We start from the raw sequence: 144,179 nt of genomic DNA on the forward strand, positions 1-144,179 counted from the left end.
CAAAAGCGTTTGAGTGCGTCCTGGGGAAACTGATCATTGACTTAAAATGGTTTTAGAGATGGCTCCGTCTTGGCCATTTTAGAGCTAATACAACCGGATCCGTTCATAACTGATGCAGACGATTGTATTATGACGGATCCAGCAAAAATGCTGATTTGTTAGTAGCCTGAAGTGGTTGTCCAAGTGTTCTCTAATTTACAAATTAGAAGCCCATAGATATAGGCCAGTTTCAGACAAGCATGTTCACTGTGTGGGAGCATGAACTGCTCCTCTGACCCGGACCGCATGGCATTATGATGATTTATAATGCTGTGTGTCTCTGCCCGACCTTAACTGTCATGATTTGTAGTGACAGCAGTATGTCAGTACAAACCATGACAGCTGAGGTTGGGAAGAGACACACAGCATTATAAATAATTATAATGCCATGTGGACGGGGGTGGATTGGCTCTAGATTCCCTGGTGGACTAATGTCCAGAGGGCCACCCAAGTCATCCTCTCTGCAGCAGGCTGGTTACCTAATGAGCTCTCGGCTGTAATTAATGCTGTGAGAATCGGGTAGTCATTCATCCAGCCAGCGACTGCACATGCCTTCCTGAATTCAACTGCTGTGGACCACATCTCACCTCCTACGCCCCTTTGCACCATAGACAACTGGAGGAGGAGAGAAAATGGCAGCTATTGATGGCCGCTTTTGGGACAGTATATTGTGCTGCACTTTGGTATTTGCGCTATGATATTGCTGACCCCGCCTATTTGTATTGCCCCGCCCTCTGTCAAGTTGGACCTGCCTACAACATGGGTCCACTATTAGTGTTTTTTTTTTTTTTTTTCCCAGGGCCACTTTAAGTTCCCAGTCTGCTCCTTTGACTGGACCAAATGCAGGAGCGGAGTTCACTACGGGAGCATGGAGCACTTTTCGCACAGTGGAGACACTCTTCTGAAACTAGCCTAAGGCTACATACGCACGACTGAATGTGTCTTGCGGTCCGTATGTCATTATTTTTTTTATTTTTATCTTTTTGCTGATCCATTATAGGCATTCCTATCCTTGTCCGCTAAACAGACAAGAATAGGACATGTTCTATTTTTTTTTTTATTTTTTGCGGCTACTGAACGGACATACTGATGCGGACAGCACGTTGAAATGAATGGGTCTGTATCCTATCCGCAAAAAAAAAAAACGAACGGACGCTGGAACAAAATATGTTCCTGTGCATGTTGCCTAACCCTCAGAATATGCAACAAAAATTGCACTATTTCTTTGCTTCGGAGCTACTCTTTTTTTTATTTTTTTTATTTTTAATAATTACAGATGTGGTCGTGCCGCTGTAGTCATCCTTTTTCAAGCCTATGTCCTTTTGTCCCAAAGTCGTTGTATTCAAGTATTGCTGAACTATCCCATGCATCGGGAGGTACGTTCAGATGACCGCGCTGCCACCGTGCAGTTTGCGGTCTGCCACACGTGTGACTGTAGCCTAAAGCCTCATTCACACGTCAGTGTTCAGTCAGTGATTTCCATCAGTGATTGTGAGCCAGAACCAGGTGCAGATCTCTCCATTATACCTCATGTCTGTGGAGGCTTCAATCCTGGTTTTGGCTCACAATCACTGACGGAAAAATACTGACGTGTGAATGAGGCTTAACACCAAATCTAACTACCAGACCCCAAATGATGATTAAATTGTATTCTTTGTCCATTGACCTGATGATGCAAAGGTGAGGACCAGGATGTAGTCATGAATGGTCTTCCTGTAGACCTGAGATCTGGAGCTACCGGAAATGACATGAACTCTATAATCTGTCGGAGTTGTGTGACTATTCGCGGCAAACAGTGGTGGCTATAATAAATATATATCATTTCGGTCAGTATTATCTGAGTACTCGTACTGTATAGGGTTTCTGCAGGTCCATGCATTGTACTATTGATCCCCCTCCCCCACACGCACACCTATCTTTAGGCTTTGATTGACTTTTACATTTTCTCTATGGAAATGTATGACCTTTTGCGTTGTCTCCTTTCTAGATGTATCTTAGATTGATACTTTTTTCTTTGGAAATCTGAATCCAAGGAATTGCTATAAAAACCTAAAGTCGCTCTGACTGCTTTCTACATTGAAATGAGGCCCTTGAGCTGACCATACACACAAGCGGTGAGCGACCATGATTATTGTAATGGGGAGAAGGGAATAACCCACTGCCAGATACCAAATCCTACTTACCCATCCCCATGGGACAGTCGGTTGGGTGATTTTTATCCGGTGTGTATGGGCAGTTTTAGAGGTATTTGCATTGCTAGCTTTCAGGGTGCACTTGCCCCAATCTCGTGAGCCGTCCTGCCCCTGTGTCATTGCGCCCTCTCAGACATTGGGAAAGAGGAGTTTCTGTTGAGGTAGATCTGACAGTGTGCCGCCTTCACCGATATAACTGGCTCATTAATTGGATTCATTAGTTCTGGTTCAGGAAAGTGCAGGAGAGATAACAGTGCACCCCCTCCCCTGCGCAGCCGCACTGCAGCGAGGAATGTGGTTGTATATTGATTTCTGTTATAGAATTTTACATAAAAGCAGTCTTTCCATCCCAGGTCCCTATATTTAGACAGGAGGACAAGACTCGCCGGTGCCTCTGGATTATATAGATACATCCTGGCTTCTGGTTACATTGTCTTTCAGGTGCCATAAAAATGACATTCAATCGTTGAGTCCATGTCTCAGGCTCTGTTCAGATCAGGTTTCCTGCAGAAGCTGGACATGGTTATGTCTGGATACACTATTTTTTTATATTTATTTTTGTATTGTAATAGAAGTCTGTAGACATATTGAGTATGGCAGACATTATATTGGTATAGTGTGTGTTGTGTTATTTTTTTTTCCCCCCTTTTCTTGTTGCCCATTTCCTTTTTTACTTGCTTTCATTCTTTTCCATCATGTACATCAGGTCCTGTAATGGTGGCCATTTTGGCGCTCTGATTTGCCTCCTAAGACACTTCTCTTTCCCACTAAGCGGTGTCCCCTTGGCAGGCATGCCAGAAAGAACGTCTACGGCCCTTAAGAGAGTGGTGCAGTGTCATGAAATTGGTGCCCTATCCTCAGAATAGGTAATAAATATCAGATTGGCGCGGGTTGTGTAAGGCTACTTTCACACTAGCGTTTTTGCTGGATCCGGCAGGATCTAGCAAAAACGCTTCCGTTACTGATAATACAACCATCTGGATCCGGTTGTGTGCTCTTTAACATTGCCAAGACGGATCCGTCATTGACTCCATTGAAAGTCAATGGGGGACGGATCAATTTTCTATTGCAGCAGGGAAAACGGATCCGTCCCCATTGACTGACTTACATTGGGGGTAATGCCGGATCAGTCTTTCATACGCATCCCAGGACGGAAAGCAAAATACGACATGTTGCGGTTTGCTCTCCGGTCTGGAAACGCAACGGAATGCATTTTGGAGCATTCCGTTCTGTTCAGTTTTGACCCCGCTGACAATGAATGGGGACAAAACTGAAGCGTTTTTTTTCCGGTATTGAGCCCCTATGACGGAACTCAATACCGGAAAACTTTAACGCTAGTGTGAAAGTAGCCTAAGGCATGTGCACCAGAATTCTAGCAATTTTCCTATGTGTTGCGTCAGCTCCATCGGTAAATTCAGCGCGGTGTAGAAGCGCTGGAGATGACCTCCAATCCACAGTTCCATATGGAGGCACTTTGTGCGTGGCTAATGACCCCTTGCGGACAAGCCTTTGATGGATGTCTCAAAGGACTCCTCGTGTTTTTTTTTTTTTTTTTTTTTTTTTTATTATTATAAATTTAGAGATAACTGATGACCTTGCATCTACCCTCTCTGCTTTATATGTTTTAGATTTAGTTATATAATGAGGTCCGTATCCTATACGACTTTGTAAGTTGAGAATATGGTAACATTCTCACAGTAGAAATGGCTACTTTTTTTCTTTTAAAGTCCAGCATAACCCATGTTCTGCCCAGCCGCCCAAGCATGGCCTCCCTGCTACTGTTGGGCAGGATCTATGGTCACAGTGGGCTCCATGTGTATACAATTAACAGGGTAATTACAGCGGTGTCATTAGTCACCCAGACGAGTCAGTCAGTGTGACGGACATGACATACTGGGCCATGTTGTCCACACTTGGCTAATAGAGCTGATCATGTTACTGCTGTGTTATGTGTGAGGTAAATGGCAGTACACTGGGGCTGGACAGGAAGTAGGTGCGGGGCAGGAGGAGGAAGTAGTCACCGCTGTCATGTTGTTCTTCTCACTAATGGTGTCCTTTCCAGACTGTTGTGTGTGCGGCTCGTTTAATAGGTTTATTACTGTGTGTTGCTTTTGGGCAAATCGCACTTCTTTCAGACTTCACTGGTTTCCAGTAAAGCAGAACCATGTTAATTAGTGTTAACCAGGTCATAAAAGTCAGAGCTCATACATTAAGGGGCACAGGCCTCCTGCCTTTCCTGTCCGGGAGGCGTTGAAGCTTATAAAGAGATCAAACCCACATGCTGACTTCCATCTCTCAGCTGCCACCAGGCATATCTACTGGACGGTTACAGGGAGAGAGCTGCAGCAGAATGGGCATGCCCCCTGAGAAAGGACTCCCCCCGAGCTGTGATGGGGAGAGGGCTGTAACAGCAAGGACATGCCCCCCGAGCTGTGATGGGGAGAGAGCTGTAACAGCAAGGACATGCCCCCCAGCTGTGATGGGGAGAGGGCTGTAACAGCAAGGACCTGCCCCCCGAGCTGTGATGGGGAGAGAGCTGTAACAGCAAGGACATGCCCCCCAAGCTGTGATGGGGAGAGGGCTGTAACAGCAAGGACATGCCCCCCAAGCTGTGATGGGGAGAGGGCTGTAACAGCAAGGACATGCCCCCCTCGCTGTGATGGGGAGAGAGCTGTAACAGCAAGGATGTGCCCCCTGAAGAAAATCTAGCAACTGGATCAATAAATGGGGAGATCTCTGGGTCCAGGTGAGGTACAGGGCTGGTTCTGGCTTTGTTAGCAAGGGATTATCATGCACTATAGGATATCTGACGTAAATATTTTTTTTTTTTTTTTTTTTTTTTTTTTTTTACATGAATCTTGGCATAGCCCCTTTAGGTGACCCCCCCCCCCCCCCCCCCCCGGTCTCTATCAGTGGTAAAAAAAAAAAAATGATAAAAGTACTGTATTATATGATGTCTGATTTTAAATTTTTTCCATTAACCATGGGATAACCCCTTTAAAATAAAACAGAAATGCAGCAATATTGCTAAATTCTGAGTCTTTCTAATAATGAATCCTCCCAGTCCGTTTATTCGGATGGGTCTGTGGTCTGTGACCACTCGGCCTCTAGAATAGTACATTCCTATGGCTGGCTTCCATTAATGTTACAACTGTACATATTTACGGTAGCTCTGCCGGCAGCATGGGGTATCTTATGCTGGGATGTATGTATGCGATAAAGGGTTAATCGTGAGATTGCCAATACAGCCGCACATTACCGTGCCGGCATCTGATTGACATGCTGGGTTATATAAGAGGAATTTCATATCGCGCTTTTATTAAGATGATGACAATTTAACTTAATTATTGCATCTTTGGAGGCAGCAGGCGACAGGCCGCCCGTCCTCTGCTGCATTCTGCTTCCCTTATCCTCAGCTGACTCCAGACTCCGCAGCGAGGAGCAGATTTGATGATATCAATTAATATAATTAAACTCCCCAGGGCCAATATATGGTGGATGACATGGGTATTGTCCTGTTCATGCACTTGTCGCAGGGTTACAGTTTGGCAGCAGTTTGTGCATCAGTATAAATCCAGAGATCGGTCTGGATCAGGGATGCTCAACCTTCGGCCCTCCAGCTGTTGCAAAACTACAACTCCCAGCATGCCCGGATAGCCTACAGCAGGGCATGGTGGGAGTTGTAGTTTTACAGCAGCTGGAGGGCTGCAGGTAACATCCATAGACAGGTGGCGCTACAGATGTGCAGATCCGCAATATAAAGGCACTGGCCGTGTGCACGCCGTATCACAGATGCGGACCCATTGACTTGAATGGGTTCGCAATCCTCAAGATATGGAGCGGAGGAAGGACTACGAAGAACTTCCGTGGGATTTCTGTCCGTGCCTCCTCACCACAAAAAAAATAAAACATGCCTTAGGCCTCATGCACACGACCGTTGTTTTGGTCCGCATCCAAGCCGCAGTTTTCGCAGCTTGGATGCGGACCAATTCACTTCAATGGGGCCGCAAAAGATGCAGCCAGTGCTCCGTGTGCTTTCCGCATCTGTGGTCCGCAAAAAAATAAAATATAACCTGTCCTATTCTTGTCCGTTTTGCAGACAAGAATAGGCAGTTATATTAATGGCTGCAAATTGCGGAACGCACACGGACGCCATCCGTGTTTTGCGGATCCGCAGTTGTGTGCATGAGCCCTTATTTTTGGACCGTCTCTTTTGGAACGCTGACCCATTCAAGGCAATGGGTCCCCAAACGACATTTGCAGTCCGCGGCACAGGGCACACACGCTCGTGTGCATGAGGCCCTCATTCACACAGTCGGTGTTCGGTCAGTGATTTCCATCAGTGATTTTGAGCCAAAACCAGGTGCGGATCTGACTAGCACCTGGTTTTGACTCAATCACTGTTGGAAATCGCTGACCAAACACTGATATGTGAATAAGGCCTCATGCAAACAACCGATTTTGTGGTCCGCATCCGAGACGCATTTTTTGCGGCTCAGGTGCGGACCCATTCACTTCAATGGGGCCGCAAAAGATGCGGACAGCTCTCCGTGTGCTGTCCGCATCCGTTGCACCGTTCCGTGGCTCCGCAAAAAAAAATATAGCCTATTCTTGTCCGTTTTGCGGACAAGAATAGGCATTTCTACAATGGGCCGCCCGTTCCGCAAATTGCACAAGGCGGCTTCCGTTTTTTTGGTGGATCCACGGTTTGCGGACAGAAAAAAAACTGCATGGTCGTGTGCATGAGGCCTAAGGCTGTGTTCATCCATTGCAGTTGCGTGTAATTAGTACCATGTAATACAGACCTGTAGGACTTCTTTATTGCCATATGGTACCTCAGTGCGGCCCAGTATACTTCCATGTGTTACAGATCACGTACAGTTGCGCACATGACTCGGACATGATCATAAATCAAACTGCAGCATTTTGCATAATTTGTGCAAAAATGGTGGCAAGAATCGCAGTATATCGCAGAGTGCTGGTGTCCCTTTTGACTTGACGTGGAAGATAAGGCATCATATGCAAAGAGGTTTAGGTCATGTGCTGCAGGATCTATCATATGTTGCCTTCACTTTAGGGGGTTGTTCTGTTTTGGGTTAGGATAGTCCCTCTGGTGAGACGTTGACCACCACAGGCTCTCGTGCTACCGGGACATCCAGCAGTCAAGCTGCGATATTTGCAGGTACTACAGCAAGTGTTCAGTTTCCCTGCAGCACCCCATCAGGTGAAATGAAGCATTGCATGATGTTCATTAAAATAAATGCGCTTTCCATGTTGCATGGACATTTATTTATTTTTTATTTTGAGAGAGAATCTTTTTGTAGTCCAAATGGTGGACCTCCCCATGTTGGTTCATAATGGGGTACTTGAAAATGGGTTTTTCAAACTAGGTATCACTGTAGTTTTCACCAAGTTGTTGTTTATTATTTTTTGGTCTTTGTGTTGTTTTTTGTTTTTTTACTTTGATGCACAGCACAAAGCAGCCATCCTTCCAAATATTTAGTTGACAGATCCTATTGAAAGGTTTATTTCATCTCAGCCTTTTAATGCTGCCACTTAAAGGGGGTCAGAGCTGAACCTGGACATATCCCCTTCTTTAGGCCTCATGCACACGACCATTGTTTCATTCCGTGTCTGTTGTTCCGTTTTTCGTGATTTTCTGCAGACCCATTGACTTTCAATGGGTCTGTTGAAAACGCGGCTAATGCACAGTTTGTCATCCGCGTCCGTGATCCGTGGTTCCTGTCGGTCAAAATATAACCTGTCATATTTTTTTTCGCGGACCCATTCAAGTCAATGGGACCGTGAAAAAACGCGGAGGCACACAAGATTGTCATCCGCGTCTGTTTTTTTTTTTTTCCTTTTATTTGCATGGCAAACTTGACTTGACTGGTGATCCTCCAAAAATAAAGGAAGACACACGGAAACAAAAGCGGAAACTGATCACGGAACAACGGAACCCCATTTTTCGGAATGGAACACAACAACGGTCGTGTGCATGAGGCCTTACCCAGGCAGCCCGTCTGAGACAAGCATCAGAGCATTTCAGGCTAGAGCCAACGCCAAAGCCCGCCTATTGGTGCCGGTCACGTCACCGAGAACACTGTTAGGCAGAACGTCACTGGATCTACTGAAAAAGCACTTTGTCTGTGCGATACAGCGCAGGGCAAGGGAGAGCATCAGAGCATGAAATGCTCCAATACTCCGCTCAGAGGGGCTGCCTGGGTGAAGAAGGGTACATGTCCGGAATCGGAGCCGAACCCAGACAACCCCTTTAAGAAGGTTACTCTAATCTTGCCCATGACGGTCTGAGATGGAAATAACCGTCTAAGGCTTCATACACACGACAGTGTTCATATTACGGTCTGCAAACGGATCTGCAAAATACGGATCCCTTCCTTGTGCGTTCAGCATTTTCCTCACTCCCATCATTCGAAAAGATCATTCTCTTTCCCCAGTATGAACAGGAGTAGGACACATTCTGAAATTTGCGCAATGATCACACGGATCCACAAAAAATATGCGAATAGAAATGAATGGGTCAATGTACCACCTGCAAACAAAGCAGATAAAAGATGGCGTTATGTGCGTGAGCCCTAATACGTAGCTATGTTTTGTAGGTGCTCTGCAGAATATATTGCGGTGGTACTTAAAGGGGTTGTCTGAGATTTTAATATTGACAGCCTATCCTCAGGGTAGGCCATCAATGTCAGATTGGTGGGGGGGCTGGGAGCTGTTTGAAGAGGCCACGGTGCTCTGGTAACCGCTGCAGCCTCTTCCTAGGCCAGTGACGTCCTGTTGGACATTCAAATGGATGGAGCTGAGCTGCAATACCAAGCACAGCCACTATACAATGGGCGGCGCTGTGCTTGGTAAGCTACAAGCAGGCTGCTGAGCTCACCAGAGTGCCGTGGCCTCTTTAAACAGCTGATCGGCGGGTCTGCCGGGTGTCGGACCCCTACCAATCTGGTTCCATAACGAGTGACATGTTGCCCATTTCTCCAATGCACTAACCCCCATTAGCTGAGATTACCCCCAGTCTTTTCCCTCTTGCTGTCACAGACACTATGTTCAGTATTCCTCGCCGCTCCCGACAGCTGGCGGCAAGTATTTTGGCTGTTTGTCTCCTGCCGACAGGTGCGGACGCTGAGCAGTCTATATATTCCCACAGTATGGCTGACCAGTTGCTGCTGTCCAGATGGAAGTCTTTTCCTGAGATAACTGCTCCCAAAGTGACAGCGCTCCGCACAAACTCCAGCGGGAACAATGGGGCTTGTGCCCGACTTGGATCCCTGGATTTGCTTTCACAGCGGGGTGTCGAAGCTTTCCGCCAAGAAGTAGTCTGTGTCAGTTTGTGTTGATACGGGCTCTGCACTGGGATAAACGGAGCGAAAACCGGAACAATACAGTTCTCTACTTAAAGGGGTATTCCACAGGATATGCCTTAGATGTCCGATAGATGCGGGCATCCTCTGTAACTGCGCAGGTGGTCACACATGTCTGTGCATCCCCGGCCATCTTTACAGTCGCAGCGACTGCGAGATAAGGGTCCTGCATTGGTCGGACATTTATGGCATATCCTGTGGGAATGGGAAAGTCCAGCAGTGCAGCATGGGCCCTAAGCCTTAAAGGGAATCTGTCAGCAGGATCTGACCCGGCCCGACCTCGCTGCACTTAAGCCCTCATTTGCACATTTTTAGAAACACCCTTATTTCTCCTAAGCACAGCAACGCATCGGGCAGGTTTTAATCAGCGAGGTCAGCCCTACCAGGCATATGGCTGGTATAGTGGGGTTGATTCTGCTGACAGGATATTTCAAGTTAAAGGGCACCTTTCGTTTTGTGTCTACAGCTCCTGCACAGAGCTGGAGTGCGTGTCTCCATGGACACCGACTACAAATGCAATCGTATTCCTTCTGTCTGTCCCCTATTAAAGGGGTTCTCCGGGCTTTTTTATAAAATCCTGCCTTCTGTCCTGGTGAGGAAAGACGGCTCCGGTGCATTTACTGTTATGCAGCTGAGCAGGAAGATTTGGCCCGGTTGGACCTGGGCAGAAAGAAGAAAAAAAAAGGACCTGCTCAAATGACTTTACTTTCCAATCAATTCCAGGGCAACTTCTCTTAACTTGCTGTCAGTCTATTCCCCAGTTATTCCTCCTGATAACATTTGAATAAATTGAGTATTTTCTTACAAAGTCTAAGGCCTCATGCACATGGCCGTTCCGTGTATTGGTGACAATTTACGGTCCCCAATGCACAGGCAACGTCTGTGCGGCTGGCACAGATGGATCCTGATCCATTCAACTTAAATGCGTCCGTGATCCATCCGCACCACAAATAAATGGCACTAAAAATAGAACGAGTGCTTCCGCGGGGCTCCGTGCCGCAGTACCGCACCTTTAGGATTGCGGACCCATTCAAGTGTGTTCGGGTTGCAATAACTGGCACGGCCATGTGCATGAGGCCTAAGACTGTGTTGGGACACGCCTTACTGACAAGGAATGGTAACCGCCAATTGTCACGTTTTCAGAAGGTGTAATAGAGGAACAACACAACATGAGTCCTAAGACAAGACGCCCAATAATTATTTCATTGGGAATTCACTGACTGGGTTAAGTTTGAAAGCCAATCCCCTTCAGCTCTTCTTAGAAATTTGTCGCCAACGCTCTTAATCCAGATGTTTTATAAGTAACAGTGTGGATCAGGAATCCATATTCGGGGAATCCCTAAGATTATACAACGTGGCAAACTGTTGTTTTCCTTAGCAAAATTTTATAACCTTTTCTCTTTCTGCGTTCCAAATTTTAAGGATGCACAGCCATAGCGCCGCCTTCTGGTGTGCTGAAGTACACATGTGATGGGGTTTTGGGCATTGCAGTGGTCTAAGCAGGTGCCATCTCTCCCCGCAGGATTAGATCACGTCTAGTGATTGGGCATCAGAGTGATTCCGGCATTACTAGGCTGGAAACGGCAGGAAACCGGAAATTAGATCCATCCCCTCTCAGCAGCAGGAGCTCCCCTGTATGGGGCCGAACTGTGCTCTGGAGCTCCCCCTCCTGTTTACTGAGAGATTGCTTGTATAGAGCTGTGTCCAGGGCAATGCAGTGTAACCATAGAAGTTTCTAAGTGTATAGTAATTAAAGGGACTCGGTCCACATTCTGGGAAGGGATAATTCAGGTTTTCGAAATTCTGTATCTGCAATGTCGATGTGGATTTATTTTTTTTAATTCTTGGTCACTTACAACTAGGGGTTGTTTCTGTCCAAAATAAGAATCCGATGTTACTATATTACAAAGCAAAAATAATGTCTAATACTTTACAGGGGTATTCCTTTTTGGAGCATTGCCCATGCAAAGCAACCACCAGCTGCATTGACTTTAAAGGCGTTCTCTGGGAATTAAGACCATGAAAATACTTAAATATTACTTTTATCACTATATTCCCAAATACCTTTCATTAGTTATGCTTGTTTTGTCTAGGGAGCAATCATCCGTGGAAATAAAATGACCGCCGTCGTATTAGTACCGCACAGCAGGACAAGTTACTTCAGGACACTGGGCTAAAGAGCTGCCTCATCCTCCTCTCTGCTCTGCTTGTCAGGGATTGTGATCCTGAATACGGCTGATAAGATCTTCAGCTGAATTTCTGTAGGAATGGAGTTCATGAGGAGACATGAAGTACAGAGAGGACAGACTATGGTAATGGAGACTGCATATAAGTGCTGCTGCTCATCAGTCACATCCCCACCTCCTCCTGTACTTCATGTCTCTTTAGCTCAGTGTTGTAAAGTAACTTGTCCTGCTGTGTGATTAGGACTGGTTCTGTGTGTACTAATATGATGGCAGCCATTTTGTTCTCCTGATAATTGCTCCCCAGACAAAATGAACCATTAGAACTAATGAAAGGTATCTGGGAATATACACTGAACAAAAATATAAACGTAAGACTTTTGGTTTTGCTCCCATTTTGCATGAGCTGAACTCAAAGATCTGAAACATTTTCTACATACACAAAAGACCCATTACTTTAAAATATTGTTCATAAATCTGTGTTAGTGAGCACTTCTCCTTTGCCGAGATCATACATCCCACCTCCCAGGTGTGGCATAATAAAAGGTGCTGATTAGACAGCATAAATATTAGACTGCCTGCAATAAAAGGCCACTCTGAAATGTGCACAGTTTTGCCTTAATGAGGAAGGGGGTCAGAAAACCAGTCAGTATCTGGTGTGGCCACCATCTGCATCACGCAGTTGAACACATCTCCGTCGCATAGCGTTGATCAGGTTGTTGATTGTGGCCTGTGGAATGTTGGTCCACTCCTCTTCAATAACTGTGCGAAGTTGCAGAATATTGGCAGGAACTGGAACGCGCTGTCGTATACGCCGATCCAGAGCATCCCAAACAAGCTCAATGGGTGACATGTCCGGTGAGTATGCTGACCATTCAAGAACTGGGATGTTTTCAGCTTCCAGGAATTGTATACAGATCCTTGCAATATGGGGCCATGCATTATCATGCTGCAACATGAGGGGATGGTTGTGGATGAATGGCACAACAATGGGCCTCAGGATCTCGTCACGGTATCTCTGTGCATTCAAAATGCCATCAATAAAATGCACCTGTGTTCGTTGTCCATAACATTTGCCTGCCCAAACCATAAACCCACCGCCACCGTGGGCCACTCGATCCACAACGTTGACGTCAGCAAACCGCTCACCCACATGACGCCACACACGCTGTCTGCCATCTGCCCTTAACAGTGAAAACCGGAACTAATCCGTTAACAGAACGCCTCTCCAACGTGAAAGACTCCATCGAATGTGAGCATTTGCCCACTCAAGTCGGTTACAACAACGAACTGCAGTCAGGTCCAGACCCCGATGAGGACGACGAGCATGCAGATGAGCTTCCCCGAGACGGTTTCTGACAGTTTGTGCAGAAATTCTTTGGTTATGCAAACCGACTGTTGCTGCAGCTGTCCGGGTGGCTGGTCTCAGATGATCATGGAGGTGAATATGCTGGATGTGGAGGTCCTGGGCTGGGGTGGTTACACGTGGTCTGCGGTTGTGAGGCCGGTTGGATGTACTGCCAAATGCTCTGAAACTCCTTTTGGAGACGGCTTATGGTAGAGAAATTAACATTTTATTGCACGGGCAACAGCTCTGGTAGACATTCCTGCAGTCAGCATGCCAATTGCACGCTCCCTCAAACGTTGCGATATCTGTGGCATTGTGCCGTGTGATCAATCTGCACATTTCAGAGTGGTCTTTTATTGTGGGCAGTCTATGGCACACCTGTGCAATATACATACTGTCTAATCAGCATCTTGATATGCCACACCTGTGAGGTGGGATGGATTATCTCGGCAAAGGAGAAGTGCTCACTAACACAGATTTAGACAGATTTGTGAACAATATTTGAGTAATGGGTCTTTTGTGTATGTAGAAAATGTTTCAGATCTTTGAGTTCAGCTCATGCAAAATGGGAGCAAAACCGAAAATGTTGCGTTTATATTTTTGTTCAGTGTATTTATAATAAAGTAATATTTAAGTATTTTCGGTGACTTTATTTTCTTAAGGAGAGATATCTATGGAGGGTTAGGGGTGAGGCCGAGCGTTGCCTCTGGCCGACTATGTCAAATTTTTATTTTTCAGTGTTCTAGAATTGTGAATGACAGGTGATAAGGGTGATAGTGTGACCTTCCAGTCCATGTTGGAGACCAGAGTGTCCTTGGCTTCAGTGCTGTTTAGTAGCTGCACTTGGTATTGCACTTGAATGGGACTGCGCTTCACATAGGTCATGTGACCTATGAACGTGACGTCACTGACCTGGCCTAGGAGAACCCCATAGCCTTTTCAAACAAGGGTGCAGGGAGTCGGACCTCCACCAAATTCCGGGACAACTTTGGAGAACCCCTTTAAATACCGCTCCGGTACAATTTTTGTGCCTTGCCTTTGCTCTCATTTGAATTTCATTTTTCTTGGCAGGAGTCGCGGATGTCTCTAGACTGACAGCCTGACAGATACAGGATAAAGTGACTAGTAAAGCATACATCTTAATAAAGTTCTTATTAATTTCCCTTCCGATTGATCATTGCTGCAATCCATTTAGATGCCCTTGGCAAAAGACTGAGCGCTTTGTGAATATAAACCTGTGCTCGTTATGTGACTGGGATTCAGAGCCGCCATGCCGCGTCATTTCTATTTGGGGATAATTGCGGCGCTTATTTTAAAGGGACATCACGTTTGCCAATTTTGAGGGTTCATAGGTGGCAATCCATATCTTATACAGGGGCAGGCAACCTCCGGCACTCCAGCTGTTGTGAAACTACAACCCCAGCCTGCATATTTGCTCTGCTCTTTTAAGAAATGAATGGAGCATGCTGGGAATTGTAGTTTCACAACAGCTGGAGTGTCGGAGGTTGCTGACCTCATCTTTAATCCTTTTCGACATCTTTAAAGGGGTGTTTTAATATTGTCCTAGAGAGAAGTCATCAATATCTGATCGGTGGAGATCAGACTCCACCACAGATCAGCTGTTTGAAGAGGTCACCGCATACCAAGGATAGCGCCGTATAGTGGCTGTTCTTGGTATTGCAGTCCAGGCCCATACACTTGAATGGGACTGAGCTGCACATCGGCCATGTGACCGATGAGTGTAACGTCGCTGGCCTAGGAAGAGACTGCGGCGCACACCAGAGTGCTGCAGCCTTTTCAGACAGCTGATCGGCGGGGCTGTCGGAAGGCAGACCCCCCAACCTATCAAATATCGATGGCTTCCTGTGGATTGGCCATTAATATTAAGCACTCAGAATACCCCTTTTAATGTGTTGTATGTATTTCTTGTCTATGGGCCCACTGCAGTCCAAGATGTCTCTGCTCTAAATGTCTACTCCCGAGTAGTCGGCATCCCCCGCTTCTTTACAGCTATTCATTTGTTATAGAGAACCTGTCTCCCCTCAGATATCTTTTTTAGTAGCTACTTGCATTCTCAATGTAATAACAATTCTGGAGGATCTATTCTTATGACTATATTCTGTAATGTTCCTCTATTATTCCTACCAGAAGTTGGATATAAATTGCCAACAGTCTGCAATAAAGGTCCAGGTGGGAGTTACCAGTTAGGGGGTGTGTCCCTGCAGTCTGACACTGGCACTGATTGGATAGTGTCAGACTGTACAAGGACACACCCACAACTGGTAACAGTCAGCATCCTTTGGCACTTCGGCTGCTGTGAAACTACAATTCCCAGCATGCTCCATTCACTTCTACGGGAGTTCTGGAGAAGAGCAGAGCAAGTATATGCATGCTGGGAGTTGTAGTTTCACAACAGCTGGAGTGCCGGAGGACCTTTTTTATTGACGACTGCTGGCAATTCATTCATAACTTCTAGCAGGAATAATAAAGGAATGGCACAACATAGAAACATAAGAATAGATGCTCCAACATAGTTTTTATATGGGGAATACAAGTCGTTACTAAAGCAGACAGGAGAGGAGACAGGTCCTTAGGACAGGCCCCCCGTATGGTTGTGGTGGTCTGACTCTCGGCACGATCACCAGTTAGTTGTTTGAAAGCACTATGACGTTCCACCAAGTGCCATCACGGAGTTAAACCGCCCTGTAAACCTCACATCAATCTGCTTATCTCCTCCTAATTTTCAACAGGACCCGGGATGCTCAACCTGTGGCCCTCCAGCTGTTGTAAAACTACAACTCCCACCATGCCCAGCTGTAGGCTGTATGGGATGCTGGGAGTTGTTGTTGTTTTGAAACAGCTGGAGGGCCGCAGGTTGGGCTTCCCTGACCTAGACCCAGCGAAAGACAGCCGGCCATTCATACCAGTTCCACCTAGTTGCCTTCCCATTTTAATATAAGCTGACGTGAAGAATCCTCGAGCTGAGCCTCTGCGGCAGCTGCGAGGTCTGACACGCCAGCCGTGGTTACACATGCACTGAGCATTTCATTTAGTCATCAATCTTTGCCTCCTGTTTTCCTACTTTATTTTATTTTTTCCCCCCTAATGTGTTGGTGTTAAACTCTTGCAGCTGTTTCATCCTCCCGGTGCCATTTTCATTATTGCTCATTAAAGGGGTTCTCCACAAGTGATTTACAATGACCCCCAGGAACCTGCCCGAGAACGTGAGCGGGAATGGTTGCTACCACTTGCATTGCTGCACCTTACGCTCTGGCACTTGCACATACTACATGTTGGTGAGTCTTCCTGTCAGGCTGTTCAGCCATGATGACATATCCTAGGCAGGCTCGCATCATTATCATCTTCTGTAGAGCAGTGTAGTGAGGCCTCCCCTCCCTAGGCAGCTCTACAAGTGGTGGCAACCAGTCCTGCTCACGTTCTAGGACCAGTTGCTGGTGGCCATTTTAAATCCTTTCTGGAGAACCCCCGTGATTTTGATAAAGCACTCAGAATTTTTGAGGGTCTCCTAATTCTGAGGGGAAGTTTGGCCTCCACAGAGGACACCTTCCTGGTCGTCCTGCGTACTGCCCCACATCTGCTGAATGCATTCTTGCACTTTTCAATGTGGTAAGTAAAAGGCCACCTGTAGCGCTCAAAATAGTCGCCACAAATTTACAGGAAGCCCCTGACCTGACGGTAATGTCGGCTCCCAGCTTTCAAGCTCTTATCTGGCGTTTGCCTGGTGGTTGATTGTTCTTACTCATTGCCCGGTGTTAAATTCTTTGTTCGTAAAAAAACCTCAAGGCAAATGTCGCCCTTGGCTGATTGATTTTATAATATATCTTTATCCTGGATATTTCTCTGCTGTCTATCCATTGGTTTAATGATGAGCTGCCATAGGTTTCGAAGCTTTCTGCCTATCATTTATAGGTTGAAAACAGTATGAAGTAAGCTCCCCCTAGTGGAGGAAGCAGGCAGACAGAATATGATCATTTAAAGGAGTTGTCTGAATCATTTATTTTTCTTTAGGTATTAGAATAATAAAACAAACATTTATTCTTGCCGTCCCACTTCTCTTGTCTCCTTGACGCTGCAGGAATGACTGACGTCTGCTATATCACAGACTGCTGAGGCCAGCAATTGGCTGCAGCGGTCCTGCGTGGTTTATGAGCATGTCACCAATACAGTCAGGAGAACAAACCCTAAAGGGGAGTATTTTAAGCGGCAGAGATGGAACGGAAGGGGGTTGGGATGATCAGTAAGGTCTTCTTTTTTTATTTTTTTTATTATTTTACTACCTTTTTATTATTTTTAAGCTCACAACTACTTAAGAGGTTTGTCCGATTTCAGAAGGAAACTGGACAACCCTTGGTATCAGCCTGCAATAAAGGGCTGGTAAGTACTTACCTTGCATATCTGCTGCCTCAGTTTTCGAGATCGGGCTCTATTATCCCAGCTGCAGCGGTGACATCACTTCGTCAACAAGTGACCGCTGCAGCCGTTCAGTCTTTTTTTGGTTTACCGCTTACCAGTTACTTACGGCAGGCTGATCCTGATCCGGTTTCCTCCTGTAAATGGACAACCCCTCTTAACTCTATGGCTAAGGCTGGGTTCACACCTGAGCGTTTTACAGCGCGTTCCTACGCGCTGTAAAACGCTCAACAAGGAGAAACCAATGATTCCCTATGGGAATGGCTCTCACCTGGGCGTTTTACAGCGCGTACGATCGCGCTGTAAAACGCCCGACGCCCCAAGAAGTACATGAGCTTCTTTGGGGCGTCTTGTCGCGCGTTCCCGTACATAGACTTTCGGGAACGCGCGACAATGGGCGTTCGCTTGTCTCTGTATGCGCGATTGAAAACGCCCGTACAATCGCGCATACAGAGCGCTCCTTTCAGAACGCTCAGGTGTGAACCCAGCGTAAATATAGACGATCGGGTGTTTTTTTTTAAGCTCTGTCTTGGACAAATAACCCATAAAAAGAAACGGTATCCTCGCTTCTCTGAAGACCTTTAGAATTCTAAATAACATGGTGGTAAATGCGTGCGTTGAGAAGCTACTAGCTGCGTCTGCTGCTGAGCGTGCAGTAGTGGTTGCTGCAGGGTTGGGCAGAGCTGTTGATGAGGCAGAGCTCTGCAGGAGATGCTTTGGGCGTTGTACAATTGACTCTGCCACTTGCAAAATTCAGTGGGAGATGCATCTAGTAGTTCATGAATGTCCCTTTAAGGATTTTGGGCTGATGCTTGAATATAAAGTGATCGCTTGCCCTTACACATTTCCTGATGTGTCATTACTGGGGGGCATTTGTGAACACCCTACCATTTTTTTTTTTTTTTGGAAAATGTGTTGACTTTAGAAATACAGTGAAACCTCTTTGAGAAGACCCCCCCCCCTTTTTATCCATACATGATTTCCTGTTCCCCCATAAATTATGCCTACTTGCTATTCTCTTTGAGAAGACCACCCGCCTAGAAGGCCACTCTTCTATGCAATTTTGGGTTGCCGTCTCAAAAAGTTTTTTTTTTTACTATATGTCACTTACCGGTATGTAGTTGTCAATAGTCTCAAGTTTGTATGGACTGTCTGCCTGAAAATTCTGGCTGTTCTGGGTCAAAAATGGATGGGTTTTATGCAAGCCCTGTCCATAAATTGGCGTTCCTTGTGGTTTTGGGGGCGTTCCCGGTGGCTGGGATTACTTGTCCCTAATTTACCCACTGTAGTGTTGGCATTTACTTAGTCATGAGAGATCTTCCCAAGTTGTACACCCCCCACCCTTCATGATCTATAACATAAGGCCCAGAAAGCATGCCCATAGTCTGTCGGCGTAGGCAAGCTATTACTAGTACGCTGCTTGTATATATGCATCTGCAAGCAGGGGACATTATAGATGTAGAAGTCACATAATTCATTTTGCCAGTTACGGTATACTTAGGCTTTTTTTTTTTAAATGTCTCTATATGGAAGTGTTTCCCAGTATGGTGAGTAACTCCCATGTTTAGGCCTTGGCATATTTATCTATCTATTTTTTTTATTTTTGTGTACTTTTTCATTACGTGACGCATCCTTGGTGATGTTTCTTTCGTTCTTTTGTTCTTTCGTTCTTTCTTTCCTTCCTCCCTTTTTGTCCAACAATGTGAGGTGTGTGTTGCTGCAGAGTAAACCGCTCTGGTGTACAGTGAGCACATTTGGTGGTAGCGTTGTACCGCCGAGCTGTCCTCGCTGACACGGTATTGTAATCATTAAATAGATGGGGTTTATTTGGTTGCTATGTGAGCCGCTACAATACAAACCGCACATCTCCGTCCCAACCGTGTGCTGGGCGGGCTCTGATGGAGAACAGGTTTCTTCTCTCTTCTAAACTTACTTTATGGTTTATATCTGTGAGGACAAGAATTGCGCTATTAACCCCCATGTGCCAAGGGCTCCTCACTGAAATCACTTTCCAGGAACTTGTGTCACCGCCTCACACCCTGCAGTTATTGATGTAGGGAATAAACCTTAGGCAGGGAGGCCCCTGTATAGTACGCATCTGTAATATGGCACCCATAAAAATCTCTGCTCTTATACCGTTCTTCTGTGCCCCTCTGGCAGGTTTTTCCTCAATGCTCTATTTGGCCACTGCGAGAAAAATACCGTAAATCATGCCATGCTCCATCATGTGCTGTTATTTTCTCTCAAAAGTATTTTTAGGGAAGAACACAGTGGCACACAAAGTGTCTAGTACTCTGTAGTCCCGATCCATAGGTACTCTGTGCCGCCATACAGGGACCTTACCTGTAAAATGGGCCCTAAACCAATCTTGTCAGTTTCGAACAATACTTGATATATAGTGTTGATGGTACATAATTGGAATTATATTGAAGTTGCTTTTGTATTTATTTTTTATTTATATTTTTTTGTGTGGGGGTGGGGCTCCCTTGACAGTCTTAAGGGTGACAGTAGAACAGCATAAGTCAGTGGTGCCCATTGGTAGCCATTTGGATTCGTAATATTATTATTTTTTTTTCTTATTAAAGTCATTGCAGAAAAACTTGCCCTTTGTGGATGTAAGGTTTGTCCCGCAAAAATAAATTGTACATTATTCAAATCGGCACCTGGATCTGAATCCTTTTGTAATGGCTTGTAATAAAAAATGTATTATAGCCACTGAGCTATCCAATAAAATGTATTTGTCTAGCGCCATCTGCTGTTTATTTTTATTTTTTTCGTCCTCCTTGGTAAGGTTGCTGAGATGGACGCACATGATCATTTCCATCCTTCAGCTGCCACTACCTGGATTATTTTTGTATTTTTTTTTATTTTTTTTTTAACTATTAGGGAGAAAGCTTTGACAACAAGTTTTTTTTCCCCCCTGAGCTGTGGTAGGAAAAAAGTTGTAGCAGAAAGGACACCCCCTCCCCCCCCCCCCTCCCCCTCCCCCCCCCCCCCCCCCGAGCTTACAGCTTGAAATAAATATAGCGTAATAGTTCTAGCTTGGTTAGAGATTGTCATGTACTATATGATGTCTAATTTTATTTTTATTTTTTACACTAATTATGGGATAACCTCTTTAAGCCATATTTTGCTGTTAGAGGTGCATTAGAGCACTCCATTAAGGACCGGTGTGATAATACACACAGAGATTGTGGTGTGTGGCTACTGGTTTGATATTTCATATTATCACTACTAGCGTTACCCATGAAGGGCGCCTGTTTATTGTACCTGTGATTTCAGATTACATTGAATTCAAGTTTTTTGGCTAGTTCCTGGGCTTGAACGAAATTAAGAAGGAACTGCATTACTGAGATGGTTCTTGTGTATAGGCAGTATAGTAGCCTGTAGTTCATTAACTGGCACTCCGCTGGTGGCAACGTGGATATAACTAGCTGACTTCATATTGGGTGTCAGTCTTCAGGATTGTATGGAAGGTGACATCCTTGGCACAGTTTCCCGGAATCTGATCAACATGGGAGCTGTCACATTAGAGCCTTGGGCTAAATAACCATCATATTGTGTTTTGCTAAAGTGATTGATTTTCCCCAAACCAATGCGTGCAGAGACGTTGGTTTAATTAACAGCGGTACATTGCCAGAGACTCTTCACATCTATCACCTCAAAAGTCGTCTTGATAGAAGCGTGGACAGGGTCTAATGTATCTCACTAAGAGGTCAATATATCTTTTATTAACCTTACTCTTTCCTGTGAAGAGTACAGGGATTGTAATATAATGGCATTCTTGGGGGGGGGGGGGGGGATTGCAACGTTCTTTTTAGGTTTTGGGGTTAAAAAATAGCTAAAAAGTTCACCTGCCATAATAGGAGTGGTGCTTTTTAGATGAAAGTCTGCTGAAGGTGATGGTCCCTTGTTCCTACTGGCGATACAGTACTGGCAGATGAGTCTCCGGGGCTCCAAGGTATCTGGCAGTGGCTTATTCTCATTTCTCCATTGAAAATAGTTTCGGAGGCATATTTTTTTTTAAAAATGTAAAAAAAAATTACGATTTGAATGTTACTCATTTTTGGCTAAAAATAATTTTTTCAAATGGCCTTTTATTAAAAATATTGAGCTGTTCTGTTACAAAGGGTTAACTGTTTTTCTAGCTGTGTGACTGGTACTTTTACTTTGTGCCGTCATCTAATAAACCTTATCTCTAAATTACTGAGAGGTCATAAACACTTATTTAAGCCACATTCCTATCAGTAAGATAAGAAATGAGCTATAATGAGTGTTTATAATGTCTGAGTGCAGAGATAAAGAGCCCGTCAGCTCCCCAGAGGACGGAAAAGACAGAAAAATCTAAAGGGTGCTCCTAGAGCATGTCGGCTCTGTACTGAAAAAAAGGACTCCATATTTTTAATAAAGACCAATTTAAAATATATATTTTTAGCTCAAAATGAGTACAATACAATAATAATAATTTAGACAGGCCATAGACTTTCTACGGAGTCCTTCACTCTCATGCAGTGAGAAGAGAGAGAGCATGCTATGCAAGCACTTCTCTCTCCTTTTTCTAGAGATCAGGCATCTCTCCAATTTGACACCCGCCAATCAAAATTTTTGATGACATGGCAAAAGTTTTCCCAAATAATGCTCTAATACCACTCATGGCAGTGCACACATGCCATATGGAGCCCTGCAGCCTCGGTGCACTGCCATACAGGTAGGGACCACCTCCGTTTGGCCGTTTTCACAGTTACTTTTGAATTCGGGTAGCGTGATCCAGCAGAGAATCGGTGAGCCGGCTTCTTTTCAGGCATAAATGGTGGAATTTGGCCAGTCAAATCCCTATGCATGCAGTGTTTTTTGTTTTTTGTTTTTTTTGGCCTTCCGGCACTTGTGCTAGAACTTTCCATCAGATTAGGCTAGTGGATTCACAATGCTTCTGTGAACATAACCTTAGAATCAATGCTTCTAGAAAGAGGATAAAAAAAAACCTCATAGGCAAGGTAGAGATCTCATGCGCCTTTATAGCAGCCAATTACGGCTGTGTACAAAAGAAGCTATAATACGGCTATCCTACTTGCCAAAATTGGGACATTTAAGCCCCCCCATCCAACGTGTCTGCTCACTTTTGGGTGGGGTTTGCATATCCTCCAATCCTTTTATCACTCTGTTGGTGTGATTGTCACAGCTGAATCGGGACTGTTGGCATATATGGGGTGTGTACACCGAGCCCTTACAGCTATGGTCATAAGCTGAGCGTGTCCCCCACAGTCACAGCCAAGCGTGGGTCCACAGGGCATCTGTGTCAGCAGAACATGAAAAGCTAAGTGACAACCTGAGGGAGAGGTTGGGCTGTAATGGCAGCCATGTTGTATCCCCTAGGCTTCCTGTATTATGGTGGAATGACTCGCATCCGTGCAGAGTTACATGCTGCCAGTTGGCATTTTATATATATATATATTTTTGTTCCGAAAGATACTGTAATGCATTTTGCCATTGTATAATTTTTAGATTTCAGACTGCTGTTTGGGGCAAGGGAGGTGACGACTGCTGTCAGCATACTTAACACTCGACGTGCTAGTTTTCACAGGCTCCTGGGTGGGAACTGCAGGTTTATACTTCTGCTTCTAAAACCTTAATTTAACCCTTGTGAAGCACATTATTTGTAGGCCTGGGTATGTGTCGAGTATTAACCCTATGTAGGTCTGTGTATGTGTTAAGTATTTTGTCGGTTTCTCTAGTTCATGTGCTGCAGAACAAATCCACGAAAGACTTGAAGCCTGGACGTTGTCGTCGTATAACCCGTATGTCGCTTTACTATTATTATGGAGTCCTTCTGAAAGGGCTTTTAAAAAGGGATCATTATGTTCTGCATCAAAAATACAATTGTGACCACACGGTAGAGGAGGTAGTATGTGCGGTGTTTAATGGCGTCAGTACAAGAGCCGTGTTCCGCTGTCTGTGTCAGCATGTGCTGTGTGGTTTCTTTCGCACATACTGCGATAACACACTATCAACTTTTTCCTTTACCCCCTCTTAAGAGCTTCCCTGTCCTTGTATCGTATGCAGATAGCACTAGGGGAATGTTGTATGATACAAACCATGCATGAGCTATTCCATGATGTCTGCCATTGCTGCACGCCAGAGGAGGCCACGTCTTGAAGAGTGTAATCAGTGCTACAGGTGAATATACAGGACGGTCCTTTTTGTGACATTACCTAAAGTAAAAAAAAGTCAGAAGATCACGTTGGCGCCAGTTAATAGATATTGGCAGACCTTGTTGAAGATCTGATCTGGTTAGGATGGATGCCAGACAACATTGGGCATCTGCTCTTAGTAGGAGCAGGAAGATCCGAACCACCAGGAGTTCCAGCCATGTGCAAGGTTTTTATAAGGTGTGTTTTTATTTTTTTTTTTGTTTTTTTTTATGGATGACCTATCCTCTGGATAGGTCATCAGTATCTGATCTGTGGGGGTCTGACACCTGGGACTCCCACCAATCAGCTGTTTGAGAAGACAATGGCACTCCTGTGCACACTGCTGCCTTCTTGCAGCTTACCAAGCACAGTGCCATATAGTGGCTGTGCTGGGTATTGCAGCTCAGCCCCATTCACTTGGGGCAGAGAGAAGCCTGCGGCGCTCACAGGAGCATGGCTGCTTTCTCAAAGATGATCGGCGGCAGTCCCAGGTATCGAATCTGAGAAAAAGCAGAGCAAATCCATGCAGGACTCCTAGGAGAGACGGGGAGTCCTGATGACCCTGCCCACACAGGATGATTGACCGCCTTCTCTATACACGCAATGGTATTTTCGTTCCGTTCCATCCTTTTTTGCAGCCTGTATGCGGAACCATTCATATCAATGGGTCCACAAAAAACCCTGAAATGACTCCGTGTGCATTCAGTTTCCGTATGTCTGCAAGTCTTCCTGCTCCAAATCATATTGGCCTTTATATCATAGAGCTTGGCTTCTTTCCATCTCTCATATTCTGCTCTGAGGGGGCCCCAAGAATCACCCCACAGGTTCACTTTAAATGGGCACTGTGTAATGTCCCTGGTGATGGAGAAAGATTGAATACCTACTGCCAGGTCTCCCCATACACTACTGAAGAAAAGAGAATGGAGGTCGACCAAGTAGGAACTTCTGAGGCCATCTCATGGCTGCCGGTGGTAAACCCTACAGAGCCACATAAAGAAGTCCCACAGTATCTCCTATACAACATGGATGAGGCTGCAATAAACTCAGTTTGGCTTGTCACTTGTGTAACTTAGATGTCACCTAATGACTTTGGAACGTTTCAGCCGAGGTTTCATACTCCCACACTGAATGTAAGAATAAACTTGTTAGCTATATCTGCTTAAAGAGGCTGTACGGGATTTGTAAAACATGTCTACTTTCAGAAACCACCGCACCTGTCCATGGGTTGTCTGGTATTTCAGTTCAGCCACCTTTAAGTAAATGGGGGAAGAGCTGTAATACCACACACAGCCTGTGACCAGTTGTGGCACTGTTTTAAAGATGGCAGCCATATTTTGCTAATCCTGCGCTGAACTTTTGAATCTATTACAACAGGCCGAGAGGTCCTCTCCTTCAGTTCAATACGTTCTTGAAATGCATAGTGAAGATGGCCATGGATTAAACAAGTAGACGTGACCAAAATCGGTGTTGAGCTCCACTAGATGTTGCAAAAAATTAAAACGCACAATGGATTGCTGGAGTTGATGTTTTAGGCATGCTTGGGTTAAAGGGTTTTCTGAGAGTGAAATATTGTTGATCTATCTTCAGTATAGGTCCTTAATATCGGTGGTGGTCCAACTCCTGGAAGCCCCACCAATCGGCTCTTTTGAAGACTCTGTGGTGCTCTGAGAACCAGAGAGACAAATAGCTGGCCAGGGAGTGGCAGGGACCGGGTAAGTATGATCACCACTGCGGGTTGGCCACTCTGTGAGGTCTGATATGATGTTTGATGACCCCTTTTAAGGATTGGCGAGTGCCTTCTTGGAGATTTCCTGTTTCTTTTAGGCCTAGTTCACACAAACGAGTGTACGGGCCGTTTTTTTGTGTTCCATATACGGAACCATTTATTTCAATGGTTCCGCAAAAAAAACTGAATGTGTTCCGTGTGCATTCCGTTTCCGTTTTTCCGTTCCGTTGAAAGATAGAGCTTGTCCTATATTCAAGTCAATGGGTCCACAAAAAAACGGAATACATACGGAAATGCATCCGTATGTCTTCCGTATCCGTTCCGTTTTTTTTGAGCCATCTATTGAAAATGTTATGCCCAGCCCAATTTTTTCTATGTAATTACTGTATACTGTACATGGCATACGGAACAACGGAAAGGAAACGGAAACACAACGGAGCTCAAAAACGGAACAATGGATCTGTGAATAACAGACCGCAAAAAACTATAAAAGCCATACGGTCGTGTGAACTAGGCCTTAAGCTGAGGTCCACCAAAATTCCTAGTCCGTATCTCCATTGTCTGAGCATCTCACTTGTTGGGCAGTGCTGCCCGTCCTCTTCCTTCATTCTCATACAAATGGAGTTGTAATTTAAAGGGGTTTTCGGGGATTTTAATATTGATGACTATCCTCCAGGATAGGTAATCAATATCAGATCGGCGGGGGTCCGACTCCCGGCATCCTCGCCGATCAGCTGGTTGAAGAGAAGGTATAGGAAGGAGCCTTCCCATTGGAGGGAATGGGACGGCTTCTTGTAATAACACCTGCTCACGGCTGCGAGATCTATGGCGAGCAGGTAAACAATGAAGATGAGGCAATGCTCGCACAGAGCGCGGCCTTCTCTTCAACCATCTGACCGGCGGGGTTTCCAGGTGTCGGAGGATAGGTCATCAATATTGAAATCCTGTAAAAACCCTTTTGCGGTATATTATTTGTTAGACGTTATTATTGAATTTAACTCTGCAGCTTTAGAATTGAATCATTTTCCCCATATTTATATTTCACGGTGATGGATAAGAAAAGTCCAGTCTCCTCTTCAGCTGTGACATGACCATTACTTTTCATTATAGGTAGAGGATGCCCTCTTGAACAGTTTTGGCTACTCCTTTGTAGTGAATCACGCCCCGGTCATGGATACAGTATCTGTACAAATAGACTTTGTCATGTACCCCATAAATACCTAGACAATGACAGCATCCAGACGCCTACCCTGTAATTCACACCATACCTCACAACTAATAGAGAACACCGGCCACGAAGCACATCTTTCAGGACAGCCTGGCAGCCATGTCAGGGCCATCAATTCCCTAATGTGTTACATAGACAGACATACAGATGTAGCAAAGTTTAACCCAACGCTTAATCTGTTGTATACACAGTTGCAGCAAACTTTAACTTGACCTTTTCAATGGCTTACGTTGTATTACTTGTTAGTTTGCTGCAGCAGCATATTTGACATGTATGTCAAGTTAACATTTACTGCATCTGTCTGCGGTGGCTGGCTATTACCATTAGCGATTTGCATTGAGAAAATGTAAAAATTCTGCTTCTGAATGCACAGTTTTATTAGTCATTTCATGTCATTCCACCATCATGCGGCTTTAAAGGGGTCCTATACTTTCGGCATGATTACCACTCTCCGTGCTAGATCAGAACCAACGAGGAAGCCGCTCTGGATGTAGTAAAACGTCTTCCTAGGACCACGAGACCAATGTTTCTACGCCAAGTACCCACTAATTCGAATACAGTAAATCAAAGAACCCAACAATGTGCTGCATATCAGAAGCGCAATGTGAGGACCCTTTTCTTTATTAAAAGAAGTGTAGGCTACAGCAGCATCTCCACAAAATTCTTTATTCGGGTCTCCAAGGTGCAGTACAAAAAAATGCAACGTTTCGGCTAAGTATAGCCTTTGTCAAGCATACAACATCCATAAAAAGTGCCAACATACATAATGAAAAACACAACCCTCCCACAAGGTCATCCATCCAATAAAAATACAGGAATGTTACCACAGCAAAAATATGGCCAATCTGAGCGGACTAATCATGAATACATCTATTCATCCCACAGCTGATCTTCATAAGAAGATCCTTCATACACTTCTGTACATAAAGCCCTAGAATTTTTGGTTTCTGCCAAGTTTTGGATAGGGGATAAGGGTCTCATTGGTGGGAGATGCAAATGCTAGGATCCCCATCGATCATGAGAATGTGGGTCTGGTGTCCACCCGTATGAATGGAGTCCCCCCCCCCCCACTAAACAGATGCTTATACCTATCCTAAGGATAGGGGATACATTGAAGAGTAGGGGGTATTCGGATTCTGAGACGTGTGGATAGGGGATAACCGTTAAACCAGTGAGGGTCCTGCAACTAGGACCCCTACTGATCACGAGAATAGAGACCCTGTACCCCTTGGGGTCCCCAGAAATGAACAGAGGAGCATGTTGGGTATTTTCACTTATTCTCCATTGATCTTTACTGGAGTTCTGGAGACGGTGGAGTACATCCTTCAGCTATTTCCAGAACTCCCATATTAAATGGAGCATCAGTTTGCATGCCTGACGTGCCACTCCATTCATTAGGGGGGGGGGGGCCTTGAAGGGGTACTTGATCAGTGGGGGTCCCAGTGGTAGGGCCCCCACCAATGTAATAGTTATTCCTATCATAATGTTTCACAAGCGGAATAAACCTTTAAATCTTAGCACAAACCATTTGTTAGGCATTGGGTAGACACCATCTGGCCACCTCTTAGTACTTTTTGCTGGTAGCTTTACAACTTCGCACAGCTAAAAATCCTCAGGAGGATTAATGGACCTTTGACATGGTGGATCGTTTCTTGTCTGTTGGTTAGTCATGGGTCTAGTTTTTGAATCTGAGAATCGAAAAACCATTCACAATCGTATTTGCAGCTTCCTCTAAACAATCGTAAATTAGATTCAGGTCGTCATAAAATTTTGTGATGTCTCGCCAACACCTCTAGTTAGTGAGAGGCCCTTCCTGTCCTTACACCTCCCCGATGTCTGCACATCAGGGGTCAGACCCTTTCCTGTTCTATGCAAAAAAGAAATTAGAAGTGCTGAAAAGTCATTGAAAGTGCTCATCCTACATGGCCTACCCGATCCAATAACAGGCCGCTGATGGCCATTTTGTGGTGGTGGTTGGTTTTTATTTCCATGCATTAATGATCTGTGCAAAACTACATTTTATATCCTTGCATGCGGGTTTGCTGCTCATTTCACCCTCTGCATTTCAAAGCATTCAATCTGCTGTGAGAACCCGCAACATAAATTGACATGCCGCGCCACAGGTCAAATTATTTCCGGAATTGGTTACGGAAATTTTCCACAGAAAGGGAATTATAATTTTTTTCATTTTCAGCCACTTTGCTGTAGCTTTTCTACACAAAATTCTGCCAATAGTGGGTGGGATTCAAATCCAGGACCCAATCTCTGCAAGGCCAAAGTGCTCACCCCTCTGATTACTGTGCTCCGTAAGCTAATGTGAGATTTTAAATAAAAAATAATAATAATAATATATATATATATATATATATATATATATATATATATATATAATTTGCCTCTTTCACATGAGCCATATGGATTGTGTAAAATAAAAACGGAAAAATAAGACTGAGCCATTAGTGGCGGCTTCCGTTTTACATACAAGCCCCATACATTTGTGAAATACACACAGTATAGAAGATGCTGTAATGCATCACATCCAGACGGAAAAATTGCGTGTGTAAAAGAACCCTAAAAATTTAAATTATGCACTACATTAAAGGAAACCTGTCACCATGATTTTGCGCGTAGAGCTGGGGACATGGGCTGCTGGATGGCCACTAGCACATCTGCAGTACCCAGTCCCCATAGCTCTCTGCGCTTTTATTGTGTTAAAAAAAGTTTTGATTGATATGCAAATGACCTGATGTGTCCTGTAGCCGGAGAGGAGTCAAGCGGAAAGGAGCCCAGCACCGCCCCGCGTCCTCCGAATCTCCTCCATGCTGGCTGACGTCACAGAGCTGGAGCGCCGAAATCTCGCGATGCGCGAGCTAGCGCATGCGCAGTGTCGGCATCATGTTCATTCCCTGTACTGGCATCAGCACAGGGAACGAACTACGCATGCGCTAGCTCGCGCATCCCGAGATTTCAGCACTCCAGCTCTGTGACGTCAGCCGGCAAGGAGGAGATTTGGAGGATGCGGGGCGGTGCTGGGCTCCTTTCCGCTTGACTCCTCTCCGGCTACAGGACTCATATCAGGTCATTTTGCACTCAAAACTGTTTTTTAACACAATAAAAGCGCAGAGAGCTATGGGGACTGGGTACTGCAGATGTGCTAGCGGCCATCTAGCAGCCCATGTCCCCAGCTCTATGCGCAAAATCATGGTGACAGGTTTCCTTTAATGCTAAAAATGGGGGGGGGGAATTGCACAAATTAATTGAAGGGGAGCAGCCAAGAGCTGGCTCGGCTATTTCCAGCAGTCCCATAGCAGTGAATGGAAAGGTGGCGGTGCATGTGCAGTGTGCTCTCCCTTCACCACTATGAGACTTCCGAAAATAGCTAAGCGCACTTGCTTGACCATTTTTGTAGCTGCTATACCATTAAATACAGAGCATGCTCAGTGATCTCCTCTTTACTTTCGGGTCCCACCATACGCCATCAATGTCTGAGATTCATGTACATCAAGGGCTGGGCCTTTTTTTTTTTTTTTTTTCCTGTTTCAGTAAAAAAATATAAATAAATTGTTGGACTCTTCAGGTCCGCTATATCACATTGGATTAAGTATTGTAACCCCGGATGGATATGTGCCGATAAGGCTTCATGCACATGACCGTAGCAGGTCTGTGCACGCACCACTGCGGCCCACCGGCAATATATTGGCACTGGCCACGGGCGCACCATCAGCGATGCGGACCCATTGACAATTTGGGGTCTGCAGCACAGGCACGGTCGCGTTCATGAGGCCGCAGTATGATCTGAAAGCTTTCCTTTTAGTGGTTGACACCCTTGCTGGAGGAGAATGGTAAACTGTAGATCCTGCATTGCCTTGTGCGTCTGTGAAGCACATGCTGGCCGGGCGCCAGGTTGTAAACCTTGACTGTGATTCCTCATAGTAGGTGCTGTATAGTGTCCAGGAAATTTATCTTCACCTTTCTTTTTCCTCTGGCTGGTTCCTGTGTGGCCTGTAGCTTTGTTAATCAGCAGGCCTCCCAAGTGTGTCAAGATTGCTGGCTTCTTACCTTTTATAGCCAGTGGTTTCCGGACTGGTATAAATACCTCCCCAGCCCTAACCTGCCTGTTCCCTCTTCACTTCACTGCTTACCTAATTGGTTTGAGCTATATGTAGTAACATTAGTCTGTTCTGGGCACTTAACTCTTCTGTTTCCTCGTTCCGCTCTTGTGGTTTTGTTTTACTTTTTGCTGACTATCTTTCGTTACGTTGTATTCTCTGCAAGTTATAGGTTTATTTAGGGACTTTTCTCTCTGTTTAAAATTTTTATCTAAAATCATTAATAATCTTGCTCATTTTTTTTATATGGCAATTTCTATAAATGTAAAAAAAAATGTATAGTTGTTCCTTTTTCTTTAATGTATTCAGCCAGGGACAGGCAAGTGTTGTAGACTAGTGCCCTTTCAGCCTGCGGCTCTCACCTGATCTGTTGTACTTGGGGCCATTTTGTTCTCGAGAGGGATGCACAAGTTTTGACCTCGTGGATAAGAGTGGCGCTGTTTTTAGCACAATGCAGCCATGTTCTAATCTCAAACTATCCCTTTAACCCCTTCAGGACCCTGACATTTTTCACCTTAAGGACCAGGCCTTTTTATGCAAATCTGACCAGTGTCACTTTATGTGGTGATAATTTTAAAACTCTTTGGCTTATCCAGGCCATTCTGAGATTATTTTCTCATCGCATATTGTACTTCATGACACTGGTAAATTTGAGTCAAAATATTTCATTTTTATTTATATTAAAAAAATACCAAATTTTACAAATGATTTGTAAAAATGTACAATTTTCAAAATTTTCCAATTCTCTGCTTTAAAACAGATAGTGATGCATCCTAAAATAGTTATTACTTTACATTTCCCATATCTCTACTTCATGATTGGATCATTTTGTAAATTACATTTTCATTTTTATTTTTTTTGGAACGCAGAAGCAAATCTTGAAATTTTTCAGAACATTTCCAAAACCCACTTTTTAACCACTTTACGTCCGCCCATAGGATATAAACGTCCTATGGGTGGACCTCTATTTCTGAAGGCACGTTTTAAAACGTCCTTTCAGAAACAGCAGCTGCACGCTAATCGTGCAGCTGCTGATCGGGTTGCCCGCTGTCAGTGACAGCAGGGCAACCCAGAGATAAGGCAGGGACAGTTCCCAGGTGTCCCTGCCTTCCGGATCGCTGCAGACACAGCGCTCACCGAGCACTGTGTATGCAGAGCAGGAAGCGCTGTGCGCTTCCTGTTCCGGCCCGGCGGTCATGTGACCGCCAGGACCGGAGAGTGCAGGAGCTGTGTGAGGTCTTTCAGAGACCTCGATCAGCCCTGCTCTGAGGCTGTACAGCACAGTATTGCACTGTACAGCCTCTCTGGGGGTGCATTTCTTCTGTAACTGGGGCTACTATGTCAGCCCCAGTTACAGGAGAAATCAACAGTGGAAAAAAAAAAAGGAAAAGTGAAGCAAATGTCCCCCAGAGGTCTTGTATGACCTTATGGGGGACGAAAAGTGTAAAATGAAAAAAAATAAAGGGTTGAAAAAATAAAATAAAAAAAGTTTCACATGTAAAAAAAAAAAGGTCCCCAAGTAAGGAATAAAAAAAAAAAAAATTTAAAATAGAAAAAAATAAATAAAATAGACATATTTGGTATTGCCACGTCCGTAAAAACCAGCTCTATAAAAATATCACATGAGCTAACCCCTCAGATGAACACCGTAAAAAAAAAAAAAAAAAATGTCAAAACAAGCAATTTTTGTCACCTTGCATTACAAAAGGTGCAACACCAAGTGATCAAAAACGCGTATGTCCCACAAAATGGTACCAATAAAACCGTCACCTCATCCCGCAAAAAATGAGCCCCCTACATAAGAAAATCTCTCAAAAAAAATAAAAAAAATATTGCTCTCAGAACATGGACACATTAAAACATAATTTTTTTGTTTCAAAAATGCTATTATTGTGTAAAACTTTAATAAATGAGAAAAAGTATACATATTAGGTATCGCCACGTCCGTAACAATCTGCTCTATAAAAATGTCACTTGACTGAACCCCTCAGGTGAACGCTGTAAAAATAAATAAATAGAAACTGTGCTAAAACAACCAATTTTTTGGTCACCTTGCCCCATAAAGTGTTATAATGAATGATCAAAAATCATATGTACCCAAAAATAGTACTAATAAAACTGGCACCTTATCCCTAGTTTCCAAAATGGGGTCACTTCTTGGGAGTTTCTACTGTAAGGGTGCATCAGGGGGCTTCAAATGGGACATGGCATCTAAAAACCATGTGGAGTTCCTTTTCTTCTGCGCCCTGCCGTGTGCCCATACAGCAGTTTATGACCACATGTGGGGTGTTTCTGTAAACCGCAGAATCTGGGTAATAAATATTGAGTTTTGTTTGGCTGTTAACCATCGATGTGTTAAAGAAAAAATTGGATTAAAATGGAAAATCTGCCAAAAATGTGAAATTTAAAAATGTGATCTCCATTTTCCTTTTAATTCTTGTGGAACGCATAAAGGGTTAACAAAGTTTGTAAAATCGGTTTTGAATACCTTGAGGGGTGTAGTTTCTACAATGGGGTCATTTATGGGGGTATCCACTATGTAGGCCCCACAAAGTGACTTCAGACCTGAACTGGTCCTCTTAAAGTGGGTTTTGGCAATTTTCTTAAAAATTTGAAGAATTTCTTCTAAACTTCTTCTAAGCCTTCTAACGTCCTAAAAAAATAAAATGACATTTCCAAAATGATGCCAACATAAAGTAGACATATGGGGAATGTTAAGTAATAAATATTTTATGAGGTATCACTTTCTGTTTTAAAAGCAGAGAAATTGAAATTTAGAAAATTGCAAATTTTTCACATTTTTGGGTAAATTTGGGATTTTTTCATAAATAAAGGTGAAATATTTTGACTCAAATTTATGACTATCATGAAGTACAATGTGTCACGAGAAAACAATCTCTGAATGACTTGGATAAATAAAGGCGTTCCAAAGTTATTACCACATAAAGTGAGATATGTCAGTTTTGCAAAATTAGGCCTGGTCAGGAAGGGGGCAAATGGCCCAGATGGGAAGTGGTTAAGGACCAGTTCAGGACTGAAGTCACTTTGTGAGGCTTACATAATAGAAACCACCCATAAATGGCCCCATTTTAGAAACTATACCCCTCAAGGTATTCAAAACTGATTGTACAAACTTTGTTAACCCTTTATTTGTTCCACAAGATTTAAAGGAAAATTTTGATGAAATTTCAGAATTTCACTTTTTTTGGCAGATTTTTCAATTTTTAATCCATTTTTTTTCCAGTAACCAAGCAAGGCTTGCGCTCAATATTTAATACCTTGATTTTGTAGTTTACAGAAACTCCCCATATGCGGTCGTAAACTGCTGTACGGGCACACGGCAGGGCGCAGAAGGAAAGGGACTTCATATGGGTTTTGGAAGGCAGATTTCACTGGGATAATTTAAGTTGCCATGTCACATTTGAAGACCTAGAGTAGAAACTCCAAAAAAAGACCCCATTTTGGAAACTAACGGGATAAGGTGGTTTTGTTGGTACCATTTTAGGGTACATATGATTTTTGGTTGCTCTATTACACTTTTTGTGAGGGAAGGTAATAAAAAATTGTTTTTTGGCACCGTTTAAATTTTTTTGTGATTTACATTGTTCATCTGACAGGTTAGATCATGTGGTATTTTTATACAGCAGGTTCTTATGGACGTGGCGATACCTAATTTGTCCTTTTTTGTTTGTTTTACACAATAACCATTTTTGAAACAAAAAAATCATGTTTTAATGTTTTTTTGGGCGATTGTCCTAGATAGGTACTCATTTTTTGCGGGATGAGATGACTGGTATGATTTTGGGGGAGGTATGACTTTTTGATCGCTTGGTATTACACTTTTGGGAATGTAAGTTTTTTTTATTTTTTATTTATTTTATTTAATTTTTTTACGGTGTCGACTAGACTGGGTGGATCATGTGATATTTTCATAGAGCAGGTTGTTACACATGCGTTGATGCCTAATAATGTCTGTTTTAAAAGCACTCCCTCCGTACAGTATTCAAACTAAGTTTTATGCGAATTAACTTCGGATGTTTCATCCGTAGTCGGTTTACTCATCCCTAACTGAGACCATGCTGTCCTGAGTGGTGGACAAGCATTGAAGACCTCTGCTTGAAAGGGCGTTGAGGGTTGTAGTTTCGCAACAGCTGGTTGGCTACAAGTGGCATACTGCTGCTGTAATCGAGGGAAACTTATTAGACCTCTTCATGGACCACTATTTCAGTAGCCAGACAATAAGGACTCTAAAATCTCGTTAGAAATTTTATATTTTGTGGTTGCCTTGATGACCTTTCTCCTGGAATATTTCCAGCCCTTTATTCATTAGTTTCAGACTAGTGCTCCTATTGGTAAAATATTGTAGACTGGGCATCTGACCGGGTCAAAAAAGTGTCAGCAGTAAATTTCTCATATTAGGAAAGTCTCCTAATCACCGTTCTCCTCTGTTCGGAGACCCTGTTGTCCTGAAGATAGGTGGCCAAGCTTTGCATTACTTGTGTGAGAAGTAATCTAACGTGAAAACTTAGATGAAAGGAAATAATATACTCTCCCTCACCGCCTCATTCCATAGCACTTTCTGCATGATGCATAAATCCTGCAGAGAGTTAAAAAGTTAATCTCCTTCTGATCTCTTCCATCTTTGGCTGGAGACTGAGAGATTGTGTTTGAGGAAGAGAGTGGGGCTTAATCTGTTTGACTTGCTGCAGCCGGGGCACAGCTGGGATTCTCCTGCTCCAGCCAGTTGTCTTATAACCTCACATAGGACAGTGAGGAGGAGGGAGGACATTGTTCTATTTTGTCTAATTGAAGAAATGTACTAAGGTAAAGGAGGAGGAGATGAAGGAAGCAAGTGCTTTTTATTTCTAACTTATTATTTTTTTTTTTTTGTGTGCAATTTTCTGTGTTGTGTTCCTTTTTTAAAGACACTGAATATGATTAGTACAATATGACTGTTTTGTTTGTTTTCCTCAAAACAGCACACCATTTGTCCATAGGCTGCTACTCTATTGCTGCTCATCCATGTTAGGCTGCTCAGTTTTTGATCAGTGATTTTATGCCAAACGAGGTGCAGCTCAAAAACACAAAACAGGCGCAAATCTGTCCATTATACCTGATCTCTGCTGAGGCTTCACTCCTGTTTTTTGGCTTCCAATCTCTGATCAAACATTGCGTGATAGTGGCCTTAAACTCCAAAACGTGTCCACCTCTTTTCAGGACTTCATGGTCTCAGTACATTAGATCACTGGAGACCTCTGCTGGGGAACCAGATGAAGACACTGGTGGAAGATCTACAGCTGCCAGTACTAAAATGCCTGTTCTAATTGATAGTAAATTTAACTTACCAGCATATTTTGTTTACGCTCTGTGGTTATTAGTGAGGGACTCTTACTGTTGGATGTCTGCTTGGAGCGAGGTCTCTGCTCTCACAACTGTTCAGGTTGCCTATAGGCATTCTCTATCTCTGCAGTATCGGGCAACCCATATGCTGTACCATGTGAACACACGTCTCGGGTCGTTAGTTCAGTTAATTATCTGTGCGGATATCTAAGGACATGTATATAACCCAATTAGTTGTGGGTTGTTTGTTTACATGCAATCATTAATTGGTATCACTTGCCCACCGAGTGCCAGTTCCTTCAGCGGAAATACATTGGGAAGTTTTTGAAGAAATCAATGGCTGCACATCTGTATTGAATTTACGTTTGTTTACTAGGAGAAAGGGTCATGAGTTTTGCAGGCGTAACCCAACGGAGCAGTTGGTATTAAAGAGTTAAAGGATTACCACAGAGACTCTTTAATTCCATTACAAACAGGGCTCTGCTAAATTTCCCTGGCTGCATCTGGGAAGCTGTTTTATGATGTAATGCTCCAGCCGGGGGAAGTTATGACAACGTTCCAAACAGCTGGCCTCCAGTGGGGAATGGAGCGGAGGTTAGCATAGATGGGCTACAACATCACCTGGGCGTTATCATTCTGCACTGGAGCCACCATCCGCATGAACCCCCCCATGCCCGTCTCTAGAAGATTTTGGAACTACTGATGGGTAGAACAAACCCTTGAACAGGGTCTGTAGATGATCCCAGTTATTACAGCTGAAAGGAGTTGTCCAGGCCTGTACCTAAAAAGACTCCCTTACCTGTGAAAAAAAACTTTAAGCAGTACTTCTGGCAACCGATTCTGCGATCCTGGCTAGGATCACGTGATCACCGGCTGGCAGTGGGCTGTTCCTCTGACATGATAACCGGATGTTCTCCTTTTTTCTTCCTGTTCAGCTGCATAATGTAGATGCAGCTGAACAGGAAGGAAGAGCAGAGATCACAATGTCACAGGGGGAGCCTGGAGGTGGGGATGCCGATTAGGCACAGCAACAAAAGTCGCGCCAAAAATCTTCTCCCAACAGGTTACTTGAAAGATGATTTTTAGTTAAAGGCCCTGAAAATCCCTATCAATAGAGCTATTTAATGGTTTATTCTGTGGCGTTTTTGGTTTTCATAGGAATGTACAGCAATTCTACACTAGGCTGTAGTTTGTGGCCACTTTATAGGTGCCAAACTTCATCATGGTCACCGCGATTTGGGTGAAAAGGTGCCCGTACATGTTGCGGTGCAAGCTCATGTCATGTGCCTTAGCGAACAGATTATCTCTAGTTGCCTGATTGTGCCTCTATATGCTATTAGAAATAACAGCAAATACAGGTGCAGCCTGGCAATTATTGGTAATCCACATGTGGATCCCTCACCTGGACCACACCGTGTATGGGCACCCTTGTGGGAAATATTAAAAGCCTATTTTTGAGTGCTGCCATATGCATTTGAGTCTACATGGATCAGCGTTTCATCAGCCGTAGTAGCCTTTCCTGTTTGTCCTGATGAAGGCTCTGGTCCAGTGCTCAAATGCTTAGCCTCTATATTTTACACTCTTTTAGTGCTCTTTATTCCAGTAAACCAGTTGGCATTACAGCCACATCTTTTAAATTTAGTATTGGTCATCTGAAAGAGAATCTTCTTCCACTGATGGTAGCAAAAGTCTGATTTAATAGCTCAAGTCATACCAGGCAGCAGAAGGCAATAACTTGATCTAGTGTATGGCTAGCTTCTCCTTTGACGGGTACATTGCTATCGGTGTGCAGAGGTAGCGGTCACACCGACGTAAACATAAAGGCCCAGGAGCTTATGAGCCTGCATATGGCAATATGAGGTACCACAAAGCTGAACCACTGCTACTCCTCAAAAACCTCTACATAGACCACATGCAAGTTGTGCTGTTTTAAATTTTTTCAAAGTACCTATACTTGGAAAATCCTGTGATTTAACGTATAAAATTTGTGATGGCAATTTTTATACACAGATTTATTGGCCGGCAGCTGGTTCCTTTGGAGTCCATGGTCTGCTGCAGCATACGCCAAAAACTCAACGAACATGCAGTGCTGAGGCTTTAGGCCTCCAAAGAGTGTTAATGGCCAATTTATTCAGTAAATCCTTAATCCGATAGTCCATAATTTTGTTTGACACTGGTAACCAGCACGGAGCTGATCTGCAGTGGAGGGGCTTGCAAGGCACATAGTGCAGAGTTGGGCACCAATGGTGGGCATTAAACTAAATATTTTTGTAGGGGGGAGGAATGCCTAACTATGGCCCAATTTTAAGAGACCATAACCAAAATGCTGAGCAAAGACTATGAAGAGCCATGAATGTGGTCGTAGCGTATTTTTACGTTGACATTTTTTTGGTCCATCTTTCTAGAGGATCTCTGATCTTACAATGTTGGCTTCTGTATTTGCTATGTTGGTGCAGTAAATCAGAATATTTGATAATCTGTCATTGAAAGCGCCAATAGGAAAGACTCTTTGAGAAATTGGGACCTCTTTAGGTTTACTGTCCTCCTACAAGGACTTTTAATTAGCCAGTCCAAGCAGATTAATATTCTGCATGCACCAGGACCATTTTCCTCGGTCCTGTACTTTCTTGCGTGGATGCTTTTTCCATCGTTCTCCTGCATCACAGCTAATATAGTCAGAAGGTGAAAATGTAATGGCCTGCACTCCGAGTGTGTATTTACCATGCATGGATCATGAGAACAGAAGTCGGCTCTTGGCCTTCATTGCGGTGAAGGGTTTAAATCAGTTTCTTTGATGCGTAAACCTAAAACATTGAAAATATACTTTAAAGGACAAAATGATTCATTTACCTGGCTCTAGCGGAGGAGGGAGAAGTGAAATAATTGGCTTCGCATCCCTCTGGCGGTTCACATGTCTATTTTTCCTTTGGCACTATTATTTATTCAAGGCAGGCAAATGTTTTTTGTTTTTTCTTTGCAACTGTGAATTGTATGAATGACCTATTTTCATCTCTTGTGTATGCAGGGTCACACCATACTGTCTTGCTTGCTTTTAAAGCCATTAAAGGGGCTGGCCAGTTAATATTACTTTATAGCTGCACACGTGCTGGGAACATCACGTGCATGCAGCTAGTAATGAGCGTTTTTAAACGATCGTCACTGATGTCCAGTAGTGACGATTGATGGAGGATCCCATCCATCAGTGGTCTCCATTCCCTTATACTGGGGACGGACTGCGTGTGCACTGGTTCCCCTGTCCGTCTCCAGTATAAATAAATAGAGAGAACGGGATCCTCCATCAGTGGCCATGATCCCAACGCAGCGCTGATACGCAGGTTAGGGGAACGGCATGTAGCCATGAATTCTTCTTAAACTATCAGACGTCGGTGATAATAGTTTAATAATGCTCATTACTAGCATGCATGCGTTCCAGCTGTGGTAAAACTACAACTCCCAAGGTGCACACTTGCTTGGCTGTCCTCAGAACGCCACAGAAATGGATGGAGAATGCTTGGAGTTGTAGTTTCACCACAGCTGGAGTGCTGGAGGTTAGCCATCACTGCAGAGGCCACTACCATTTGGGTAACATCTAGGACTCATTTCACGTTCTAGTCTAATGTTGGTTGTATGTATGCGCTGGAGCTGAGATTGACAAACTCGGGCCATGCGGCCATCACTAGAACCTTATTGTTTGCCATTGATGGTCATATCCGAGTTCACAGGAGGGCTGGAGAGTGCCTACTGCCATCATGCTTAGTGCAGAAACGCACAGGACCAGGCATCATGGTGTGGAGCACAATTGGCTAACATGGCCATTCCCACCTGGTATTTTTGGAGGGAACATTGTTGTTGAACAGTCCTACTGCCTTTTCTGACTTATTTAGATGTGGTGTTCCAACAAGATAACGCCTATCCACACACTGCCTGCACCACACACCATGCTCTGTAGGGTATCCAGCAGCACCCCTGGCCAACTCCATCGCTGCATCTCTTCCCCATTGAGAATATTTGGAACTGGATGGAGCGACTGATCTCCCGTGCACAGCAGCCAACAACCACCTTGGGTGAACTATGGATCCAAGTTGAAATGGCTTGTAATGACCCCGTACAGAAAAGGACAGTCTGTGCATTTTTATACAGTTGGAGAAAAAAATATTTGCCTACTCATACCAGCCTGATGGAGATCTAAAGGACTCTTTTGACCCCTGCCTGGTGAATGGAGTCCTATGGAAATTATATTGTCTATTCCATGAGCTCTCCCAGCGTATACCATCAGCTGTGCACTTGGCCTACATCCCTACCACTAATTACGGTATTTCTTCTGTCTTTGGTATCTTGTCTTCTGCTTTTCCTTGTTAAGCTGGCCATGAATCTAAAATTATCCAAGGGATTCTCTGAAAAATATCTTGGGTCCATAGGAGCAGCAGTATTTCTCCTTGACATCTTCCAGGGAAAGGATGGCGGGCAGGGTTGAATTTAATTCAATTTGATTCTGTATATAGAATGTTTTTAGACAGTTTAGCTGGTTGTCGAGAGAAAAAATTTTCATGCCATTTTTAGGGCCTGCTGCTACCCTTTTGTGAACTTGGCATAAGATTGGCCAGGGCATTTTGTTTTGTTAGATAGGCTGTTGTGTAGCGGTTGTATTGGTTCACACCAATATGTTGTGCAGGACATTAACACTGTGTAATAGTAAGATATCATTACGCTATGACATTATCTTGCTTACAAAACAGTTCCGAAAATAAATGGACACTTTATTTTCCCCAGCTTGTTTCTAATCTCCATATAGACATCTGTTTCTTCCATCATCGGCCACGCAAGCGTTCAGCTTTGGGTTGTGGGTTTACCCGATACTGCAAAGTAAAATTAATGAGCAGTTTAAAAGATAAACTTGTAGTGGCCGGCTGGCAGTGGAACCTGTGATCCCTGTATCAGATTTACTCTGGGTTTAGGAAGTTGATAGGCCTAGACATACCTAGGATTATCCATTCCACTGCCAAGGTTTACTACATCTGCGTGCCAATCAAAACCGGAGTCAGTGAGTAACCACAAGTCTCTTTATTTTTTATTTTTTTTGAATTGGTTACATGTGACGTTACATGCAAAAATATTTTCTAACCATCGGAAATATTTTCTCATAAAAAATGTCTATCGCTGAGCAGTATAAAACACAGCTCTAAGAACTGAACTGCAACGAATTGCACACCCTCATCATGATCATCACAACCAGGACGGATTTGTATCTTTTGCAGGATCGATGATTCCCTTTCAATGACTACAAGCAGAGATTTTGAAAACCATAAAGTAAAGGGGGAGATCTTAAGTGTTGTCGAGAGCTGCAAATTTGTGGAGTCCCTTTAAAGTATACTTGCCATCAGGAAGATTACTGATGCAGCATGTTACGTGCTCAGTGCAAATCTTTGGAACGTGCATTTTAAAGGCAACTCTCCTTCTATAAACCCCTGTCCCAACCTTGTATCTTTAAATCATGACTCCCCAGACCCTTTCATTACTATGTTAAGCTGCCGATTTTAATCAGGCACTGCCAGCCATCGAATGTGTGCAGGAGTTCCTGGCTCTCTTGGCAATGATCAGACATGGATTTAAAGTGCCGGAGGTTCCCCCCTCCCACTGAGAACACCTGCATGCTCAGCCGAGTTAAGCCTACATGTATATGAGGGCATAGGGAGCAATAAGCCTTTAGTTATCTTAAAGGGGTTGTGCAGCTAGTACATGTTGATGATCTATCCTCAGAATAGGTCATTAATATCTGATTGGAGGGGGTCCAACAACCAAAACCCCCGCCGATCAGCTGTTTGAAGAGGAGGCGGTGTCGGCACTTGTACGAGCGCTGCTATCTCCAAGATTACACTGCACATTGTCTCCCTTGCAGCGGTGGCGCAGTGTAATTACAAGTGCTCATCCCATTCTAGTGACTGGAACAAGCACTTATATTTACAGGGCAACGCCGAGACTTTCAAGACGACGAGCAGTGTAACCTTGAAGAAGTAGTGCTTGTACAAACAGCTGACTGGTGGGGGGTGCCGGGGGTCGGACCCCCACCGATCAGATATTCATGACCTATTCTGAGGTTTGGTCATCAATATGTAGTTAGCTGCACAACCCCTTAAGTGTATGGCCGGCTTTACACCAGGTGTTGTGTACCCCAAACTGGGACCTAAATGTGAGTGTGACCCAAGAATCCAACCCCACTGATGAATGACAATTTCTGAGGGATTTCCTGCCACCACAGGTTTTTTTAAAAATGTTTTATGTCAAGCCTGCCCTAAATATTAGATAGTAGCAGCAATCAGTGGGAAATTTGCCAACTCTTTACGTGTCCTTAAAGGGGGTTTCCAGTTTGCATCAACATACTTTAAAATAATCATTTATGAGGGTAGCTGTAATTTTTTGTAATTTTTTTTTGTTAGTTTTTTTTGCCCTTGTCTTCCGTTTAGGGATGTGGTCACATGATCATGTCCATGCTGCTATTTCCTGTGATGTAATGTCCATGTACTTGTCAGAGCAGCAACGGGGTAGTGATAGGGGGTGTCTATGTAACTAGCTGGGTGTGTGGAGCTATAAACTAGCTAGGCGGTGCTGGAGCTGTGGTAGAGGAAGGAGAAGTGCATCATGGGTTTGGTTGGAAACAGGAACAGGAAGGATACATACCTGAAGGACGCAAACCAGAGGGATTGGTTTTGATGGTGAAGACGAGCCAGTAGAGTCCAAACTGAAAAATTGGGAAAGATGTACATAAAGCAAACGACTACATGAGCATATCTGCTAAAAAAAATAAAAATAAATACACTACCTGTCCCAAAAAAGTCGCCACCAAAAAATAAATAAATTCTCAATGGGGTTAATGTCTGGACACTGTGGTGGCCAATCCATGTGTGAAAATGATGTCTCATGCTCCCTGAACCACTCTTTCACAATTTGAGCCCGATGAATCCTGGCATTGTCCTCTTGGAATATGCCTGTGCCATCAGGGAAGAACAAATCCATTGATGGAATAACCTGGTCCTTCAGTATGTTCAGGTAGTCGGCTGACCTCATTCTTGGAGCACATACTGTTGCTGAACCTAGAACTGACCAACTGCAGCAACCCCAGATCATAGCACTGCCCCCACAGGCTTGTACAGTAGGCACTAGGCATGATGGGTGCATACGAGTGTATTACTGTAGTCCAGCGGCGGCATGAAGCGCATGGCGTCATAGCAACCAATGACTCCGTGCGCTCCTGCTCTGAACAGGAATCCAGCCCGACATACCATGGACCGCTCTCGGCCGCGGAACACGGCCGCGTGCATTCGGCCTTACCCTGATGCGCCCATCATTCTGGGACAGGGTAAATCTGGACTCATCAGACCACATCACCTACTTCCATTGCTCCAAAGTCCAATCTTTATGCTCCCTAGCAAATTGAAGCCTTCTTTTTTTTTTTTCTGGTTTGCCTCACTGATTAGTGGTTTTCTTACGGCTACACAGCTGTTCAGTCCCAATCCCTTGAGTTCTCTTCGCATTGTGCGTGTGGAAATGCTCTTACTTTCACTATTAAACATAGCCCTGAGTTCCACTGTTGGTTTTTCTTCGATTTGATTTCACCAAACGTTTAAGTGATCGCCAATCATGATCATTCAGGATTTATTTCCGGCCAAATTTTTTCCTCTAATACGATGGATCCCCACTATCCTGCCAGTTTTTAATAATGCGTTGGACAGTTCTTAACCCAATTTTAGTAGTTTCTGCAATATCCCTAGAGGTTTTCTCTGCTTGATGCATGCCAATGATTGGGTCAAAGTGTGTTTTACAAAAATGTGGACTGGACATTGCCCAAAACTACAGTTGTATTATGAGGCCTAATCCTAGAATACCCCTAAAGCATCATTTTCAGTGTCGTAAGGCTCCAGGGAGAAGGAAGACTTTAAAGTGTCCTGTAATACAGAAGTAGGAGCCCAGGCTATCCTTTTGGAAATAGGCAATTAATCGTTTGTTCTGCTCAGTTACAGTAATGCAGCTGTCCTCAGTGTAATAGTAGGAGCGTATAAAATACCACATTTTGTTATGTAAATTATAGTAACACTGGCAACGTAAAGTAAAAGAAATGACCAGCATTCTGGAAAGTGAGGAGGTCAACAACGAGCCCGAGTTCCAGGAAGCGTAAATGGGATTGGACGCTCATAAAATACAGTAATGTGCTGAATAATATCAACATTTAAGGACCGTGACAGTAGCCGCTCCGTACCCTTGAACTAATCTAAGAGCAATGCAAGCAGTTTTACTTTGTCCATAAAGTACAGCAGAATAATTATCACTAAAAGACTATTAAGACAAGTTGCATTCAAGAGATTCCACGCATCCGGCACTGACTGTGGCCTATCACTATGGTCATTTCTAAAGCCATGCATCAGCACTTTTTACTTTTTAATTAAAACCAGATGCTAAAGCATATATTATTATTTATTTTTTTCATTCTTATTGTAAATTTTAATTTCTTGAATTCTGTTTCCATGGGCCCACAAAAAAAAAAATACAGACGCAGGCTTTTTTATAGTGGGTCCTGTGAAAATTGTGGTCTGCAAATCGCATATACTGTATATGAATCTTTTTTTTTTTTTTTTAAATGCCCTGTAGATAATGTAAAAAAAAATTGATCACAACCAATCAATATCCTATAAGTTGCGAGCTTTTTAATCTGTAATACTGTGGTGTTGGTCTGGCCATCAGGAAGTCTTTAGTTTGCTCTTACTGCATCTCTTAGAGTTTGTGGTGTGTAAAATAGTATTTTGCAACTTTTCTTATAGTTCCCTCCAGTTTTTAAAAGATTCTAAAGAGGTCCTGTCCGTTCTCCTGAGTATAATAATTCTGGATCATCCTGTTTTAGAAGTCTGCATTGTTCATTCCTCTCTTATTCGTACAAGAAACGTGTGAATAAATTGACATCTGGGTTTTACCAGCTTGGACGTGTCAATGTACCATCTCTGACAAGGGGAATGGCGACACCCGATTGTCGATTTATTTGTACATTTCTAGGGGGAATAACGGGAACGGCACAATACAGTTACAAGAAAAGATGTTCCAGAATCAGTATACAATTAATTACTACAACATACATGTCAGGAATGGTAAAAGGTCCTCCTTAATATTTTTTTTTTTTCTTTTTTATATATGTATTTCTGCATCTGGCATAACTGCTAACATTTGGTTAAATACTCTAGGTCAGGGCTGGCCAACCTGCTCTCCAGCTGTTCATATCTACAAACTCCCACCATGCCCTGCTGTAGGCTGAAAGCTCTAAGCAGTCTAGGCATGCTGGGAGTTGTAGTTTTGCAACAGCTGGAGGGCCGCAGGTTGGCCATTCCTGCTCTAGGTGTTCATAGGTTACCAATTAGTTATTTCCCCCCCCCCCCCCCCCTAATATATTAAGTTTCTGACAAACCCTAATAATTTCTTTCTCCAAAATTGTAATAACATGATGTACCAAACTGCATTGCCAGATGCAATTTACTGTGGTTTATTATAACTGTTTCTCCACTTGTTAACCCCTTAATGACCGCCAATATCTGTTATTACTACGGTCATGGAGGTGCCTTATTCTAGGCCGCTGCCGCCCTCTCTCACCCATTGGTACCGCTGCAAATGAGATTGCAGGGTGCGGATATCTTGGGGGGGGGGGGTGTCTAATGAAGGCCTCAAGGTCTGCCCTGTGTGTATGTCTATTAAGTGCCTGACTGCATAGTACAGTGCACTACATAAGTAGTTCATTGTACTATGAGAGCGATCAAAAGATGGCATGTCAAAGTAATAAGTGGTAAAAAGTGTATATACACACACACACTAAATGTAAAAAAAAAAATGCAGTTTGTTGCTTATCTGCCACAAGAAGACGAAATGCAATCAAAAATTAGAAATTAAGACATTCACTTTACAGCATAAATAATATGGTAGTTTTACTTTTGGTTAGTACAATTACAGCGATACCAAATATATGTAGTCATTTTTATTTAAGTTGTACAAAAGTAGTAAAAATCAAACCACCATTAAAAAAAAAAAAAATTATATATATATTTTTTTAAAGGTGGTTTGATTTTTACTACTTTTGTACAACTTAAATAAAAATGACTACATATATTTGGTATCGCTGTAATTGTACTAACCAAAAGTAAAGCTACCATATTATTTATGCTGTAAAGTGAATGTCTTAAAATTTCAGACAATTGCAGCTTATCTTTTATTTTTTTTCATTCCTCCCCAGAAAGAGTTACGGTAATACGGTAATCCGTAATTATCGTATGTGCCATTAAAAACTAAAACTTGTCCTACAAAAAAAAAACCAGTACACTTAAATCAATGAAAAAATAGTTATACCTCTTGAAATGCGCCGAATAAAATATGGAAAAATAAAAAAAAAATTGGGCATGAAGGCCCAAAATGCGTACAGAAGTTAGGGGTTTGAAAAGATGAAGTTGCTTGGTCTGTTTTTGATATTGTTGAAATCGAATGAGGGCATACTGGTTGGTTTTTGTTAATCTAGAAGCTTAGAATTCCCAGTATTATCGGGGGGGGGGGGGGGGAGTTGCTAATTGTTGGTGCTTTCACTAGCGTGCCCCATGATCTCATTATAATGACTTTAGCACATCGCAGTTGTAAGAGACATTCGCTAAAATAAATCTTTTATTGTTTCTCCGCCACAGTTACCAATTACAACAACGTGTTAGACGCAAATTCAGATTCTGACGATGAAGACAAATTACACATAGTGGAAGAGGAAAGTGTTACAGATGCGGCAGATGGCGAGGGCAGTGTGCCAGAAGACGACTTGCCAACCGACCAAACAGTATTAGCAGAAGGCAGCGAAAGTGTGAAGAAAACTTGCTGGGATGATGAAGGTATTCTTTTTACTTGCTCAATTAAACTCTGGCTGATGGCATGTCAACCTGTTTTGCACAAATTTCTTACTAACTTACCGGTTTTATATAAAAAAAAATGTTTTTGGTACTTTTACTGTACTATTGGTTTGGCAATTTTTGTTGCACAACCTCCACATTTCATAGGAATATATTGCAGAAAAGTACAATAAGAATGTAGGAGTTTTTTTTTTTATGCTACTGAGTGCGCCAAATGACATGAAAGAGTGAACACAAGGTGACCCATAGTTGCATCAAAGTCGTGGCAGATGCTTCAAGTGATAAAGTCTGTGTAGTCCTACTGTTTTATGTATTTTTTTGCTTATGGGATGATGAAAACTGATAAACTGAAGAAAATGTATAAGGGTAAATTCGCATCTGTGACATGCCTAATCTGGCCGAAACCTGGTGATTATGCCGGGAAGTGGCCTGATCACCACCAGACCTCATTATAGTTAATAGGAATCGGGTGGTGAACTGTAGAATCCAGATCTGGTGACATCCGGCAGGCTGCTCTCTGCTGGACATTTGTTATAGCCAGCCATGTAGCTCCAACCGCCCCCAACCAACTAGATGGATGATTTTTTATTTTTTTTTATCAAAATCCTTTTCTTTTTAATCTGGAGACATGTGGTAGAGTTCACAGCTCGGGGACTGAAACCATTTCACCTGTCTCTGTGGTGTTGAAAGATACATTCTTAGCCATTTTCTGTAATGCCCTAGCAGTATTCTGCATATACGGTATATAACTGCAGTAACACTGGGCGGGTCCTTTACAAGTGGCTTTCAGCTTCCCCGTCATCTAATCTAGGCGTAGCAGACAAATAATGTAAGCTAGACATGACCTTGTTTAACCCCTTAAGGTCATGGTACATTTTTAAACTCCACACTTCAAAAGCCATTTTTTTTTTTTTTTCCTGTTGATGTGTCCATTTAAGGGCTTGTTTTATAAAAAAAAAATTCAGGGTGAGTTGTAAAAAAATAATTTGGGGGGTGATGGCATGAAAAATCATCTTTTTGACGTTTTTCGAGTTTTGCCTTAACGTCGTACTCGAAGTGACATGATGACGTTATTGTGCAAGTTGATATGATTACAGACAAATGGCAAATTGATATAGTTTTTAAGTTTTTCTACTTTTGCACAAAAATGTTTTTAATTTTGTGTTTTATTAGTGTCACTATTCAAAAGACATTTTTTTTTATTTATTTTTTTCTTATATGGATTAAGCGGTGTCATTTTGGGATGCATATGACTTGCTTTTTTATTGCAGATTTTGGGAGCTTTATTTTGATATGTGATATAAATATCATCATTTTGTTGTATGGGTTGTTATGGATGTGGCGATACTAATTTATGTACATTTTTCATTTTTACTTAAGACATTTGTAAGCAAGGGGTTTTATTTTATGCCTCAAGCTGTCATAGCAACTCCTTGGCACTCCACAATCACATTGCGGGAGGGGGTAGTGATTTGGGTAGGAGAGGGAGCCTCCTCCCTCGGTAAAACCATTCAGATGCCATGGTCAGTGCTGATCTTTGAGGTCATCTCCAATCCAGTCACTGAGAGCAGGATACCAGCTGCCATAAGTGATGGTAGGGAGAGGTTAAAGCACGTAAAGATTTAGGCTGGCCCTACACAGCAGCTTTGGACTTCACACATTGCACAACTAAAGATTGCGATGTAGTACTGTGTACATCCGAAGTAATCGCTAGTATTGTTGATGAATGGGGTCACACTGCGTCCTGCAAGTTGCCACAGCCATGACATGGTTGTCACGAGAAGTTCTACAGTCTGATGTTCTTTCAGTTGAAATTCCACTGTGCCTGTTTTATATATAATATACTCTCACTCAATATATGTGTGTGCATCCTGATGTATAATTTCTGTTAACAAGTCCTAACCGGCAGGGTACCGAGTGTCCACCTGGTGAAACTATTGCCTTTAATAGTAATCTTCCATCCGCTCCCACGCTCCTAACAGGTTCAAACAGGTGTGTGAAGAGTCAGTTGGAGACAAAAAACCACAAATTGTAAAAAAAAAAAGTCCCAAGATCGTCCGGTACTCTAAACTAAATTCTATATCTCTGTCAGTCCCCTCACTTGCTGGCTGTCCTATACATTGTAAACCTCTGTCCGTTTGGTTCTCCTCTCCCCCACTACATTATTTTTATTAAATTTTTTAAAAAATTTTTTTATGGGGTGAGGGGAGCTTCTGAATTTACCCCAGTGACAGATGTCTATTCTAGTGGGATTATCCAATGCTAAAAACTGCCCCACTCCATATGCCGGGCCTCTCACAGGGGATATACTTACCCTGCACCGCCACTGCTACTTCTTTCCGTGCACGGATGAAGACATTCGGTGTCGGGGGAGCAGCCAATGGCAAGCGGGGATGAGCACGGGAAATCACCTGTGATTCTAGGGAGCTTCCACGCCTGCCATTAGCTTCGCCCCCCCCCCCCCCCCCCAACTGGATGTTTTCGTCCACGCACGGGAGAAGCAGCAGTGGTGCGGGGACCAGGAGGGGAGGTAAGTATATTCCCTGTGAGGGGCACGGCAGTTTTTAGTATTGGATAACCCCTTTAAGTCACCTGCCAGAGGTGTCTGGCGGCGACTTTCTCCCCTCCCTTTCACAACACATTCATACTGTGAGGGTGTAAGGGGGATCGGGAGAAATGGCTGTCATTCAATAATTGCCTCAATTACACCACGCAACAAAAAAAAAAAAAACTTTTCCTCTGCTACTGGGCAAAAACCAAGTGTGCGGATTACAAATCCAAAGACAGAATTGTTGAAATTTTGCTATGCATAAGAGTACTTTCACACTAGCGTTTTTCTTTTCCGGCATAGAGTTCCGTCACAGGGGCTCTATACCGGAAAATAACTGATCAGGCATATCCCCATGCATTGTGAATGGAGAGTAATCCATTCAGGAGGTCTTCAGTTCAGTCATTTTGACTGATCAGGCAAAAGACTTGCCGGAATGCCAGATCCGGCATTTTTTTTCCATAGGAATGTATTAGTGCCGGATCCGTCCTTCCGGTCTGCACAGTCAAAAAGTCTAGTTTTTCCGTTTTAAAAGCGGCCTTGATACCTGTTCTCCATTGTAGAAATATCTTTATGGAACCACTCTTCATGTTCGTCACTTACGTGTCCCAAATTGGGTGGGAAAAAGTCAAGATGGGAATGTAAGAAATGGACTTTCAATGACATTCGGCAGCCAAGTTGTTCATTTGCTGTAAGCACGTTGTCTACTAATTCAGCGTACTTTGCAGCTCGTCTGTTCTGCACTACGAGCACAAATGCATCCCAAGCTGCAAGACGCTCTCGCTTTGTCAGATTCTTGCGCTGATCATAAGTAGTGTATTTGCCACATATGTAGCAGAAATTGTCTGGATCGTTAACACATTTGCGTTTATCAATCTTAAGTTTCAAAACTGATAGCACTATAACAGATCACTTTATCAAAATCTGTCCAGCTTGCCTTATATCCTTACTGCTGACATCAGCCTGAGTGCGTCTGGACATGTCCATTGGAATATTTCCAATATAATGCATTAATATTATAACTGAATAGGCTTTGCATGTATAACTAAACCCTTTAAGGACCTCCGCCGGCGTACGGCGGAAGTTCGGTCCCCAAACATGGCACCCGCTCGCACGTGCAGCGGGCGCCATACCCACCGGGTTTCTGCTATTTTAAATAGCAGAGACCCGCGGCACATGTATGCGATCAGCCATAATGCTGATCGCATACATTTTCCCTTTCAGATGCCGTGGTCAAATGTGACCATGGCATCTGCGCAGCCCGGAAGTGGGAGTCGCGCACTTGCGCTCCGGTATCAGCGTTCCCCGGCTGAGATCGGGGAACCTGTTACATTGAGCTAATAGGCCGAAACCTCAAGCAGGCTTTGGTGCCCATTAGATGACTATAGCAATACAGGCCACTAGGTGGCAGCATTGTATTGGTATAGTGCAAATGAAGTGTTCAGTTGTGTCTATATAGACATCAATGAACTGATAGGCAATCTAATGTTGCCAGTTATTGTCACCCAAGGTGACTTAAAAGTGAAGGGAATCTGTCACTAGCAATTTACCCAAATTTATTTTATTTTTTTCATGAATCCATGTTTAATAATAAAGTACCCTTTTTCCATCTGTCTTGTTCTTTTCATTGTGAGTCTTGTCATTTTCTTCAAAAAATCGATTCTTATGATATGCAAATGACGCTGTAAGGAGCCCAGAGGGGCGTTATTCTTTCTCCACGGTGCCCAGGAATGCCCCTCTGAAGTGCCGTGCCCGCCTAAATCTTAAAACTAATAACGCCTCAAAGTTCAGCTAAATCGCCTCCCAGAGGCGCGGCTAAGTGCTCAACACCCCCATCCCCCCCCAGCGCCGCGCTCTGCGGCAAACACCCCGATCCTCCTCTCGCCCGCATCCGAAATCCCGCACAGTGCAGTCAGTCGTCTTATCATAGCGCAGGCAATCGCCGGCACTGCGCCTGCGCAGGATTTGGGATGCCGGCGAGAGGAGGATCGGGGTGTTTGCAGCAGAGCGCAGCGCTGAGGAGGGGGTGTGTTGAGCACTTAGCTGCGACTCTGGGAGGCGTTTTAAATGAACTTGGAGGCGTTATTAGTTTCCAAATTTAGGCAGGCACGGCACTTCAGAGGGGCGTTCCTGGGCACCGTGGAGAAAGAATAACGCCCCTCTGGGCTCCTTACAGCGTCATTTGCATATCATTAGAATCGATTATTTTAAGAAATGACAAGACTCACAATAAAAAGAACAAGACGGATGGAAAAAAGGTACTTTATTAAACATGGATTCATTTTTTTGAGTATTAAAACACAAAATGTATACAAGTGTGGTATTGTTGTAACTGTACTGACCTGGAGAATGAAGATAACAGGTCAATTTTACCACATTGTGTACAGTGTAAAAAAATGAAATCTAAACCTTTTCAAAATTGCAGTTTTTCCCAATTGTACCCCATTTGGAAATTTTTTTCCCTGCTTCCTACTACATGGTATGCAATAGTAAATGGTGCCATTAGAAACTACAACTTGTCCCGCAATAAATAAGCCCTCATAAGGCTATGTGAATGGAAAAATTAAAAAGTTAGGACTATGGGAATGCAGAGAGTGAAAAATGAAAACGCAAAAATGGAAATAGCCGGGCACTGCTGGATCACCATTCACTTCAATGGGATCCAGAGGGTTTCCGGTACATATGCCTGATTTCTGCCAGGCAAATACAGCTGCATGCAACGGTAGTTGTCTGGCAGAAAGCTGACCTTTTATGCCAGAAACCAGTCAGATCCTGTTATAGTCAATGGTGGTCTGCTGGGGAATGTGACTGTATCTGGCTGGGCGTGATACGGTAATTCTGGTAGTCTATTCCTCTGCCCGAGCGGACTACCGGAATGCCTAAACATAGATGTGAGCATAGCCTTACTAATTGTAGATTGTACGTCCTCCATGCAGTCTTTTTTATTTTTTATCTATGTGCTTGTGTCCTGCGGTATTATTTATATATAGATTGATATTGGAAAGATTCCTCGAAACATGAACTTGATCATCACCATTTATCGCAAATATGCAACATGTAATAATATCCATAGGTCAATTTATAAAATAACTTCAGGTCACTATGATGGACCTTCTCGGGTGGGATTCTAATGACCCAGTTATCGCCTGCTATATGATAATTCCTAGTATACCTCTCCCTTAAGAACATGGGGGATGCCAACACACTTGCTTCTTCTCTTAAGACACTGGCATCGTTCCAAAGAGGTTATGCATAGTTATTTCTATCAGAGGTGAGCTGTATTTGTGATTTAAAGTTGAAAAAGTCTAGTTTTGGACCCCCATTTTGAGCATACATACCTACTATTAGTTGGCTTTACAGCCTTCTGCCTATTAGCTTTAGGAGGAATTCTCATGTGGAAAAAACCGATATATGGGGTTCGTGAAATCATTTTATTGTGGTCCATTTCCTAGTTAAAAGATCCAAAATGGGAACTTTGAGGGCTGCTCTCTGATGGGTGTCATGACATGGTCAGCATTAAGATCCTCTGGAATTAGGACAATGATAAAGGTCTCATGATACAAATACTAATTATTATAATTTTATTTTTGCATGGGTATTAAGTGCAAGTGCCGTGGGGTGTATCAGAAAAATTATAACATTCTCATTGGGACTTGGGAGTTTTATGGAGATGACCACGGGCAATGTTATAGGATATGGAGAGATAACACTTACATGTGGGCCTTGATGCTATACTGTGTCTAAAGGGACACCAGTATTATAGATAGGACATTGTAGGTGGTGGGCCATGTTCCGTCTATTGTATTGGGACAGGGTATGTAGTATACAGCAAGTCAACATTAGGCCACATTCATGCCACTGCTAGTTATTTCCATTGTTCTTCTCAATTGGAGTGCCAGATTCAGCACATAGGTGACTATAATGGGGCCCGTTTGGGTGTAGGCTTTGTTTAGCGGAAATAGAGCCTCCGACGCAGATGTACCCTTATTCGAGCTGTGGTTGCCGGTGTTCATCAGTGAGGTACTCCTGAGTAGTCTGTGCTTAAGTCTCCTAAACTTGAATAGTAAACCAATCTTACCGTGGCACACCAGTTGGTCATTTATTGATAGTGTGAAGTTGCACTTTGAGATATATTCCCATGGCGCCTGGTTGATCCCATGTACACTCATTGACAAAAAAGGTTATCAGGGGAAAACCTAGTTACAAGATGAGTTTAGGTTGGTTATGGAGGATACATTTTCCATATGGTATCCTGCAGAACATTTGCCCACAGCTGGACCTTTAGAACCTGCACAGCTGTAGGTTGCTGAAGCTGGTTTCCAACCGAGTCCCATAAATGCTGGATTGGTGACCGGGCAGCCAAGGAAATCTTACAATCTGATGGAGGCAATCCTGGGAAACCCTTGCTGTGTGTGGGTGACCATTATCCTGCTTAGGAATCCCAGTTGAAAGCCTTGCCATGAGAGGCCCACATGTGGCAGCAGGATGTTGCTGAGCTCTTGGTGTCAGTCATATCACTTCTAGGGGTAACCGAGCGTTGTATGCGATGGCTCGTCAAATCATCACGCCAGCAGTTAGGGCAAGGTGCTGCTCTACATTAAATGTGGGATTGAAGCACTTACCACAAGGTCTTCATAGTCGAACATGACAGTGGTAAGACCCCAAATGGAACCCAAAATCCTTACTAAAGACAATGCAGTTCCAGTCCGTAGCAGTCCAGGTTTCTTGTTCACCACAAGCGAAGACGAAGGTGGACGTCAATGACATGACATGTAATAGACGCCGTGACACCAAATTTCCTTATGCTAAGCTCTTGGAAATAGTCTGGGCAGAGACTGTGGTGTGTGATAAAGGTGCCACCTGTCTGGGTGATGAAGAACAAAACTGGGAGCTGCTCTTGCTCATCAGCAGATTAATTAATTTTTCTCTACTGGAGGTCTGTCTCTACCAAGAGGTAAACTACCCAAAAATAGCCTCCGAGTTTTTTATTTAATTTTTTATTTTATAGGACCGCTAGGGAAGCATTTTTAGCCCCTCTTGTGGCAAGACCCAGTTTTATCAGACCACGTCTGTAATCAATTACACATCTGCCTGAGTCATAACTACATGCCAAGTTTTGCAGCAATCTGACATTTCTATTTGGGTGTGTTTTTTTTTTTTTTTTTTTTTTTTTTTGTTAGTTTTTTTAGTTCTTGTCAATGAGTACATCAAAGGTCACGTGCAAAATGTAATTGCATTTATATGATTTTAACAAATGTGTAAATGTTTTCTGTGAAGAGGGCATTGACTGGGTGATTGGATGCCTGTTGTGATTAGGATATACGAGCATATATATTATATTACACACATGTGGCTGCACTTTTTTGAATTGTTAATGTGCCTATTTTACAGATGCGACAGACGTCAATGAACTCCTGGGGCCTGAAGCTGAGTTGGATGATCTAGAAAGTGCAGGTAATTTCATAATTTATTAACTTTTATCTTCATATTATGGTGTCTGAGTCATAATGTGCTGTCCCTATAATCCATATGGAATCTAACAGAAAAAACCTCTATATGCCTTACAACCACATAGCTGCTTGGGGCTCAGAGGAACTCAATCTGCTGTTCCTGTCCGGAATTCACACCACTGAGCTCCCTCTAGTGGTGGCTGCAGGCAGACCGTTTTATATTCTAATATGTGAAGGGTAGCAGTAGAAATAGAACTGTATAGGGAAGATGTATCAGTGTATTTATTCTAGTTGACTGACAGCTACAGTGCATCTGGAAAGTCTCCAGACCCTTTCACTTTTTTCACATTTTATTGTGTGGCCTTGTGCTAAAAGTAAAAAAAAAACTCACATTTTTTTCCTAATCAATCTGCACTCAATACACCATAATGAGAAAGTGAAAATAATTTTAGGAATTTTTGCAAATTTATTAAAAAGATAAAACAAAAATTTTGCATAGACATGAATATTCATACGCTTGCTATGACACTTGAAAATTTAGCTCTGGAAGCCTCCCATTTCTCATGATCATCTTTGAGATGCTTCTTAATCTTGATTGGAGTCCACTTGTGGTAAATTCAGTTGATTAGACAAGATTTGGAAACACACACCACTGTGTGACCATGCATATCAGGGCAAATGGTAACAAAAAATTCTGGTGCACTGAAAGTGTGTAAGAGCACAGTGGCCTCCAAATGGAAGAAGTTTGTAACAACCAGGACTTTTCCTAGATCTGGTCGTCCCACCAAACAGACTAATCAAGGACAAAGGGCCTTGGCAAGAGAGGTGACAAAGAACTCAATGGTCACTCTAGCAGAGTGTGCAGATGGGAGAATCTTCCAGAAGGTCAACCATAACTGCAGCATTTTATCAATCTGGACTTTATGGCAGAGTGGCCAAAAAGAAGCCTCTCTTCAGTAAACTACACACAAGTTTGTAAAAAAATAAATAAAGGACTCTCGCACTTTGAGAAACAAGATTCTTTGATCTGATGAAACAAAGATTGAACTTTTTGGCCTCAATTCTAAACGTTGTTTGGCGGAAACCATGCATTGCTCAATACCATCCTTACAGTGAAGCATGGTAGTGGCAGCATCATTGTGTGTGGGGAGGGGGAAGCGGTTCAGCGGCTAGGACAGGGAGACTGGTCATAGTTGAGTGAAAGATGAATGGAGCCAAAATACAGAGAGATTCATAATGAAAACTTGATCTAGCGTCCTCTGGGCTGCAGATTTACCTTCCAAAAAGACAATGAGCCGAAGCACACAGGAGTGGCTTAGAACCAGCTTTGTGAATGTCCTTGCACGGCCCCGCCAGAGCCCTGACTTTGACCCATTCGAACATTCCTGGAAAAACCTGAAAATGGCTGTCCACCAATCGTCACCATCGAACTTAACAGAGCTTGAAAGGATCTGCAGAGAAGAATGGTAGAAAATCCCCAAATCCAGGTGTGCAAACCTTGTGGCATCTTACCCAAGAAGACTGGGGGCTGTAATCGCTGCCAAAGGTGCTTCCATGAAGTCCTGTGTAAACTGTCTGAATACTTATGTCAGTGCAGGATTTTAGTCTTTCCTTTTTCAATAAGTTAGCAAAGATTGAACATTCTGTTTTCACTTGAGTATTGAGTGCAGAATGATGGGGAAAACTTGATTTAATATTTTTTTTTTACTTTAGCTCAAGACCGCAACATGACAAAATGTGAAATAAGTGAAAGGGTTTGAAGATCATAACGTGAACATGCGGCATCAATTTATAGTATAATTCAACTTTTATATAATTATTTGAATTGAAGAACTGGGACAAAAATAAAGTTGTCTTTTAATAAGAGGTATGCTAGGTGGCCTTGTTTATCAGACTTTGACTTTCAACTAGGTTTATTTCATCCCTGACATTCTTCTGCTAAGGACATGGGGCAGGGCTAGAATTGATGTATTCTCACATATGGCTGTCTTGTCAGATGCTCCCAGATTAATGAGGTTTTCCAGTTTTTATCCACCATTTCTGGAAATTGCAGGGTGTGACTGATTTATCAGCTGTCATGTCTGTCAGAAGTCCAACTATACCCAAATCTTTAAATGATTTGATGATATCACGTATATTAGGATATAATACCAGCCGTCAAGAAGACAAAAATATATTGAACATTATCCATTTAATTTAGAACTCAGCCTGTCTGTATTCTGGCTCTCGAGTTGCCTCCTCTTTTTTTTTTTTAGCTCCCTTCACATGGGTTGCCACACAGCTTTCACATAGATGCCAACAATCTGGAATTTGCAGGGAGTGTCCCTAATTTTCTAAGAAAATCCTGGCAAATTCAGCCTGAGCTTGGTCAAATGGGTGGAGTTACAAACCCCGCCCAGAAGCTGGCAGTTTCAGTTGGGGTTTGGGCGTTCCTGTGGTGGAGCTTAACTGCACATGAATTTACTAAAAATGTTGTTAATTATGCTTCGATAAAGTAGTAAATGTCAGAGTCTAATAATGTGTAGAGATACATTCCTAGATGTAGGCAGATCAAGTCACTCAGGAGTCTAGGAAAGGACATATTTTTTTATATTAATTTCTGTACAGTGGTTACTATCTTGCCTGAGTTGCTGCTGTCCTATGTTAACAGCAGTTCAGAGATTTACAGCAGCCACATGGACATGCTCTGTGACCTGTTCAGAGGACACCATGCAGGGAGGGGGTGGAGGTGAGCTGGCTACAGAGGACACTGTGCAGGGAGGGGGTGGAGGTGAGCTGTCTAAGGAGGTCACTTTGCAGGGAAGGGATGGAGGTGGGGTGGCTAAGGAGGTCACTTTGCAGGGAGGGGGTGGAGGTGAGCTGTGTGCATGACCTATTTTAAATTATTTCTGCTGTATTGTGCTGTGAAATAGAGATTTTACCTTTTTCATTGTAATCCTTTGTGATGAGGATGATTAGTATAAAAACTCTAAGAGTTAAGGATTATTTTGACAGGTATTAAATTAAAAGCATCCGAAATTTCATGATACGTTTCCACCCAAAAAAATAAAAAATCTCAATATTCTAACATCCTAATCATTTCTTTTTAGTTCACGATGAAGAATGTGACTCCGATGTAGAAAATGAACAAAACCATGATCCTAATGTGGAAGAGTTCCTCCAGCAAGGTGATACGGCTGTCATCTATCCAGAAGCACCCGAGGATGACCAGAGGCAGGGCACGCCCGAGGCTAGTGTCCATGATGAAAATGGTAATTATAGCTGTTTCTAATTTTTTTTTTTTTGTGAGAGAATATTGAACAACGCTTACGAATGGCTAGAGGCATTGGTCTCGTATTATAAATATCTGCTTTATTCTGTTTTATTGGTTGATGGCTGTTCCAGACGGCACTTTGTATTGCAATGGTCTCTCACTGTATTTTTATTGTGATTTTACAGTGAATTATAAAAAAATGTCACCTCACTGCAAGTATGTAATTGGTAGAGAAGGTTATATTGCCCTACACTGGCAGTCGGTGCACCTAAACTGAAATCTACGTCAGTACCTAACTGGCGTAGATTTCAGTCTTCATTTATGGAAAAAAGAATATTTCTATCTTGACCCCAATGAATATGACATAAGGAGAGGCGTAGAATATTGATTTTAGTGCTAAAGCATTTCAAAACTGCTGACAGCACCAGTTAGGGGATGGGGAGAGCAGTGCAAACTTACCTTTTTGTATAGCTTTTATGATCTGATGTGGTTTGAATATGAACTTTTATTCTGCTAGATTCTTCCGTTGAGCCGGAGCTTCACTGTGAAGTTCAGTCTGCATTGAGCTGCTTTACAGCTCCTCCCCCTCTTCTCAGAATGACAGCTGTAGCATCCAACCAGGAGACACTACAACTTAAATTTCCTGCCGCTAAGATCCCAGCTGGGCCTGCAGAAGTCTCCAGCCATTAACAACTGCAATTCACCATTGTTATTTTATGTTCTATTTTTCATTTTTTTATTTTTTTTTTTTAATGCAATGTAGTTTACATAATATGTGATCTTTTTCTCTATGGGCTCTTATTATTGCAGCAGTGCCGTATATCTAGTTTATTACTTTTCAAAAATGTATTTATTTTTATTTTTTGAGACAAAAATAGATTTTTATTTGTTTGAGGGTGGAGGTATTTTTATTTTAATAAATTGTATTTAACCTAATGTACCGTAACTTTTATTATTTATTTTGTGCCATCCTGTGATCATTGATTACTTGACATGCATAGTGTTCCAAAGCATTCTTGTCTGTCAGTATAAATTCTTTCATGGCCAAATAGTCAAATGCCTAAAGCAGACCTGAGGGGCATAGTAAGGCCCCCAGTTGCCATAGTAAAGAATAGGCACCTTGCTATTGCGTTGCAGGGTATCAGTGGTTGAAGATGAGTCCCATCACTCTTTCAAACTCCTTAGATGCTGCATTCGCCATTGATTGCAGCACTTATGAAGTTGCTTCAGCCCTGCTCACTCCCTGCTTCTGTGTTTGTACTTGGGCCAAGAAAATGAGCAGGGTGAAGGAGCGGAAGGGTGGGGGGAGGCAGCCTTGCACCATTTATGGTTGGGGAGGCAGGGGATGCCTTTTAACTCATACATGTCAACTCTCCAGGAAAATCCCAGGAGGCTCCCGGGTGCAGATGGAGGGCTGCTTTCTCCTGGAAAGCATCCCTCCAGGTTCTTGACCTGTATGTAGGCAAAAGAGCTGTCATTCCCAGGTGCCAAAGTGCACTGAGGGGCTGGAGTGAAGAACCAAAGTGGGTGTGTTTTGTGTAATCGGGGAATGGCCTGAAAAAGGCCATGCAAGTTCCCAAATATCAGTTGTCTTCACATGCTGCAACCTCCTATTTTAAGGAAACCATGGATCCAAAGTTGGCATCAAAATGTTTTAACATCCTAATTAGAAGTGACACATCCATCAAGTTGTGGAAAGGCAGTGGAGTGACAGGAAGCAGTGTAAAGAGAACCGGCCAGTATGACACGGGGCAGGTGTCTTTAATTTTTAGAGTTTCGGTAGAGTATTATTTTAAAAGGAGGTTTTCTTTTAATATGATAGATTTACATGCAGTTACTGAATACCCTCTTCTTAGGATCCCCAAAAGCTTTCCCTTCCTACAATGATGGCTGCCATTTTGTAACAAAGTATTATATAGTGGATGAGCTTAAAGTCACAGGTCCATCTGGTCCAACCTGTAATCCTACCAGGTTGACCAAGAGGGTGGCAAAAAACCCTATGAAGGATAACAGTTGTCCCATACTAGGGGAAAATTTCTTCCCGAACTCCAAATATGGCACTCTGAGTAAACCCCTGACTCTGTGTCCCATCTCCAGAAATCTAGAATCCATAACTTGTAAAATCATCTTTTTCTAGAAAAAAAAGTCATCCAGACACCTCTTGAACTTATGCAATGACTCAACCATCACAACCTCCTGTGGCAGTGATTTCCATAGTTTCACTGCTCTAACAGTAAAAAAATCCCTGTCTTTGATGGCGAAACATAGACCTAGAGGATGTCCTCTTGTCATGGGTGAGGGCCTAGATATGAAAAGATCATTAGAAAGACCTCTGTACCGTCCATTGATGTGTGTTCATTTTAGTTAGGTTGCCCCTAATCCATATTGTTTTCTAAACTGAATAACCCTGAGTTTGTTAAACTGTTTAAAGGGAATCTTTCAGCAGTTTTGACCATGCTAAACTGCTGACAACACTTGGGTAGGGCATGGGGATCAGGAGTAGTGTGAATATGAACTTTTATTCTGCCAGGTTTTGCTCCTGCAAGTGGTTTGGAGGCAGAGCCTTCCTGAAGTGTCCTGTGCTAACTGCATTGAGTTGCTTCACAGCCCCTTATGTATTCTTTTGAGTGAAAGCTGTTGTCTTATCCTGGTGGCATGCTTCAGCTGTCACTCAGAGCAGAGAGTAGGGGCTCTCCAGCAGCTTGATGCAGAGAGCACGTCACAGTGAAACTCCAATGCGCTTGCAGGAGCAGAACCGGGCAGAGGAAAAACCTCATATTCAAACTACTCCTGATAATAATAGCTTCACAAAGCGTATGTGTGTCCTGCTCTCCTGACCTCTTCCTATTGCAGTCAGCTGTTTAGCATGGTCAACACTGCTGACAAACTCCCTATAATTAGCTATGTCCCTTTTTATACAAAGATTCCCAATGTGGTATGAATAATCATGAAGCCTCCATTTTTCTATGGGCCTACAAAGTCTTGGAAGTGGTGCAAAGATGCAGGCTAGAGCTCCACATTGTCGCTCATGATTCAAATTTACAGCAGTGCTGTGACTCAGATTTGCTTCAATTCTCGCATGGAAAAGAACAATGCGAAAATTTAGTAAAAATTACACAAAATACAACATGGTTATTGTTTTTGCTATAAAGAAACACTGAAGTCACCAGCGAGGATAGGCCATCAATCTTAATCCCTGGATAACCCTTTTCATGGTAACGGAGGCCAAACCGCCGCCACTACATGTGGACTTACCCTAATGTCTGTGGTCCTAAAACTATTTCTTTTGACCCATAAAACTCATTTTCATTGGATGAAACAGTTATTGGACCTGTCGAGCTTTACTGCTCGACAAATGTCCACCCTGCCTTACTTGCAGTGAAGGCCTACCGGCTGTGTTTTCTCCATTCTGTGATGAAGAGGAGACCACCTTGAAGGTACTTTAGAAGGTATCCCAGTTGCAGAAGACTCTACAGCAGCAATAACACAAAAATAAAAAGAAATACAAATAATTCAGATAAATTCTAATTCGAGTGGAGTTGGTAGAGTCTGCCACGAGGTGCAATTTACAGTAGCTGTTGGAAGCAAAGAATACTTTGTAATATAAAAGTACAATGACTTATGAACAGTGTGTGAGAAAGTGATGGCTGGAAGGAAGAGTGAACGCACCCAACCTCCCTTTTTATCTCTCATATCACCAGCTATTTTAGAGGTCAGGTTAACAATGACATTTTAAGCATGTGAGATTTTCAGCTTCCGTGCACGCCATAATACCTTATCACAAGAAAGAAGAGGTTTACCGCCCCTTAGATATGCACAGGTGTCAGTGGAGCTCTACAACTTTGGAGTGACGCAGTATTAAGAGGGTGACCGCTAAATAGACAGGCGCGGCCTTTGTGTTGGCTGGGTCTAATTCTCTGACTGTCACTGGTCCGTAATAAATAGATAATGGGCATAGAGAGGAATGTTGGCTCGTTTTATGAAAGGGATTGCCCCATTAGTATAACTCTTCACCTACCCAGAGTATAGGATATAAGTGTCTGATCATCAGGTGTCCTACCGCAGGGCCATGTCCCTCCCCTCCCCTAAATGAATGGATCGGGGGACTTGCAGGCGTGATGCCACTCCATGCAACTCTATGGGACTCCCAGAAATTGAGCTGAAATGGAGCGCACATGCCGGTGCACTGCTCCTTTCAAACAGGGGGACACAGGTCCCCATTCTAGTGCTTCCTACCCAACAGTTGGACCCCTTCCGATCAGACACTTATCCCCTATTTAGTTGATAGGGGGATCACTTGTTGTAATGTGATACCCTCTTAAAAGGTGCAGCTTTTTTATTTTTTGGGAATATTGTGAATTCCATTAGTGACCATGTAGTGTTTATTGTTCTCGTGTAATAGTGGGGTTCCTAAGCCAAGGGCTTTCTTATTAGTTTGTGTTTTTTTTTTTTCCATTAATAACATTTTATTAACCCTCCGTAGCATAGGTGCTAAATGTTAGATTGATGGGAACCCTACCGTTGTGACACCCCACAATCACTGGTATAAGGGGACCCCAGCCGCCCAGTTAGATATGCATTCTCTATTATGCTGTATGGAGCGGCAGCACGCTGGAGCGGGGAAGCCCACCAGAGTAATACAGTAACTGTCGCAGGAGACAGAGGGAATGTATGGAGGGTTGATTAAATGTCTGTCGGAATGGCCGGTGTTTGATCATAAGTCAAATTGCTGCCGTCAACAAAGTCCATTAGACATTAAGAGGGAGATTTATCAAAGCTAGCGCAAGGGGAAACTGACTTGGCCGTTCCTAGCAACCAATCAGATTGATCGTTTTCATTTTTCTGAGCTTTAAAAAAAAAAAAAAGTGGACCCTGAGCACCAGTTTAGATAAATCTCCCCCTATGTCCGCAGTCATTTGTGGATGGCCACCAGCTCATTGTCCATCTGCCTGTTTGCGAGAAAAGACGGTGTTTTCCTGCTGGTGTGGCACATGACAAATAGTTTGTCGTAAGCAGATGACCACTGTATGTACAATTTGGAGAAATTTAGTCTTTTTTTAAAAAAAAATTCCATGCGGGTGTCTTATTGTTTGTTCCTGATTCTGTGAACTTTCCACCCGCCGATATTGTGTAGATGTCTATTAGGTACGATGCTCAACCAATTTATTGATGGCTTCTGTTTGATGTTGTCCACAGGAACTCCAGATGCATTTTCCCAGCTCCTTACCTGCCCATACTGTGATAGGGGATACAAGCGCTACACATCGTTGAAGGAACACATTAAATACAGGCACGAGAAGAATGAAGATAACTTCAGCTGTTCTATGTGCAGTTATACGTTTGCCTATAGAACTCAGCTCGACCGTCACATGACCTCACATAAGTCAGGAAAAGATCAGGTACGGCATTGCTTCTATTTAGTCTCACCATCTCGTGAAGTGATGGTGTATAGCTGTGATCTCCACCGATTCTGCGACTGACTGGGGCGGCAGACTGGTATGGTGCTGCATCCCATGCACAGAGACTCTGGCCACCTGGCTTTGCAGGGAACTGCAGCAAAGCCCCTTCAAGTCGATTTGGGTTCCCAGAGGTCCTGGCGATAGGCCATCACCATGAGATAGGAAAAACATGATAGGAAAAACAGACAGTTGCACTCTGTGTGCTCCGCTGTCTGTCAGTCTACCAAAGAGAGCCTGGTAAGATGCTAAAGAAAAAAATGTACCTTCCCATGCTCCCTCTGATCCAGCGTGGCCTCTGTACTGTTCTCCAGGCTGCGATGCATTGTCTTGATATCCCATATACCACTGAAGCCAGTCACTGGCTTCTGTGATGTAAGACATGAGGTTGCCGAGGCCAGTGCTTGGCTGCAGCAGTATGTGGGATGTCACCGCTGCAGCCAAATCAACACACCACGGCTGCAGCTCGGAGAAGAAGATGGAGCGGTGGTTTAACTTTTCATGGTAAAGCTATGGACTGGATCAATTAAAAATTAAAAATATTTTTAGGATTTCCTGTTGCATCCATTCGTTAGAAGTTTGTAGCTTTCCTTGCTGTATTTTGTAGAAGGTACTTGTGTATTCTAGCTGACGTGGTTTGTCTCTCACAGAGGCATGTAACACAGTCTGGAGGAAACCGTAAATTCAAATGCACTGAATGCGGAAAAGCTTTCAAATACAAACATCATCTAAAGGAACACTTACGGATTCACAGTGGTAAGTATGTCCTGTACTGTGCTCAGGGACGTATAATTAGGTGGTCTAACGTCTGCATTGACACACACATGCATTAGATGAATATTGGCTGAACCTGCTGCTTTCAGCAAAACGGGGCTGATGATCTTGTGTATTGAGGTGTCCCAACTCTCCCCCTGGTCTGCCATTGGGGTCAGTTATCGGCATGACCTCCAGAGGTGTATATCAGCGACTTATTCCTCTCTGCCTATGGAGAACACATGCAGGCTTGGTCAGGTTTAAAGTAATAGCTTATTTATGATTATATTAGGGGTATGACCACGCTTAAACTGACTGTACGTTTTACACTAGAGCTGAATTATCTCCTTGTTTTCTTGGTTAGGTCACCTAGAAGAACTCGCGTCCCTATGTCCCTATTTGTACATGTGGACATTAAGGCAGTGAGTCCCCCTGCTGGACCTGACCTGACCATATAGTTCAGGGATTACCATTCATGGTGTAAGAGATAACAGCTGATTACCCAGGAGGCGTCTCGGTCAGGCTGGCTCTTTTACAGAAGAAGAACATAGATGGGATGATCTTGTAGTCTCAATCTATGTTTTATCAGATTTTTTTCCCTAAGGGCCCATGGACAGGACCATATCCATTTTGGGGTCTTCAAATCAAATTCAGTGGGTCTGCATTTTGTGGACACGTATAAGATATTTTCTATCATTTTGCGGAAAGGACATATGGATCATTTTGTATGCTTTCTGCATCCCTATGTCCGTTCTGCAGAAATATAGACTACACCAGTTTGATAAACGGCCTCATTAAAGTAGGACTGGCTTAGTTAGCCATAGCAACCAATCAAATTCCACCTTTTATTTTGGACCGCTCCTTTGGAAAATGAAAGGAGGAATCTATTTGGTTGCTAAGGGCAACTAAATCAGTTCTACTTTACACCAGTTTGAGAAGTCTCCCCCTATGTCTGCAAAATGCGGACCATTGACCCAATGAAACAATGGGACCACAAATAAAATGTGGATAGCACACGGACCTGATCCGTATTTTGCGGATCCTCGATTTGGTCGTGAGCATGGGGTCTAATACTACTTGTAGTACAGTTGTAGAGCAATAGCCTGCACATTCAGCTCAGACAAACGCTGGTTATTTCAATGGAAGGGGGAGATAGATGGTACCTAGACACCTCTGCTGCCCCTTATCGCCTGACAGTACCCATAAACATGATGGTTCCCATTGAAATTGGCAGGTTTGGCCAGCAAAAATATGATTCTATTTCATTACTTCTAATAAAAAGCTGATTTCTTGGCATATTTTATAATGCCACCTGTGTATTATGGGAAATCTTACAAGTTATGCTTTAATATTCTCATACGTTTTTATCTTGAAGGAGAGAAGCCATATGAGTGCCCAAACTGCAAGAAGAGATTTTCCCATTCTGGTTCTTACAGTTCCCACATAAGCAGTAAAAAATGCATTGGAGTTATTCCTGTTAATGGACGCGCACGATCTGGATTAAAAACCCCTCAGTGTTCTTCCCCATCCCTCTCAGCATCCCCTGGTAGCCCCGTGCGGCCACCGATTCGACAAAAGATGGAGAACAAGCCTTTACAGGAACAACTTCCATTAAACCAAATTAAGACTGAACCTGTGGATTATGAAATAAAGCCCATAGTGGTTGCATCAGGAATCAACTGTTCGGCCCCTTTGCAAAATGGGGTCTTTAGTGGTGTAAGCCCTCTGCAGGCAACCAGTACTCCTCAGGGTTTGGTACAAGCTGTTGTTCTACCAACTATGGGCCTGGTATCGCCTATTAGTATTAATCTTAGTGACATTCAAAATGTTCTAAAGGTGGCTATGGATGGGAATGTAATCAGACAAGTGTTAGAAAATAGTCATGCAAGTCTTGCATCCAAAGAACAAGGGACACTCACCTCGATTCAGCAAGCGGGTCATTCTGTCATTTCAGCTATTAGTCTTCCTCTGGTTGATCAAGATGGAACAACCAAAATCATCATAAACTACAGTTTAGAGCAACCAACACAGCTTCCAGTTGTTCCACAAAATTTAAAGAAAGAAGTTCAAGCAGAAGTTTGCAAGGCAGAAAAATTACCAGAAGATCTCACAATTAAAACCGAAAAAGACACAAAGTTTACAGCGGACAGCACTTGCACGATTTCTGACGATGGTCCACAAAACACAAATGCACTTCAAGAACCCAAGCACTATGACCAGAAAAAGAGTGATCTACTGCTTCCTGAAAGTAGTAAAGCTGAACCTAAGTCAGAGTCCTCCTCTGTGGACACCACAGATGCAAATCTCGTTCCTAGTCAACCACCATTGAAGAACCTCCTCTCTCTCCTAAAAGCTTACTATGCGCTAAATGCGCAGCCGAGTGCCGAAGAACTTTCTAAAATTGCTGATTCGGTTAATCTACCACTGGACGTGGTAAAAAAGTGGTTTGAAAAAATGCAACGTGGAGAAATTTCTGTTCCGTCATCAAGGTCATCTTCTCCAACATCTGAACCCAATGGTGACTTGACAGAGAAAAATACTGAAACAAAAGACGAAGACAGAGTTCAGAATGGCGTATCTGATCCCCCTAAGAATGAGCCCTCTCAACCATTGACCACAAATGGTTCTACGAGTGGCACAACCTCTCCATCACCACTAAACCTCTCTTCTTTAAAAAACTCAGACGATGCAACAACCTCTGACGAGGGACAGGGCCCCTCGCAGCAGCAAGTAGAACCTCTAGACTTATCCTTACCAAAGCAGCTTGGAAATGTACCGGAACGACCTTCCATAACTAGCGTTTACCAGAGCAGTGTTTATTCTGTTCAAGAAGAACCCTTGAACTTAACTTGTGTTAAAAAAGAACCAATGCAAATGGACAGTGTCACAAAGTTGGAGCCAGCTCTACTTTTAAACCCAAGTGCCAATCCCATAAACATTGCAATTCCTACAGTCACTGCCCAGTTACCTACTATTGTTGCCATTACCGATCAGAACAGTGTACCCTGTTTAAGAGCACTAGCTGCCAACAAACGGACTATCCTGATTCCTCAAGTGACATATACTTATGCTACAGCTCCTACGCCTACAGTTCCTGAACCACAACAAAAAAGCCTCCAAACAAATGGGATTCAGGTAATGTTTTATGTTTTCTGAAAACGGCATGGGCTGTGGGCAAATGGGTCAGATGGTTGATATTTGACACCAGTAGATACATTGCAGGATTATTTGATGTAAGGTATAGTTAGTTATAGACGAGTATCCATCTTTCTAGACCCAGGTTGCATTTTTTACATGGCCATAAGAGTAACAGGTGACATTGGTATTGCTGGAAAGAGAAATTGACCCAAATTTTGTTTTTCAAAGAGACCTGCTGTAAGATGGCCGTAAACATTAGATTATTATTAACCAAACCCCCCATTTTTGGTGAGACCGGCCAATCAATATGTATCAGGTAGGGGGGGGGGGGGGGGGCTCCAGACTCTCCTCCATAGCAGATTTTTAGGACGATAAGTATCAGGCAGTTGGACTTCAACGTGCCCCATTCTGTGTTCTCAGGGAGATAACCCACCGTCTGAAGTGTCGGTGGCTTTTAAATACATGCACGCTCAGCCAAGCATGCTTGTGTATGGGGCAGTCTGAAGAGAGTATCTAAAATGTATGGCCAGCTTTACAAAGTACCATTGCTGAAAGGGTTTTATAGGTTTCCTAACAAATATATTTTGTAGGTCCTTTTCGACCAAATTAGATGGATTCAAAAGCATAAGGTGTAAATGTGGCCCTACGGTGCTTGTCTATATTTTCTTGTAACAAGTTTTGGCATGATTTAGCTTTGACATGCTTCAATTATGTGCAAAATACGGATGCTGTCCGCATTTTATTTGCGGACTCTTTTTCAATGGGTCCATGGTCTGCACGTGTCATCCTTTTGGGAGCGGATATATGGAGGAGGAAAGCACACAGATGATTGTGTGCTTTCCAAATCTGTATGTCCGTTCCACAGAAAACATGTCCTATACTTGTCTGCAAAATTCAAACCCATTGAAGTAAGTGGTTCCACAAAAAATGTGGCTACAACACGGATCGCGTCCATGTTTTGCGGATCCACAATTTGTGCATGTGACCTACACTCAGTATATAGGCATCTGCATTATAATGAAACGAATGCCTATAAATTACTACCAGACCACTTATAAATCAATATCAATTTATTACATGATGGCAAAGACATATATAACATACATAATTAAAAAGGGGTATGAGTGCAGGGAAATGGCGACATCATCTGGAGGAAGGAAACAGCGGATACAGAGTTCATATATATGTCCATATACACAAATGCATAAATTCACAATAAAGTACAAGTGCAATTATATAAGTGATATATAAGTGTCCTTCCTCCAGATGATGTCGCCATTTCCCTGCACTCATACCCCTTTTTAATTATGTATGTTATATATGTCTTTGCAATCATGTAATAAATTGATATTGATTTATAAGTGGTCTGGTAGTAATTTATAGGTATTTATTAGTTATACCATAGGCTTATGTGTTGAGTCCTACCTATGATATTGACTAGTTAATGAACCTAGATTCCTGCAGTTAGGGCAAAAATTGGTTCTATTAGAATTAGGCTACTTTCACATTAGTGGTTTTCTTTTCCGGCATAGAGTTCCGTCACAGGGGCTCTATACCGGAAAAGAACTAATCAGGTATATCCCCATGCATTCTGAATGGAGAGTAATCCGTTCAGGATGCATCAGGATGTCTTCAGTCTTTTTGACTGATCAGGCAAAAGAGAAAACCGTAGCATGCGCAGACCTTTAAAAATGAGAAAAAAAATAATACCGGATCCGTTTTGCCTGATGACACCGGAAAAACGGATCGGGTATTGCAATGCATTTTTCAGACTGATCAGGCATTTTTCAGACTGATCAGGATCCTGATCAGTCTGAAAAATGCCTGATCGGTCAGAAAAAATGACATGCGTTTGCATACAGTTTGCCTGATCAGGCAGGCAGTTCAGGCAACGGACCTGCCTGCCGGAATCAAACAACTAAATGTGTCTAAATCCCTTAGTAAATGTGCTGTAAGGCATGTGCTCCAGAATCAAGTCAGATTTCTCTGCTCTGCACTGATGAGGGGCAATCACCCCAAAACAGCTGTCTGCAGATGAGTTGCTGGCTTAGCTATCATCAAACCTATGTTTCAAGACCTGTTTCAGGTTAACTTCCTCACATCTGGTGGCATCAGAGGTTTTCTTCTCTTTTTGGAAAGGCATATCTTTTTCGCCAGAATGTTTGCACATTTGCTATATTAAATCTGCCCTAGTGATTCTATTTATTAAACTGTTGAGGGACAGCCTTATCACCTAACCACTACAGCCATGACTCCTGCAGTAATTGCACTGGATGTATTGCGGCTATTTAATATGCTGTCCGTATTGAGAGGCCCCACATCTCCAGGATGTGACCTATATATTGTCTGGCTATTGGGTTCCTAAAACAAAGCGCAGCAATTAACTCTCCTCTTTTGAATAGGAATTGCTGTTTTAAGGGGATTGTTCAGAGTCTTGTAGATAAGATGAATAAAACCCAAAGCTAGATTAGCTTTTGAGAGTGTTTTGTGGTTGAAGTGGCAGGTTCACTTTACCTGCATTTCACTTACGTGGCTGTCTTAAAATGCTTTTCCAGGATCGTGGCCGTTGTTACCTGGTTCCCTGGAGCATGTGGTACCAGATAGCCAGGAGTGACTGGGAGCCTAAAAGATACCCACAAATAGGCATCTCTTTTAGGCTCCTTTTATGCAGATATTTCCACTTGGAACCGAACCCAAGTTCGGGAAGTGTTTTTGTTTTTTTTGTTTGTTTTTTTTTTACAGTAGAAATCAATTTCTGAAGTTATTATACAAAGTCTCGTGAGACTTTGCGAAGTCATAACTTCAGCTCATTGGAGCCAATACATTCAAAGACTGTACTGAGCGCTCACTCCGTACAGTATTGAAACTAAGTTTTATGCGAATCGACTTTGGATGTTTCATTCGAAATCGATTCGCTCATCCCTACTGTGATAACCCATCCTCAGGGTAGGTCATCAATATCAGATTGGTGGTGGTCTGACTCCCGGCACCGCTGCAGATCAGCTGTTTGAAGAGAACACAGCGCTTGTGCAAGCGCTACATTCTCTTCACTGTTTACCTGCTCGCTGTTGAAATTGCAGCGGCAAGAAGTGTAATTACAGCTCCTCCTCCCCTATTCGCTTCTGTGGGAAGGAGCACTTGTAGTTACTCAGTCTCAGGCCTCATGCACACGACCGTTTTTCGGGTTCGCATCCGAGCCGTAGTTTTTACGGCTCGGGTGCGGACCCATTCACTTCAATGGGGCCGCAAAAGATGCGGACAGCACTCGGTGTGCTGTCCGCATCCATTGCTCCGTTCCGTGGCCCCACAAAAAAAAATAGAACATGTCCTATTCTTGTCCGTTTTGCAGACAAGAATAGGCATTTCTACAATGGGCCGCCCGTTACGTTCCACAAATTGCAGAAGGCACACGGGTGGCTTCCGCTTTTTGCGGCTCCGCGGTTTACGGACCGCAAAAAACTGAACGGTCGTGTGCAGGAGGCCTCATTAAAGTGAATGAGAACGCAGCGCTCGCAGGAGTGCTGTGTTCTCTTCAAACAGCTGATCTGAGATTGAGGACCCATCCTGAGGACCACCTGGAGCGGACAGCACCTGGACTGAACACTGACCCAATCTTCACATGAGCGTTTCACATGCACCATTCTTCTCTGATTTTTCCTGCATGACTCATTCTCCAAGTCCTCATAATCCAGAGCACAAATCAGTTTCCTGTCGTTACCGAAAGAGGCCTAACAGTTAGATACATCTTGCCAATCTACTTAGAAAGTGTGGCAGAAGTATATCTTATTTAAGGGGTTGCCCACGATTAGGGGAACTTGGATGCCTTCTACAAGAAACAGCGCCACACCTGTCCACTGGTGACATGTGGTATTGCATCTCATCCCTATTCACTTCAATGGAGCTATGCTGCAATAGCACACAAAGCTCATAGACCTGTGTTGGCACGGTTTCTGGAAGACATCAGCCATGTTTGTTTTTCCATTCCTGTACAGAGGAGTATATTCTAACCCACCTAATTTGAGTATATTGAGTATTAAAGGGGGTTGTCATATTTTGATTTTTTTATATTTTTTTTAAGTGTAAATTAAAGAAAAAATATTGCTAACCCTTTAAATGTCCTGCATGACCCTGTAGACAGTCACATGCTGTTGATATGTGTGAATGATGTGTGCCACGTGATTGCTGATCAGTGGGGACTGGAGCGGCGGGGTATTTAAAAGGTAATTTTTTTTTTTTGTTTTTGCTTTTTTTCCTCATTATTTTAGTTTCCTGCTGTAAGCTAATATTTTAAAGATCTCAGACAACCCCTTTAAACCACCCACATCTATACAGCCGTGACGTTACTATACCATGCCCTATGTCAAGTGCATTCTTCCATCAATGCTAAACCTACGCCGCAGTAATAAGTGTGCACACACGTGCCGTCTTACATGTGGTTACTGCTCGTTTTTTTCTCTCTATGGAGTCACTTTATATTTTTTTGCAGAGTGTGAGAACTTTTTCTAGGGAACCACAGTAATTACCACCTGTGCCTGCACTAATACTGGTATTCACACCTGCTACCTACCTGTCCGATTCGGACTAAGGCCATGTTCACATAACTGTAAAACTACCCACTGTTAATGTCAGATGTAACTTCCCAACCCTGGCTTCTACTTTGTTTACGGTGATCTATGTTCAGCTCATCAGGACTGTGAGGGGTCCACGTCCTGGGACCCCGCCATATATGTTGTCCATGCTCCAGAACTGGTGGAGAAAAGTAAAAATAAAATGTATTTTGATCGTGTATTTAATACAATTTCTATGGTTGGTCTCCTTAAAGGGGGTTTCCTGGGATTTACGGTAAATATTGATGTCCTGTCTACATGATAGCTCATCAGTATGTGATCAGCTGTTAGAAGGGACCAGCGCACTCGGACAAGTACTGCGGTCTCTTCCACAACCGGTGACGTCCCATTCATCGGTCATGTGGCCTTTGTGCAGCTCAGTCACATTAACGTAAATGGGATTGAGCTGCAGTTCCAAGAACAGACACTATACAATGTATGGCGCTGTGTTATATTATGAAGATCCCCTTCCAACAGCTGATCGGTAGTCGGGAGTGGGGCCCGTGCCCATCAGACATTAATGACTTACCCTTCGGATAGATCAATCATAGGTCCCAGGGAAACCCCTTTAATGCTCGATAGGATGGTATTTTTTTTAATGCAATGACACTATTTTAAGCACCATATAGCGGTATTATGGGGCTGAGTGGTGGTATTATCTTGACACACTTTTAATGTGAGTGTTCCCACATTATGAAATAATTTAACCATTGTAACACACAGGACCAGATTTAATAATGTTTGTGCGACAAAAATCTGTCTAAAAACGTGATGAAATTTGACGCGTCTGGAGTTTCTACACATTTTTCCTACAAGGGGATGAGCTTGGCAGAATGTGGGTGAGGCTTTGTGGCAAAGGGGTGGGTCCTAAGATGTGCCATTTTGCACCAACATTTTGGCCTAATTCTGGTATAAAAATCTGTCTCAAAGTAAGCCAACATAGTTATAGTTGATACGGTTGAAAAAAGACATAAGTCCATCAAGTTGAACCAAGGGATAGGTGGGGACACGAATCCCAGAAGGAATGGAGACTCAGATTTCTACACGTTTTCATAAGTATTAATGTCATTTACTTTTAAGAATTCATCTAAACCCTTTTCAAAACTGTCCACTGTTCCTGCTGTGACCACGTCCTGAGGAACTCTATTCCATAGATTCACAGTTCTTACAGTAAAGAAGCTTTGACGCTTCCAGAGACTGAACTTTTTCTTCTCCACCCTGAGGCAGTGCCCCCTTGTCTTTTGAGCGCAATTTACATGGAACAGTTATTCACTGTGTTTTTGTATGGCCCATTTATATATTTGTATAGGTTAATCACCCCACCCCCCACCCCTCTTAGACGTCTCTTCTCAAGACTAAATACATTTAATTATTTTAATCTATCTTCATAACTAAGACCCTCTATTCCCCTTATCAGTTTAGTCGCTCGCCTCTGTACTTTTTCCAGCTGAAGTGCATGCTTTCTATGGACTGGTGCCCAGAACTGAGCTGCATATTCCAGATGAGGCCGCACCAACGCTTTGTATCACATCCCTGCCCTGCGAGTCCATGCCTCGTTTAATGTATGACAATATCCTGGTAGCCTTAGAAGCATTGACATTGTATGCTGTAATTTAATCTACCATCTACAAGGACACCCAAATTCTTCTCTATAAGTGACTACCCCAGTGTTACATCCCCTAGTACATATGAAGCACAGAGATTATTACTACCAAGATGCAGAACTTTACATTTGTCCACATTGAACCTCATTTGCCAAGTTGATGCCCAATCACTCAGTGTTCACGTCAGCTTGTAGTTTATGGACATCTTCCATAGACTATACAGTACTACGCAGCTTAGTGTCATCTGCAAACAATATTTGGTATAGAGTCCGAGAAAAGTGTCCATCCCTGCACCACATTTATAATCCAGCCTGGGCCCCTGTGATAAATCTGGTGCGGATCTGGACAGCCGGTCTAAGCTTAGTCCATCTTTATGATTAGTTAATCTGGGCCACAGTTATTTACCCACTGTTTAAATACGTTATGGAAGTATTTCCGCATTTTTGTCCGGTGCCTCTTTTAAAGCCACATTTGCTTTATTAAAATGATAGCTTAGGCTACTTTCACACTTGCGTTCGGAGCGGATCCGTCTGGTGTCTGCACAGACGGATCCGCACCTATAATGCAGACAATGGCATCCGTTCAGAACGGATCCATCTGCATTATATTTCAGAAAAAAGTCTAAGCGTGAAAGTTAGTCAGACGGATCCGTCCAGACTTTACATTGAAAGTCAATGGCGGACGGATCCGTTTGAAATTGCACCATATTGTGTCAACTTCAAACTGATCCGTCCCCATTGACTTACATTGTAAGTCTGGACGGATCCGTTTGACTCCGCATGGCCAGACGGACACCCGAACGCTGCAACCAGAGGCCAAACGCTGCCAGACTGATGCATTCTGAGCGGATCCGCATCCACTCAGAATGCATTGGGGCCGTACGGATGCGTTCGGGCTGCTTGTGAGAGCCTTCAAACGGAGCTCACAAGCGGAGCCCCGAACGCTAGTGTGAAAGTAGCCTTAATCATAGACGGCCCCTTTAATCATAGAACTGCAGTAATAGCCGGCTAAATAAGGCCTTGTATACATGTCCTTATTGCAAACCACCGATCTGCAAATTACAGACACCTTCTGTGTGCAATCTGCATTTTTCTCACTCCCATTGCTAGAAATTGCTATAATTTGCGGAATGTACATACCTAAAAGAAATGGAAACGTGTGCAATCTGCAAAAAATACGGATCGGACACTGATACAAAATACGGTTGTGTGCATGAAGCCCAAGAAGAATCCATGTACTACATAGAGCTCTGGTCCACACAGGCGACAATGCTTTGGCTTATAGACGGTGGTCCTCAACATAGGTTATGACATCTATGTGCCCTAATAAAGCATGTGGACCAGGACTGTCCTGATGAGACAACCATGTTTAACCACACCCTGGTGCAACTTCATGCTCCCACTCCCTCTATTCTAGGAAGGGGCCTATGCTACGGTTAACGCTGCCCATAGAGACGTTTTAGGATCTCTTTTATGGCCACCACAGCACCAACTTGTTACATCGATCCTTAGGCCATTCCTATTTCATAGATCAAAAAATAATGTAAATGCTTGTTCATAGGAACACATAAATGTAGACCTTTTACACCACACTTGACATTGAAAAGTGTCCATGGACCACTGAAAAATAAACGACCTCTGAAAAAAACTTTTTACAATACTGCCCTACTGCGGTATTTATAGATAATTGACTGTTAGTCATTGAGGCGTTCAGCAATACTTGTGTGGGAACAGGTTTTGGCGCTGTGTAAGAATTGGCTTTGAACCGCACCCCAAGAAATTCCCTGTTAAAGGGGTTGTCCCATGAAAAATAGTCAGCTTTTTTCAAACCAGCACCTGGATCTGAATACTTTTGTAATTGTATGTAGTTAAAAACTTACTATAGCCACTTAGCTATAAGGCTATCTGTATAGCGCCACCTGCTGTTTGTCCTTTTTCTAATATTTCTGTCCTGCTCACTGAGGTGGGCGCACATGGTCAGTTCCATCTTTTAACTGCTGCCAGCTGCAGTAAAAGATCCACCTGAGATCTCTGGCTGGATCTATGTGAGGTATAGGGCTGGTTCTATGCATCATGTACTATATATCGGATTTAAATTTTTTTATAATTTTTTATTTTTTTTACATTAAAGGGGTTCTCCAGGCTTTTAATATTGATGACCTATCCTCAGGATAGGTCATCAATATCAGATCGGCAGGGGTCCGGCACCCCCGCCGATCATCTGTTTGCCTGTTTACCTTCTCGCCGTCTCCTCTGCAGCAGTGAGCAAGTGTAATTACACCCAAGCCGTCCCATTCATTTTAATGGGACGGATCGCTCCGCTATAAGTATATTCGTGAGACGGTAAACAGTGAGGAGGAGGAGGCAGTGCTGGCACGGCACGCGCGCCTCCTCTTCAAACAGCTGGTCGGCGGGGGTGCCGGGTGTCGGGCCCCTGCCGATCTGATATTGATGAACCTATCCTGGGGATAGGTCATCGATATTAAAAACCCCGGAGAACCCCTTTATCCATGGGATAACCCTTCAAAAGAAGAAAAATCTAAAAACTGATAAATAAGGCGCCTGCCACTCGCAGTTTTCCTGGGCTCTTTTATGCCAGTTTTAATTGCAAAAAAATGATCAATTTATCAACTAAAACATTTTTTCCTTTGTTAAATATGAATAGGGGAAAAAAGTCACCCACACGGGACAAGAAGTGTTGTCCTGGGAACACAGGAGTAGACAGAGTTTTAACAAAATAGCTGATTGATATGACAAAACGCGTTTTTACGTTTCTCATGCACGTTATTATAGGCAGCAGGCTGATTTGAGGACCTTTGTTTGAAATATGGAAGCTGAAAATGTAATAAATCTATGAAAGTAAAGCAAGTCCTTAGACTTCTTAATCATGGATATTTTTTCTTGATTTAGTAAATGTACATTATGTCATTTGAGTGATTTAAGCGTAATTCCTTGGGGGTGTAATTGATGGCATGCATGTTGTGTTACAGCGCGGCGCTTGCTGCTTTGTTTGTTGTGACACCTGTGTGTATGAGATTAGTGCTGCGCTGCATTCCGTATAGTTACACGCTCCCCCCCCCTCCGTTGCATTCAGCACAGCGTGTCATTTTCACAATTTCCATCTATTTTTTTTGAATCTGTAATGTTTCTTGTGTTCCCTAATTACTCTCAAATTACAGAAATGTGGAGTGCTATAAGCACGGAAGGACCAGGTATTCTGTCTAGTCTACTCCCTTTTATTGGTGCTTTTGCTTTACGTGAGGTTGTCTAATATAGTTTTCAACCTCTCCAATGATGACCCTGCAGGACACTCGCACTTATACCGTGGCCCTCATGCACACGGCTGTTGGCCGGGGCCCGTACTGCAGCCAGCAAAGAGCGCCTCTGCAATATACAGGCACCAGCCATTTGTGCACCGCTTCATGGATGCGGACCCATTCACCTGAATGGCTCCGCAATCCGGAAGGTGTGGTATGGAACGGAGGCACGGTACCCAGCAGAAGCACTACAGAGGGCTTCTGTGGGTTTTCGGTCTGTTCCCTTCGCACCACAAAAAAAGTAGTGCATGCATGGGTCCTGCGTCTGCATACGGTGACCTTACGGTCAGTGCCCGTGTGTTGCGGACAACAATTTGTGGTCCACAGCACTGGCACCGGCCAACTGTGGCTGTGTGCGCGAGGCCTTATAGGAGTTGTATCATATACTGTAGGACAAACATGACTGCTTGGTTTCCCACACATTGCCACTGTTGTTCAAGTGTTCAGTATGATATATAGGCTATTCAGGTAACAGGTCAAACTGCAATACCAGGCACCACCAAAAGAGTAGCGCTGTTTCTAGAGGCAAGCATGATATGAGGTTTTCATAGTGGTCGTCAGACTTGCTGACCCCAGCCATCTAACCTCTAAGCACCCCAGTACATGATTACATTGGTAAACGTCTGATCCTGTCACAGTGGTACTAGTGCCTGTTTGGACGTAACATGGCTACCTGCTAGCAGACGCCTATGCATATATATATATATTTGGGAAAAGCGAATGCATCTGTCTCATCAGAAGAGTTCCTCACCTCTGAGGGGCCATCCTCGCAGATGAAGTGCCCACCTGGACCGTGCTGGACATCTAGCCGGGCCCTGCGCTGCTTCTCCGAGTAGCGACACAGGCTCCAAAGCTCAAATTTTTGCTTTCTGAGTTTTCGACTGCATTTGCGCATCTACCCGGAAGTGTAGCGGAGAACACGGTATCGCTGATTCTGAAGCCAAATTCAAGCTTTAGCACCTGCCCTGCTTCTAGAAGCCGCAGCGCATGGCCCAGATTATCGGGGTCGGACTAGATGTCCAGAACTGTCAATTAACAAGCAGGTGGGCTCTTCTTCAACTGTGGGGACAGCCCCTCACAGGTGACGAATGGTAATGAGTGGAATAGTTTTGCTTTATATATTTATATATATTAAAGGGTTATTCTGGTGAAAAAATGTCAGGTTGAAAGATATACGTTTTACTAAATGAACTTTTGTTAGTAATTTCTTAGTGGTCACCGATCTCTAGGCCGCTTCTCCCTTCACCAGAAGTTCAGTATTTCTTGTGGTTCGGCTCTGTTGCACACTATGTTGTAAGCTGCGTCCCTTGGATCCTTCCGCCTCAGCAGCGTCTGGGTAGTAGTCTGACCAGGGGTGTCGCTATAGTGGAAGCAGGGCCTGAACTCAGAAGGGGCCCCTCAACAGTATTATACAATGACATTATATAGAGTGACATGACATACATTATGTCAGAGAGAGCTATCTTGACTAGCCGCAGGAGTGGGGGAGGCACGGGAGGTGGCGGTTGCGAGGGGGAGGACCTTCAAAAATCATCTTGCCTTATGTATTAGTAACTGATGAATAGAATACAGTAGAATTCCAGTCAGACAAATAGTAGTGATGTTACACAGGGAAGGAGTCCAGCTAACTCCCTTTGGTCTCTACGGTAGATCGTCACCTATTGACTTGTCACAGCTGAGAGGATTGACTGTCCTTCCTCCATCAGGGTTTAGCTTCCAAACATAGTTCCTAATCCTTTAATGTCTCATGCTTTCCTCCGATCTGGCATCCTGAGTGACTCAGACATTGTGCGATGCACCTGCAGTTACTTCCACCCGGCATTGGGTGACTCCATTCATATCCTAATGGCAACCAAACAATTAAAATACACTCCAGTCAGGTAGCAGAGACATGTGTACTCTTGGCTAAAATCTATTTGTAGCTAACCCATTTATGAAGAAATGGCGCTGTTACTAAGTTACTCTAATCCTCCTCATCGGCTTTTATTTATGAAGCACCAACATATAATGTAGTGCCTTAAATTTTACATTAAAGGGGTCATCTCACCTCAGAAAATGACATTTATCATGTAAAGAAAGTTAATGCAAGGCACTTACTAATGTATTGTGATTGTGCATATTGTCTCCTTTGCTGGCTAGATTCATTTTTCTCACATTATACACTGCTCGTTTCCAGGGGATAGTATCGCCACGTCCGTAAAGACTTAATAGTCCCACAAGGGGACTATAACGGACAACATTTAGATTGCTTTTGAAATACAATGCACTATCCTTATAGTGCATTGCATTTTAATGTCAGTGCTTTATTGACATTGACCAGCAGGCTGCGCCAGAGAGGCAGTCTGCTGGAGGACACTCAAGGCTGGCTTGGGGCCTATAACAGACCCCAACCAGACTTTATACACATTGGCACTCCGAGATTGCATTTGCAGGGTGTCAATGGGAGACAGAGCGAGTCCGCACCCTCTGTCACTGCTTTAAATGCGATGGGCACCATTGCCCACGGCATGTAAAGGGTTTAACAGCCCAAATCGGCACTCCTGCCAGTCCGGGCTGTCGGAGCAGGAGTATGGCTCGCATGTGAGTCGAGCCCCCGCTGCACAGGGGACTCGTGCATCGCTTAGACTGGGCTGCCATGAAAAAGCGGCGGCCCAACCTAAGGCCCCTTAGTGACGGCCGTAAAAAGACATATGGGTGGCACTAAGGGGTTAAAACTATGAAGAAATTGTAGAGCAGTATTCTTAAAGGGGTTGCCTGACTTTAGCAAATGGCAATTATCATGTAGCGAAAGTTAATACAAGGCACTTACTAATGTATGGTGATTGTCCTTATTGCCCCCTTTGCTGTCTGGATCCATTTTTCGATCACATTATACACTGTTCATTTTCATTGTTATGACCACCCTTCAGCAGCGGTGGTCATGCTAGCACACTATAGAATCTAGGAGCGCGCATAGGCAGCAGCTCCCGTTTCGGCCCCCCTCGTATCTTCGCTGCAGCGGTGTCTATAACCCCCCTGGAAACGTGTTGTTGTTTTTTTCTTTTTCTTGGATGAATCTTGCAATATTTTAATGTCTGTGTTTGTGCAGATTTGTGTTATCAGCTAAAGTACAAGCAGGAAAACCATCAGCCAGTTGAAACCCCACTTATAAATGTCCCATGAACCAGTGATGTCATTCATACGAAAAAACCCTCAGTGATGTCATTTCATAAGCTCGTGGAAGCATCTGTGCCTGGGAGCGGGCAGGGTCATAGCTTGGGTATCCCTGATCTGGTACATGTCAGGCTCAGGTTATGAAAATACATATTTTTTGCAAGTTGCATAATAAAACATTAAAGGGGTTTTCTGGTATTACTATAGTTTTATGGTTCCTGTGGTAACAGACATGCTCATGTAGTTGCTTACCTCATGTACATCTTTCCCATTTTTCTTTTTCAAAATTTGTACTTTACTGATTGTACAGTGCCCCTGCGTCTTATGGGGCGAATGCTGGCAATTTACATTGCAGTCTGCGATGTATTAGGGAGGAGGGGCTGTAGTAGGCGGGGAGAGCGGCGGGGCCGTGCAGGCACTGTACTCTGGCCCCGCAGCTCAGTATGTACTGTATTATACGTAGTGTTAATCATCAGATCTAAACTAAATAATAATGATGCGCTCCCCCTGCTCCCCATATACTTACCGGTACACATGTCACGCATTATGATGATGGGGGAGGGGGGGGTCTGTGGATGGCATTATGATGGGGGGGGGGGGGGGGGATCTGTGGATGGGACTGTTATGGGGGGGATCTGTGGATCAGACATATAGCAGTGCCATCCACAGATTTCCCCCCCCCCCATCATCCATCATAATGCCATCCACAGACCCCCCCCCATAACAGTGCCATCCACAGATCCCCCCCATAACAGTGCCATCCACAGATCCCCCCCATAACAGTGCCATCCACAGATCCCCCCCATAACAGTGCCATCCACAGATCCCCCCATAACAGTGCCATCCACAGATCCCCCCCATAACAGTGCCATCCACAGATCCCCCCCCATAACAGTGCCATCCACAGATCCCCCCCCCATAACAGTGCCATCCACAGATCCCCCCCCCCATAACAGTGCCATCCACAGATCCCCCCCCCATAACAGTGCCATCCACAGATCCCCCCCCCCATAACAGTGCCATCCACAGATCCCCCCCCCCCATAACAGTGCCATCCACAGATCCCCCCCCCCCATAACAGTGCCATCCACAGATCCCCCCCCCCCCATAACAGTGCCATCCACAGATCCCCCCCCCCATAACAGTGCCATCCACAGATCCCCCCCCCCCCATAACAGTGCCATCCACAGATCCCCCCCCCCCCATAACAGTGCCATCCACAGATCCCCCCCCCCCATAACAGTGCCATCCACAGATCCCCCCCCCCATAACAGTGCCATCCACAGATCCCCCCCCCCCCATAACAGTGCCATCCACAGATCCCCCCCCCCCATAACAGTGCCATCCACAGATCCCCCCCCCATAACAGTGCCATCCACAGATCCCCCCCCCCCCATAACAGTGCCATCCACAGATCCCCCCCCCCCCCATAACAGTGCCATCCACAAATCCCCCCCCCCCCATAACAGTGCCATCCACAGATCCCCCATAATAGTGTCATGCACAGACCGCCATTAGTTTAAACCCACCAAAAGCACACCTTTTGGTTAAAAAAACATTTTTTTCTTATTTTCCTCCTCAAAAACCTAGGTGAGTCTTATGGGCCGGTGCGTCTTATAGGGTGAAAAATATCAATAAAATGTTCCTGTATAGCACCACCTGCTGTGCTTTTTTTCCCCTTATGTCTTTGACCGACCTCGCTGGCATGGCCGCACATGCTCAGTTTCATCCTTCAACTGCCTCCTAAGCTGCGATATAGAGAGATAGTAGAAAGGACATCCCCCCCCCCCCCCTTTGAGCTTTCAGCTGGATATAAATCTAGCAGAGCAATGAATGTGGGATCTCTGGATCCATGTGAGGTACAGGGCTGGTTCTAGCTTTGTTAGAAAGATTGTACAATGACTTCTGATTTTCATGTTGTCTGGGGTCCCTATTTTTATCACTCCGACCCCCCCCCCCACTCCCCCCGATATGAGCATTTGCTCCGATGCGGTCTCTTGCCTTGCGCTGTATCTCGCAGGGCAAGGGCTGTTTTTGTTTTTGCACTGCTAGGTAAAGGCTTCCACCCAGGAGTGTTGCCCGTGTCGTCACTGGCTCTGATTGGCGGGCTTGGGCTCTGCTTAATCATTTTACACTGTAGGGCAGCACTAAAGCCCGCCCATTAGTGCCAGTGACGTCACCGTGCTCACTGCAAGGTGGAAGTCTCCACCTAGCTTTACCCATGGAGACCCTGGTACATTACCAGATCTCCTAAAAAAGCCTTTGCCCTGCGCGATTGTGTGCAGAGCAAAGGAGAGCATCTGAGCATGATGCTCATATCAGGGGGGCAGGAGGGGTGAAAACAGGGATATGTCCGGGTTCTGCTCTGAACCTGGACAACCCCTTTAAGTGCTGAATTTGTGGCATATGTTTACACTACTTGTGTGTCCACCCAAGTAAATTACGGTTTTAATAAGCTGACAGAAGATGAAAGTGAAGCAAGGATTTTGGATTTAATAAAAAATAAAAACAAAGGAATCGTAGGCGCTGGCTCTGGAATGCTACAGACATGGACTAGAAGTTCCATAGCAGAACATATAGAGATGACGGCCTGCGCGCACTGACTGCTGTAAATGGGGCTCCGCCATCTATATGCACAGGCTGGTGCGCTGGTAATTTCATAGCTACGAGCAGTCACATCCCAACAAGGAATACTCCGCACGTTGCTCAGATATTCCAGTGGCAGAATGTTACACACGATCTGATCACAGTAATTATGGTAAACCAGTCCTGCTGGGGATGTAACTAGCGTTAAATTGCAGCATTTATTAATCCGAATAATAGCGCGCTAGCAGATTGGTGTGCTGCTCACACGACGCTTCATGCACAAATAATCAGAAGAAAGATTAAACTTTTGCCGTTTTGATTCCAGGATGAGAGACAGGATACCAGTTCCGAGGGAGTGTCAAATGTAGAAGATCAAAATGACTCCGATTCCACTCCACCCAAAAAGAAACTGAAGAAGACGGAGAATGGGCTGTACGCCTGTGACCTGTGTGATAAAATATTCCAGAAGAGCAGCTCCCTGCTGAGGCACAAGTATGAACATACAGGTATGTAGTCCTTCTGCACTTTCCTTTACATTAACACCCTGTCCATGCAACATCTAGGTCTGATCAAACTAATGGCAGACATGCAGTTTACGTGGTTAACTTACTAATAGAGGTTTTCTGGAACTTAAATAGTGATGGCCTATACTTAGGATAGGTAATTAGTATCGGCACCCGGCATCTCCACCAATCAGCTGTTTGAGGCATCGGCCAACATTGGAAGCTATACAAACGTCTCTGTTCCACCTGATTCCATTGACCTGCATCATGTAAGTCAGTGACTGCAGCTTTTCTCCTGCCACTGCACTGATCCACTTAGCCTACAGGCTAGGTCATCAGTAACTGATCGGTGGGGTTTCGACACCCGGACATCCTCTGAGCTGTTTGAGAAGGAACAAGTGCTCCCATGAGTACTGCGGCCTTCTCTCTGACTTTCCTAGGCCAGTGACGATGTGTTATGTGTCATGTGGCCTAGGAGCAGCTCAGCCCCATTCAAGTGATTGTGGCTGAGCAAAGACACCAAGCACAGGCGCTCTACGATGTACAGTGCTGTGCTTGGTAAACTGTGAGAAGGCAGCGGCACTCGCAGAAGCACCGGTGTCTTCTCAAACGGCTGATCAGTGTAGGTCCCGGGTCCCCACTGATCAGATACTGTAGACCTATACAGAGGACCTTTAAAACCCTTTTTTAATAATCTAGATTTTATTTTTTTTGGCAGTATCTCCTAGGTTTAGGTTCAAACAATCCTTTCTTAGTGGTCTGACTAGGCCGTCCGGAAGCGGTACGCGGTGTGTATCCTTACATAACCACTGCTCCTAACAGCTATATCAGAACTGCTTAGATAGCGGACAGTTCATCATAATGATCATCCTGCTTCTCTCAGTTTCAGTTCAGTGATTATGCTTTCTTTCAGTCATCTGGGCAGAATGTCTTCAAGAGCACCAAGAGGTACACTACTCCAAAGTAGCCTCCGAGAGACTTTTTTTATAGGGTAGCGGGGAAGCACTTTTGAGGAAAGACCCAGCATTCCGACATTTCTATATTGTTTTATTTATTTTTTTAGACTATAAGACACACCTGTCTATAAGATGCACCCGGGTTTAGACAACAGAAAATTAGAGAAAAATGTTTTCTAGTTATTAAACCTTATCTGGTGGTTTTATGAAGTTGAAGGGTCAAGGTCACTAACCCTGGGGTCTAGCATAGAGGGGTTAATAGTTTTGGTAAGCTCCTGTTAAGCTTAGTGACCATTGAAACAAACCACATGGCGCATGTGGTCACCTCATTAAATGTATCCAAGTAAATGTGTCTCCGGTCATTGATCTGTGATGTCCCGCCATGCTTGTTCTACTTTTTTTTTTAAACTCTCCATGATCATGAGATTATACAAGTACAGGCACACAGCCCTACAACATGCACACAGCACTGCAGTATGCATATTCTACACACACAGCACTGCTGCACACACATCTTTAATAAAAACTCTTCCTGTTCTTGCCCCTTCCACTTATGACATCATCAAAGATCCTTCAGCTGCAGTTACTTCCGCTGGGGAGACCTTCAGGGTGGAGAGGGCTATGTTTCTCAGTCCTCTCCATGATCGTTCACCTAACTCTCCTGCCTGCACTTATCACATTGATCAAGCAGGGAGAGATCGAAGTTTGCAGATGCACAGCTCTCCCGGTGATCCAGCAGAGTCCTGTAGGAGCGCTCTGCCGGATCAATAAGGAAGCCGTTAGGGAGGTCTGGCACTGTTGGACTACTCTGACTACGAACTAGAAGACTCACAATTTTTTTTCTTGCTAAAAAGTGCATCTTGTCAACAAAATACAGTATATAGTTTCTGCTTATTGGAATTGATCCATTTGCAGCTGACTTAGGGACTGCTGACGGCTCCTTCATCTCGGCAGGTTTAATCAAAATAATGATCGTTGTCATACTGGCTATTGAACATATGGGCTGTAGTATTCAGTGTCTCACCTAATCATGTATTCCAGCTGCAAAATCGGCCCTCAGATTTCTAATTAATGAAATGTAATTTGTTCACTAATCTTTGTAGTAAAACAATGACCACCGAAATGTGTGTATACAAAGATTTCAAGGGCTTTTTGATAATCGTCGATTACAAGCCAAGCCGCTCCTGTCACTTTCCTTGCTGGGAATTAAACTGTAGAGTATATTTAATTTAGAGCACAGTTCTAGAATGGTTTAGGTAATTCTGCAATTAATTTATTTCTGTCAGGTCGCGATTTGTTTATTTCTGTACAAAATGTTATTTAATGAACATGAAGAGAATATTGAGGAAGCAGCAAATAAGGAACAGATGTTATTGGATACGACAACTGCGTAAATGCTGATTTCTTGTAGTGCCAGCTTGGAGTAAATTTGCAATAGTTCCTCCCCACAGACAGCACCTTTTTAGTCTAAGAGCAGACACAGCAAGCAAATGATTGCTGGTGCTCAGATGTTGACTTTTCCTGAAGGTAGAAGCTGCCCGCTCATTTCTCCTTCACTAGCTGACACGTAGGTTCGATCAATTGCTGTCCATATAATTTTAGGATGGTGCTCTATTCCACAAGAGCCCTGCATGTGGCCATGCCCACCCATGGCAGCCAATAGCAGAACAATTTTACCGCAAAATCATGCCGTGATTGGCTGCCGCAGCTTGGTTGCATCCAGCCAGTCGGACCGCCGGGTCGTACCCTAAAATTGTTTATGCCCCTTCCCTTTAAATGTGCTTGAAACTCACTATAGTAGGGATGCCCAACCTGCAGCCCCCCAGCTGTTGCAAAACTACAACCCTCAACATGCCTGGACAGCTTCCAGATAGGAGGGCATCTTGGGAGTTCTAGTGTTGCAACAATTGGAGGGCCGCAGGTTAGGCATCCCCCTCTCCATAGCTTATTTAGCAACATATTAGTGGGTAAAGTCATGGCATGTAAGCCCCACCCCTGGAAACACCCTTAAATCCGAATCAAACCTCCCACTCATGGGTGTGGCTTATATAATCTCATCTTCAGTACGAAACGGCCAGAATTTGCCAAGACATTCCATGCAAATTCAATGCTGTTGGCAACTATGCTATAGATAATAGAAAATTTGCAGAACTTGGGCTTAACATTCGGGTTGCCAAATCACTAGACGTTCCTCCAGTCCTGATTGTAATATGTAGACTGTCTAAAACGTCTAGATACAACCGTATATGTATATAAACTTGGGATTTCACACTTCTCTTTCCTTGGAGTCGTGACAGGTCTGTAACCTTGAAAACACACTGTAATATCTATTTCATCCTTCTTTTTATTTGATATTTGCAGGAAAGCGGCCGCATGAGTGTGGAATCTGTACAAAGGCATTCAAACACAAACACCATTTAATTGAACATATGCGTCTCCATTCTGGAGAGAAGCCCTACCAATGTGACAAGTGCGGTAAGAGATTTTCACACTCCGGATCCTATTCCCAACACATGAACCATCGTTACTCGTACTGCAAGAAGGAGGCAGAGGAACGTGATGGCATGGAGCATGAAGAGACTTTACAGGAGACCCTCAGCAACGATCACGTAGATTCCCAAGCCTCTCCATCTCAGATAGACTCTGATGAACATGAGAGCATAACACGGGAAGACGAGAGCGAGAAGGAGGAAGAGGACGAGAAAGATACGGATGATGGACAGGATGAAAAAGAAAGTGTTCAAATGCACGATCTTGAAGAGCCAGAGTTAGGGGTTGAACCAGGACCATTGGAAGGTACCTTGAAGGATGATGAATGTGTAGATAAAATAGAAAATTTGGAACCAGAAGTTGCCGAAAATCACGTGTCAGAAATTGAGGCTGCCAACCCTTAGCTGGTCTTCTCTTTTATTTTCCACTATGGAAAAGTCTTTTGACGTTCAAATGAAGTTTATTCTATATTATACATGCTTTTCTCTGAAACACAGTGGTGCGTATACTGTGATTTCTATTCACTACTGTGTTAAAACAAAAAAACAAAAAAAAAAATATCCAGGTGTGCCTGAATCTCAAACTTAGAAATTTTTCGCAGCAATTTTAAAATTTAGGAAATGCGTTTTACCTGCAGTGTCCAGTATATAATGACTACAATGAAGTTGAATGGGGTTTTAAGGAACCTGCTCATATTTACATCTGGAAACAACATTTCTTTTATCAGTATTACGTTTTGTTATTGTGTTGGTTAGTTTGTACATTTGGGAGAAAAATTTCTATCTTTTTTTTTTTTTTTTTTTTTTTTTTTTTTTTATTATAATTATTATTACCGTTACAGACATCTACTAAAAACTGCTTCAGTATTTTATTTTATAAAAGAAATGTGAGTATAACTGCACTACAAAAATTCCTTTACAAAATAATACATATTTTAAATGCTACTACTACCTGGTAATGTCCAGGACATGGTAGAGTTTTATAGATAATATAGTTTGAAGAAAAAAATTATAATTTACAGCATATTTTCTAGCCTTAAGACAGCGGCGTGGAAGGAAGGGGTGTGTTCTTATCAATGAGTTACAAAATTATCGTTTTGTTTTGTTTTTTCATGAAACTCCTATTTGCAGGGACTAACAGTTTATTCTGAGAAATAAATCTGCAAACATCAGTGTTCATATTTGCTTGAAATGTACCGTACCTATATGAAGGATTTAAAGCTATGTATCTTCTCTTGGCCTTATGCAAGACTTTCTGTGCTGTAAGTGCCATTCTTCAGTATTTTAAAGGCTTCGCCTTTATTTAATGGTGGTCTGTAATCACTAGCATTTGTAGTATTGGTATTCTCTCTTCTAAGTAGCTAAAGCCAACAAATCTTTTAATCAAAATTCTAATTCCAGTCTTTATCTTTTTTTTTTTTATAATCACGGCCTTCCTCGTGGAATAAAAAAAAAGAAACAAATTGCCAATATTTGCTCCGAAATGCTAACTATTATAGACCTCGTTTATCAATGGTGTTAGATAAAAAAAATTACCTATCAGTATTATTTTTAAGTTCTTTTAGTTTTAGGTCTGTGCAAGTTTTGTTTTTTTGTTTGTGTACTGTATGTCTTCAAAGCCTGGCAGTATTAATACCCTTCTTACTGACCTGTACCTTTTTAGTTTTAGAAAACTTTTATATTTATGTGTCTTATTTTTATATTTCTTTATTTATTACAGTCTAGTGTATAAAACTGTAGTTTGTATTAATACAATAATATATTTTAGTATGAAATTTTGGAAAGTTGATAAGATTTAAAGTAGAGCTACAAAATGGTTCTTCTTGCATTGAGATTTGATTTCAAACAGTGTTAACATTTATACTTGCCTTGGACTGTAGAACAGGTTAATTTAAGACAGGAATGTATTAGATTTACACTTGCAATCAAATCCTTGTTACCGTTGTCTGGATTTTGATATGGAAAGGAAACTTTTTGAAATTCACTGTGAGACTTGCGGCCCGATGCCAAGCAGTTTATTTCAGATTAACGTTAAACACCACAATTATTGTCCTTAGCAAGCCAAATTAGATGATTTTACGAAACAGTATTTGGGAAGTGGGAACAAAGTTTAACATATTTTTTTGTGCCAATTAGTTCTTGTATTCATGTGTTTTTTGTTTTGTTTTGTTTTGTATGTTTTTGGCAGGGAAAAAAAGAAGCAAATGAAACATACCTTTTTATGTTCATTGTAATATCATAGTCATTTTCTAGTTTTTTACCAAGCTCCCTCTCTCACAATAAAATACATCAACAAGTTACAATTGTCTGTCGTCTTTGTTTGGTAAATGACATAGCTGCAAGTTTCTTTTTTCACAATATTCTGTTATGCAAGGTTGGCGATGGAACATTTTCATGACGCAGAATAAAAGAAAACGGAAAATGGCCTGGCCACGTTTTTACAAAGGTAATATTTTTTCCCTTGCCAATACAATAGTAACTCAAACATCTACTATAATATTCATATTATTCTTATTGTGTGCATCTAAATATTAGTTTTCTTGTCTAATACTAGAATCTATTGAATTGTTAAACTTTTCCGATGTTATTTTTAAATTCTAGCAAGAAATTGAGTGTGTTCATTTACCTTTTGGGTGGGTGGCTTCATTTTGCTCCACAAACATTTGCAAATGTTATCCGTCATTGACCAAATACTGAACATCGATTTGTGTTTTCAAAAGGAATGATCACGGTCTGTGAATATGTCTCGTGACACAAATTAAGAATCCCCGTAATAGACGCCTAATCCTATAAAAAGCACTTTTTTTTCAACATTTTATCTAAAGCATAAAGTAAATGCTTACCTATAGGGACCGTAAAATAAATCTGATACAAAATAAAAAATCGTCCTGAAAAATTTGTCTCTACAGCTACACTGAACAAAACATTATGAACCCTGAGAAAAGGATAGACATTTTTGTGAGTCCTTATAATTAAAATTTGGCTCAGTTATTAAAGAGTTAATATGCACTTAAGAATAGAGTTAAGCTACGAGATTTGCAATTTAAAGGCTATGTACACCTTCGTGGGCATTTTTTTTATTTTTTTATTGCATTTTACTCATTTTGGGCTAAAAATAATTTTTTTTCAATTGGTCTCTGTTAAAAAAAAATATATATTCAGCCGTTATGTCATAAATAGCTAACTGTTTTTCACTTTGTGCTGGTCATTTAATAAACAGTAAATTACTAAAGGTGGTGATTACTTTTTTAAGCCACATTCTTATCAGTAACTCCAAAATGAGTATAGTACAATGGAATAATATTTTTTATTTTTTTCCCAAAGGTGTACATGGCCTTTTAAAGAACTGACTGTTTAAAAAAAAAAAATTTTCACTTGAATGGGGCTGAGCTGCTCCTAGGACACGTGACTGATGAATGCGATGTCACTGGCCTAGCATAAGCGGAGAAGTCCTTGGTGCTCAGTGGAGCGCAGCTGATCGGCGGGGATCCTGGGTGTCGGATCTCCACTGATCAGATATTAATGATCTCTCCTGAGAATAGGTTATCAGTATAAACTAGTCGGAAAACCCCTTTAAAATATCCTTTCTTTTTTTTTTATAATATATACAGCTCCTGTGTGCATCCTGTGTATAATCTAAACCTCCATTAATGTATCGTTGCAAAAAAGACATTGGCATTTTCCTTTTTCCTTGCTGCTCTCTTGCCTTCTGGCAATAAGAATAGTGCAGTGCTGTTCTTGCAATCATTTTGGAAACCTGACAGACGCCATATTGATTCAATGGGAATTTATTTGTTTCGGCTCCATATAAAAATGGATCTGTCATAGCTGTCGAGGTTCTGTTATCAACAGACCATGACTCTATGAACAGTCTTACTAAAATATGCTTGCTGCAGGACTAAGGACTGACAGATCTTGCATACAGAACGAAGCGTGTCGTCAATATGGTGAATAAAGAAAAAACATTTCTGTGGATTCCAGGAGTGCTGTTCATAATATATATATATTTATTATGAACAGCACTCCTGGAATCCACAGAAAAGGTTTTTCTTTATTCACCATCAAGCTTGAGAAAGACCCCAACAAGCGGTTGAAACGTCGCTGCTACATGACACTGGGTGAATAAACCACATGTGTTTTTTTTTGTTTGTTTGTTTGTTTTTTTATCTTAATGGTGTGCTACTGGCTTCTTCCTTCTTATCCTGAATGGGACCTTGGTGCTGGTTCATATTGGCCTGATTTTGCATATATATATATATATATATATATATATATATATATATATATATATATATATATATATATTCCGAAAAATGGGCGGCACTCCAAGGAAAAGGACAAGTGAACTTTATTCACCCAGGTGGTGCAACGTTTCGGTTCTGCACTAGAACCTTGGAAAAGGTTCTAGTGCAGAACCAAAACGTTGCACCACCTGGGTGAATAAAGTTCACTTGTCCTTTTCCTTGGAGTGCCGCCCATTTTTCTGGAATATAAATATATATATAGATAGATAGCAGAGTGTGAGTATGTATGTCCGCTAAAGGAATCCACACCGTCGCATTTACAATCACAAAATTTTGCACACATGTACATCAGGTGTCCGGGAAGGTTTTAGACCGGGTCTCGGCTCTCTAGCATGTACAGTTCCCGAGTGATTCCCCCAAAAATGCAAATATGGCACATCACATGACTTGCATTAGCCTATAGAAGCCTGCAGGTCTTTCTCTTCCTATCCCAACTGCCATAAACAGTCACATGTCCCTTATCAGCCAATAGAAGCTTGCAGGTCCTTAGTCTCCACACACAGTTTTACAACAGGTTTCCATAACAACCCAGCCATTTTTCTTCTTTGCGGCAGGGTGCTGTGGATGACACTGTTAAGGGAGCGGAGTGCTGTGGAGGTGACCGTTCAGGGGGCAGGTAGGGTGGCCATTCAGGCCACCCTCGAAAGATGGACTTAAAACTCAGCCCACAGGTCCCCTTAAACCACGCCCCCACTCAGGCCACGCCCCTCCCACTCCGCAGCCGACGGGGATTGAAGAAATGAAAGTAAAAATCCACTTCTGTCAGCTGCAGGGGTGGGAAGGAGGGCGACTTTCTCCCTGCAGCTCACACTCAGACAGCACAGGGAGTCTGAAAGCTGGACTGTCCGGCCTAAAACCAGATCCCTGGCCACCCTAGGGGTAGGCTGCTGTGGAGCTCACAGTTAAGGGGACGGTCCACTATGGTGGTCAGTGTTAGGTGGCAGATTGCTGCAGAGGCCACTGTTAAGTGGCCGGGGTGTTGTGGAATTCACTGTTAAGGAGATGGGGTAGTGTGGAGGTCACTAATAAAGGGGGAACCGCTGTGGAGGTCACAGTTAACCGGACTGTTTGCTATGGAGGTCAGTGTTGAGAGGCGGGGTGCTGTAGAGGTCATTAAGGGGGTGGGGTGTTGTGAAAGTCACTTTTTAAGGGAATAGAGCTTTGTGGAGGTCACTGTTAAAGGGGCGGGGTGAAGTGGAGGTAGTTGTTAAGGGAGTGGGGTACTGTGAGGTCACTGTTAAGGGAGTGGGGTAATGTGGCAATCACTGTTAAAGGGGCAGTCACTGTGAAGGTCACTGTTAAGGGGGCGGGCCCCGGTGGATGTCGCTGTCAAGGGGGTGGGGTGCTGTGGAACTCGCTGTTAAAGGGGCAGGCTGCTGTAAAGTTCAAAGTTAAGGGGGTGGGCTGCTGTGGAGGTCCCATTTTAAGGTGATGGGGCACTGTGGGGGGGGGGCACTTTGGATGTCTATTATAGTGGATACTGTCTATCTTTTAACGACACAAACATTAAATGAAATAGATTAAATATACCCGTGCGAAGCTGGGTCCTTCAGCTTATATATATATATATATATATATATATATATATATATATATATATTTATATATATATATATATATATATTAAAGTGTGAAGCGAGTTTCGTAGCTACAGGCTTTGTGTTATTTTAGGCTCCATTTACACATCCGCAAGTGTGGTCCGCAATTGTGCGGAACAGGTGCGGACCCATTCATTCTCTATGGGGACGGAATGGATGCGGAGACCACACTATGTGCACTCCGCATTTCCGGAGTGTGCCCCCGAACTTCCGGTCCGCGGCTCACGAAAAAAATATAACATGTCCTATTCAAGAATAGGCCGTTCTATAGGGGTACCGGCCGGGTGTATTGCGGATCCGCAATACACTATGGACGTGTAAATGGACCCTTACTGACATACATATAGTTGACAATAGTTCATTTACTGTGATTGTCCCACATTTAGAGACAATCCCAGCAAATTCCCCTTGAAATGGGTGGTGCTTCTGTAAATCCTTTCCATAAGTGGACGCAGTTTGGGGCTTAAAGGGCATCCGTCAGCAGATTTGCACCTATGACACTGGCTGACCTGTTACATGTGCGCTTGGCAGCTGAAGACATCTGTGTTGGTCCCATGTTCATATGTGTCTGCATTGCTGAGAAAAATTATGTTTTACTATATGCAAATGGAGCTCTAGGAGCAACGGGGGTGTTGTCATTACTCCTAGAGGCTCTGCCTTCTCCACTTTGATTGACAGGGCCAGGTGGGATTATGTTTTCACTGACTGCAGGCAGATCTGCCTCAAAACCTTGTCCTAAAAACCCTGTGTGGCAGTACCCTAAGGCTGGGTTCACACCTGAGCGTTTTACAGCGCGTTCCTACGCGCTGTAAAAACGCTCAACAAGGAGAAACCAATTATTCCCTATGGGAATGGTTCTCACCTGGGCGTTTTACAGCGTGTACGATCGCGCTGTAAAACGCCCGACGCCCCAAGAAGTACATGAGCTTCTTTGGGGCGTCTTGTCGCGCATTCCCGTACATAGACTTTTGGGAACGCGCGACAATGGGCGTTCGCTTGTCTCTGTATGCGCGATTGCAAACGCCGGTACAGTCGCGCATACAGAGCACTCCTTTCAGAACGCTCAGGTCTGAACCCAGCGTTAGGCTATTTGCATACCGATTTTCTTTGTACATACCGTGTGCACATACCCTAAATGGTCAGACATTGATTTTATAGGGTAGTCTCCTATACAGGGAGTGCAGAATTATTAGGCAAGTTGTATTTTTGAGGATTAATTTTATTATTGAACAACAACCATGTTCTCAATGAACCCAAAAAACTCATTAATATCAAAGCTGAATATTTTTGGAAGTAGTTTTTAGTTTGTTTTTAGTTTTAGCTATTTTAGGGGGATATCTGTGTGTGCAGGTGACTATTACTGTGCATAATTATTAGGCAACTTAACAAAAAACAAATATATACCCATTTCAATTATTTATTTTTACCAGTGAAACCAATATAACATCTCAACATTCACAAATATACATTTCTGACATTCAAAAACAAATCAGTTACCAATACAGCCACCTTTCTTTGCAAGGACACTCAAAAGCCTGCCATCCATGGATTCTGTCAGTGTTTTGATCTGTTCACCATCAACATTGCGTGCAGCAGCAACCACAGCCTCCCAGACACTGTTCAGAGAGGTGTACTGTTTTCCCTCCTTGTAAATCTCACATTTGATGATGGACCACAGGTTCTCAATGGGGTTCAGATCAGGTGAACAAGGAGGCCATGTCATTAGATTTTCTTCTTTTATACCCTTTCTTGCCAGCCACGCTGTGGAGTACTTGGACGCATGTGATGGAGCATTGTCCTGCATGAAAATCGTGTTTTTCTTGAAGGATGCAGACTTCTTCCTGTACCACTGCTTGAAGAAGGTGTCTTCCAGAAACTGGCAGTAGGACTGGGAGTTGAGCTTGACTCCATCCTCAACCCGAAAAGGCCCCACAAGCTCATCTTTGATGATACCAGCCCAAACCAGTACTCCATCTCCACCTTGCTGGCGTCTGAGTCGGACTGGAGCTCTCTGCCCTTTACCAATCCAGCCATCTGGCCCATCAAGACTCACTCTCATTTCATCAGTCCATAAAACCTTAGAAAAATCAGTCTTGAGATATTTCTTGGCCCAGTCTTGACGTTTCAGCTTGTGTGTCTTGTTCAGTGGTGGTCGTCTTTCAGCCTTTCTTACCTTGGCCATGTCTCTGAGTATTGCACACCTTGTGCTTTTGGGCACTCCAGTGATGTTGCAGCTCTGAAATATGGCCAAACTGGTGGCAAGTGGCATCTTGGCAGCTGCACGCTTGACTTTTCTCAGTTCATGGGCAGTTATTTTGCGCCTTGGTGTTTCCACACGCTTCTTGCGACCCTGTTGACTATTTTGAATGAAACGCTTGATTGTTCGATGATCACGCTTCAGAAGCTTTGCAATTTTAAGAGTGCTGCATCCCTCTGCAAGATATCTCACTATTTTTGCCTTTTCTGAGCCTGTCAAGTCCTTCTTTTGACCCATTTTGCCAAAGGAAAGGAAGTTGCCTAATAATTATGCACACCTGATAAAGGGGGGGGATGTCATTAGACCACACCCCTTCTCATTACAGAGATGCACATCAACTAATATGCTTAATTGGTAGTAGGCTTTCTAGCCTATACAGCTTGGAGTAAGACAACATGCATAAAGAGGATGATGTGGTCAAAATACTCATTTGCCTAAAAATGCTGCACTCCCTGTAGCTGGCAGGGTTGCCAACATCCAGAAGTCCCTGGACAGTCTGTGAAAATAAGAGACTTTTTTTCCACGCCCGTGCAAAACATTTGTTTGCTCTAATTATTATTATTTTTAATTTAAAGGGATTCTGTCACCTGCTTTTAGCATTTTAAGCTGGCACCATCGCTATGTTGACTAAAGTACCTTATTTCCAGGACTCTTCTTTTTACTTATTTTCGTTTGGTAGTTTTGATATAAAAGCGATTTTTATGTTATGTTAATTAGGGTCCAAGGTGCCCAGAGGGGCGTTTTTTTTCAATCTCCGGTGCCCAGTGATGCCCCCCTGCAGTGCCCAAGACAGCCTCCTGATAATCAAAACACCTCCCACAGCCCGGCAAACGGTTCCGCCCCCTCCCCACGTCATAGTCTACCTTATAGTTATGCCCCATCCTTCTTCCTGTCTGCGGCCAGAAAACTCGCGCAGGCGCAGTACCGCCTGCGGCCTGCGAGATTATCAACCTCCTGAGGGCAACAGCCTCAAAAGTCTCACTGGGCATGCGCCGAGCCCAGTGATGTGACCTAAGCGCTATTGCCCTCAGGACGTTTATGATTGCGCAGGCGTAGTAGTTTTCTGGCCGCAGACAGGAAGGAGGACGGGGCATTTCTATAAGGTAGACTATGACGTGGGGAGGGGGCGGAACCGTTTGCCGGGCTGTGGGAGGTGTTTTGATTATCAGGAGGCTGTCTTGGGCACTGCAGGGGGGCATCACTGGGCACCGGAGATTGGAAAAAAAATGCCCCTCTGGGCACCTTGGACCCTAATTAGCATAACATAAAAATCTCTTTTATATCAAAACTACCAAACGAAAATAAGTAAAAAGAGGAGTCCTGGAAATAAGGTACTTTAGTCAACATAGCGATGGTGCCAGCTTAAAATGGTAAAAGGAGGTGACGGATTCCCTTTTAAGGCTGAGTTATGATTGTAATTATCACCAATTTACAGTTCAGAGCAAATGCTAGTAATGAGTTTATACCGGTATGTTTATACTGGTACTAATGGTTTTCCAATTTGTCTGTAAAATATGTTGGTGGCTAGCGATTTTTAGGTTGTCCAGAAAAAAATAATAATACATTCAAGTTGATGTCTGCAATAGGTGGCACTAGAAAGATTAATTTTCTTCTGGAATAAGAGAAACTACATAGACTGGGTGCATGGGAAACTGATGAATGCACTTATTCGGTTGTTCCTTACAGTCACTTTCACAGGGAATGGAAGTGACTGAAACTGCCGAGCTTTCTATGAAGCGGATGATGCAGGTTTGATGGATGTAGTATGAGTAGGGATTTTAAGCCCCTCATTCTTGGGTACAGTTAGGTCCCAGGGGTCCAACCCAACCTAGCCTACTTTTATGACCTGTCCGACTGACCAGCCATTAAAAGGGAAAAAAGAGGTTACCTTGGGAGACCTTTTTATAAGCCCACAGTGATATTTGTTCCTCAGAATGGGCATAATCCTGCTGAAAGGGGACGCTGCCATTAGGGAATACAACTGCCATGAAGGGGCGTACTAAGTCTGATTAAAATAGGTGATGCATGTCAAAGCTAAATCCACATAATTACCCTTGCCCAAAGTTTCTAACACCATGTATTCCAGAGGGAGCGTCACACCTCCGCTGTATTGCCTTATTTTGTATCATGTCTTCTGGTGCCATCTCTTCTCCAGGTAAGGGACCCAGACATCCACATGATGTAAAAGATAGTGATTCATCAGATCTTCTTACATTGCTTTATGGTTCAGTTCTGATGCTCATGTGCCCATTGTAGGTGCTCTTGGTGGTGGACAGCATGGACACTCTCACCAGTCTGCCTCTGCGCAGCCACATAAACCACATGTGATGCTTTGTGTGTCCTGACACCTTGCTACAGAATCGCAGCCAGCAGTAACTTTTTCAGCAATTTGTGCCACATTGACTCCTCTGTGTGACTGGCCCAGATGGGCCTTTGCTTCTCCTGCACACAGTGAGCCATGAGTTTCCCATGACCCTCTTGCTGCTTCCTTCCTCGGACCACTTATGGTAAATACTAACTATTTCATCCCAGGAACAACCCTCAAGACTAGTGATGAGTGAACTTGTGTTACAAGTTCGGTGTACAATGTTTGGGTTATCTAAGAATTCTGTTATGGATTCCGCTACCATGGATCATAACTTATGGTCCGTGGTAGTGGAATCCATAATGGAATTCTTAGATAACCCAAACCTTGTACACCGAACTTGAAAACAGAAGTTCGCTCATCCCTAGCCGTGAGGTCTTGTTACACGAGCAGAGTTCAAGACGTGAAATCGCGCTCCCACACACAGCATGTTTCACGCCGTCAACTCGCTCATCTGAAATTGGCCTTGGGGTGCTGCCTGAACTCACGGTTCTGCTGTGTTTGTGGTGCGGCAGTAAAAACGTACCAAAAATGTGGTTTTTGCAACAACATACCTGCGTTTATGATGCGTTTTCTTCCAGAAAATGGTAAAAAAAAAAATAATTGCACACGGCAAAAGCCTCCAGAAGAAGGCTGTACCGAACTGCGTGTTCTCCTGAGGGGATTGCGCTTTGATGGGTATGTATCTACATTTACTATTTAGTGGTCACTAATTTATGTAGGAGTTAGTTTTTTTTGTTCCACAAATCGGTGACTATACTAATGTCCTGGCACGTGCACTTTATTACAGTTTAGCAATGTATGACATATCGGACACATTGTTATTGCTTATAACAACTACTATTGCTACTAGCTGAACCCAAAAAGTAGAACCACACATGTAATACAAAAAAATTATCTTTTTACACATAATTATTACACAAAAATACAATACAATACAATATAAAATTTGCGGGTGAGGGCTACAGAGCAAGAATTACCCCCGATAACAATGCGTCTATTTAAGCTATACAAATAATATATACGGTACACCTCAATAAATGGCACCTAAAAAGTGTTACAACTATAAATTACATTGTAGTCATCCATGGCCGGTACAAGACTAAAAAGGAATCTATACCTCATCACATATGGTCAGAACACATCCAGATTCCTCCCTAGATATGGTCCAAACTCAGTGGTTCCAACTCGGGGAACTCCTGTTAAGTGTAACTGGCGACCATTAAAAAAGTGTAAACAACTGCTGACCAACACAGACAAACAATATACTGACCCTGTATTTTCGTGGGCAGAGAGGAAAGGGATGTTTCGCCTTAGCTTTGTCCAAGGGACATATACATTCCTATCGTATTGTCGTACTAACCCTCAGGGGATCCGCACTTTTTTTTTATTGTGGTTTTTCATCTCTGCTAATTGTTATATTACACAAATTTTGCTTTAGATGAACTCAAAGATCTGAAACATTTTCTACATCCACAAAAGACCAATTTCTCTCAAATATTGTTCACAAATCTATCTAAATCTGTGTTAGTGAGCACTTCTCCTTTGCCGAGATAATCCATCCCACCTCACAGGTGTGGCATATCAAGGTGCTGATTAGACAGCATGAATATTGCACAGGTGTGCCTTAGACTTCCCACAATAAAAGTCCACTCTGAAATGTGCAGTTTTGCCTTACTGGGGGGAGGTCAGAAAACCAGTCAGTATCTGGTGTGGCCACCATTTTTCTCACACAGTGCAACACATCTCCGTCGCATAGAGTTGATCAGGTTGCTGATTGTGACCTGTGGAATGTTGGTCCACTCATCTTCAATATCTGTGCGAAGTTGCAGAATATTGGCAGGAACTGGAACACGCTGTCGTATACGCCGATCCATGCAGATGAGCTTCCCTGAGACGGTTTCTGACAGTTTGTGCAGAAATTCTTTGGTTATGCAAACAGATTGTTGCTACAGTTGTCCAGGTGGCTGGTCTCAGACGATCATGGAGGTGAATATGCGGGATGTGGAGGTCCTGGGCTGGTGTGGTTACACGTGGTCTGCGGTTGTGAGGTTGGTTGGATGTACTGCCAAATTCTCTTAAACGCCTTTGGAGACGGCTTATGGTAGAGAAATGAAAATTCATTGCACGAGCAACAGCTCTGGTAGACATTCCTGCAGTCAGCATGCCAATTGCACGCTCCCTCAAACGTTGCGACATCTGTGGCATTGTGCTGTGTGATCAAACTGCACATTTCAGAGTGGCCTTTTATTGTGAGCAGTCTAAGGCACACCTGTGCAATATTCATGCTGTCTATTCAGCACCTTAATATGCCACACCTGTGTGGTGGGATGGATTTTCTCGGCAAAGGAGAAGTGCTCACTAACACAGATTTCTGAACAATATTTGAGTAATGGGTCTTTTGTGTGTGTAGAAAATGTTTCAGATCTTTGAGCTCAGCTCATGCAAAATGGGAGCAAAACCAAAAGTGTTGCGTTTTATAATTTTTTTGTGTATATAAAATCATTGAATTAAAGACTTTTTTTTATTTTTTTTTATTTAAAAAAAAACCATTTGAGCTATAAAGACTGGTGTCTTTTTTTGTAGGTATTTGTATTGGTATAGAGTTGGCTCTATTTAAGGGGTTTTGTAGCGTTTTTTGATTTACATTTTTATGTATAATCTTTCTGTAATAACAAAGAAAAGAGCAGTCTGACCACAGTCTGCATGACACAGGGAAAATGTCACCATAAATCGCCATGCGGAGCACATGAATCATGGCTTACAAGATTTTTCCATAACTGTCCAGCAAACAGCACATTTAAACCTCACTATAAATGCTTTCTAAAATCCTCACATCTAGTTCCAGTAAAATTATTCTCATGCAGAGCTTTACTCGCCAAGGCAAAAAAAAATAAAACATGGATTTGAAAGGGGAACAGTGTTACAATAAGGCGAATAAATGAAGTGATTTTCACCACTGAAGTCAGAACTTATAGCGCATGGTCACATTTGTCCAATAATTTGTAGCGCTTCACTCCCCACAATCAGAAGTGGCCAGTGTTTAGCGGAAAGAGCAGGACCAATAACGATCCAACAAATTATTAACTTTTAACCGGAAAAAACGGCAACAGCTGAATGGTGGAGGTCCTGGTTGTCAGACCCCCACCCATCAGATACTGATGACCTATCTACAGGTGTGTGCCTCTTAAGAAATTTGGCGTATTGTACTCCAGCACAACTTCGATTAAGACTGGCATGTGAAACAAGTCTTAATCTTCTCCATAATGTAGAACATTATTTTTGTGGGGGTATGTTCAAATGCAGCAGTAGCGATGAAGAAGAAAACTAATTAAAGAGGACCTTTCACCGATCCTGACATTGTGAACTAAGTATGCAGACATGGAGAGCGGCGCCCGGGGATCTCACTGCACTTACTATTATCCCTGGGCGCCGCTCCGTTCTCCTGCTATGCCCTCCGGTATCTTCGGTCACTAAGTTATAGTAGGCGGAGATTTCAGTCACTAAGTTATAGTAGGCGGAGTCTGCCCTTGTTCTGCTGTAGCGCTAGCCAATCGCAGCGCAGAGCTCACAGCCTGGGAGGTTATTTTCTCCCAGGCTGTGAGCTCTGCAATGCGATTGGCCAGTGCTACAGAAGAACAAGGGCAGACTCCGCCTACTATAGCTTAGTGACCGAAGATACCGGAGGGCATAGCAGGAGAACGGAGCGGCGCCCAGGCATAATGGTAAGTGCAGTGAGATCTCCGGGCGCCGCTCTCCATGTCTGTATTCTTAGTTCACAATGTCAGGATCGGTGAAAGGTCCTCTTTAAAGACCTATGTCAAGAATGAATAAAAATAGCTAATTTTATCCAAAAACAGTTCTACACCAGTCAGCAGGCTGAGTGTGATGTTGCAGCCCAACCTCATTCACATCAGTGGACAGAGCTGCAATTCGACATGCAGCCCATGGGCAGTGGTGGCGCTGTTTGTGAGGGGAAAGCTGAAATTTTTTCTAATGCTAGACCAAAACCCTTTACTATTTGAGATTGGAAATTTATCTAGAAATCTATATTAGGCTTTTCTCTAATATATATATCTGGCAATTAATTCCCCCGGGGTAAGAACATAATTTTAACTGAACGTGTGAATGTATCCTTATAGTCGTACCTATTGGTGGGTCTAGTTGATGTATATAATGCACATAATTAAGAGGCTGTCAAGATCTTACTACTTAGTATCTGCGGTGTAAACTCAGAAATACTGTAATAGTATTAATCAGTATGACCAATATACTGTTAAAGGGATTGTTCCAGAAGGGCACATGAACGTATTTGGGGTTCACATTTTTCTTTGCCTTTCAACCCACTTCTGGCTTTAACTCAAAAACCTACCACAACAACCTATGTGTGTACCTTTTTAAAGGGGGCATGCCATGAAAAATATTCAACTTTTTTTTTTTTTTCGAACCAGCACCTGAATCTGATTACTTTTGCAGTTGTATGTAATTATAAACTTAGATTTTATTGAATAGCTCAGTGGTTATACGATCTGTATAGCGCCACCTGCTGTTTGTCCTTTTTCCTTATTTCTCCATCCACCTCACTGAGGTTGTCGTACACGCTCACTTCAAATCTTTAACTGCCACCAGCCATCTCTTCTGTTATATTATGGCCAACCTGCGACTCTCCAGCTGTTGTAAAACTACAACTCTCACCATGCCCTGCTGTAGTCTGATAGCTTTCGGCAGTCTGGGCATGCTGGGAGTTGTAGTTTTGCAACAGCTGGAGAGCCGCAGGTTGGCCATCCCTGTGTTATAAGCTGTGGCAGTTAGGGCCGTTGCACACAAGCAAGTCCATTGCGGGAATCGCACATTGTGTGTGTGTGTGAGCGTGATCCTTTGTTCTGGACTTGCAGGAGCGCGTGGCATTATCATGATTTATAATGCTGTGTGTCTCTGCTCGACCTAACTTCTAGAGAATCGCACTGACAACTTTGTCACTATGAGGCTCCAGTCACATGTCCGCAATTCTGTTCCGCATTTTGTGGAACGGAATTGCTGACCCATTCATTTTTATGGGGCTGCACGATGTGCTGCTCGGATCCAGAATGTGGACTTGCAATTGCGGACAAGAATAGGCATTTTCTATTAAGTGCTGGCGATGTGCGGTCCGCAAAATGCGGAACGCACATTGCCGGTGTCCGTGTTTTGCGGATCCACAAAACACAAACAGATGTGTGAATGGACCCTGATTCTGTAGATCAGTGTTCTTCAGCTCCAGTCCTCAGGGCCCACCTGGCAGTCATGTTTTCAGGAATTCTTTAGTATTGAGCAGGTGAAATTATTAGTGTCAATGCATCAGGACTAACCACAGGTATTCATTCTGTGGGATAGCCTCAAATCATGATTAGCAGGTGGGCCCTGAGGACTGGAGTTGAGGAACACTGCTGTAGATGGAAGGTCATGGACAGACAGCATTATAAATCCGTGTAATGCTGTGCACTCCTGCAAGTCCAGAGCGGAGGATCACGCTCCCACATGGAGCGTGATTGTCACAATGGACTCGCTTGTCTGAATTAGCTCTTACGGGTAAAGTGCTACAGCAGGAAGGAAATGCCCCCTGAGAAAGTGCAAGACCCCAGATTTGCCAGCCTGAAAATCTAGCAGAACAGTTGGAGCAGTGAAGGGGGAGATCTCTGGATCCATATGAGGTACAGGGCTGGTCATAGCTTTGTTAGAAATAGATGGTCATGTCCTATATGGTGTCTGATTTTCATTGTTTCACATCAATCATGGCATAACCCCTTTAGGTTGAAAAATGGCAGTGGCGCAATAGAAATCAATGGGTTAGTGTGCTATCCGCAAAAAATATGGATAGCGCACGGATAAGAAATGCGGTCATGTGCATGACGCTTTAACTTGGAGAAAGACCAGACAATGTGACTTAACATCCCAATGGAGATGCCACATCAGAAGCAAGTATCTAAATCAGATAGACCAATTCAGGAGCTGTGGAGAAATCTATACTGTCCCTACAGTCCACCACAATACTGTCCCTACAGTCCACCACTTCTTCACAATACCCCATCCACAAGCTGTTCACATGTAACTTACCGCTGTCTATGTTTTTTTTCTTTCTGCCTGATCTCTAGTGTATAATTATACTCGCATATAAAACTGTATGTGGAATACATCATCATTGAGTTCCTTTCTCTATTGCATTTACAGCTTTTAAGGCCAAGAAAAAAAACATGTGAAATGACGGTAAAGAAAAAAAATCTCAATTATATGTAGAACAATGAAGATAAATACTAAGGTAATCAAAAGAAATCTCCTAATTTCCCTCTGTCTAAACTTTTCCATCCCCTATAGAGAAACAGCTGAGCTACTTTCCCACGTAAGAGAAATCAAATTACAGTAATGAGTACATGGAGATTTAGCGGAAAGCTCAGTGTAATGGAGATGGGAGGACACTGCAAGGAAAAGCCTGCTGTGCATATGTGACAAGTGGAAACAGGTTGGAACAGATTAATTTTTATGGGCTGCCTGTGGAATAAATGGGTGATAAAACGGACTGAGATGATCAGGCGGCGCACCCAGAAATTTAAGTTTGAGGGGTTGCCTGCTCATCCCACCCTCCTCTAATGCCCAATAGATCCCCCACTCCCTGTCTGTCCAATTGATAGGCTTATGCCGGTAACCATCTAATAAGATTTTGAGGGGCACAGCAGAGACTGCATAGTGCTGCACACTCACTGTTATTGTGGTCTCTCGCATAAAGGGGTTTTCCCCCAAAAAATATTCAGCAGTTTTCAATTCGGCATCTGGATATGAATTCTATTGTAATTGCCTGTAATATAAAATGTAGAATAGAGCCACTGAGTTATTTAATAAAATGTATCTGTATAGCACCACCTGCTGTTTATTTTTCTTTTTTCTTTGACCTGCTCACTGAGCTGGCCGCACATGCTCAGTTTCATCCTTCAACTGCCTCCTGAGCTGTGATGGGGAGAGCATGGGCACGCCCCCTGAGCTGTGATAGGGAGAGCATGGGCACGCCCCCTGAGCTGTGATAGGGAGAGCATGGACACGCCCCCTGAGCTGTGATAGGGAGAGCATGGACACGCCCCTTGAGCTGTCAGCTTGATAAAAATCTAGCAGAGCAATGAATTGGGAGATCTCTGGATCCATGTGAGGTACAGGGCTGGTTCTAGCTTTGTTAGAAAGAGATTGCCATGTACTATATGATGTCTGATTTTTCATTTTTTACATGAATCATCGGATAACCCATTTAATTATAGTCTGTGCTCTTCTTGTCCGATTCGGGCTCTGGTGACTGGTCGCTCCCAGAAATACAGTTTGGAGATTGGAAAAACCACAAACAATGGAACCACATACATTATCAAATGTGTGGTCAACATTGCAGAGGGATGGCACTTCAATGCTCCAAGGGGCTAGGGCCCGCCCTTAGTGCACCAAAATGCTCATTTGCAGCAACAGATTGACATACCAATGTTTGTACTGTTTGAGAAATCTTTAAAGGTAGTCTATCAGCAGACACAAAGTGTTTAATGGATACAATGTTATTGAAATAATTATGTAGATTCTGCGTCATTGAGATGATTTCATTTCTTTATCAGAAAAGTGTCCTTACTGTTTTATTATCCGCTCTCTCAATTCCCTGCTGCCTTCTCTACATTAGCATCAAGCTTGGCTGCTGATTGGCGTCCTGCAATCATCTCCTGGAGCAACGTGCTGCTTTTATGTATGGGTGAAATGATCTTTGCTCACCCCTGAAGTCATTGAGATGGTACAAATGACTCATCTTGATTTACTTCTAGACTTTTAATATTGATCCTTTTAAAGGGGTTGTCTCGCATCAGCAAATGGCATTTATCCTGTAGAGAAAGTTAATACATGCACTTCCTAATGTGTTGTGATTGTCCATATTGCCAAATTATACACTGCTTGTATGCAGGGGTTATGACTACCCTGTAATCCAGCAGTGGTGGTCGTGCTTGTGCACTATGGGTAGGCGAGACTGTGGGAGCTCACATAGGCACGCATGTGCAGAATCTCCTATTCTGTCCACTGCATATCTGCGCTGCAGCGTATTGCAATAAATTAGGAAGTGCCTTAACCTGTTTAGGACATAGGGCGTACCCGATAACCCGGAACAGGATGGTGATTGGTGGTGTGATAATACACCATCAATCACCATCCTGCGATCCTGAGAGGTGGTGTGACATCACCTCTCAGGATCGCCTCTCATTGGTCGGTTCGGCAGGTGGGGGGTTCAAATTATCACATCGCTGAATCGATCATCAGAGCCAGCACCCCCCATCTGTTGTGAGCTTAGGATCCAGCACCCCATCTGTACCCCCGCACCACCAGGTATTTAGGGAAAGGCTGGGATATTTAGGGAAAGTTAGTGGAAGCAAATAAAAACTAAAAAGTTACTGATTACATAACCCTAAATCGGGTGTCTAGGGTCCACAGCACAGCTGTGTGACCCTAGAGCCCCCAGGGGTGCTGCATGCGCAAAATCCTCTACTTGGTACAGGTTGCCTTGTACAACTCTTTTGTGCTATACCGGAGCACTGGCAACACAGGGAAATTCCTTCAGTTCTATGAGGCAGTCCTCAAGGCCCTGATCTTTTCTGACCGGGAAAAAGCAGGCCGGAGTACCTCAGGAACTGGAGGTGCCCGGATCGTCCCTGGCCAACACTTTCCAGGTGTGGTCCCCCATACTGGAAAGAAGGGAAGGACCCCAAAAAAGTGCAGAGTGTGTCACAGAAGGGGGATACGGAAGGACACCACTACTCAGTTTATGGCGAATGGAGATAAAATTTCAGAATTTCTATTTTTGGTAACCTTGCCTCGAAAAATGTAATGTAGATAAACCAAAAATCATATGTACCCTAAAAATTGTCCCAACAAAACTGCCACCTTATCCCGTAGTTTCCAGAATGGGGTCACTTTTATGGAGTTTCTAGTCTAGGGGTGCATCAGGGGGGCTTTAAATGGGACATGGTGTAAATAAACCAGTCCAGCAAAATCTGCCTTCCAAAAACCACATGGCGCACCTTTCCCTCTACGCCCTACTGTGTGCCCGTACAGTAGTTTTGCAGGTGTTTCTGCAAACTACAGAATCGGGGCAATAAATATAGCATTTTATTGGATAATTAGATTGGCACTCACAAATACAGGGGTCACGCAGATGCAACAGTATTAAAATCTATTGATTTAAAATTCCCTATACATACAATAACACTATGTATTGACCAATACTCAATAATTAAAACATTGTACATACATTAGTCCTGAGACTCATATATAGAAAACGTTAATTCACATATATGACTAATGGTTCATCAAATGTTAAAAATGTGAATGGCTCCTTTAACCCCTTAAGGACTCGGCCCTATTTCACCTTAAGGACTTGGCCATTTTTTGCAAATCTGACCAGTGTCACTTTAAGTGTTGATAACTTTAAAACGCTTTGACTTACCCAGGCCATTCTGAGATTGTTTTTTCGTCACATATTGTACTTTATGACACTGCTAAAATTGGGTCAAAAAAGTAAAAAATTTTGCATAAAAAATACCATATTTACCAAAAAATTTGAAAAATTAGCAAATTTCTAAGTTTCAGTTTCTCTACTTCTGTAATAAATAGTAATACCACCAAAAATTGTGATGACTTTACATTCCCCATATGTCTACTTCTAAGTTTAGAAGCACATTTTCAAATTTTTCAGAAATCTTCAAAATACCACTTTTTATGGACCAGTTCAGGTTTGAAGTCAAATTGTGAGGCTTAGATAATAGAAACCTCCCAAAAATGACCCCATTCTAGAAACTACACCCCTCAAGGTATTCAAAACTGGGTTTTCAAACTTTGTTAACCCTTTAGGTGTTCCACAAGAGTTAATGGCAGATGGAGAAACAATTTAGAAATTTCTATTATTTTTGGAAAATTTTTCCAATATAATCAATTTTTTCCAGGAATAAAACAAGGGTTAACTGCCAAACAAAACTCAATATGGGTTGCCCTGATTCTGTAGTTTGCAAAAACACCCCATATGTGGTCGTAAACTACTGTTTGGCCAAACGGGAGCACATACGAGGGGAACACCATATGGGTTTTGGAAGGCAGATTTTGCAGGACTGGTTTTGTTCATACCATGTCCCATTTGAAGCTCCCTGTTGCACCCCTAGAATAGAAATTTCAAAAAAGTGACTCCATCTAAGAAAGTACACCCCTCAAGGTATTCAAAACTGGGTTTACAAACTTTGTTAACCCTTTAGGTGTTCCACAAGAGTTAATGGCAGATGGAGAAACAATTTCGAAATTTCAATTTTTGGGAAAATTTTCCATTTTAACCCTTACTTTATTACTGGAAAAAATGGGTTAACAGCCAAATAAAACTCAAAATGGGTTGCCCTGATTCTGTAGTTTTCAGAAACACCCCATATGTGGTCGTAAACTACTATTTGGCTAAACGGCAGGACATAGAAGAAGGGGAACGCCATATGGTTTTTGGAAGGCAGATTTTGCTGGACTGGTTTATTTACACCATGTACCCTTTCAAGCCCCCTGATGCACCCCTAGAGTAGAAACTCCATAAAAGTGACCCATCTAGGAATCTACGGGATAAGGTGGTTGTTGTTTTGGGACTATTTTAGGGGTAAATATGATTTTTGGTTGCTCTATATTACACTTTTTTGAGGCAAGGTAACAAAAAATTTTTAATTCTAAAATAGTTTCTACATTTGCAATTTAGTTTTGTGGAACACCTAAAGGGTTAACATAGTTTGTAAAGTAACTTTTGAATACCTTGAGGGGTGCAGTTTCTTAGATGGGGTCACTTTTTTCGAGTTTCTAGTCTATGCTACATCAGGGGGGGTTTCTAATGGGACATGGTGTCAAAAAAAAGAACCAGTCCATCAAAATCTGCCTTCCAGAAACCATATGGAGTTCCCTTCGTTCTATGCCCTGCCGTGTGGCTACATAGCCATTTACGACCACATATGGGGTGTTTCTGCAAACTACAGAATCAGGGCAATAAATATTTAGTTTTGTTTGGCTGTTAACCCTTGCTTTATTACCGGAAAAAAGGATTCAAATGGAAATTTTGGCACAGTTTTTATTTTATATTTTTAACGCTGTTCATCCGAGGGGTTTGGTCAATTGTTATTTTTATAGCGACGACTTTTACGCATGCGACGATGCCCAATATGTATGGCTCTCAGACTTTGGAGACACTAAGCAGGCATCCTAAAAACTGCGGCCCTCCAGATGTTGTAAAACTACAATTCCCACCATGCCCTGCTCATGGCTCTCAGACTTTGGAGACACTAAGCAGGCATCCTAAAAACTGCAGCCCTCCAGATGTTGCAAAACTACAATTCCCACCATGCCCTGCTCATGGCCGTAGGTTGTCTGGGCATGCTGGGAGTTATAGTTTTACAACACCCAGAGTGAATACGGGAATCTCGCCCCTCACACACACGAAATTTGTAAGTGTACCCTGGGGTACTCTCACAAATTTTGTATAGCTTCACGCCATACCTCGCCCGCTTTGTGGGAATATATTGGCGGAAACTGAGTCTCCCCTTGAACGCAACGAGAGACTCATCAACCGCGACCTCCCTTCCAGGTACGTAGGCCTCCATGAATTTGGCCCCAAAGTGATCGATGACCGGCCGTATCTTATACAGACTGTCATAGGCAGGATCACCTCGGGGAGGACATGCTGCATTATCGGAATAATGCAGACATTTCTGGATGGCCTCAAACCGGGGACGTGTCATGGCCATACTGTACAGTGGGGTCTGGTATAGGACGTCCCCACTCCAGTATTGCCTGACACTGGGTTTTTGGACTAGACCCATATGCAGCAAGAGGCCCCAAAATGTCCTCATCTCGGCTGCACTGACCGGCGTCCAGCCACCGGGTCTAGCCAAAAATTAGCCTGGGTTTTGAGCGACTAACTGTTGGGCGTACAGATTCGTCTGCTACACCATCAGATTCACCAGTGGGTTACTGAAAAAAACTAAAATAGTCAATTTCAGTAAACCCCACAGTGGGAATCTGGATTCCAGGATTGCCAGCAAAATCCGGAATCTCAGGCTCAAAGTCCACTGGGGGACACCAGCTAAGTTCATCGGCAGGGGGCTCCGGTGGACTTATTTGGTGGGCCGGGAAACCAGTACGAACCCCAGGGCGGCTCGTACTAGGGTGGGCCACAGGATCCCTAGCATGTGGGGCCCCTGGCTCCGCCTGGCGGCGTCTCCGCCACCTTGGGGGCTCATCATCATCAGATGATAATGAGGAGGATGCGGATGACAAAAGGAACATGGGGTCATCCTCACTGGGGCTCTCTGAGTCGGAGGCAATCTGGGCGTATGCCTCCTCGTCCGAGAACATCCGGCGGGCCATGGGTGTGTGTGCGTGTATATGTGCGTGTGTGGAAAACTTTATTATATGTGCGTGTGTGTGGAGGGCAACGGGTGTTCGCCTACTAAAAAGTCCAGGCAAAAAAATGGGCAAGTGTTAGGAAAAAATAAGAAAAAATTCAAACTTGCTGATCAGCGGTACAACGCTGATCAGCGGTGGGGCGAGCAATGCGCTAACAGTGGCCAGACAATAAGAGTGCCGGACAGTCAGTGCACGCAGGAAAAAAAAAAGGGGGGGGGGGCTGGTGGCAGGGGGGGGGGCTCGGGTCTGAAAGATGGAACTAAGAAAGTTTAGGGTAAAAGTTATTTTTTATTTTTTTTATTTTTTCCTAACAAACTTTTCTCTTCTTTCCCTGCCTGATGGTGCCTCTCCCTCACTGACCCTAACCTACCTGGATGGCGATGGGTGCAGGAGGGTGATGGATTACGATTAGGGGGATGCAGGAGCTGGTGCTGCACGGTGAGGGTGCTGGACAGGAAGAGGAGGGGAGAGAGGAGTGCAGGAAGTTTGAATCTCGCGCCTCTCTCCCCTGCACCAATCAGCACCCTGGACAGCGGCGTTCAGCACCAGGGCCAGCACCGCCTCTCCAAATCTTCGTACTGCGATTGGTGGTGTATAATCACGCCACCGATCGCAGTCTTTTTCCGGTTCATCGGGTCACCGGAGACCCGAATGGACCGGAAACGTAGAAAACCGCAGGTCTGAATTGACCTGCGGTTTTCTGCAATCGCCGATACGGGGGGGTCCGCGTTGTTACGGGATGCCGGCTGAATGATTTCAGCCGGCATCCCGTCCCGATTAACCCCCGTGGCGCCGGAATCGCAAATTAAAGCCATGACGTCCTCGGGATCCATGCCATACCAGTACGTCATGGGTCCCTAAGGGGTTAAGGCAAACAGAGGTATGGCCCCTTGAAGGCAAGCAGAGGTAGCTGGATAACTTGCAAAAGGCTACACAATTCTGTTGTAGTGGCTTGAAAACTTGCTGAATCGAAAGTTCAGTGTACACATTTATTTAAACGGCCAGTCTTATATATTCGTAAGTATATCGTATGTTCGCGTATTGCGTTTATGCAAACCTTCTTATTCAAAACATTCGATATATAGACACAGTGGGACGATTTTATGATGCGTAAGTTAATATATATTATTCATGCGGACTTTTAATGCCAAAGATTTAGTATAGGCACAATAGAGCAAAGTTCGTAGAGTACTCACGATTTTTTCGGCCTCTCGATTTTTTTCAGCCTTGCATGCAGTTTTTGTAGACACGATGAAACAATATTCATGAAGTACTCACGATTATTTTCAACCTTGCACGTGTTCCAAGGTTTCCAATTTACCGCATGTTGTCAGCATGTGTTGCTTTCATTACCCGAAGGTTCAGGGTATATTATCGCTGGATCACCTCTGTGTCTCACTTCCTGGTTGCTTGGTATCTGTTGACCAAGGTTTGCTTGATTTTCATATCAGGCTGGTCTTTTCAAGATGTTTGCTGCCGGCAGTATTTCTTAAAGTTGTTTGTTCCTCAGCTGGCACTGGAAGCCGATTTCTTTGAACGAACCAAACCCGTTTCGGAGTACAATTTTTTATCTTACTCCTTCCTCAGTGGTAATTTTATGAGCCTCCATGTGCCTCTTTTATACCCTATAAACTCCACCCACACAATTCAAAAAGAGCTCAAAAACAGGGGTGGAATTTTCTTGTTGATTACAATGAGCATATGGTAAAAATGATAAAAATGTGATAAAAATACACTTATACTTAAAATATCTTCACGATCTTTTGGCTAAACATTTCTGCACATTAGTACATTGCCAAAACCAAAAAAACACATATGCGTTTTTCATGCGTTTTTTTTTGTCTATAGATGCGTTTTTTTGGCCAATGCTGCAGAATACTTCAGAGATTCACCCCTATGAAGCATTTCTATAATAGTGTTTGCCTAATCACAAAATTCACATTTAATAATCCTAAAATTCACCATTTAATAATCCTTTAAACTTAAAAACATAATAAACTTGAAAACTTTCTCCAATAGTGTGGCCCAGTCTACATATTCTCCATAGAATTTCCATCTCCATTTGCCAATAACCCTTGTGCAACACCTAAAGGGTTAACCAAGTTAGTAATATCATACCTTGAGGGGTGTAGTTTCTTAGATGGGGTCACTTTTATGGAGTTTCTACTCTAGGGGTGCATCAGGGGGGCTTCAAATGGGACATCGTGTAAATAGACCAGTCCAGCAAAATCTGCCTTCCAAAAACCATACAGCGCACCTTTCCCTTTACGCCCTACTGTGTGCCTGTAAAGTAGTTTACGGCCACATATGGGGTGTTTCTGCAAGTTACAGAATCGGGGCAATAAATATAGCATTTTGTTTAGCTGTTAACCCTTGCTTTGTTACTGGAAAAAAATTATTAAAATTGAAAATTTGGCAAAAAAGCGAAATTCTGAAAATGTATCTCCATTTTTCATTAACTCTTGTGGAACACCTAAAGGGTTAACAACGTTTGTAAAATCAGTTTTGAATACCTTTAGGGGTCTAGTTTCTAGAATGGGGTCATTTTTGGGTGGTTTCTATTATGTAACCCTCACAAAGTAACTTCAGACCTGAACTTGTCCCTAAAAATTGGGTTCTGGAAAATTTCAAGATTTTCTTCTAAACTTCTAAACCTTGTAACGTCCCCAAAAACTAAAATGTCATTCCCAAAATGATCCAAACATGAAGTAGACATATGGGAAATGTAAAGTAATAACTATTTTTGGAGGTATTACTATGTATTATAGAAGTAGAGAAATTGAAACTTAAATTTGGTATTTTTTTATAAATAAAAATGATTTTTTTTTTTACTTCATTTTACCAGTGTCATGAAGTACAATATTTAACGAAAAACAATCTTAGAATGGCCTGGATAAGTAAAAGCGTTTTAAAGTTATCACCACTTAAAGTGACACTGGTCAGATTTGCAAAAAAATGGCCTGGTCCGTAAGGTGAAATATGGCTGTGTCCTAAAGGGGTTAAAGGCTATGTACACCTTTTGGAGGCAATTTTTGTTTGATTGCATTTTACTCATTTTTGTCTAAAAATCATATTTTCAATAGGCATTTATTAAAAATATTGAGCTGTTCTGTCACAAAAGGTTAACTGTTTTTCTAAGTGTTTCTTTCACTTTATGCCTCATGTAATAACCCTTATCTCTAAACTACTAAGAGGTCATATATAGAGTTGAGCGGACACCTGGATGTTTGGGTTCGACTGGTTCGGCCAAACTTAACAAAAATGTTTGCGTTCGGGACCCAAACTTGACCCAAACCCCATTGGGTCCCCAGTCAATGGGGACCCGAACTTTGGAGTACTAAAATTGCTCTAAAAAAGTCATGGAAGGGGCTAAAACCCTGCAAAAGGCAGCAAAATGTGGTTAAGAGCATGGCAAGTGCTCTGCAAACAAATGTGGATGGGGAAATGACTTAAAATAACATAAAATACCTTGATCTAGGAGGAGGAGGTCCATATAGAGTAGGAGGTTGAGAAGGTGATGTAGGTGGAAGCGGCGGTGGAGGAGGTAGCCAATACTGGTTTTTGGTTTTGTTTTTTATTGTATTTTTTATTTTTTGGTAGACCCCAAAACATTGGGAAATATAAAAAATAAAACCGAGAAAGTGCGCTGGAGTACAACAATGGCTGGGTGAGGCCAGTATACATGTCTATGCTGCACAAGGTACGGACAAGTCCTGTGGGATCCATGCCTGGTTCATTTTAATGAACGTGAGCTTGTCCACATTGGCTGTGGACAGGCGGCTGCGCTTGGCTGTGATAACCCCCTCCTGCCGTTCTAAACAAACGTTCAGTAAATACACTGGCTGCAGGGCAGGCCAGCACCTCCAAGGCGTAAAGGGCAAGCTCAGGCCATGTGCCCAATTTGGAGACCCAGAAACTGAAGGGGGCAGACCAAGCAGTAAGTATGTGTAGGCGTGTGCACACATACTGCTCAACCATGTCGCACGTCCCCGTGACAGCTTGATCCAATTAGATATCTTCTCTATCAACTTTCAATGTTTTTGTGCGTCTACCATGGTGATCATGGGTAACAGGGAATCTGGGTTCCATGCCGGTGAGGGAGCGTGAGAAAGGGATACCACATCCAAGGGAGGTCAATGGCTGAAATGTGATTGAGCGGAAATGTGGGACAAGTTGTTAAAGCAGAAGGATTGATTGAAAGGATGGGGCTTCAATTAAAGACAAATTTTATAAAGTCCCTGTCACCTATGCAGAGCAGGGGATTTTCATCTGCAAAAAAGGGTTAATGTCACCCACCAATGGAACAGACTATTTTTAAAAATTTCGGTCCCTGTCACCTTTGCAGAGCAGGGGTTTATTCACGGCAAAACATTTTAAATGTCACCTAAGAATGTAACAGACGCTTTTGCACCCTGCTCCCTCTTTTGCTGTGCTGGTGCCTCTCTGCGACCACCGCCTCTTCCTCCAAACTGCACACGTCACTCACATGACCTTGATTCCATGTGGGGTCAAGGACCTAATCGTCCTCCACATCATCTTCCACCCAGTCTTCACCCCTGCCCTCCTGGTCGGTCTGTACACTTTCAAAAGCCATAGCAGTTGGCATCTGTGTTTAGTCATCATCTGAGACGTGCTGCGGTGGTCCTCCCATGTTCTCATCTTGAAACATAAGTGGTTGGCCATTTGTGCACTCAATCTCTTCCACTTCTGGGGCAGGGCTATGTGGATGGCCCTGGGAAACCCTGCTAGCAGAGTCATCAAAAAGCAGAAGAGACTGCTGCATGACTTGAGGCTCAGACTGCTTGGCTGATTTGCAAGGGGGTGAGGTGAAAGACTGATGGACATCGGCTGCAGGTGCCAACTCTGATCTTTCAGCAGGAGACTGGGTGGGAGACAATGTAAAGGAACTGGAGGCACTGTCAGCCCCCCAATCTACTATCCCCTGTACTTGTTCTGGGCTCACCATTCGTAGAGTCGCATTAGGCCCTACCAAATAACGCTGCAGGTTCTGTCGCCTACTCGTACCTGAGGAAGGTTTTTCACTTGTGCGTGTAGCTGGCACAGATCGACCACGTCCTCTCCCTGCAACAGGAGCTCCACCAGCAGCACCACGACCTGAGCCATGTCCCTTATTTGACGCTCTCCTCATTCTTTGCGTTCACCAACCAAACTAACAGGTGGTTTATCTCAGGCGACAATGTAACCGCCAATAGTCAACAATTAAGTTAACTGACAGTAAGGCAGTGCCAGTGTCATAAAGAGGAAACATTTCTTGAGGTCACACCAGTGTGACAGGCAAATTTTATACAATTACTTCACGGTCACAAAAAATGTTAATTTGTCAACCAACAATGTAACAGCAGTATTGACTGGTTGTATTGGACTGTCACAAATGCAGCAAAGGCCCCAAATGTATTATCTTGCACAAAATGGGTGTGAGTTGATAACAAGCACTTCTGATAACAGATTCTTTCCAATTCTCTCCCTCACAGCAGTAGCATCCTCTCCCTACACTAATCAGAGCAGAGTGACGTGCGGCGCTACGTGATTACAGCTTATATAGAGGCTGGGTCACATGCTGCACTGGCCAATCACAGCAATGCCATTAGTAGGCATGGCTGTGATGGCTTCTAAGGGCACACGAGTTAAACACTTGTTGATTGGCTGCTCTGCAGCCTTTCAAAAAGCGTCATTAACTCGCTGAACACCGAACTCGACCCTAAACTTATATTGAAAAGTTCGGGTCCGGGGTCCAAAAATCGCTGAACCCTAGTCATATACACGTATTTAAGCCACATTCTTATCAGTAAGATGAGAACTGAGCTCTAATGAGTGTTAATAATGTGAGAGATTAGAGATGAGGAGTCCGTCTGCTCCCCAGATGACAGAAAAGACAGAAAATCCACAGCCTACTACTACAGCATCTCTGCTATGTACACAAAAAAAAGTTCCATATTTTTGATAAAGACCAATTGAAAAAATTATTTTTAGCTCAGAATAAGTACAATTCAAAAAATATAATTGCCCCCAAAGGTGTACATAGCCCTTAAGTATTAACTTTGCCTACATGATAAATGTAATTTGCTGATGTGAGACAACCCCTTTTAAGAAGGAGCTTTTTTTCTATCTTAACCCCTTCCGGGCTATTTTCTGTTTTTGTTTTTTACTCCCTGCCTTCCCAGAGCCATAACTTTTTATTGACATAGTCGTATGGGGGCTTGTTTTTTGCTGGGCAAGTTTTACTTTCTAATGGCACCATTTACAGTCATATACAATGTAGTGGGAAGCAGGAAAAAAAATCCAAATGGGGTGGAAAAACACAATTCCACCACAATTTTATGGTTTTTGTTTTTTTGGCATTCCCTATATGGTAAAACTGACCTGTTACTTTTATTCTCCGGGTCAGTACAATTACAACAATATCACATATCTTGTGTTTTTAATACTGAAAAATTTTTGGGGGAAAAATTTATTTTTTGCGTATCTGTACGGAGCTGTGTAGGGGGCTCATTTTTTGCGAGACGATCTGTAGTTTTTATTGATATTGTTTTTGATGTGAAGCGACCCAAAAAATGCAAACCTGCCATTTTGACTTTTTGTTTCATCGTTTGCCGTATGGGATAAATAATTGCATATTTTAATAGTATGGATGTTTGCACACCCATAGCTTTTTTTTTTGTTTTGTTTTTTTAACTGTTTATGTACTTTGATTTGGGGAAAAGCGTAATTATTCAAAATGTTTTTTTTCCCAACCTTTTATATTTTTATTTGTAATACTTCCCCTTGGGAGCTTGAACAAGCAATCATTAGATTGCTAATCTCATAGACTCCAATGCATCAGCATCAAATGAGAATTTTACTGCTTTCCTATGGAGCCTTGCCGCAGGCAGGCTTTCCCTAGGGACCTATGTGTGGCAGCCTCTGACCGAGGCTGCCGCACACACAATCTGGCTCCCCCGATCCTCGCAAGGGTTAGCCAGTGCACGCCTAGAAGTGCGTGCTCCTGGTTTTTGAGATCTCAGATGCCGTGTCACACTTGACCACAGCATCTAAGGGGTTAAATGTGTGAAATCTACGTTATCGTTAATCGCATACATTAGCCCCAGGTGTCTGCTATGGCGCTCGTGAGTGCATGCATTTTGGGACTCTTGAGCTCATGCACTACATTGAGTGGACTCCTACACCTCGCTCTGGAGATGTTTGATAGCGATTTTTAAAAATATTACTGGGTTTAATCGGGGTCTCTGTGAACAGTTTATGCTGCCCTCGTTCTCCCAAAAGGCGTGATCCCAGGGGTAGGACCTCTTCTTATCACCCTATGAATATGCCATAATTGTCAGAATGCCCACTTATGATAAAACAGCATAACCCAATATATATTGGGTGTTTTCTATGTGCTGTAGGTGCCCTCCAGGCAGCCCTGGCGATAATACTGTATTTTTCTAGTAAATCATTATTTTTATGTACAGTAAGGAATAAAATAAGGACAGACCCGACATGAAAGCGCCTTCCCGAGCTACAAATCTGTATCATAGAAAGGATTGTCTTTGATTAGATTTTGTGCGGACACAAGCAGAAAACGAAGCTACTTGTCAAAGGGAAACAAGCGGTGGCCTCAGTGCACCATTATTTACAGTTTTGTGTACGCAGCGATGGTGCCAGGGATATTGATTGCCGGCCTGCTAAATTATAAATGGTGTTCATGACCAGGAAAACATTGATTACTGTACATGTAAGAAAAGCTGCAATCCTAGGAGGAAAATACGACCGTGTACAGCAGCTTGCAAATCTACATTATTCAGATCAATATTCTATTATCAATATTTTACAAGTGTGAAAAAACTGGATAAGTGTACATCAAAGCTTAATAGCAGGGACTAATACTGACCAACGCCTCTCTGCATAACCCTCATCGTATAACACGTCTTAGGCTCCTTTCACACTAGCGTTCGCTGGTCCGCTCGTGAGCTCCGTTTGAAGGAGCTCACGAGCGGACCCGAACGCAGCCGTCCAGCCCTGATGCAGTCTGAATGGAGCGGATCCGCTCAGACTGCATCAGTCTGGCGGCATTCAGCCTCCGCTCCGCTCGCCTCCGCACGGACAGGCGGACAGCTGAACGCTGCTTGCAGCGTTCGGTTGTCCGCCTGGCCGTGCGGAGGCGTGCGGATCCGTCCAGACTTACAATGTAAGCCAATGGGGACGGATCCGTTTGAAGATGCCACAATGTGGCTCAATCTTCAAGCGGATCCGTCCCCCATTGACTTTACATTGAAAGTCTGGACGGATCCGTACGAGGCTATTTTCACACTAGCTGTTATATGCTAAAATAATGCAGACGGATCCGTTCTGAACGGAGCCTCCGTCTGCATTATTATGAGCAGATCCGTTCAGAACGGATCCGCCCGAACGCTAGTGTGAAAGTAGCCTTAGATGAATAGTGCTGTAGGACTGTGGATATAATCTGTCCATATGTACTGGGACCAGAGGCACAACCAGCAATCGCAGAGCCCCATGAAAGAAGAAATGGGATCAATATGGTCAGAGAAACATAGAATGTGTCGGCAGATAAGAACCATTTGGCCCATCTAGTCTGCCCAATATACTGAATACTATGAATAGCCCCTGGCCCTATCTTATATGAAGGATGGCCTTATGCCTATCCCATGCATGCTTAAACTCCTTCACTGTATTTGCAGCTACCACTTCTGCAGGAAGGCTATTCCATGCATCCACTACTCTCTCAGTAAAGTAATACTTCCTGATATTACTTTTAAACCTTTGCTCCTCTAATTTAAAACTATGTCCTCTTGTAGCAGTTTTTCTTCTTTTAAATATTCTCTCCTCTTTTACCTTGTTTACTCCCTTTATGTATTTAAAGGGAGTTCAGCAAGTGGTTTGTGACGTTTTATTATGTACATCCCAATAAATTAGGGTGCTTTCACACTACCGTTTTTGTTTTCCGGTATTGAGTTCCGTACTAGGGGCTCAATACCAGAAAAAAAACAGATCAGCTTTATCCTAATGCATTCTGAATGGAGAGCAATCCGTTCATTATGCATCAGTTCAGTCTCTTAATTTTTTTGGCGGGAGAAAATACCACAGCATGCTGCAGTTATCTCCCCGGCCAAAAATCCTGAACACATGTCGGATCCGGCATTAATTTCCATTGAAATGCATTAATGCTGGATCCGGCCCCAAGTGTTCTGGAAAAATTTATCCGGATCGGAACTGGGTGCCGGCGGGCCGTGATTGGAACTGGGTGCCTGCTGAAATCAATCAGCAGGCACCCTGGGACAATGCGCAGGGGGGTCCTGTGACCCCCCCATATTGGCGATCGCGGCAAACCACAGGTCAATTCAGACCTGAGGTTTGCTGCATTTCCGGGTTATTTGGGTCTCTGGTGACCCGATAACCCGGAACAGGATGGTGATCGGCGGTGTGATAATACACCACCAATCCCCATCCTGGGATCCTGAGAGGTGATTGTGACATCACCTCTCAGGATCGCTTCTGATTGACTGCACGGTCGGGCGGGAGGTTTAACTTGATGCAGCTCTCCTCTCCTCCTCCTTTCTGTGAGCGAGGAGAGAGGAGCCTGCATCGCATCTGTGCCCAGCACCCCCTTCTGACCCTCCACAGTGCCATCTGGTACTTAGGGACAGGTTAGGTTAGGCAGGGATATTCAGGGAAAGTTTAGTGGGGAAAAAAAAAGTTTGATTGTTGCATCACCCTAATCGGGTGTCTGGGGTCTACAGCACAGCTGTGTGACCCTAGACCCCCCAGGGGTGCTGCTGTGGAGACACCGCCAGGCGGAGCAAGGGGACAGCCATGCCAGGGACCCTGTGGCCCACACTAGTACGAGCAGCTCTGGGGCTCGTACTAGTTTTCTTGCCCACCAGTTAAGTCCACTGGAGCCCCCTACCGGTGAACTTGCATGGTGTACCCCAGAGCATTTTGAGCCTGTGAGTCCTGATTTTGTTGGCCAAGCAGGAATCCAGATTCCCAAAGTGGGCTTCACTATATATGACTATTTTTGTCTTTTTTTTTTTTTTCAGTGACCACTTTGTGAATCTGATGGTGGAGCAAACGAACCTGTACGCCCAACAGTTCATTGCTCAACACCCGGGCTCCTTTTTGGCTAGAACCGGTGGCTGGACCCCGGTCAGTGCAGCCGAGATGAGGACGTTTTGGGGCCTCGTGCTGCACATGGGCCTAGTAAAAAAAAACAGTGTCAGGCATTACTGGAGTGGGGACGTTCTCTACCAAACCCCACTTTACAGTACGACCATGACACGTACCCAGTTTGAGGCCATCCGGAAATGCCTGCATTATGCAGATAATGCAGCATGCCCCCCCCCCCCCCCCCCCCCAAGGTGATCCTGCCTATGACCGCTTGTACAAAATCAGGCCGGTCATCGATCACTTTGGGGCCAAATTTTTGGAGGCCTATGTACCTGGAACGGAGGTCACGGTTGATGAGTCTCTCATTGCTTTCAAGGGGAGACTCATTTTCCGCCAGTATGTTCCCTCTAAGTGAGCGAGGTATGGCGTGAAGCTGTACAAACTTTCTGAGAGTACCTCAGGGTACACTTAAAAGTTTCATGTGTACGAGGGGCGATATTCCCGTATTCAACCCTCAGAATGTTCCACCAGTCTGGGTGGTAGCGGGAAACTTGTGTGGGACCTTATGCACCCACTGCTATATAAGGGTTACCACCTGTACGTGGATAACTTATATACTAGTATCCCCTTGTTCCAGTCCCTTGCCGCCAGATCTACGTCTGCTTGTGGGACCGTGTGGAAAAATCAACGCGGCCTCCCTACCCACCCCCTCCAGGTACCTATCCCCAGGGGTGAGACCCTTGCCCTTTCCAGTGGAAACCTGTTTCTGGTCTGATATAAGGACAAGAGGGATGTCCTTGTACTGTCCACAATTCACGGTAATGGCATCACCCCTGTCCCTGTGCGAGGTAGCGCGGCAATGGTCCTCAAACCCGATTGTATAGTCGACTACAATCGGTATATGGGAGGAGTTGATCTCTCTGATCAAGTCCTCAAGCCATATAACACCATGCGCAAAACCCGGGCATGGTACAAAAAAGTTGCGGTCTACTTGGTGCAGGTTGCCTTGTACAACTCTTTTATGCTGTCCCGGAGCTCTGGCAACACAGGGAAATTCCTGCAGTTTTATGAGGCAGTCCTCAAGGCCCTGATCTTTTCTGACCGGGAAAGAGCAGGCCGGAGTTCCTCGGGAACTGGAGGCGCCCGAATCGTCCCTGGCCAACACTTTCCAGGTGTGGTCCCCCATATTGGAAAGAAGGGACAGACCCAAAAAAGGTGCAGAGTGTGTGACAAGAGGGATACGAAAGGACACCACCACTCGGTGTGACACGTGCACCGATCATCCGGGCCTCTGCATTATTGGTTGCTTCAGGGATTACCACACTTCCATGGAGTACTAAATTTATAATCCCCTTTCCCAATTTTTATTCCATTTAGCCACTGACAATCAAAAAAAAACTATGGTTCTCAGACTTGAGACACTAAAATAAAATATTATTTTTTTAAAATATTATTTTGTAAAACTAAAATAAATAAAAAAAAGTTGACATATTAGGTATCGCCGTGTCTGTAAGAATCTGCTCTATGAAAAAATACCCCATGACCTAACCCCTCAGATGAACACGGTCAAAACAAATTAAAATAAAAACGGTTCAAAAGGTATTTTTTTGTCACCTTACATCACAAATAGTGTAATAGCAAGAGATCAAAAAGTCATATGCCCCTCAAAATAGTGCCAATAAAACCGTCCTCTCATCCCGCAAAAAATGAGCCCCTACCTAAGATAGACGGATCCGGCATGGTGAACAACCTGTCGGATCCGTCCTGCCGCAAGTGTGAAAGTACCCCAAGAGTCAGTTTTTTTACTATAATGGGGATGGGGGCGGAGCTCCGGCGCAGCGCGGCGTTGCACGGCAAAGGCCGCCGGACTAAAAAGTCGGACATGCAGGACTTTTTAGTGCGGCGGCTTTCGCCGAGCTGTGCCGGAGCTCCGCCCCTGTCCTCATGATAGTCAATGGGGACAGAGCGGCGGTCCGGCGTCACGGCGAAATAGTGGCAGGACGGATCCGACATGGTGAACAGCCTGTCGGATCCGTCCTGCCGCAAGTGTGAAAGTACCCTTACACTATGGAGATACTAAAATGTTTTTTTGTTTATAAAAGGATAATATAGTGTAAAACCTAAATAAATTTTAAAAAGTCGACATATTAGGTATCGCCGCGTCCGTAACAATCTGCTCTATAAAAATACCCCATGACCTAACCCCTCAGATGAACACGGTCCCAATATTTTTTTTATTAGATTAAAATAAAAACTGTGCAAAAGGTATTTTTTCATCACCTTACATCACAAATAGTGTAATAGCAAGCAATCAAAAAGTCATATGCCCCCCAAAATAGTGCCAATAAAACCGTCCTCTCATCCCGCAAAAATTGAGCCCCTACCTAAGATAATCGGCTAAAAACTTTTAAAAATATGACTCCTACACTATGGAGATACTAAAATGTTTTTATTTAAAAAATTTTATAAAAGGATAATATAGTGTAAAACCTAAATACATTTGAAAAAGTTGACATATTAGGTATCGCCGCGTCTGTAAGAATCTGCTCTATCAAAATACCCCATGACCTAAGCCCTCAGATAAACATGGTCAAAAAAATAAAATAAAAACTGTACCAAAACAGCTATTTTTTGGCAAATTTTCCATTTTAATCCGCTTTTTCCAGTAACAAAGCAAGGGTTAACAGCCAAACAAAACTTAATATTTATTACCCTGATTCTGCAGTTTACAGAAACTACCCATATGTGGTCGTAAACTGCTGTATGACCAAACAGCAGGGCGCAGAGGGAAGAAAATGAATTTTTATGACTCCATTTTACCAGTGTCATGAAGTACAATATTTGACGAAAAAACTATCTCAGAATGGCCTGGATAAGTAAAAGCGTTTTAAAGTTATTCACACATAAAGTGACACTGGTCAGATTTGCAAAAAATGGCCTGGTCCTTAAGGGGTTAATGTTGATAACGGCTTACAGCTGATGAAAACCTAAAAGTCAGTATCTCCGAAAATTAGAATATTGTGAAATAATTCAATATTGTAGACTCCTGGTGAACTCCTGATTAGTCAGCTAATCGACAAAAAACACCTGCAAAGGGTACCTAAGCCTTTAAGTGGTCCCTCAGTCTGGTTCACTAGGCTACACAATCATGGGGAAGACTGCTGACTTGACAGTTGTCCAGAAGACCGTGATTGACACCCTCCACAAGGAAGGTAAGCCACAATAGATCATTGCTAAAGAAGTTGGCTGTTCACAGAGCGCTGTATATAAGCATATTAACCCCTTAGTGACCACTCATACACCTTTTTAGGGTGGTCACTAAGGGGCGTTTTTTCACATGAGGCAATGGCACCCGCCGTATGTAAAGTGCTGAAAGAGGGAGTGGACTCCCTCTGTCTCCCATCGGCACCCTGCAAATGCAATCGCGGGGTGCTGATGTGTGTGAAGGCTGGCTGGGGTCTCGTTTAGGCCCCAGACCAGCCTTTGGAAATTTCCAGCAGGCTGAGCTCTCTGGCGCAGCCTGCTGGTCAATGTCAGAATAGCACTGATATTAAAATGCAATGCATTATAGGGATAATGCATTGCATTTTAAAATCAATCAGAATGTTGTCTGATATAGTCCCCTTGTGGGACTATTAAGTGGTAAAAAAAATAAAGTAAAAAAACCCCACATTTATTAAATAAAAAAATCCATTAAAAAAAATATACGCTTTTTTTTCCATTGAAAATACGCTTTTCGGTTTGTTGAGAAAAGGCCATTCAAGAATTTGGGGGAGATTCACAAGGCGTGGACTGAGGCTGGATTCAGTGGTTCAAGAGCCACCACACAGATGTGTCCAGGATGTGGGCTACAACTGTTACATGCCTTGTGTCAAGCCACTCATGACCCAGAAGCGTCTTTCCTGCGCTAAGGAGAAAAAGGACTGGACTGTTGCTCAGTGGTCAAAAGTCCTGTTTTCTGATGAAAGTAGGGACCCTAAATTCTAAATAAAAATGCAAGATCTACGTCTGGAGGAAGAGTGGAGAGGTGCACAATCCAAGTTGATTGAGGTTCAGTCGGTGATGGTTTGGGGATCCATGTCATCTGCTTGTGTTGGTCCACTGTGTTATATCAGGTCCAAAGTCAGCCCAGCCGTCTACCAGGAAATTTTGGAACGCTTCATGCTTCCCTCTGCTGACGAGCTTTATGGAGATGCTGAATTTGTTTTTCAGCAGGACTTGGCACCTGCCCACACTGCCAAAAATACCAGTACCTGGTATAATAACTACAGTATCACTGTGCTTTATTGACCAGCAAACTCGCCTGACCTACACACCATAGAGAATCTATGGAAGATGAGGGACACCAGACCCAACAATACAGACGAGCTGAAGGCCACCATCAAAGCAACCATGGCTTCCATAACACTTCAACAGTGCCACAGGCTGATTACCTCCATGCCACTCCGCATTGTTGCAGTAATTTATATACATACTTTTCAGTTAGACAACATTTCTGTATTAAAAATCATTTTTTTAATCTGCCTTATATAATCAAATTTTCTGAGATGCTGGTTTTTAGGTTTTCATTAGCTGCAAGCCATAATCGTAAACATTAAAAGAAATAAACGCTTGAAATAGATCACTTTCTATGTAATGAATCTATAGAATATGTGAGATTATGTTGGGTTCATTGGCTGCTGCCTACACAATATAGCGTGTATATTAACACACCTATTAAAGAGACCACGCAATGTTATAATGTCAGTAGGACCAAATACATGATCACTAAACCAAATAAGTATTGACTGCTTCCACACCAGAAAATATGATAGAACCATACTTTATTAGGAATGATATCACACAAAATCTGCAACAGCAGAATATGATGCATACAATTATTGCCCAAGCAATACTTTATTAAGGAATTATATTAAAAAAAATAGATTTAAGTCCTAAAATAAGCAGCAAATGAGAACAAACAGGAGAGGACTAATAGACCCAGAAGGGGACCGAGGGGTCGGCCACAACAGAAAACTCTGGTTGCAAACAAAAGAAAAAATAGTAAATAGGGAGACTGCCTGCGGACAGCATATGAAGCCGCATAAAGGTAAGCCTGTTTCAATGAAACTAGGTATGGCAGTCACCAGGTTAATATAAATAGCGAACTAACCGATTGAATGCAAAAAATGTAGTACCAGATGCTTTGTCGGACCCTCGGTCTGCTCCTGTCCAACGCAGTTTCGCCTGTGAAGGCTTCTTCCGGGGGTGCCGTACTGATCACGAACCGCCTCTTATATTCTGCACATTAGATTAAAATGAAAACCTGTGTGTTGTATTGATCTGTTGGAAATGGGCATCCTTAAAGGGAACTGGTCACTGGGATTTGGGGTATAGAGCTGAGGACATAGGTTGCTAGATCGGCGCTAGCACATCAGCAATACAAAGTGCCCATAGCTCTGCGTGCTTTTATTGTGTATAAAAACCGATTTGATACACATGCAAATTAACCTGAGATGAGTCAGAGCTTAAAAATATGACTCTTCTCTGGTCACACAAGTAAGATATGACTCTTATGTTAATTTGCAAATGTATCAAATGTTTGTTCTGTATTAGTATATATAATGGCCCCTCTATATTATTATTATATATAATGGCCCCTTCGTATTATTATAATATATAATTGCCCCTCTGTATTATTAGTATAAATAATGGTCCCCTGTGTATAATGATAGTAGAGGATGATAGTAAAGTGAGGAATCTAAAAATGTTTTCTGTGAAACTCTGCAGAGACGCGGCTGAAAGAAGGTATCATGGCGGTCTAATCTTCGAATGAAGACGTTGAGGAAAGTCTACATCACAGGAGATGTCACTGGATGTAACAGGTATGTGGTGCTGTATTCTACTGCATATAATATTATCCCAAAAAAATGGAAAAAGGGATCCGCTCACCTCTGATCTCTCAGGATAGGTGCTCCAAACCAAAAATTGAGACACCCCTCAAAGTTGGATACAGTTTGTAGAAAAGTATGGAATGGGCACTCATATAATAGGTTAGGGGGTGAATTGAGAATATGGCCCACCCTGCCGCATCCTGGCCCCAGACTTGAGGTCACACTGTGCGTGTTCTGAATTCTTGGTCCTCACACCCATCTACTACATTAACTGTACTCAGAGAGTTACCACTGTGTCATCTGTAGTGTTACATAGGACTGCAGGTGACATCTACTACATTATCTGTACTCAGAGAGTTACCACTGTGTCATCTGTAGTGTTACATAGGACTGCAGGTGACATCTACTACATTATCTGTACTCAGAGAGTTATCACTGTGTTATCTGTAGTGTTACATAGGACAGGTTGGGGGGGGTGCAATACATGGCTTGCCCCGGGTGCTGGCAACCCACGCTACGCCACTGGACAAGCATTAGGTTTCCCGCATGTAGATGTAACCAAAATGTTCCTATTTACTGACAGCAAGCAGAGAATTGTTTCAATGTTTTAATTATTACACTTTATTTACAACTGAAAAATATATTAGGGGGAATTTATCATTCTCTGGCGCAGAATAGTCACTAACGTGGGCGTTGGGGGGGGGGGGGTGTCTGGCAGTGGCTCTGGCACCTATATCTTCTTTTACACCAGCTTTCTGAAACCTAGCTGCTAGACAGGGGAGATTTTACTTTAGGCATACAGACTGCCGGAGGATGTGCCTAATTTATCAGGAGGCGTCTGCTTTGTCATCCATCAGCAAAAATCACTCAATAGAGTTTCTACAGCTCTCTTCCGTTAGCAGGATGGTTCTAGATACTTTCATTTTCTTTATTTTTTATATTTACAGCATCTGTTACCCCATGTCTTTGCCTCTTTGACCTCAGGTTCTGGCCTTCCTCAGCTTAGGGCCCGTTCACATGACGGATATTGCATCTGTTCTGCAATTTTGAACGGATACGGACCCATTCATTTCAATGGGGCTGCAAAAGAAGCGGACAGCACCCCATGTGCTGTCCGCATCCGTACTTCCATTCCGCGGACCCGCAAAAAAGATGGACCACAACTGCATTTCTACCATAGGACAGGTTGTGTGCATTCCGCAATATGCGGAACGTGCACAGGCCAGTATCTGCGTCTTGCAGATCTACAATTTGCAGACTACAAAACACATACGGCCGTCTGAATGGGCCCTTATCCTTCATCTCTCCTCTGATGCACCTCTTACATATGTCAGGAAAAGTAGCGATGCCTAGAGCAGAGACCTCGACCGGACCTGAGGAACCCCATTATAAATCTATGGGGTGATTGTAAAATCCATTGTGCAACAGATCCAGGCCCAAGTCTGCTCTTAAAGGGGTTGTCCACTTTCTGGTTATTGTTTGGCACTTATTAATATAGTCTTCTGCTCCATTTTCTATATTTCATAAGATATGTACCTTGTCTACAAATTATTTTGTGCTGTCCTCACAGAGGTGATGTGCCCCTGTTTATAATTTTTAAAGATTATCTAGATACTGGTACAAGGCAAAAAGGATCTAGGTCCTCCACAGGTAATTATAGACCAGTTAGTTTAAAGGATATGGACACCTTTGTAAAAAAATAATAATAATAATAATCATTTTTTACAATTATTATTTTTGCACAAAATAATTTCTTTAATTGGTTCTATTTATCTATAATTTTTCGTTTTTGCTCTACAGCCTGCTGTGCTTCCTGTGCTCCGTGAGTTTACAGAGAATCTGTCATCTGACTGATTTTCTGTAACTCCTCCTGTGCACACGGGAGCGCGCACTGTCTCCCCCCCCCCCCTCCGTATCAGAAGCTGCCAGGCTCGGCAGACCATAAAACCACGCCCCTCTCCCGAGAAGCCAGTCTCCCCCCCCCCTTCCTTCTGGATGGCCGGTGACCTAACAAGCCCCCCTCCCCCCCTCAAGTCAAGGTTTCCAGCGGGGCAGAGTGTTGACACTCTGCTTGAAATGGCAGACAACGGTGCTGGCACCAATGGTGCCGTTTAACCCCTTCCATGCCGCGGTACTTAGGGACCGCTGCATGGAGGGGATAACCATCGGGCCGCTGTCCTTTTTTGGCAGCGGTCCGATGCTTGAAGGGTAAACTGAGAGAGGGAGCTCCCTCCCCCATCGGGCCGCTGCGCTGCGTTAGCATGGCAAACTGACTTCACAGGCATCCGGATTGCCATGGTATAGCTGAGCCTGATCAGGCTTACTGTGAATGACAATACACTGCAGTACACTATACAGTGTACTGCAGTGTATTGTAGAGGCATCAGACCCACTGGATCTTCAAGAACCAAGTGGGTCTGAGTCAAAAAAGTGTAAAAAAATAAATAAAAATGAAGAAAAAAACTGGAAAAAAAGTTTTAAAAAAACACTGGGAAAAAAGTAATATAAATAAATAACTTCTTCCTACTGTATATCCGCACATATAATTGGTTAACCTCTTCAACCCCGCGCCTGTTTTCACCTTCCTGCCCAGGCCATTTTTTTGCAAATCTGGCATGTCACTTTATATGGTAATAACTTTAAAACACTTTTACTTATACAGGCCTTTCTGAGATTGGTTTTTTGTCACATACCATACTTCATGACAGTGGTAAAAATGAGTAAAAAAAAATAATTATTTATAAAAATAAAAATCTCTACTTTTATAATAGATGGTAATAACTCCAAAAATAGTAATTACTTTACATTCCCCATATGTCTACTTCCTGTTTGGATCATTTTAAAAATGACATTTTATTTTTTGGGGACGTTAGAAAGCTTAGAAGTTTGAAAGCAAATCTTGAAATTTTTCGGAAAATTTCCAAAACCCTCTTTTTTACGGACCAGTTCAGGTCTGAAGTCACTTTGTGAGGCTTACATAATAGAAACCACCTAAAAATTACCCCATTTTAGAAACTACACACCTCAAGGTATAAATGGTAAAAAATTGGTTGTTTTGGCGCAGTTTTCATTTATTTTACGGACGTGGCAATACCTAATATGTGTCTATATATACGGAGGGGGGGAGATAGTGCGCGCTCCCGTGTGCACAAGAGGAGTTACAGAAAATCAGTCAGATGACAGATTCTCTGTAAACTCACGGAGCATAGGAAGCACAGCAGGCTGTAGAACAAAAACTAAAAATTATAGATAAATAGAACCAATTAAAGAAATTATTTTGTGCAAAAATAAGAATTGTAAAAAATGATTATTATTTTTTTTAATTTTTTTTACAAAGGTGTCCATATCCTTTAAACTAAAACTTTTTCTTATTTATTAAAGTTTTACACAATAATAGTATTTTTGAAACGGAATGAGGCGATGGTCTGATTGGTACTATTTTGGGGGGCATACGCCTTTTTGATCACTTGCTGTGATGTAATGTGACACAAATTGCATTTTTTTACATCATTTTTTTATTTATTTTTTTACGGTGTTCACCTGAGTGGTTAGGTCATGTGATATTTTTTATAGAGCTGTTTGTTACGGACGTGGCGATACCTAATATGTATATATTTTTTTTATGTTTTTCTCTTCAGCACAATAATAGCAGTTTTGAAACAAAAAAAATTATGTTTTAGTGTCTCCGTGTTTTGAGAGCTATAGCTTTTGTATTTTTTGACCGATTCTCTTAGGTAGGATCTCATTTTTTGCGGGATGAGGTAAATGTTTTATTGATACCATTTTGTGGGACATACGCTTTTTTGATCGCTTGGTGTTGCACTTTTTTTAGATGTAAGGTGACAAAAAAATTTTTACTTTTTTTTATTTTTTTTATTTTTTTTTATGGTGTTTATCGGACAGGGTGGATCATGTAATATATTTATAGAGCCGGTCATTACGGACGTGGTGATGCCTACGGTGTGTTTTTTTTTTTTACTTTATTAAATTTATTACTTTATTAATTTTATTAAAAACACGGCATCGGCTGCCTTGTCACGCATCGGGTCCCCTCCACATCAGCGCTGGGACTCGATGAGATCACTCATTCGACACAAACCCCTTCTATGTCGCGGTCAGAGCGGACCGCGGCATAGAAGGGGTTAATCTGCTGATTACAAGCTGTCTGTATGTAAGTGTCTGATGGCTGTGCTGAGTAACAGGATGTGGGGATGGGGCATCAGAGCTGAGCTGGTGCATGTGAAATCCACAGGAACGCCCACAGATTCTCACAGGAGATAACAGCAGTGAGCAAAATTCATAGAAGAGCATTACTAAGAGCATGTGAAGCAAAGCTGATACCAATAAACAAACAAGTGCAATTTTATTATGTGCTGCATTACGGTAAGATATGGGGTTATTGATTTTTAATCCACAAAGGTGTCCATAGTCTTTAACTTCTGTTGTGGGTAAAATGTTTGAGGGACTCTTAAGGGACTATATACAGGAGAATGTGACTGTAAATAATAAGTAATAACCAACATGGGTTTACCAAGGACAGAAGTTGTCAGACTAACCTGATTTGTTTTTATGAGGAGGTGAGTAGAAGCTTGGACAGAGGGGTGGCTGTGAATGAAGTGTTTCTGGATTTTGCAAAGGCTTTTGATACTGTCCTTCATAGACGTTTAATAGGTAAAGTAAGGTCTATAGGCTTGGAAAGTATAGTTTGTAATTGGATCAAAAACTGGCTGAAGGACCGTGTCCAGAGAGTTGAGGTCAATAATTCCTATTCAGAATGGTCCGGGGTTATAAGTGGTGTACCCCAAGGTTCAGTGCTGGGTCCTCTGTTATTAAATTTCTTTATTAATGATATCGAGGACAGAATTACTAGCACCATTTGTATTTTTGCAGATGACACTAAGCTATGTAGTACTGTACTGTCTATGGAAGATGTCCATAAACTACAAGCTGACTTGAACACTCTGAGTGATTGGGCATCAACTTGGCAAATAAGGTTCAATGTGGACAAATGTAAAGTTATGCATCTTGGTAGTAATAATCTCTGTGCTTCATATGTCCTAGGGGATGTAACACTGGGGGAATCATTTATGGAAAAGGATTTGGGTGTCCTTGTGGATGGTAGATTAAATTACAGCATACAATGTCAATCAGCTGCTTATAAGGCTACCAGGATATTGTCATGAATTAAACGAGGCATGGACTCACCGGGCAGGGATGTAATATTACCACTTTACAAAGCGTTGGTGCGGCCTCATCTGGAATATGCAGCTCAGTTCTGGGCACCAGTCCATAGAAGGGACGCTCTGCAGCTGGAAAATGTACAGAGGAGAGCGACTAAACTGATAAGGGGAATGGAGGGTCTTAGTTATGAAAAAAAGATTAAAAGAATTACATTTATTTAGTCTTGAGAAGAGATGTCCAAGGGGGGACATGATTAACCTATACAAATATATAAATGGGCCATACAAAAAAATGCCCTCAAAAGACAAGGGGGCACTGCCTCCGACTGGAGAAGAAAAAGTTCAGTCTCCAGAAGCATCAAAGCTTCTTTACTGTAAGAACTGTGAATCTGTGGAATAGACTTCCTCAGGACGTGGTCACAGCAGAAACAGTGGACAGTTTCAAAAAGGGTTTAGATGATTTCTTAAAAGTAAATGACATTAATGCTTATGAAAATGTGTACAAATCTTAATCTCACTTCCTTCTGGGATTCGCGTCCCCACCTATCCCTTGGTTGAACTTGATGAATTTGTCTTTTTTTCAACCGTATTAAGTATGTATCTATGTAGGTCCTGTCCATAAAATGGCTGCTGATGGAGGGTCATGTGACCAGGAAAATCACCTCCATGCATTGCCTTCTCCAGTCAAACACACTGCACCTGCCATCTGTACTTGTTCTGTTGGGAGTTTAGTGCAGATACAGTGTGTTTGAATGGAGGAGGCATCGCATGGAGATGATTTGCTTGGTCACACGACCCTCCATCAGCAGCCATTTTATGGACAGGACCTCTGTGTGGACGGCACAGAAGACTCTATAAACAAGGAGGCATACCTTATGAAATATAGAAAATGGTGCAGATTTTTAACAAAGACTATATTAGTAAGTGCCATATAATCATCTCACAAACACATTGGTCAAGAGTAACCAAAAAGTGGCCAACCCCTTTAAGTCCAGGGACCAGTAGGGTACTGGTGACCAAAACAGAAACCTATAGATGAAAAGCGCTGTTTGGTCGCCTTCTTTTCTGATTATTTGTTAGGAATAGAAAAAAATTAAGAAATCTAGATTTAAAAAATCTTAAGACGTAGAACGTATAATAGAGGAGTTAAAAGACCTGTCCTTGTAATAGTGGCATGAGTTTGGTCTTACACGTAAGTAGCTATTTGGCTGACAAGATATAGTAATTACATAAGCCTGATTTACAGAAAAGTCTATTATTATTGGGACCTTAGAACAAACGAGTCCCAGAAGCACATCGCAGCGGATACAATTGCGCTGACATAACAAGCACAACAGGAGACTTAATTACAAGGAAATATTTCTTCCATCCCTCCTTGTAACGCCGAAACTTCTGTCTGGTGATGAAAGAAGCGAAATTGTAAGTTATCAAAGCAAATGCAAATGAGCAAGAATGAGACAAAAGGATGCGCCATGGAACATGATTGTATATTACAGACTTATTGAGCCTGTCCTGGTTGGTTCACGCAAACACAGCTGATGTAATTATACGTATGGAGCATTAAGACACAAGGTTGATTGGCTTTTAATCTGCCCAATTGGCGGGAAGCTGACCAGCCAGGGAGCTCCGCCAAGCCGATGGCAAAGAAGAAAGACGTCTTCTCTGCTCTGAATAATCCTTTGACTGTTAAATGCTAGATACAATAGAGCTCGGGAGTTAAGTCTCTCATTGTGACGGGATGTGATATCACTGTTCTCTTCAGCTAGGATGGAGCTCTCAAGAGCTTTAGATACATTATTACCGGCAAGAGTTCCCAATGTGCGATAAACATGCTCTCTATCCCGGCGGACTCTGTTCTTCTCCATTCATTGGAGCGTGAAATGTAATTCACAGGATGGCTGTGGAGACACAGAATTCTACAGGGAACTACACTAGCATGGAGGTGAAGTATTCTGGGTATATCTTGGAGGCTGAAGATGTTGAGGGGCAGGTGTATGTAGTTTCACTGTTAAGTCAATTTTACAATGGAAAAATTATGCAAAAATATGTTGTCCATGAAACGTATTCACAGATATGTTACAATGGTGGCGCTCGGTGTGCCTTAGCAAATGTAGCTTTATTTGGTCTTGCCGCTTCCTTTTGCTTGAAGATTTAAACCGCCCCATCTACACAAGAAGGAAAAAATGTGGAACGTAGCAACACCAAATCCTACTGTCCAGGGCACTCAGGGGCACATTTAGTAAGACCGGCATTTTAGAAGCCGGTCTTAAAGGGGTTGTCCCATCTCAGACAATGGGGGCATATCGCTTGGTGGTGGACGGACCCTGGGAAATCTGGGTTCCTCTAGTCACAGCTCTCCCCGCTCTGTTCTCGTTATAGGTGCGGGACCCAGCAGAGGCACCCGCACCTATCAGACAATGGGGGCATAACCTAGCAATATTCTCCCATTGTCTGAGATGGAAATACCCCTTTAAATCCCTAAGACGACGGTGGCTTGGCCGAAGCTATGAAGAGACACTGGTCTCTCCATAACTTCGGTGCAACCACACAGTCTAAATGTAAGACTGCTTCCTAGTCTTACGTTTAGACCTTTTTCTACGCCTAAAATGTAGAAAATTTTGTATGAGATGGGTCTGCCCACAATTTTAGACCTGGCATTATGTGCTGCTATCAGCGCCGGAAATATGCGTAATTTAGGCATATTTCAGTATAGTAAATGACCCCCTCAATGTTTTAGTCTAAGACAAGTATAAATTATCACTATATAAGCTCCAGTGCAGCCATTGATACTTCCATATGCAGCAAGCGCCGGAGGGGCCGGTGCAGTGGATAGGAGTGGTAGTGGCCCTGATGAAGTATTGTGCCACTGTGTACTCCCTCAGGCCATGGCTCCCTGGGGATCAGTGCAGTGGAAATGTAGTACTGAAAAATGAGGCCTGAATTAAACATATAAAAAGTCTCTTTTATGAAGTGCAACATAGAACTTCAAATACATTGAATAGCTGCTGATGTTAAGTGCAATTCTGTGGCACCAGTCAGTAATATGGAGGCATGTTGGATGGCTGCAGTTTAGCACTAGTGTAATACTGGCCTACTAGTTGTCTGAGTGATGGGTGTCTTAGCCATAGTCCCTCACTTCAAAGTAGTGTTTGTTAATGTTGGTTGTAGCTGTTCACTCAGCTGTCTTCTCAAGAATTTACTGGAGGCTGTATATCTTTGATCTCTCTGGAGAATCCTTCTTAAGATCAGGAGCTCAGGTGTGTAATTCCTCTACTTAGTCTGGTTACCCAGAAACTCTTTCTCCTGGCAGGAAGCAGGACTAGACCACTCCTAACAAGAGGGAAGGAACGTTTTGGTTAGCTCTGTTCCTGTCAAACATTGTCATCCATTACCTTAACTGGAAGATACCAAAACATAACAATACATAGCTATTTTCAACTGTAGAACACCCAGGTCTGAGGTACTACATATTCACTCACCATATTTCAGTCAGATACTAGTTTCACACTACGGTCGGCGCACTGGTGTGGGCGGTGCAGTTGCGTGTGGGGCGGTGGTGATTGGACGGCGTGTGGCGCGCCGTTTGCTGATTGGTCGGTGCGCCGCTTATGTGCAGTTTTATTATCGGCACACATGCACAGACACGGAGCACGCACACAGGGCTTTTATTATTATAGATTGTGTTTGAGAGAATCAATGGTACAAGCTATCTCTTATAAATAAAGCCCTGTTTGCGTGCTCAGGGCTGCGTGTGTGCTGATAATTGAACTGTGCATGTGCGGTGAGCCGACCAATCATCATACGGTGCTCCACATGTCGCCCACACACCATCTCAGCACCATCAGTCAGTGCCAGCTGTCTCAGCCATCAGTCGGTGCCAGCTGTCTCAGCCATCAGTCAGTGCCAGCTGTCTCAGCCATCAGTCGGTGCCAGCTGTCTCAGCCATCAGTCGGTGCCAGCTGTCTCAGCCATCAGTCGGTGCCAGCTGTCTCAGCCATCAGTCGGTGCCAGCTGTCTCAGCCATCAGTCGGTGCCAGCTGTCTCAGCCATCAGTCGGTGCCAGCTGTCTCAGCCATCAGTCGGTGCCAGCTGTCTCAGCCATCAGTCGGTGCCAGCTGTCTCAGCCATCAGTCGGTGCCAGCTGTCTCAGCCATCAGTCGGTGCCAGCTGTCTCAGCCATCAGTCGGTGCCAGCTGTCTCAGCCATCAGTCGGTGCCAGCTGTCTCAGCCATCAGTCGGTGCCAGCTGTCTCAGCCATCAGTCGGTGCCAGCTGTCTCAGCCATCAGTCGGTGCCAGCTGTCTCAGCCATCAGTCGGTGCCAGCTGTCTCAGCCATCAGTCGGTGCCAGCTGACTCAGCCATCAGTCGGTGCCAGCTGACTCAGCCATCAGTCGGTGCCAGCTGACTCAGCCATCTGTGGCAAGGTGCACCTCACTACGGATACGTGGACCAGTAAGCATGGTCAGGAATGTTATATCTCCTTTCAGCACCGAGGATTGCAGGGCGCTTCAGGTTGCCTCATGTTGCTTCATCCTCTACCTCCTCCTCATCCGGTCAGCGTAACACCTTCACCACCAACTTCAGCACAGCCAGGGGTAACGACAGCAGGCAGTTTTGAAAATGTATCTGTTTGGGGGACAAACCTCACACCGCGCAGGAGCTGTGGACGGGCCTTGAACAACAGACCGATGAGTGGTTGGTGCCACTGAGCATCAATCCCGGCCTGGTGGTGTGCGATAATGGGCGAAATCTCGTAGCAGCTCTGGGACTAGTCGGTTTGAAGCGCATCCTTTGCCTGGCGCATGTGCTGAATTTGGTGGTGCAGAGATTTTTTTAAAATTACCCCGATATGTCAGAGCTGCTGCAGAAAGTGCGGGCCGTCTGTGCGCGCTTTCAGAGTTCTCACCCTGCTGCTGCTCGCCTGTCAGAGCTGCAGCGTAACTTCGGCCTTCCCGCTCACCGCCTCATATGCGACGTGCCCACAAGGTGGAACTTCACCTTGCACATGCTGGCCAGACTGTGCGAGTAGCAGCAGGCAATAGTGGAGTTTCAGCTGTAGCACGCACAGGTGAGTCGCTCTGCGAAAAAGCACTACTTCACCACCAATGACTGGGCCTCCATGCGAGACCTGTGTTCCTTGTTGCGCTGTTTCGAGTACTCCACCAACATGGCCAGTGCCGATAACGCCGTTCTCAACGTTACTATACCACTTCTATGTCTCCTTGAAAAAACGCTGCTGGCGATGATGGAAGAGGATGTGACACAGGAGGAGGAGGAGGAGGAGGAAGAGGGATCATTTTGTAGGGTTTCAGGCCAGTCATTCACAAGTGTCTCCGAGGGTGGGTTCCTGCACCCACAAACGTCAGGTACACAATTGTCCAGCCAGGGCACAGTTCTGGAGGATGACTAGCTGGAGGATGAGATGGAGGAGGAGGAACCATGTTCACAGCAGGGTGGCACCCAGACCAACTCATGGCCAACACTGGTGCGTGGCTGGTGGGATACAGAGGACACAGATGATACACCTCCCACAGAGAACAGCTTTTCATTGCCTCTGGGCAGCCTGGCACATATGAGCAATTACATGCTGCAGTGTCTCGCAACGACCGCCGAGTTGCCCACATTCTAACTTGTGCTGATTACTGGTGGCCACGCTGCTGGATCCCCATTATAAGGACAATGTACCATCCTTAATTTAGTCATTGGAGCGTGATTGTAAGGTGCGCGAGCACAACCGCACGCTGGTAGCATTCCCACCTGACAGCGGGGGCACAGTGGAAGCACAAGGTGAAGGGAGAGGTCGCCAACGCAGCTGGGGCACCGCCAGCACCTCAGAAGGCAGGATTAGCATGGCCAAAATGTGGCAAAGCTTTGTCAGCACGCCACAACAAAACCACCAGCTTATATGGAAAAACGTCTTAGCAGGAGGTAGCATTTCACCAACATGGTGGAGCAGTATGTGTGCACACGCCTACACGCAGGGTGGATTTGATTTAAATCAAACTGATTTAAATCACTAGTCAGTAAGACTTGATTTAAATCATAGTTTTCTACATAAAGTCTAATTCTTGCTGGTATAATTTATAATATGCAAGTAGATGAAGATTTTTTGAATAGCAACTTTTCATATTAGTTTTTTATCCCCAGTTTAATAGTTTAATCCTTCATATTTGGACAACTTTTCTGTTGTACTTAGGAAGGAGAAAAATAATAATTACCTTAATAATAACAATTTAAATAGATTTATTTAACTGAAACAATAACATTACAGCATATGTTACTGGACTTCTTTAAACTTAGCACTGAAGGGGTTGATTCTGTATTCATAGATTTGTAGAAGTTAGGATTAAGGTCTTTTTCTCAACTCTGTTCATGTTTTAAAATTTTTACTGTGAAGAAGAGGCATGTGATCTCTGCTGAGTCAAATTCAGTTTTGAGAACTGCAAAAGTAAACCAAGCATCTGTGATAATAACTTGTAGGCAGAGAAACTGACCAATAATCTTACAAAACCCTTAGAAGAGCATGACATTGTGAATGGATTAATGGAATTCTTTTACCCAAAAAATTAAGCATATACAGCCTTATTCTACATAATTAAAAAACGAATCTTAATTTCATGATGGAATAACCTTTGGATGGTAATATATTTTCCTCAAAAAGCATTTTATATATAAAGATCCGATTTAAATTGAAAAAAAAATCAGATTTTTTTTTTTTTTTTTTTTTTTTTTTTTTTTTTAATCATAGATTTTTATCCACCCTGCCTAAACGTACTGAATGACGGGTCTGCCCCCTTCAACTTCTGGGTCTCCAAATTGGGCACATGGCCTGAGCTTGCCCTTTACGCCTTGGAGGTGCTGGCCTGCCCTGCAGCCAGTGTATTGTCTGAACGTGTGTTTAGCACGGCAGGGGGCGTTATCACAGACAAGCGCAACCGCCTGTCCACAGCCAACGTGGACAAGCTCACGTTCATTAAAATGAACCAGGCATGGATCCCGCAGGACTTGTCTGTACCTTGTGCAGAATAGACATGTATACCGGCCTTACCCAGCCATTGTTATACTACAGCGCAATTGCTCATTGTTGTATTTTTGATATTTCCCACTCTTTTGGGGTGTACCGTAATTTAAAAAGAAATATTTAAAATGAAAACCAAAAAGCAGTGTTGGCTACCTCGTCCTTCTCCACCGCCGCTTCCACCTACACCGCTACATCCACCGCCTTCTCAAACTTCTACTCCATATGGACCTCCACCTCATAAATCAAGGTTTTTTTTTTTTTGTTTTTTTTTTGTGCGTATTTTATTTTGTCATTTCACTAATTTGTCTGTTACATTTTCGGGTGAAATTAACCAATTTCTGGCTGTAATATACATCTCCTCTACCTAGTTGAGAGCTTAATAAATTTCACAAATTTTTCTTTTACATTTTAGGGTGAAATTAAACAATTTTTGTCTGTGATGGACCTTTTCTCTACCTAGTAGCAGGTTAATAAATTTCACTAATTTTTCTGTTACATTCTTGGGTTGACATTTTAAAATTTTTGATGTGAATAAACCCCTGCTCTGCATAGGTGACAGGGACAAAATTTTTTACAAATAACCTGTTCCATTGGTGGGTAACATTAACCCATTTCTGGTGATGAACAACCCCTACTCTGCATAGTTGACAGGGACTTAAATTTCTAAAATTCATCTTTAATTGGCCCTTTCATTCAATCCTTCTGCTTTAATAACTTTTCCCATATTTGTGCTCGATCAAAATAAAATTTCATCCATTTGTCTCCTTTGGATGTGGTCTCTTTTTCTCATGCTCCCTCTCCGACGTGGAACCCTGATTCGCCGATAACCGTGATAAACATGGTAGGCTTAAAAAAGAACATCGAAAGTTGATAGAGAAGATATCTCTATCACGTTACGGGGGCACCTCTGCATAGGTGACAGGAGCATAAATTTCTAAAATTCATCTTTAATTGTCTCTTTCAGTCAATCCTTCTGCTTTAATAACTTTTCCCATATTTCCGCTCGATCAAAATAAAATTTCATCCATTTATCTCCCTTGGATGTGGTCTCTTTTTCTCACGCTCCCTCTACGGCGTGGAACCCTGATTCGCCGCTAACGGTGATCAACATGGTAGGTGCAGAAAAGAACATTAAAAGTTGATAGAGCAGATATCTAATTGGATCGTGAACATCACGAGGACGTGTGACATGGTGGGGCAGTATGTTTTCACACGCCTACACGAACTGACTGACTGATTCTGCCCCCTGCAACTTCTGGGTCTACTAATTGGGCACATGGCCTGAGCTTGCCCGTTACGCCTTGGAGGTGCTAGCCTGCCCTGCAGCCAGTGTATTGTCTAAACGTGTGTTTAGCTTGACTGCAGGGGGTTATCACAGGTTATATTTCCCAATGTTTTGGGGTGTACCCTAATTTAAAAAAATTATAACATTTAAAACCAAAAAGCAGTGTAGGCTACCTCCTCCTCATCCACCGCCGCTTCCACCTACACCGCCACATTCACCACCTCCTCAACCTCCTACTCCATATGGACTTCGTCCTTCTAGATCAAGATTATAATTTTTTATTTTTACGTATTTTATGTTATTTAAAGTCATTTCCCTATCCACTTTTGTTTGCAGAGCACTTGCCATGCACTTAACCACATTTTGATGCTATTTGCAGCCCTCTAGCCCTTTCCATTACATTTTTACAGCCATTTTAGTGCTTAAAAGTTCGGGTCCTTATTGACTTCAATGGGGTTCGGGGTCAAGTTCGGATCCCGAACTCGAACTTTTTTGTGAAGTTCGGTCGAACCCAAACATCCAGGTGTCCGCTCAACTCTACCTATCACACACCTTATATACCCACCAAGCCAGCTCATCACTCGTGACTTCCTTCATGAGCTACGTGCTGCCGATGTCAAATGTAGAAAGTGGTCATAGTAATGTGACTCGACCATGTATGATGTAGGTGCGTAGTCTGAAGCAAAGTGTATATAAAGTGTACCCAAAGGAGCCTGCTATAAATATAAAATCATGTAAATGATCCAAGTTCCAACAGGAATATTAGGTAATAAATCAATTTCAGATGTATTTCACCATTAATAAGTATGTCTCCTTCAACACAGAGACCAGCCGTAAATGTCTAGAGAATATATCTGTATTTGTCTACCTGGGTATATACCAAATAATGAAAAGAAATAAATCCTCAGTGCACGAATACATTGCAATGTGAAAGTTAAAGCTATATATAGTATTTCAAAAACATGCACGTTATTTTACCTTACATGATGGTAAGAGCAGAAAAGTCTTCACGGTATGTTATTAGTGTAAAACCTCCTGTCATTGCAGATGATGACTATTGTATTCAGTGGTGCTGTAGCGCATTAGATATTCCTCCTCGCTGCTCTTCCTATAAAGTGTAATTATTCCATCTAGAAGTGCAAAGTAAAGAACTTACTGTATATCTATAGGTACCGATCATCCATAACTTTACTGACAATGACATCTGTCAGAGGTGGGATATTTAAGGCAGCAAGTGAACACTCACTTCATGAAGTTGAAGTGTTGGAAGCAGGAAAAATTAGCAAATGTAAGAATCTCAAAAACTTTTACAAGGGCCAATCTGTGATGGCTAGCTGACTGGGTTAGTCTTGTAGGGTGTTCCTGGTATACATCTGTTATTACGTACCAAAGCGAGGTGGTGGAGGCAGTGGGAGTGCAACATTGGGTCCTGGCATACATGTGGATGATAGTTTGGCCCGTACCACCTACCTAACAATTTAGCAGACCAGGTACACGCCTGATAGCAGCAGTATTCCCTAATAACATGTGGCCTCTCAGCAGGATAATGCCCCTGCAACAATGCAAAACCTGTCGAGAAATGGTTTGAGGAACTTGATAAAGAGTTCTAGGTGTTCACTTGGCCTACAAATTCTTCAGATCTCAGTTTGATCAAACATCTGTGAGATGTGATGGAAAAACAAGTCCAGTTGATAGAGACCCCTCAGCGCAACTTGGCTCTTCTGCTATTCCCTTACGTCCTACCAGCAGCACAGATGGGGTTAACCACCCCCCGTGGACTGGTAGGACCGGTGGAATGTTTAATGAGCCCAAGTATAATAACTCAATTTAACAATTAAGTATCCCCTTAAAAGGAGGGAGTCAACCCCCAGCCCACTGTGTTTTTTTTCTGGTGGACTAGGCGGTTGATCCCCCCTTTCTCTTTGAAAGCACGGGGATCCTTTTTTCCATTGGGTAACGCGGTTGTCCCCTTTTTTTCTATGTACCTCGTTAGTTGGCCGGCAGCTTATCTACTGCCAGGCCCCACGCTGTTGCACCTGGCTGAGGTAGGTTGGCGGCGTCACTTCCGGGTATTTAGTTTGACGCAATTTTTGTCGCGTTCTCTCACGCTAATTTTATCCATTGTTTTTGCATGTTTCCTCTGGGGGCGGAGGGGGGGGGGTTGGCTGAGCCCTCCCCTTCCCCTATTTAAGGAAGCAGTGTGCACCAGTTCGGTCTCTGGCTGCACATGCTTTTCAAGCTAGCTACCAGAGTCCTGAGTTTGGTGGTGTTCCACTTGTGGTGTCTTTTTACTCCAGTCCTTATTCGCAGCTGCCTCTGGTCTGTTTTTTCTACCTTTCTCACTGAGATATGCAATTTACAAATGTCTTATTTGTCCTTTTATTCCCTCAGTGATGTCGTCTCTGCAGGATTCGGAAGGCAGGAAAATGAGTTCCATGAGGAAGCATCTAGCCTGCTACGATTGTAGCACTCTGCTGGAGGACAGCTGTCCCTACTCCAGATGTGACAGCTGCTGTTCGAGGGTCCAGCCCTCTAGTGAACCTATGATGCAGGAGATGTATCAGTGGGTTAAGACTTATGTGGATGGCTATATTAAGGGAGTCATAGGCCTGCTGGATGAAAGGCTTCTTATGCCTGCCCAGGCCCCTGTGGAGACCTCTGTCCCGGTGGAGAGACCTTCTGTGGTCTCATTAGGTTCTTCCTCCTCGGATGAGGAGGAGCTGACGTTGTGTTTTTCCCCCCCTGAAAAGACACAGAAATTGCTCATTCCATCAGGTCGAGGACCAGGATGTTGACCCTGGGAAGCCTTCCGATCCCGCTAGTCGGGCACCTCATGTCTTCAAAGCGGATGAGACCCTCCTCTCTGTCATGCATACAGAGTGGAAAAAAACTGAGAAAGGTCCGGTTTTAACAAAAAAAAGTTTAAATCCATATTCCCGATGGCTAAACCCTTGGTGAATTCATCGGGGTCCATTCGCAAGGTGGACATGGCTATTGCCAAGTTGTCCAAGCGCACTCTAATCCCTGCAGACGATGGGTCTAGTCTGCAGGATCCCCTTGACAGGAGAGCAGAGTGCACCCTAAGATGGGGTTATATGGCAGCTGCGGCTTCCGCTTCCACAGCCATAGCGGTTTCTGAGGTCTCTACTTTCGTCCGGTCTCATCTGAATCAAATCAAAGTCTACGTGGACCAGAGGGTTTCCCGGGACGACATACTGGCTGCCTTCAAGACCATCAACCTGGCTACAGACTTTTTGTGCGATACCGCACAGCTCCAATTGAAGCTAGCGGCCAAATCCATGCCCCTGGTGTCTGCGGCCCGTAGGCCTTTATGGCTTAAGCCTTGGATTGCTGACAATTCCTCAAAATATAGCTTATGTGGCCTTCCATTTGAGCCTAACCGTTTGTTCGGTTCAGAGCGGGATAAAATTATGGAGGGCCTTTCAGACAAGAAGGGGAAGAGCCTTCCCCAGCAGTCCTTTCTAGGGCGGGGCAGAAACGACCGCGGAGGTAGGTCTGGCCTGCAAGCAAGGTCTTGAAGGGACTGGAGAGCGCAGCGAAGGGGTTTGAGGCACTCTCGTGGAGGAGCCAAAGATGGAAAATCTTACCTCCTGACTACGGGCCTCTTCGAGGCTCTTGGATAAGTCCCGTTACTCCTGCCATCCTGCCAGTAAGCTTCCCCATTCCTATGTTTCATATACCTGTCGGGGGTCATCTCTCCCACTTCAGGGAAGAGTGGATCCGAGAGATCTCGGATCCCTGCGTCCTGAACATCATTTCCGAGGGATATTTAATCAACCTCACCTCTATTCCTCTGGACAGGTTTGTCAAGGCCAACCTTCTACAAGCTACCAGGCAGGCGATCCTGGAGTCCTACATTCAGGACTACATCTGCAAGGGGGCTCTGGAGGAGGTTCCGGCAGGAGAACGGGGCCTAGGGATCTATTCACCAGTTTTTCTGGTCCCCAAAGCTTCAGGAGATCTCCAGATGATTATCAATCTGAGGTATTTCAATCGGTTCATAAGGAAGGTAAAGTTTTGTATGGAAACTGTCAGGTCAGTAGTTCATGTCCGCAACCCTGGACCTCACTGATGCATATCTGCACATCCCGATCCATCCTGCTTCCAGGAAGCATCTCAGAATCGCGGTCCAGGTTTCCAGGGTCATCAGGCATCTTCAGTTTGTTGCCCTTCCCTTTGGCATTTCTTCTGCCCCTCACACTTTTACCAAAGTGATGGTTTCTGTGGTGGCGGCTTTGAGACTTCAAGGACTCTTCTCTAACGGTCCTAACTCAACATCTTCAGGTAGCACTCTCCTTTCTGTTCCGCCTAGGTTGGATCGTCAACTGGCAGAATTCGAACGTGAGCCCGTCGACTTCAGTAAGATATCTAGGCTTCATAATCGACTCCGCCGGGTTGTCTCTCCAGTTGACCCTAGAAAGAAGATCCTGGATTCAGAACACGGCAGCGTTCCTTTCCGTTCCCCTGGTGAGTCACAATCCGGACTCTTGTGAAGATGTTGGGGCTCATGTCAGCGTCTGCAGAAGCAGTCCCTTGGGCTCTATGAGACCTCCGTCCTCTACAGTCGGAGGTCCTCTCCAAATGGGGTAGCAGCCCTGCTGGACTAAACTCCCTGTGCTCCCTGTTTTGGCAAACTCGGTATTCCCTCAGATGGTGGTGCCATCTTTTAGACGGGAAGTCATATTGACTACGGATACGTCCCAAGTAGGCTGGGGCGCTCACCTAGACAACACTCCAGTTCACGGGAGCTGGTCCCCTCAGGAGCGGCTCCTGTCATCCAACCTCCACCAGATTCGA

The 144,179-nt window shown here is 43.4% G+C and overlaps 1 protein-coding gene across 1 annotated transcript; it reads left to right on the forward strand.

Annotated features, from left to right (window-relative positions):
* The first annotated feature begins 46,869 nt into the window (after positions 1 to 46,869).
* On the forward strand, positions 46,870 to 89,194 carry ZEB1 (zinc finger E-box binding homeobox 1). Its single transcript, XM_044293672.1, has 8 exons — positions 46,870 to 47,064; positions 55,022 to 55,084; positions 58,170 to 58,331; positions 63,530 to 63,732; positions 64,440 to 64,545; positions 65,918 to 67,677; positions 83,272 to 83,452; positions 86,767 to 89,194. Exons 4-8 carry the CDS (start codon positions 63,658 to 63,660, stop codon positions 87,297 to 87,299), a joined length of 2,655 nt encoding a protein of 884 aa, XP_044149607.1. The 5' UTR covers positions 46,870 to 47,064; positions 55,022 to 55,084; positions 58,170 to 58,331; positions 63,530 to 63,657; the 3' UTR covers positions 87,300 to 89,194.
* The last annotated feature ends 54,985 nt before the right edge of the window (positions 89,195 to 144,179 follow it).

The sequence above is a fragment of the Bufo gargarizans genome, chromosome 5, assembly GCF_014858855.1.
Source record: "Bufo gargarizans isolate SCDJY-AF-19 chromosome 5, ASM1485885v1, whole genome shotgun sequence".
Taxonomy (NCBI): Eukaryota; Metazoa; Chordata; class Amphibia; order Anura; family Bufonidae; genus Bufo; species Bufo gargarizans.

Coding starts and splice junctions, on each gene's coding strand:
- ZEB1 (XM_044293672.1), top strand. CDS start 63,658: ATGTGCAGTTATACGTTTGCCTATAGAACTCAGCTCGACCGTCACATG. Junction 63,733..64,439: donor ATAAGTCAGGAAAAGATCAG/GTACGGCATTGC, acceptor TGTCTCTCACAG/AGGCATGTAACACAGTCTGG. Junction 83,453..86,766: donor GCACAAGTATGAACATACAG/GTATGTAGTCCT, acceptor TGATATTTGCAG/GAAAGCGGCCGCATGAGTGT.